The 144,179-nt window shown below is 40.2% G+C and overlaps 1 protein-coding gene across 1 annotated transcript; it reads left to right on the top strand.

Annotated features, from left to right (window-relative positions):
• Positions 1 to 62,476: 62,476 nt before the first annotated feature.
• On the top strand, positions 62,477 to 143,339 carry LOC124619805 (UDP-galactose transporter senju). The gene is made up of 6 exons (XM_047146400.1): positions 62,477 to 63,013; positions 83,940 to 84,057; positions 87,442 to 87,488; positions 108,326 to 108,465; positions 124,551 to 124,736; positions 142,716 to 143,339. The coding sequence occupies exons 1-6, from the start codon at positions 62,923 to 62,925 to the stop codon at positions 143,199 to 143,201; spliced, it is 1,068 nt and encodes a 355-aa protein (XP_047002356.1). The 5' UTR covers positions 62,477 to 62,922; the 3' UTR covers positions 143,202 to 143,339.
• The last annotated feature ends 840 nt before the right edge of the window (positions 143,340 to 144,179 follow it).

The raw sequence follows: 144,179 nt of genomic DNA, 5'->3' as shown, positions 1-144,179 counted from the left end.
AGGAGTGTATATTCCTCTGAAAAAATATTAAGAACAAGTCGTCCACAAGTAGTTCTTATCGTTTTCATAAATGTTACAGAAACCTCCATGTAACGTCGTGTCTCAAAGCAATTTCTACATTCAGATCTCGGTAACATGCCAAGAAGATTATTAACATTAACAAGGTGGAACAGCGGCGAAAAGTTTCTTCTGAACTTGACGAAGTCAGTCAAGTATTTCAATTCGACGTTATCAAGTACGGCATATAATAACAATGAAAAATGTTCATTCTTGAAATGCAACGATAAATCAAAATCAGTCAGTATTGCAGACGATATCCATCGGGATAAATTCGCAGTGTCGTAAGTGATGACCCGTAAAAAATCTAAGTTCGAAACGAACCTGAGCATGTTTAAAAAGAAATAAAAACTGGGATGTAAAAGATGAGTAATAGAGAATTTACAGCTTGAACAGCATTAAAATGCTGTGTTTCTCGAGTCAGTAATGTTCAGTAAAATTGTTTCACGTTTTGATGTATGTACACCACAATCTACGTTTTAATAATTACTAAAGGTATAAGAATATTTAGGATGTTTGATTTATTTAAGAAATGTTAATTCACATTGTGGAGCCAATTTGCACGCAAATTTTAAAACACAGTTACTTCTATACTAGTGGTAACACCGCTTTAACCAAATACACAGGTGTCCAAAATTAAAGCAATAAACGGAAATTTTGCAAGGTTTCGTTTATTTTACCCAAAAACAGTATAAACAGATGATAGCAATGCAGAAGCAACGTAAAGAAAGCAGAATGTAAACAACTGCAATATGCAGAACAGTAGACGAAAATGTTCTTTTTTTTTCAGTTTATCAGATTTGCACACACATTCCGACAACTGGTTAATGTGCTCAGTGTGGGGTACGACCACCTCTGGTAGCAATACGTCCCTGCCAACGTCGGAGCATACTATAAATAACCTCATGAATGTCATGTTGAGGCAATAACGCCCATACATCCTGTGGAGCTACTTGTAACTCTTGGAGAGTGGCTGGTGGATGTTGATGTGATGCAACCCGTCTCCCTAGTGCAGCCCACAAAATCTCTATGGGATTCAAATCGGGAGAGCGAGCAAGCCAGTATATTGCGTTTCCAGGAAGCCATCAAACACTCGTGCTCTGTGAGGTCGAGCGCTATCGTCCATCAGTACAAAGTCCGGGCGCACAGCACCTCGCAGCAACCGTACATGAGGTCCCAAGACCTGGTCACAGTATCCGACAGCAGTTAAACCTTTCCGATTTACCGGTACAGAGGTGTTAGAGTGGTCATCATAATCCCTGCCCACACCATTAGCAAGCATCCTCGATATCGGTCTCTTTCCACAATGTTTGGTACCCGAAAACGTGTTCCTCGTTCCCTCCAGATGCAAATCTGTCAGAATCACTCTCCAGATCAAATCGGGACTCATCTGTGAAAAGAACACTGGCCCGCTCTTTGACTGTTCAGGTGGAATGTTGACGACTCCACTCTAGACGTTCCCTCTACAAAGACGCGTCAGAGGTAAACATACAGCAGGTCTCTGGCAATAAAAGCCACTCGGTCGAAACCTTCTCTACACCGTTTGCCTCGATATAACACCTCCAGTGGCTGCTCCGTGGTAGGATGTCACTTGTTACACAGTACTAAGGCAGCACTGTCTTCCCTTTACAGCCAAATGACGGTGCTCTTTTTCTGATATTACATGTGGTCGCCCCTACCCTAGTCTCCGTAATACAGTTTCGATCTCTATAAACCGTTGCCACATCCGAGAAACAACCGAACGATTCACGTTAAGCCATCAGGACACATGAGTTTTTGACTGCCCTGCTTCCATTCTTCCTATGGCCCTCCACTGCAGAGTCTGGTAGGTGTCTTCTCTGAGCCATGCTGCACTGTCTGTGAGAGTCTTGTGTTTGTTGTTTAATTTTAATGTGCATAAAAGCAGATTTAGTAAATCTGCGAATGGAACAGAATAAAATGAAGCTTCCTCAAAATATTTCCTGGTGTCTGTTATTAATTCTAAACAGTCTGTTAATGGATCGAATTCCTGTTCTCTTTGGAAATATGGATTAATGTAATTATAAATTGTTGCTTCCAGTCTTGTAATCCCAATTTCTTAAGCTAATTTACAGGCAAATGTTTCCTTTAATCTACTGTCTGGACAAATTAAGAAATCTATAATGTGGTTACCAAGCTTTTTAGTAACTCCATGACTTGATAATTGGCCAATAAATTTATTGTAGATTTTTACTCTAGAATTAGAATTTATCCATGTTAAACAGTCTTTTCCAACAGAATTGTTGTTGTTAATTACTACATTACACTCTTCTTTATACTCTCCTTGCATTCAAAAATTAAAATTATTTGTTAAATACTTGCACATTTCTTCTTTATTAAACATTCCTGCAGAATCTTGTGTTATGTCTAAATGCAATTAGTAATTGTGTTCCTTTTTAAGTTCTTCTAAAATTTCTGGTAATTCTCTTAAAAGTGTATCGAGTTTAACATCTGCTAATTCTATTTTGTAAGGAATAACAACAGGTTTTTATATTTTTGTTCTATAATTTTTATATCTTTGCTAATAATTTGTTTAGTGCCTTTAATTGTTTGTGTATTGGAATCTAATAAATATGGAATTTTTGCTTTAACTCCATGTCTTGCCAAATTAAATTTAGAAAATCTAGATCTTAAAATGCTATGAAAACCACAACATGCTTCCTTTTCTACAAGAAATTTTCCATTTTTCATTTCTCCTTCGCAATCTATAAAATCAGTTTTTGAACTTCCATAATATTATCGTAAAATGGTTCTGTAATAGACTTAAATTCTTCTAATTTTTGTTCTCCATTTGTGTATATTGTATCTCCAATATTTGTAACAAAATTACTATTATTCAAGTTTTCAGTTAAGTAACTATAAGCCAAATCTTTCGTTGGTGGGCTTTACTTTATTTCCCAAAAATTCTGTTGTAGAATATTTATTATTTTTTGTAGTAGACATTTCATTTTCAACTCCCATTTATAGAAGAAAAAATTTATTAGGTTTGCGAAAAAGTAGTTAGAATTAAAGATGCAAAAATTATTAATAAAAGAGGTAAAATGTAATTGTTTTCAAAAAGTATTTGAAATTGGGTAGTTGAAAGCATAGAGATGTGATCTTCTTACCTATGTGAGGTAGGAAGTGAGCCAGTGAGCCAGAACCTTCCCAATGAATCTACTTGTTGACATCGTGAGTTAAACACAGGATGGGGAAACAGCGATTTGTTGCTTTAGTTATGGACACCAGTGAACAACTGAAATAAATGAGCTTTTACAGATTAAATATGGAAAGTTATCGTTGTGGTTTTCAACCCCATACTGGTTTCATGCAGCTGTCAATTGTAGGCTATGGTGTGCAAGCCTTTTCATCTATGGATAACCTCTGTAACCTACATCCTTCTGAATCTAATGGTTTCCCTTGACAATTTTTACACCCTAAGGCTTGGTTCCATTATCATAATGACGATTCTCTCATGCTTCAGAATGTGTCCTGTCAACCGAACTGTTCTTTTACTCAATTTACGTCATAAACTACTTTTTTCGACGATTCTGTTCAGTACCTCCTCATTTATCATACGACTTCCCTCTCCAATCTTCAGTATTCTTGTGAAGCACTATATTTTAACAGCTGCTTTTCTCGTCAGAACAATTTATCGTCCGCGTTTCACTTTTTTACAAACCAGCAGTTCAGACAAATCCCTTCGGAAAATGCCTCTTAAACTTATCCCGTCAGTCAAAAATTTTTCGAGATGAATTAATAAAAAGACAGAGTAAAGTTGAAATGGTGGTTTAAATGCTTTGGGTATTCTATATAGTTTGTCCCTCTTGAGTACAACGTACGGGACGTTCGCACAACCATGTGGAACTATCAGAAAAATACTTTTTTGGGAAGTCGTTCAACTCGCGGGAATCACATCGGCTCGAGTATCAGGCATGTCGTCAATAGGTTGAGCCATCAGGTGAATTTCGGCACTTTGTCGTTTTGTGGTAGCCTCGCACTGATAACCTCTAGTATCGTCGACTGTGGTGATTTTTTGCAGAAACGAACTGTCCGCGTTTTGTATTTCAGTCAAGGAGAGGCAGGTGTCCACGTGTCGTTGATTTTGTTCGGGAGTCAATATGTGTGAGGGAAAACTTTTTCACACACTTTTCTGTTCTTCAGAACATTGTAGAGAACGTCCCGCACAGTTGATTTAGGGATGATGTCCCACTGCGATTTGTGACACAACAACGTTCACACACCACGACCGCACGTGCTCTATTCAACGCAGTCTGCTAACAACTGACTGACGGAATGCATATCTATTGTACACAAATTGTTAGATCAAGCTGCCACCGTACTTACTGCACTGATGTCGTTTATACTCCGTGAATAAAATCAGTCTTGTCGGAACATTCTGGACGGACGGTGTAGCTTCATATTCACCGTTAACGAATTTCTGCTGTATAGAAATTATTTTCTTACTGTAGTCAGACTGTATTTTATATCCCGTCTACTTTAACCATCATCAGTTATTTACTGATCAAATGGCAGACCTTATCTATTACTTTTAATGTCTCCTTTCCTAATCCCTTCGCTTCCGGATCACCTGATTTAGTTCGACTACATCTCATTACCCTCGTGTTACGTTTGTTGATGTTCGTCTCAAACCCTCTTTTCCAGACAAAATCCGTACCATTCAACTGATCTTCCATGTTATTTGCCCTCTCTGACAGAATTTCAACGTCATCAGCAACTTGTAAGACATTTTTTATCCAAAATAAAAGTATGCAAAGACAATGGCTTTGTGCGCTAGAACTGGCAGTTTGTGTGTGCAGATAGCAAGAAGAGCAAAAGCAAGCCGGCGAAGGCGCAGAAGCCGAAGCAGTCGGCCCAGCTGCTGGAGGAAGAGGTCCTGGAGCTGGAGGGCGCCTACCAGCCGGTCCCGGAGGGGCAGGAGGATCTGCTCTTCTACACAGTGCCGGATCCGGCGGGCTTCGAACTCAAGCCCGGCGGCAAGGCGAGCTTCAAGGTGAGCACTTCGAGCACGGGGCGTTAGCGACTACGTCAGTGAGGTAGGGGGCACGCCGAGACAGGACAAGGACGCGGCAGGAAGTCTGTTGTGTCCTTTCCAAAGGGACCGTCCAGGAATACGTCTTGATCATCTCAGAAAAGCTATAAATTCCTAGATTACACGACCAGTGTCAATCAAATAAAATCTTTTGAGTATCACTCCCCGTCATTATCAAACACACAAAAAAAAAAATTTCTTAAATGCAGATGTTTCGACCCACTTTCCAGCGGTCTTCTTCAGGGCCATTAATTGCTGGATTCTCCTATATGCTGTCTTATTTTGGTTGTTACATGGCTGGCAATGGACAATTAGACGTAAAGGTTGTTGTACAGGGTGAACGTTAACAACTTCAACAAACTATTCTATGGACATACATCCACATATGCATCGTTGCCACGGTAGATGGCGCTGACGAACGAAAGTTCCTATGACCACCTTGCACTCATTGCAGTTGATTGGGTCAGTAGCAGTTGTCAAGCAGGATACACGTAATCGTACTTTGGCTTACACCATGTTGGCAGACCACTTGCCTGGAGATTTTACTAGGATTTGTCTCATTATACTGTAGAACCGATTCCTCCAAATCTGGTGTACACGCAGTCCGCCGGCTCCCTCCGCGTTAGTCTGCCTGAAAGGACCCATGATCACAAAAACGCCCAAAAAGGGCTTGAAATGGTGTGTGATGTAGTTGGTGTCTCTGGGGGGACTTCTTTTGGTATAACCGTGGTGCCTCTCGACTGTTTTTATCTGCTTTTCCATATACAAACACCATCTCGGCTTGTTCCCGACACGAATACCGGACCATTCTGCTGCTTACAGTACGCTGCGTCAGCCACACAGCCTACAGCACACGAGGAACACATGGCAAGTCGTCAAAGGAATTTTCATTCGTGAGCGCCGTATACCGTGCCAACGACGCATTTCCGGACGCATGTTCATAGGACCTTTTTTCCTCCATTTCTTGTCACGAATCCGTTCCTGGAGTTTGTCCGTTTTATTAATGTTCACCATGTATAGGTGTAGTTCTATGGCAGGCTATTGCCTTTGAGACTGAGCCATGTCACCGGTAGGGAATGAGGAATCAGCAGCTTGTACCCAGGGCTAGTGTTTTCCTGTAGCGAGACCTTGATGCCCCACGGCAGTTCTCTGGTGGCCGCTTGTTTATCCTGTTCAAACCGGATCTTGTGGAGCTTCTGGCTGGCGAACACACATTGCGCTATGTACTGGGATCGCTGGCAGACAGTACACAGGGGGAGACCGTCACGAAAATGCAGCCTGAGGATATGGATACGTAACTGTAATAAAATCCAGTATGTTATGGTGGACGGCGAATGTTGTCGATAGACAAAAGCAGTGTCAGGTTGTAATGGTACTTGAATTACGTAACCATTATGGTACCTCACCTGAACCTCTCGAAACCAGTAATATTCTACTGTATTTCTGTTAACTACTTAACATATTTCTGAGACAACATTCAGATTTGATTTCACTTTTGATACATCGATATGTTTATATTGCAATGATATTATTCTTATGTGTATTCTTTCTTTTGTCACTATGATCTTTCACGTACTGGTAACTGATTTTTTGGCGCGTAAGCGATAGTTAGTTAGTTGTTGAGTTGTTAGAGAGTCGGACCTTGAGACGGTCAAGTGTTGGACGTCATGTTGGAAAGACGCATAACGTAGTCCGCTTATAAAATGTGAACTTTAACAGTGACTGTGAGGAAGATGTTTGCAAGTATGTTTTGTATTGTGAAGTGATGTTTTGTGTTTACGTGATATTGCAATAAAAGCAATTAAAACGAAGTGTAACTTAAATTCGGAGTGCTGATTGCTTTTTTTTACGTCACCATTGTCCTGCAAAAGTGTAATCTTCAAGAATGATTTGTGAAGCGCATCTACAAAACACTCGAATATAGCAGGATAAAACCTAGGCCTCTTTGCATCCGAGCTTGGAATCATAACCACCTAGATTTTCAACGATTGAGCAATGATTTTACGACGAGACCAGCGTGGGAAACACAAAAAGATGAGTGCCTAGATTTTTTCCATTATTACATGAAATGACTATTAACTGTGCTCTAATGACACCTGCCACATAATATGACTGATGTTGCCCGGAAGTGCAGTATTTAGTAGCGTGGGCAACACCACAATCGTTATTAAATTTTGACCTTTGTTGTGGTAGGGTTGTTAGAAGGTGTACCCCAGGAAAATGTGATGGGACAACTTGTACGTGAACGATCTGTTACATGGGTGAGCTGAAATCTGAGATTGGTTGCTGATGACGCTTTTGGATCTTAGAGGGGAATCTTGGGAGGGAAGAAGATAATGTTTTCACGACACGCTGTTTCGGAATTTGAGAGAACTAGCATTTTAGATAGACTACAGAATGAGTCTATTACTTCTAACGTTCACTTCGCGTAAGAATAGAAGGGCAAAATAAAGGAGATGAAGACCCGTGCAGAGCCGCACAGGCAGTCATTTTACCTTCAGTCTACTTGGCGAGTGGAACAGGAAGGGAATAACTAGTAACTACACGAAGTACTCTCTCCCAATGCCCTGTACAGCGGCTTGCGGGGTCGGAATGAAGGTGCGGAGAGTAGCAATTCATACTAGTTACTCACTATAAATGACCCATTGTACAGGACGTCCTTCACTAATCACCTGTTTCCAGACTGGCACAGTTCATCGTTGGCAGTGGTTGGAGGGAGACAGCACATACGTCACTCCCTTCTGGACTGTCCGCCATTTCACTAGCAATGGAACTGTGGACAACAGGGCATCACGCCCTTGCGTGCAACGCTTTTGTCTGAAACGCTGTGTCTGTCGCTGCAACACGGCAGATTTCAATCGCACTGCTCCAAGTCGAAACTAGGTCCTACGACGGATTACAGCTTTTAGAATAACAGTGAACATCCTTAAGAAGATGCCGTCAGGTGTTGATAAAACAGCGAGGACCCCGATAACATCTCCATTATGAGAGAGGCTATCATCAGGAGTCAGAGACCATTCGCACGTCAACATGAGCACTACCTGCAGGTGATATGTGAGTCTGTGAGTGCAGATCTTACTTTTCTATTCAAAATTTCATCCGTATAAAATGCTGGGTGGTTGAGGAGAAAAAGTTAGATAGTCCCAACAGAGACCAGACTTTAGGAAATATGATGGTTCAAACCCGCGTCCGACCAGTTAGATTTAGGTTTCCCGTGGTTTCCCTAAACTGCTTAGCGCAAATGCCGGGACGGTTCCTATGAAACGGAATGGCTGATTTGCTTCCTCATCCTTCCCTATCTCAGCTTGTGCCCCATCTCCAATGACCTTGCTGTTGAAGGGGCATTAAACGTTAATCTTCTTTCACGTTCCAAGAACGAAAAGAGTCGCTATGCATGTGCAGATGATCTTTGAAAACGATACAGGAACAACAGACTTTATGAGACATTATGCATATCTGGACTGAAACGGGTCAGTTAACAAACAGAGCTGCGTTGTATGGATCTATGGAAAGCTTTGCGATATGCATGAAAGACTCTTCATTCTCACAACTGACAGTCTCATGGGCCGCAGCTGCTGTCTGTGTAATCAGACCTTGTTGTCAGGAATAGTGAACTCCAAACGCTACTACACCTGATAAACACGTTCTTCATGCCGTGGGTGCAGAGGTGACAGACCAAGGTCACCAGAGATGTCCGCTTGTGACTTTACCCTGTGGATCTATTTGAGAGAATGTGCCCGTCTTAACAAACCTCATAGTTAATGAATTTTGACTACCATTGCGGAAGAGTTCGGTGTGATTGACAACAACAGCTGTTGCTCCGGGATATGAATGACGTTTGGCAGAGTGTTGTAAACTGCATTCGAGAGAGTGGCCGCCTCCTCGATGACGTAATTTTTCGTAACTGACCATGTAAATCAAATGGAAGATGTTAGCCTTTGATTTCGTATTTAGAGAAGTACTTCAGCAAAAAAATCAACATACTATACTTCATTTTAAAACCGTCCATTTTCCACGGGTGACACTGCACTATATCCACTTCTAATCATAGAATGCCATTGGTTTTTAATCAAGAAAGGAACCACTTAGGTTTGTAAGTGAAAATGTCATTGAGTACTACTCCATTATCATTCAGATGTGCGCCTGGGGCAGCAATATTTCTTCTTCCAATATTTGGGATGTTAACCATACAGTCAAGGCGTGACTAAATTGAAAGCACGGGACACAATGATATGCTGTGGATTAAATGCACGTAAGAACGTCTAAGAATGAAACATAGCAATTATTGAGTCAGCAAATCCAGAGTTCTTAAAAATTTTATGGTTGATTATTAAAATGGCTGTCACGTGTTGGAGTGGCAGGCATCGAAGACACTGTTATGTCCGCACTATAACACAACAAATATTCCGTGATAACCAAATTTATTTGACCTTCTGTCACTCAAAACAAAACTTTGGTTCGACCACACAACACTTCGCTGGCTGTAGCGCCAAGGAGAAATCAGAGTCACTAGTATAGAATACAAGTCCAGACCACTGCCAGCCAGTCGATACCGACGCGTCGCAAATTTCCAGCCAGGGAGGCCACGGTTCGGTCGCCGTGAATCCAGCAGCCGGGTAGTAACACAGTCATCGGCGAAGATTGAACTGGTTAAACGGGCTCAGGGAGCTCGCTTAAATCCGCAGGTCCGGCCAATCAGAGTGTTGGTAGATGGCGCCCTTATACGGTTGCTCACTCTGGTGGCAAGAGCAGCGCCGCCAGGGTAATCCGTATCGATAGTGGTGTGTACGCTGCCGCTAACCCCGCGACGACGCGTTCACTTGCGCCAGTTGTTGACATCGTGTGCGGCGCCAGCGGTACTCGCTGCGTGCCGCGCGTCATGTAGCACGCCGCTCCGAGTTGACGGCTGCTGTGCGCCGGCCGATACGACAGACACAGAGCAATATTTTCTCTGAGAGAGCAGATGTGAAATAATTCGTTTCCACAACTGGTCGAGCTAGAAACCGCATCTCAATTGAGGAGACTGTCTGCCAGTTGTATTTCGTTCGGTTCTTTTACTGCTCACTAAATTCCAAAAGTGTGGGGCTGTGAGTAATACCTTGACTTTCCCGTAATCCGCGGAATGGCCAGCGAAAATTTGATGTTCAGCCACTGTAGATTTCTTCAGCTGTGGAATGTGAGTGTGTCGATGTTGTTCAGAGAGCAGATGGTAACAATAAACGCCTCTTTTGCAGGTACGGTTCACAGCTCCGGAACCCCCGAAGGGACCGGAGACAGAAAGCTCTGTGAAGAAGGACAAGGACACAGGCAAGGAGAAGGGGAAGCAGAAGGGCCAATCCACCGAGAGCACGCTGGCCTCACTGCCCACCCACCCCACCGAAGTAACCGGGCTGGAGACGCTGGAGTCACAGGTCAGTGGGCTTCATCCTCAGCACATGTGGTGTGGAACGTGCCAAATGGTTTCCTGGAGTAACACGTTTTCCGGAGAACGTGCTGCTACAGGATGACCACTTACACGAATTTCCAGTCTTACTTACCTTGCACGCAATCTATGTTTAAAATGTGTAATGATCTCATCAGTCACCCTCCCACCCTAAACGAGAGCACTGGTCGCTTTGAAACACTGTACATTATAAAACAGGTATAGGGCGGTCATGTCGCCTTCCACTGCTGACGTAAGCCATGGCAGTGAACTCGTTTGCATGTGTCAAGTGGTTGTATGGAATGAGGGCAGTAAGATGGGATGACGTGGAAATGTAACATATAACACTATCGTCTGCTACTAATATACCATAACCTCAAAGCTGAAGGCAGTTCGTATAATGAAACTATTCTTATTCAAGTAATTATCGTATGAAGAAGCAGAGCAGTGTTACCCTCTGAGAGGATTTTTGTTGTATTGACCGTGTTGTACCTAACGGAGGTGGCTTATCGGAAGTGAAAGTCAGAATTACGTAAATATTCAGACAGTAACAAATAATATTTTACCTGGCGACACTGTTTAAAGAATAAAGAAAACGGTCGCAAGCCTAATTAGGCAAGAGAATGATTAACATTCTTGTTTAAGAAAACAGGTATGAGTAACTTTAACGGACAAACACAACCTATACCTTGCCACACGCGAGTGCAATGAACTCTGGCACCTGAATACAGTGTGTTCAGGTTAAGGTTGGAGTTAGCAGATCAGAACAAACTACTGCACAAATATAACAGATAACAATACATACTATTACTTTCATGGATTATTCAAATTGAATGGTCTTTATAACATTACTATTAATATTCACTGTAGATTCATAAATTGGACACAGGTTCAATATTATGTTCCAAACATTTTCCTAGCGGACATAAAATTGTAAATGTAGTTCATTGCAAAATTATGAACTGGCCACAGGTTAAGTCTCCCGCAGCTAAATACTTTTCTATTTAGAATGAAAGTTAAATGGAATTCACTAACAGGTTACTTCTCACTGTTTTTTTTAATAAAGAAATTATTGTTTTCGTAAATAGTGGTCTTTCTATTAACCGTTATTTATCATGAGCATAAAGGACAACCTGTGGATCCTATTACACTATCAATACACTTTCAGTACCCAAAAGAAACAAGTGCTTAGCAAGCATGAGTATATAACTTTCCACAACTGCAGTTTTGAGACACAAAATTAACATATTTGTGAGATACTGACTCACCTTCTGCGATTTACAATAGGCATCAATGTAATCATTTACTAAGCAAAACTTTATAAGCCTCAGTCTTAAGAACTTTTGATTTTGAAGTTGGCAACAACATATTAATAAGCAGTTTTAATAGGAAAAACTCACTCTCTTGCCAACTATGTTCAAGAGGCATTAACAAGCAAAACACTGGGCTTTAATGTTCTTTCAGTAAGGACACTAGGTAATCACTTTAGTTCAAACGGAGAGGAACCTCAGAGGTGTTATGATAAGGAAAAGAATCAAGGTAGGTACATAAATTCAGATATAAATTACCTTATATTTGAGCACACTAACACATCCAATAAGATGATCGTTCACTGTACATTATTATAGTGTTCCATTACAGTGATTGCGCAATGTGGTGGTGATTGCATGTTAGTAGGTGTATTTGCAGGTAGAATCGCTGGACTGTCATTTCTTGGTGGCGATGATAGATACCAGTTTCAGAAAAATTCCAGCTCTTCAAAAAAAATGGTTCAAATGGCTCTGAGCACTATGGGACTCAACTGCTGTGGTCATAAGTCCCCTAGAACTTAGAACTACTTAAACCTAGCCGGCCGAAGTGGCCGTGCGGTTAAAGGCGCTGCAGTCTGGAACCGCAAGACCGCGACGGTCGCAGGTTCGAATCCTGCCTCGGGCATGGATGTTTGTGATGTCCTTAGGTTAGTTAGGTTTAACTAGCTCTAAGTTCTAGGGGACTAATGACCTCAGCAGTTGAGTCCCATAGTGCTCAGAGCCATTTTGAATTTAAACCTAACTAACCTAAGGACAGTACACAACACCCAGCCATCACGAGGCAGAGAAAATCCCTGACCTCGCCGGGAATCGAACCCGGGAACCCGGGTGTGGGAAGCGAGAACGCTACCGCACGACCACGAGATGCGGGCTCCAGCTCTTCATCCATCCATTCGAGACACTGTAAAGCGTCAGGAAAAGCCTCTCTCGGAACCAGCACAATATACAACTTTTACATGGGCAGTTCACAGTTTGGTAGCTCGTCCCTGACTGACTCTTGGTTCCACCTTTTCTACCTAGGCCAACCACAATTTGCGCGCGCTACACAGTTCCGTTCCCTAGGGGAACCACAACACCTTTTACATATGACATAACTAAGGACCCTAAGTGAAGGTCAGCAATTTACATAACAGAGAACAAACATTTTAAATAAAACAGAACCTTTGCACATATTAACATTTCTATAAAAATTATTTAAACCAAATTACAATTATATAAAGTAAGTTTTGTCTCCCTCCAAATGAGACAAAGAATTTAAATGATAGAGACACTACATTGCATAGAATCAAACCATGACATCAAAGGTTTTTACGCAGAAAAGAATAAACACTCTCATGATATCGATTCAATCCAATACCATTTACAGATACTCAACGTTATAACATTAAACCAAAACAAAAGCAAAATATATCCGTACAGCATTAGAGCTATGGTGTTACAAACAGAATGGCAGAAAAGCGGCTATCGTGTTCGGACGTAGTCAAGACTGTGAATGAAATTGCTCCGCGGACTATGCAGCACGTCTAGGAGTGGTCTTCCACTCGCAGCCCCGTCACACGGCGTAAGAACAGGGCGCGCAAAACGGTCCTAACTGACCGATGTAAGGACACTGTAGTCGATACTCTTACTAAGTAATTTCGCCAACGGGCGGGGAGTCCCCCAATTAGATCGCGGACGCTTGTAAAGAGGCGGGAGAAGTAGTTCCGTCTGTGACGAGGACTCAGTGCCGGAACGGTTATGCTAATGTGAAGAAACATCCACTTGATTAAGATTTTGAGGAGTTCAGTGAACGGAAGAGATAATTCCGTAATTGTGGAAGAAGTCTTGTCAATATAATCGCAAGAAATCGAATACTACGTGTGTTGGCGTCATTAATGTCACGTGGGTGTTTCCACATTAACGGGATGACTGTTGATACTATCGAATCTTGGAAGAAATTATATTGTGTCAGAAGCCAGTTTAAGCCTTCAGAACGTAATTTGCAAGTTAATTTTTACGTTGCGTCTAGATGGAGTGACTGCTGTGAAGTTGTGTATAGGACACATTAAGGGGCCATTTACTTGTCTCAATAATTATTAAACTGTGTTTCCACGGACTGACTTATTTCATGAATATCGTAAATGTATATCCTGATAATGTTAGGAAGCAATGCGTAGGCTGGTTTCAGACACACAGTAAATTCAGCAACCGCCTCTGCATCTGGATGTAATCGCTAATCCTCTTCTCTCACTTGTCCGATAGCTTAGAGAACTATTAAATTAAAAAGGGGTGATTACACAGGAACCAAAATTAAGTTTCACGCCTTGTGAGTCAGAATCGGTGTCGAACCAGACAGGAATTGCTGATGTCAGGGTATGCACGTCCACTTTAAGCAGTTTCTCAACTAACATTACAAAGGGAACTGGATGCAGCGGGCGTTTGGAGTTTGGTACCTCACAATAGACCGTTGCTCACAGTGGCACATTAAAAGCTGCACGAGTTGCGTGGGCCAGACAACACGAAAACGAAAAATACACTGGTTGACTATAGACGTCAGACTGGTCCAACGAGTTGCAGTGGAGGGTGCAGTTTAGCCCTGAAGCGGTTCTGTTATGCTTTCAGGCTGAACAGAACCAGGACGTTTATTTCCCCATACTCAGTGTCAAAGTGTTGCATTTTTCTAAATTTTTGTGATGAGTATGCTGTGGACACTTCTGGTTTCCAGTACGCTCACACTTGTGTTCACGGGCCTCCACGTATATGTTCCTTATGTGACAAACACGCATGCACGCCGTAGCACCACGTCTAGCCCGATATATTTCCAGCTCTAGTCCCATAGAAATATTCGAGAGTATTTGGAACCGCAAGTAAATCACAACAATCAACATATCCGTAATTTGGTGGCTCTACAGGATCTAATCATCAACGAGTGACTGTGTATCATACAGGCGGAAAAAAAACCTTGTTGACTCTCTTCCTCGCGAAAAAGAGGTCATTACCAGTGCTAGAAGTTGTGTTACGTGGTGCTAGTGTGATTTATCATGGGCGTTACTGTATGCTTTGCAGTGTTCTTAACAACAAATATAGACAGACACATACATACACACTCGAACAAGGACACATCTGTCCCAAAATAAGGTACATAATCTGCCTCAATTTCGATTTCAAAAGACTATCCACGGGACTTGCCATTTTTCAATTCGTGAACCAAGTTATGCAAAATGTAAATGACAAAACGCTGCCAACTGGTATTTTCTGTGACTTGTCAAACGCTTTGGAATGCGCAGTTCATTCTTTCTCCTCGAGAAGCTCAAGTATTGTGTTATCAGACATCTTACCGTAAACTTTCAGCCTAAATAACTAAATGGTGGCAGAGTTTTGCACTAAGAACCCAAGCGGTGCACACAACGAAACAGTATCTTTGCAGAGCGAAATAATCACCACGAGTGCACCACACGGGTTGATATTGAGACTGCCCTTGTTCTTATTTTATATTAATAATCTGCCACCATATATCCAAGATTTAAAAATAATTCTCTTTGCTGACAATAAATTATAAAGTCCCTGTAAATAGAATATCAGTGAACATGGGTAAAATACTGTAGATAGAGTTATGTGATACACAAGGCTTTACGACAATATTAAAAATAATGCATGTGGATAAAACAGTTCATGAAACACGATATTAAAACTTCTAAGGTGTTCGTATTGATAAGTGCCTCAACTGGGTGTCACATATCATAGATATTCTTAAATTTTTAAACTCCGGGAGTTTTGCAACAGATAACAGCAGATTTTGATAATGAAAGTATCAGAAGTTGACTTAGGTTTCTTCTTTATACTCATTAGTGGCTTGTGACACCATACACACGCCTAAGTCTCACTCAGTAAAAAAGAGTTTACTGCACACAAAGGAGTATTAACAATAATGTCTCATGTTCTCTCTAGAACCTCTTGTACATAACTTTTTAAACCGTTGGGTTTAGTGACAATAGCCTCTCATTTTCTTCTTTGTAAAGTTTGTTGTGAGCAATTATTCACATTTCGAAAACAACATAACATTCACAAATACAGTAGTAGAAGGAGAAATAATTTACATAATCCTTCATTATACCTTAGTGCGTCACAGAAAGTAGGGATGGGAAAAATCGACTCCTTAAAACCCTTTACCGGTATTTGAGTTCTGAATAACTGTTTTTTTCCCGTATTTGTTCGACCTCAATTATAAAAGATGTTTTTTTTGTTTTTCGCTAATAATCAAGTGAAAACCCGAAATATAAATTGGCAGCAATGCTGAAATTTTTCCTTTTTAAATAAATCTTTGAAAAAATTAGTTTGCTTTTATTCGCCTATTAAATTTCATATTTTGATTCGATGCATTTTGAAAACTGACAGAACCCAAATTTTTCAATCTTTGATAAATTTCTACGTTTATAACAGGAAATAAGAGGAATAAAAAAATCCAAAATTTCAGAGACTGGTTATTTTGAGCGGTTTTAACAATCAAGTTAAACTGCCGTGGAAAAAAACGGTATAACCGAAAGCCGGTTGTTTAAGCGACAACCGCCATCCTTAACAAAAATGAGTCACGAATTCAGCCGCAAAGAGTTTTGACCACCTACCCAGTGATGTAAAGAATATAACAGACAGTGAAACGTCGAAAACAAACCGAAATCATTTTTGTCTCACAACACATTAGCTATGGATTATAATTGCAATCTCTCGTTATGATGAGCAACAAGTTAGTTTCACAATTATAACACACTTTTTGTTAGTGAAAAATGTGGCAACCTGCTGACTACCTACAAGACTGTTTTAAGCTCTCTCTCTCTCTCTCTCTCTCTCTCTCTCTCTCTCTCTCACACACACACACACACACACACACACACACACACACACACACAGACAGAGAGAGAGATTAACATAATAGAAATGAATAGATATCACTTTTCAGCATATAATTCGTTAGGTTGGCAACATGTACGTAAACAAACCAAACAGGACGAGACTTAAAGTGAACTTCCAGTAGTTAGGACTGCAAATCACAGTTTTCGATCAAATATCTAGAACTAGCGATATAAGACTAGCAGTGCTCTACAGAAATAAAAGCAAGCAATATGAAAATAGAGAAGAAAAAAGTTCGGTACATGAAAACGTGCTTATGTTTCGTAAGTGAACTTATAGTGTGACCTCCGGTATGTGACCAGATGAAAGAAAAACTGATGCCAACCAAAAACGCGAAGAACTGTGAGTAACGACTTATTTACATAAAAAACGAGATGTGAACTGTTTTATAATTTGCAAATATCACATATCAAAACAAAACTGTATCGTTCTAGATCCCACCGAAGATGCTTTAAAGTAAGAGGCGAAACACATCTGGAAGAAATAAAATACATTGCAGCAATAAAACGTGGTTTTTATTTACGAAACGAATATTTCTGTGCTTGCTACGGAAGATTGCCAAGCAAACTTGTTAAAAACTGAACACCCGTCACAACTGGACCGTGGAATGCCTCCAGTCAAAACTGATGACCAAACACATTTAGACATTTACCCCACTGGGAGACGAGACGATCAGTTCCTGTTTTGCAGAACTCCGTCGGCCGCTGACGGATCCACAACTGCACCCGCTCTTGCACATCCTCGACCAGCTGAAGTCGATGTCCTTCTTCAGGTCACCAAAGACGTGAAAATTACACGGTGAAAGATTTGGACTGTAGGGAGGACATTGCAGCATATCGCTCAAGTGTAGCCTTCGTCCCATTTGCACAGTATAGGGGTCGATGGTACTGTGCAAATGGATGGTTTGTCTGACAGCATTCCGACAGGCCGTGGCCCAGTGGCAAAGCCAACAGTGGAAACATCCCACATCACCCAGCCAAGAAAACCCAAAACTTTTGACACAAGTTCCAGTAAGGTAATTACGACCTCCTTCTTCGACTCCAGGGGCCCTCTGCTCGTCGAATTCCTCAAGTGTGGAAACACAATCAATGCGTAGCGCTATGAAGACACTTTGCAGAAAATGCGCCATAAGGTCAAAACACCCAGGAATGCTGTCGGACAGTCATCCCGTTGCACGGTAACGCCTGTCCCCACACTGCAAACCGGACGAAGGGTACACTTCAGTCATTTGGTTGGGAAACACTGCAACATCCTCCGTAAAGGCCGTATCTTTCACCGGGGTGAGTTTCGCATCTTTGACGACCTGAAGAAAGACACTCGTGGACAAAGATTTCAGTCAGACGAGGAAGCGCAAGAGCGGGTGCAGTTGTGGATCCGTTAGCGGCTGACCGTGTTCTACGAAACAGGAACAAATCGTCTCGACTCTCAATGAGATAAACGTCTTAAAGGATGTGGTAATTACTTTTTAATGGCACCATCTAAGGTCCAGATGCTGCTTTTCATTTGGCTGTCCCTTATAAATATCGCGATTTTGACAAATTGTTGCCTAACACATATCAAGTCTGTCGAAACAAAAATTTTGTTCCATACATCTACCTACTGGGGATCTTCCATCAAAGATGCCTTGAGGTGGCAATTTCCACCACAACTTTAACTGGGACAGCGTATCCTTCGTACTGCATGGAAACAAGTGCTACGTGCTGAAAGGCTACAGAGAAATGTGCTGAGTTATCTAATGGACTCAGCATCGCCAGTAACATTCCTCCATCAGAGACATCGACACAGTATCTGGTAGTGTAAGTGATTTCCTGACATGTTAATGACAAAACTCGGGCAGCTATAAGGTTCACTCAAATGAGAAAGAGACAGTTGGAAAAAAAGGAAGTAAATTATTTATTATTTGCGCACTAATTCCCGTAACTGTTAGTATATTTATCCCAGTGAGAGACAAGTCGGTCAATACCTTCATGAGAAAAGCAGTTCCATATGCAGCTGTAGCCAGGATGCACCTCATTGTCAGAAGCAAATCGACAGCCACGAATGTCTTTCTTCGGGGCTCCAGAAATATGGAAATCACATAGAGAGAGAGTAGTGTAAGGGTTTTCTGCAGCGTAATCCAAAAGGCTAGGAATATTGACGGATGGCTTTATTCTGTTGCAGGATATGCCCGCCGACATGGTGATACGGTTGATTCGACTGCAATGCAAAAGTTTCGCTGGAGAGTCTTACATGTCTTCCGTACAGTCGCGATCTCTCCCCGTGCGATTTTCATGTATTTTTAATCCTGAAGAGAGACGTTTGTGGCCGTAAATTTGGTTGAGATGAAGAGGTGCACGGCTGGGTAGAATCATGGTTCCGAAGCTTTTCTAGGAGCCTTTCTAGGAGCTCTTTGCGGTGTGGGGGAGTAGCCATGTATGTGAAAAACGGCATCCCATTTGAGTCAATTGATGTTTCAAAGTACTGCACTGAAAAGGTGTTTGAATGTTGTGCAGGTATGGTTAAATTTAGTGGAGCGAAACTTCTAACTGTTGTTATTTATAGATCCCCATACTCCGATTTCACAACGTTTTTGCTAAAGCTAGAAGAGGTTCTTGGTTCACTTTATAGGAAATACAAAAAGTTAGTTATATGTGGTGACTTCAATATTAATTGTATAAGTGATTGTGCAAGGAAAAGGATGCTGGTAGACCTCCTTAATTCAAATCATCTTATGCAAAACGTATTCTTTCCAACGAGAGTGCAAGGGAACAGTACAACAACCATAGACAACATTTTTGTTCATTCCTCATTACTAGAAGGGCATTCTGCTAGCAAAAAGGTGAATGGCCTGTCAGATCATGATGCACAAATTTTAACTCTAAAAGATTTTTGTGCTGCAACACATGTTAAATATAGTTATCAACTGTTTAGGAAAGCTGATCCAGTTACTGTAGAGACTTTGTAAACCTTATCAAGGAACAAGAGTGGCAAGATGTTTATAGTGCTGATACAGTAGACAATAAATATAATGCTTTCCTCAAGACTTTTCTCGTGCTCTTTGAAAGTTGCTTTCCGTTAGAACGTTCAAAACAGGGTACTAGCACAAACAGGCAGCCTGGGTGGCTGACTAGAGGGATAAGAGTATCTTGTAGAACAAAGTGGCAATTGTATCACAACGTTAGAAACAGTCACAATCTAAATGCAGCAGCCCATTACAAACAGTATTGTAAGGTGCTTAAAAATGTTATTAGGAAGGCAAAAAGTATGTGGTATGCAGATAGAATAGCTAAGTCTCAGGATAAAATTAAAACCATATGGTCAGTCGTAAAGGAAGTGGCTGGTCTGCAGAGACAGGTCGAGGATATAGAATCAGTGCGTAGTGGGAATGTCCGTGTTACTGATAAATCGCATATATGTACAGTATTTAATAATCACTTTCTGAATATAGCAGGTGAACTAAATAGAAACCTAGTTCCAACAGGGAATCATATAGCGCTCTTAGAAAAAAATGTTCCGAGACTGTTACCTGAAATGCTCCTCCGTGATACTGACAAGAGGGAGATTGAGTTAATAATTAAATCACTAAAGACCAAGGAACTCTCATCGATATGACGGGGTATCTAGCAGAATACTGAAGTATTGTTCTATGTATGTTAGCCCAGTACTTAGCCATATCTGTAACTTTTCCTTTAGTAGTGGTCGATTTCCTGACCGATTAAAACACTCGGGTAGTGAAGCCACTTTATAAAAAGGGAGACAGGGATAATGTCGACAATTTCAGACCTATTTCTATGCCATCGGTGTTTGCTGAAGTTATCGAGAAGGTTGTATATACAAGGTTACTGGAGCATTTAAATTCACATAATTTGCTGTCACCGTCAAATGTACAGTTTGGTTTTAGAAATGGTTTAACAACTGAAAATGCTATATTCTCTTTTCTCTGTGAGGTTTTGGACGGATTAAATAAAAGGTTGCGAACGCTAGGTGTTTTCTTTGATTTAACGAAGCCTTTTGACTGTGTTACCACAAAATATTACTGCAGAAGTTGGACCATTATGGAGTGAGGGGAGTAGCTTACAACTGGTTCGCCTCTTACTTTAAGAACAGAAAGCAGAAGGTAATTCTCCGCAATGTTGAGAGTGGTAGTGATATTCAGTCCCAAGGGCCACTGTTAAGTGGGGCGTTACCCAAGGGTCGGTGCTGGGGCCACTACTGTTTCTTATTTATGTAAATGATATGCCTTCTAGTATTACAGGCGATTCAAAAATATTTCTGTTTGCTGATGACACCAGCTTGGTAGTGAAGGCTCTTGTATGTAATATTGAAACAATATCAAATAATGTAGTTCATGAAATAAGTTCGTGGCTCGTGGAAAATAATTTGATGCTAAATCACAGTAAGACTCAGTTTTTACAGTTTCTAACTCACAATTCAAGAGGAACCGATATTTTGATCAGACAGAATGGGCATATTATAAGCGAGGCGGAACAGTTCAAGTTCCTAGGCGTTCGGATAGATAGTAAGCTGTTGTGGAAAGCCCATGTTCAGGATCTTGTTCAGAAACTAAATGCTGCTTTATTAACCATTAGAACAGTATCTGAAATAAGTGACAGTTCAACACGAAAAGTAGTCTACTTCGCATATTTTCATACGCTTATGTCGTATGGTATCATTTTTTGGGGTAATTCTTCTGATTCAAAAAGGGTATTTTTATCTCAAAAACGGGCTGTTCGAGCTATTTGTGGTGTAAGTTAGAGAACCTCTTGTCGACCCTATTCAATAGTCTGGGAATTCTGACATTGCCCACACAGTATATATTTTCTTTAATGTCGTTTGTTGTTAGCAATATTAGCTTATTCCCAAGAGTTAGCAGCTTTCACTCAGTTAATACTATGCAGAAATCAAATCTGCGTGTGGAATGCACTTCCTTGATTCTTGTGCAGAAAGGAGTACAGTATTCTGCTGCATCCATTTTCAATAAGCTACCACAAGAACTCAAAAATCTTAGCAGTAGCCCAAACACTTTTAAGTCTAAACTGAAGAGTTTCCTCATGGCTCACTCCTTCTATTCTGTCGAGTAGCTCCTGGAAGAGCTAAAAAATTAAGCAAATTCCAGTGTTACATTGTTGATTTTCTTTATTTAAACTTACCACTTGTCGCCTGAATATGTTTCTTATATTTCATTTTATCTGTTTCTACTATCGTGCTATAATTTCATGTATTGACTCGTTCCATGACCATGGAGACTTCTCCTTAATTTGGTCCCACGGAACAATAAATAAATAAATAAGCCAACTGCAAACATCATTCAGTGAAGGCGCTGACTGTCTTCTCTCGCAGTGGGATAAATGTTTTAACAGTTATTGCGATTACTGAGCAAATGATAAACAGTTTTCTTCCTTTTTTTCAACTGTCTCCTTTTCATTTGACTGCTCCTTTGTATACAATAGCGCTGCACTGCCTGTTAGTAGTACCCAGCGGATAAAGTAATTCAGAATATCCAGGTTGCCCTCCTCCAGCTGCAACGACTGGGGAAGGAGATGTCTTAATTTTGGGTACCAGGGCACTGCGGGGAACGAAGGGGAGGATCTAGCAGCCAAGGGGAAGTGTCTTCATCCTCAGTTCTTTCAGTGTGGCATCCCCCTGCACGCTATCACCACACTGTTGATGTACAAAGTCTCGCGTCAACGGGAAGACGTGTGGCTGGAAGTGACCGACAATAAGCTCCATGCAATTAAGCCCACAACTCGGCCGTGGCGTACCTCTTTCCAATCACGTCGACGGGACGAACTCCTTCTTATTCTCCTCACGGGCCACAGTCCTATGACGCATGGCTTCTTACTCGGGCGAGAAGACCTTCCAATGTGAGGTGCTTTTGGCGTACAGACAACTGCGCACCACATTTGATTGGACTGTGTTTTATTTTTCGATCCGCGGCCCGGTCCATCCTGACGATGGCAGCAGAGATAGACGTTGAAATCTTGAGTTAAACAAAACTGACAAGAAAACTGGGAAACGTCTAGCCAAGAACAGTACCGCAAAAAGCTACGTCCACTTAGTTCATCTCTAAGAACATTACAGAGCAAGGTAGACCAGCGGTAAGGTGCTAGGCTAGTGTACGGGATGGTACTTGTTCATATCCACCCTCTTGCAATCCAGATTTCGGTTTTCCTTGGCGCGAATTTCGCGTTGATTCCTTTGAAAGGTCACGGCTGATTTCTTTCGCCATCTGACCCTAATCTGAACATGCGCTCCATGTCTGATGACGTCGTCTTAGACGGGACGTTGTAATGTTGTTGCATTATTTTATTCTGCAAGCAGTGCTGCTATTCAAGACCATAAAAGTGGGTTAAAAGCTGTGAGCTATCTGAGGAAGTTAACCTTGCATTACTGAGCAACTGTTTCACCAGGTATCCAGTCTAGCTTACCAAATTCCCAACCAGACTAACATTAATTATAATCTTTTAATAGTCATACGACAATCGGTGATATATATATATATATATATTTCTTTTTATTTAAATTCTCTTATATATATATATATATATATATATATATATATATATATATATATAAGAGAATTTAAATAAAAAGAAATAAATCAGTTTATATGTGGAAACTTATTTTAACATTGATCATTGAAATTTCAGCATATTAAACTTGATTCATAACTAAACTGGTGCCTTATTTAGGATTGTGGAAATGTGAGTTTGTAATCTTATGGAACACATCAAATATGGAGCCAAGATTGCGAGACTGCATACAACACTGCATTCATAAAATAACACACGAAGAACGTTGAAACATATGCAAAAGGAAATTAACCACAACCAGCCAATTCAATTTTCACCCAAAGAAGTTACGTTCGTAGCGCAATCCTGTCCGTCATGTAATTACCACACACTGGTATACTAAATTCATACTAACTCTCTGTGAAATCTTCCCGAAAAGAATAGCTGAGGGCTACTTTGATGATTACACCACATGCTTCACGTGGTCAACTTGGTTTGCACAAAGAGTGTAACTCCACAATAACTTTGATAATTAAAAAAAAATTATATCGAAAAGCAATTTACAAAAGAAAAACCTAGAACTGGTTACTATCGTCTTACTATTAACCTGATGGGTCAAACAATTGTATAAGCACGTGGTACTGGTCTCACAAAGTACACCCCACGTGGGTTGAACATAAAGAAAAGTTGCTATATTGATAAATATTGTCAAGACGAGACATTATAATCTCACGCACATTCGCATTTAAGATTGATGATCTTAGTTAGAGTTACTGATCAACACGTGGTTCCATTTTACTCACAAAGTAGTGATAAAGCAACTACCGGAAGATATTCTGAACTTCACACTCGAATTACACTGCGTTGCAATTTAAGATAACATTTGATATTTTAGAGCTAAACCTGAAATAAAGGTGATTAAATTTTCAGTTAGGCTGAACTTAAGAAATCCATAGTCCTACGGACTTAGCAGAGACGCGCTTAGCCGGAGATCTTACCACTTCAGACGCTCGCCGCGGACAGACTGCTGTGGATCCCTCCTGAGGGGTGCCACACAAATACAAACGGAAGTGGCCAGAGAGGCAGCTTCCTATACCAACATGACAAGGGATGGACAGGACCATACTAAGAATAGAAACCTCTTTGCTTCTAGAAAGCGTAGCTACCTGTTCCGACGTTGGTCCTACTGTTCTCTAGCAGACAGGCCCGTCTGCTACCATCAAGCATGCTACTAGAAATACATTTGCTCATTCATCCTCTCACACAGAAGGGAAGGGGGATGGCAGTATCTTATCATATACAGTACATAGAAGAATGCGGATGTAGGTTCCGTATGGGACTGTGTGACATGAATTACATATAAACTGTGTTTTAAAGTGTAGTAGTGTGACAGATCGTTCTTGTTTATGTGTAAAAGTAACACGTTTCACTGCTCAGTCTCCTCCCAGATAGTCAGAAACACCACAGTAAATTTAGAAGTGCAATGTATGCCGTAAATGACAACAGATTTAAGAAATTAACATGAAAGGAATCCAACAGAGACCTTTCAACGTTAAGACCTAATCCTCTCACTCTCCTTCCTTCTTTCCTTCCAACAGATTTCAGACAAATTTTTGCAAAAATCTCGACGTATCATCGTTCTCCCAGGCTCTTGAAACGACGCTGGCCGCAGAGGAACACATTGACCCGCCAGTTGCAGGTCTTTGCGGCGACTTGTGTGCTGGCCGCCACCCTGCAGCACCCGGCACGCGACATATTTTTCAAGGATGACGGGTGTAGATCGCCGATACGCTGAGTTGCGAATTGCAGAGGCGCCTAACTTCCTCCTCGCGTGTGTTCCGTCAGCATATCTCCAGGAAACTCCAAGTTTCACGGTCAACTGGTCGCACAAACTTGCTAGTCCCATAACAGAGTCTTCACAGTGGCTTGTAACGTGTAAGGTTCCATTCCCGCTCGCTCTATTTCGCTGCTTTTTAGTGGTCGCAAATTTGTTTTTTAGAGGGTGAAGAACTCACACACATGTAAACAAGGGAATGTTAAGACGTGTTTACATGCAGCTCGTACCGATACAAAGCCCCTCTTTCGATTCTAATACAGCTTGATAATGTTGCGGTGTCATAATGGTAGGATGCAAATAGTTTACACTTAAACATTCTGATGAACGACCCTTTTAAGTATAGTCCCTGTTCACTAGACAATAATTTCAAGCAGGCAATACATCAGTCTGCACTCATGCTTGCCATTACCTTTGCAACACTATTTCAGTCAGGTTACTGCAATTCTGGAAATTTCTCTACGCAAACTGCTCAAGTTTAGATGTAATCTCATACAGGATGTTTACTGTTTCTCACCATGCACACGCAACTGTTGTTCTTAAACATTTGACGCACTTAACTCCTTACATTTCTTATTATTTTTCCCACCGAAGGTTTTAATCATTGTTTTTCGTGTTATCGTACTTAAACTTCTTAGGTCCCGTCCACACTTAGCTGTGCTCAGTGTAACTTAGGAGTACTTTATTCTGCCTCTCTCACTTCACAGTGCGATCTATTGCCCCTCTTTGTATCTTACTTTACTCTGACTTGTAAAACGCAAGTGTGCTCAACTCGAAGAGTCGCTTGTCAGCACGACAAATGTGTACCTCCGAAACAAGCTGACCTCTTGTAGATATGGTATGGCTAAAAACCTCATATTATTCGTCCATTACCTACACAATAATTCTTCACAAAGTCTCTCGCACTCTTCAGCACATCCACTCCCGCGCAAGTAAGTCCTTCGTCATCTGTAGTGACTCCTGAAGCAGCTTAAAAGCTCTCGACCAGTGCTTCCCTCGCCATCCTTTGGTAACAAATATCGATGAGTCTCTTTATGCCCTCTGACAACAGTGGATGTTCAGTGTCCTTCATTTGGGCCCCAGGACATGTCGGGATCCCGGGCAGTACTTTGCTGACAGGGTGGCTAAGCGGGCTACGAGCCTAGAGATCGGCACACCGGACACTTATCTCCGATCGATCTTACGCCATAAAGTTTTTGGAATCTGGGATACTAAAAGGCGCACCCTCAGTACACAAAATAAACTACGTGTTATCAAGGAGACGCAGAGACGCCGTTGTCCTTTGCCGGCTCTGCATCGGCTGACTCACGGTCACCTCCTACGTCGCGAGGACCAACGTGGTTCCCACTTGAATCTGGTGCACTTCTTGTTGGACTGTCCAGTTTTAGCCACCCTGAGGTGAACTCCTAATCTTCCCGCCACATTGCCTACGGTGTTGGAGACAAAGCCTCAACGGCTGATCTAGTTTTAGGTTTCTTCGAGGGGGAGGCTTTTATAACTCAATCTGAGGGTGGGCGCTGACCTTCTCTCCCAGGTCTTCACCCTCCCTCTTTTTTAACTCTTCCTCGCTCTTTCTTCGCTGTTTGTTCACCTTGATGTTCGTCTTTTCCCTATTTGTGCTTCTCTAGCCTTGTGTTTTTCGGCCGGATATTTTAGTGTGTTGCAGAGTGGCTGGCTCATCCCTTTTTATTCTTGTGATCAGCCAGCCCAGGTCATCTGCTACATTATTTTAATACTTTCCACCACTCTTTCTCCGTTTAGTGCACGTTTCCCATTTTGGTTTGCTTCTTTCGTTTTCTGTTTCAGTTTTATTCCCGGTTAGTTTTCCGTCTTTTTGCTTTCCTCGACTCCTTTTGGGAATGGTGTTAACCAGTTTGCGTGAAGAAAAAGGGGCTGATGACCCTATAGTTTGGATTCTTTACCCTCCAAACCAGCCAACCAACTATAATACTCGGAACATGGAAAGTACCCGCTGTCGTGTATATACAGTGGCCTGCGTAGGATGGATGTAGTGTAAATTACGAATTCTGATAAAGAATAAAAGCAATGTCCAAAACAAAATCGATCTTTCCCTCTCTCTGTGTGTGGTTTATTTAACAAATTAAAACCTAGAGGTAATTCAAAACACAACTTACTTATGTAAAAGGATCGAAATGTAAATATATGGTACACAAAGATTATCGTCTGTTAACGCAGTTCTGGGTGTTGTAGGTGGAGCAGCAGCGTCTGAAGTATGCTGCCAGGATGGCTGTGATGGTGGGGGGCGTGGTGCGGACCCACCAGCTGTGGTTCCTGTGCACCACCAAGGCAGCCACCGGCAAGGACAAGAAGAAGAAGAAGTAGCACGAGGAACTGGACGACTGACTGCGTATAGCGACTGTTTGTGGTCTACTCCACAACTGATGAATATGTGTGTTTTTATGATTACAATACAGTTTACACATTTCTTCAACGAATTTCTGTTTCATTATTGTAAAGCAAAATTTAATTCTTACGCTGCATTCATCTACAAAGCAGCAATAAATGCGTCTCGTAATACTTACATCGTCTTCTTCTTCTTTAGCCCTGTTTTCCATGGACTGTAGTCAGAAAATATTAGTGGCGGGAACATGTCGCTTGTACAGCATTTACAAGGGGTATGGCTCCATACCTATCAATTACAAATATTTATTTCATTAGTTAATAATGAAAACTTTTCCTTGGTACGGAGGTATGATAAAGAATGTCTTAAGACATATTTGTGTTGCCTAAGAAAGATGGTATTCGTATAAAATTACTACACATAATAACTGTATGATGGTCAGTACTTAAGCACTAGAAGGCGAAACATTTAGAACTGCCCATAGACACACAAAAAAGTATTACACTTTAGACCAGATTTTGGGACTGTTTGGTTCTTTTTAGCTAAGATTAGGTTAGGTAAGGTCACAAACCCCAGAGATGAAGGGGTCCATCTTTTGTGATAAAGCACACACAGAACTGTCAGAATAACGTGCAACGTAATTGTGACTATGGAGCTCGATAGAAGTCGATAAATGAAGAACTTTCGAGACACATTTTTAGATTTTGTCGTTTTTGTAGTATAACATGCGTGTTATGACAGTATGCCGACTGAAGGCAACTACACATCGAAGATTTATCACAAACATGTCACTCCTCGTACAATTTGTTATGAATAAATGTCAGTCAATTACACGTTTTAGTACAAGCCTTCAGGAAATCCCAAAATGAACAACAATGTTGTTGAAAGTTGTGTGTGTTCCTTGTGGAGAATTGGTTAGGGAGGCAGAGAGATGGAGAGGAAAAATGCAGGTTCAGGTCTGGGTATATTCTAATATTTTTTTCATCTCTATGTTTGTAACACATTCCGGGACTTCCTTCTTACTGTAATAGAAGTATGTTCTGCAATATTCAATATTATTTACATACAACAGTACTCTCTCCAGGAGGGAGTTTGCTCCATTTTGTGGCTTTATTTTGATCAAAACACAAAATATTAAACTGCTGTGAGTGAAATGAGCAGCAATGACGCAGTCACAAGTATTTGGTGTTTATTTCCGAATATGCCGCAATTTCAGATGGTGTCGAATCTGAGAGAACAGCTTAAATTCCTTTGAGGAAAACAAATAGCAGTGACATTTATATCCTTCCTTGTCGCAAATGTTTAGCTGTTTTTTCGAATATGTTCCGATTTCCGAGGATCCAGTCACCCATAGCACACTGCGTCGACTGCTGTCAAGTTTCGAGGTCGCACTGAGCGATGCGTCATTTTGACATCACTTAGCAGTAAGCCAGAAACAAAATCAATTTCTTCCACAGGTAGGTTCCTACTGTTACGAGAGAGGATATCACGCTGAATGGCTTAGCAGAAAACCTGGGACTGGTTCCCAAAATAAACCTTCCACTGTGTGACAGATTACGTGCGATTGTGGAAGTCACTCTAGACTACAACTGTTTGTAAGATTAAAACACAGATGACATAAATTTAAATTATTTGCTCAGCAAGTAATAACTAAAAATTGACAAAGCAACTGCGGACAAATAGCAGCATGTTTTGTGGTTCATGGTAGATATTCTGACTCAGGTCTCTCAGCGACATCTTCCTAGTACATCTTTAGAATTGCAGGTATTTAGAGGTTATGCGCAAATTTTGATCTTTGGTTCAAAATACTTCAGGAACGAACAAAATAATTTATAAAAATCCTTGGAAGGGCCAAATGGGAAAATGATAGGTTTCAACAAAAGGTAAATACTATTGAGCAGTCTGTAACTGCTAAAGGTCTCATGTACAAAAACATCTGCTTGTAAATCGTAAGTAGGACTCTTCAGCATTGTCTTACAAGTAACTAATAGACCTGCAATACCTGTCAACAAAGTAAATTAGACGCTCTAAAATTATTCAGTACAAAACTCAAATGATTTCTACTGAAAAAATCAAGAATGTAACTGCAAAATAGAAAAAAAAAACTTTAGAACTGACATATCACCACGTCATAAATAAATAAGTTACACATTTGCCATCGATCAACATGAGAATAAACTGAAATAATTTAGAAAAAGTCAGAAGCAAGGTAAATGTTTTCATAGAATAGAAGTTCATGTGATAGGCACCACACGGCTCTTACTACAAAACATTATAGTTTTCTTACAACCAGGAAGTCATCAACTAATAGCGTAAGTTTCTTGCCACTAATAGATCTACATTTCGTATCAGCTGACTCCAAGATACATGTCATCCATCCTTACACCCCTTTTAGAAACACACATATACAAGAAATTGTGAAATGCATTCTAGTTACACCTCAGACAACCCAAGAGAAGGTTTAAATGTGTAAATCCTCATCATTTACCAAAAATACAGAGACGGCTAAACGTTCACAACGCAAAAAAATAATTAATGTAGAGTAATGACATTTCGGGGATGCATTTGTCTAGGTAACATTAACACTGCAAGATCACAAATTAATGTAAGTGTGAAATCAGCAATTGCAAATGTGAGAAGCTGGAACATTGATAACTGATGTAACTGTCACGCTAACTGCAAGCATGCAAATGTACACTCGAATGCAAAAAAAAGTGGGTCACGCCTGAATTCCAACGTGTAGGCTGCACCTGAATGTATGCAACCAACATAGCATATCTGTGTTGCACATCGTCGCAACCCTCCACAGTATAGTCGTTGTAAGATACACAATGGGTACCGCTAGAGACTACTAGAGAACACCAGTCTTTATGACAGTCCGTCCAGATGTAAAGTAACAACACGATAGTACAGAAGAGATCAGACAGCCCCTAGCGTTTGTAAACTAAACTTAATTACAATAAGTGACATTTCAAACGTTATGGGACAACTAATTTTGTCACATAAATCGTTCAGTAATCCTTAGGCAGAATTTAATATTTGAGACAGTATATGGATTTATAAAGTTGTATGGCAATTGGAAACAAATTCTTTGCTGTCTAAAAGGTTTACCCAACACATGCTGAACGTCGTTCAATGTTCAACGAGGAGTGGTTTCATATCAACTTTATGTAATACTAAGCAGTTAAAAGAAAACGTGATTAATGGCGGCAAGCACTCTACGGAAATCCCAACATTAACAGCGAATCACAAGTAATATCATTGTTCACATTACTCAACAACAGTTACTTGTACACAAAGCTGGACTTTAAATGACATGACCAACGTGTTCGTTCTGGATCCGGATGCAAACCCAGAACGTAAAACCATTGTTAAACAATCAAAGCTTTGTGCCTTATCGAGACTTGATCACTAGGCAGAAAGAGACGTCAAATATTGACGTTTGCACCAGTATCAGTTATCAATTCTCAACTTGAACGTAAATGACGATAATGCTTGTACGAAACCAGGAACCCTAACATGACAATTACCTGCTCGGTAATTAACCTCTAAAGACGTTGTATATTGTTGTATTGTCAAAGAACTAAGGATGCACATGTTTAAAATTGAAATGTCATCATGTGATGCTGGTGACAAGGATGCGAACCCAGCACCTAATCGGATTGTTGAACAAGTACGTAAAATCAGAATGTAGATATCACAGTTTGTCACCAGTAGTGGGGTTGGATCCTTAAATGACGACTGAAGTTGTATTACCTGACCGGGATTCGAACCCGGCGCCTACCGCCGTCGTTGTCCAACCAGGAACAGACGAGAAATGTCCAATGTTGGTCCACCATCAGCGAGATGTGCACACGTTTAACTAGAAATAAGGTGACGAAAACGTCTATGCTGACTGAGAGTCGAATGCCGCACACATGGTTATGAAGACACGTTAATAATCAACTTCATATTCAGTAGTAGCTAGGAGTAGCATGTTTAGTTGCAAACCTTAAGGCCTTTCTCATCCCTAGTTATGTGTTGCCTAATATCTGCGATATCACGGTGTTAATTTTAAAGTGAATTGACTGAGCCGGCCACGGTGGTCTAGCGGTTCTAGACGCGCAGTCCGGAACCGCGTGACTGCTACGGTCGCAGGTTCGAATCCTGCCTCGGGCATGGATGTGTGTGATGTCCTTAGGTTAGTTAGGTTTAAGTAGTTCTAAGTTCTAGGGGACTGATGACCACAGTAGTTAAGTCCCATAGTGCTCAGAGCCATTTGAACCAATTGACTGATGTAAAGAGCAATGTTGTCTAGTAGTCGTGTATCATTGAAATGTAAATGAAGTGCCTCAGCAGAAAGTAGTTTCCGTTGTGCAGCACGAATTGTTTCAGAGACACTGAGTACATGTTATAAGTGCACAAAACGTGTATTATATACTAAGTATATACTATTATTTGGAGAAGCTGCCGCCAAACCTGTTTACTTTTACATTCCGCTTCGTTATCGTGGTTGAATACAGGTGTTCTTAAGGCTACATCTAATGCACAGCGCTTACAAGAAAGTAAAGTTTCCTGCGTCATGTTATTGCCAGCTAGGTGAAATATTTTGTGGTAGCTGTGTTTAAAATGAATGTATTTTTGAAAGAATTGTTCGTCAAATATTTGAATAAATCGTCAACTGTAGGTGTGCCTGCACATGTTATAACATAATAGCTGTAGCTGCGTTAGTTTGTATTACAGACTTGGGTGGGTTAGGTGTAAGTTTTGATCCTTCAAGAGGTGATCGTGGCCATGCGGACCGGGGCTGTACTAGTCGCGGCTCGCGAGCTACGGGCCAGTGGCCGAGGCGAGACGGAAGTGAGCGAGCTGGCGGTGGCGTTGGTGGGCCAACAGCCCGGGACGAGCCAGCACAGCTGCGCCGCATGCCTCTGCCTCTTCCGCTCCGTTTGACGCAAATATTTTTACCTCCTCTCCTGGCATCAATACAAGAGCGGGAAGCAGCAATACACATCAAGCTGTCTGCCGTAATGGCTCACTGGGAGATGTTTATTCGGGATAGAGTCGTCGCTCTCATTGAAGAAGGAGGATGTTCCATCAGAGAAGCTGGCAGACGATATGGCGTACCACATACCACTGCAACGAGATGGTGGAGGATCTGCCTTGAAAGAGGCACCACCAACAGGTCTCCTGGCTCAGGCAGGAAGAGAGTGAGCTCACAGCAGGAAGACAGGGACCTAGTGTCTAGGAGCAGAGAATATCCCTTTCTGAACGCGAAGCAGTTCCGGCGGGACACCAACTTCCCCGGCTCTAGTGACACAATTCGCCGAAGGCTGAGGGACGCTGAACTGCATGCACGACGATCCGCCTTGAAACAAGAGCTCAGCGGAGACAACGTTTTATACCGGCTAGCATTTGCGGAGCTCCATCTGAGGGCGTCGTGGGACAACGTCATTTTCACTGATGAGAAGGTGTTTTCCACCAGTAACGACGTCCACGAATCGTTTACAGGCCGCAAGGGACTCGCCATCGACGCGAATATGTAACCACGACGAGAAGAAGTGGCCGGCTGATAGTTACCTGCTGGGGTTGGATTTCTGCGAGAGGGGCGGGAGTTCTTCACAGGATAGAAGAAACTCTGGACAGCGTGCAGTTTGCCCACATATTGGAAAATGTGATGCTTCCGTCAGTGCGAATGCTGCACGCAGAAGGGGACGTCGCAAGAGGACCATTCTCCCATTCACAAGTCTGCATTTGTTCAGCAGCGGCTCCTCACGATTGTCATCAACGTCATGGACTGGCCGCCACGGGCGGCTGATATGAACCCCATGGAAAACATGTGGGCTGAGGTCGCCAGAACATTAAAAGAGAACTGGCCACGAAACCAACCAACTACTGCGGACGCTCTTTGGGACTGCGTCGTGGAAGCCTGGGAGGAAGTTGCTTCTTCAGGCTGTTACGTCCGACGGCTTATACATTCTATGCCAAAACGCATGATAGGTGTACAAAATAATGAAGGATTCTGGATAAAATATTAGAGTCCTTAAAATTTTTGTTATGTCTTCTTTTTCGTCATTTTTCCTCATTGGGAGCCAGTGGAAGATCGCGTGGCAACAGAAAAGACAAAATGTGGGTTAGTTTTCCTTTGAGTTGCCTTTCCAATTCAAGTGGGTTTCTTTTGAATATCCAGTTTGTTAAATAATCTATTTTGATTTCATTTATACCCTGTCTAGATACTTACAAACTAATCATAGTAGATGGGCTCTGTCACAGTAGCTCTCTCTCTCTCTCTCTCTCTCTCTCTCTCTCTCTCTCTCTCTCTGACACTATCGCTGCAAGTGCCCTTCTATTCCACTCCCCCAAAACTTTATAAACAAATCTAGCGCTTTCCACTGACGCTACATTTTCTCTTTTAATTGCTGCTGTCTTTACTCTCCATCATTCCTCTCAACACCTATGAAACCGTATTCTTTGATCTCCTCTTCCCTATAACCCATTCTTCGTTCTGAAAAATGCCCTTCCTTATCTCTCGGTCATAAGATAAAACGAACTGTGGCACACATCTAAATAAGCAATACTTTGCAAGCATTTCACGCTTATGTTTTGCACTTCTGCATTTATATCCATTCCCAGATCCCGCGCTCCTTCCTGTTACCCGTCCCTTGACATCTGCATCTACATCTAAATGAATACTCTGCAATTCATAATTATGTGCTTGGCAGGGGGTTCTGTGGTCTGGTGGATTAATCTTGTACTGATATGTAAAACGTGTAGGTTCACATCTCACGTCAGGCGTAGATTTTTAACACACACAAGTAACTCGCCTTCACTCCTAGTAACGCCAAGTGCAGAACGCCAGTAAGCTCCGTAGTTCAATATCCGCAGTAAAGATAACATCCCTTCGCTGCCGACTGGGGCAGAGCGGCATTCGTTTGAGCTGTGACAGATGGAGAAACCCCGGAAGGCAGAGACTCTGTCACCAGCAAGCCGTCGTAAACTAGAAAACGTATTTCGTTTAATGAACCAATGGCCATGTAAGTTCACAATGTTCTTACTTCATTTGAAACTGAAACGTTGAAAATTGTGGGGCTGGACTTGGATTCGAATCGGATTTCACTGTGTTCCCCAAGTTTGCAAACTCTTCTAGGCCTCCTCGAAAGGCACCTATCTGGTTTCGTATCCTGATCAGCACAAAATATTCATTATTTCATTTCAAGCCCTAGCATGTGCACTCTGAACTACTAGTAAAGAATAGTTGCATTTTCAACGTCTCTTGGTGCGTTGTCAGCTGTAACATGTTCGTTTTAACTCACAGCCACATGATGAGCTTTTTATCACAACATTACAAAATCAAACGTTTCCTTACATCATTTCAAGTTCAAACGTTCCTCTCCATCCTACTGGTGAAAACGGATTTGGGTTTGACGTTGTGTTCGTTGTGATCACCAACGACGATATGTTGAGGATTCAACTTCTAGCCAGCAGAGTATTTTCCATCACATCATTGAAAGTACAAACATGCCACTCCTAGCTATTATTGGAAAAGAATTTGATAGTTAAAGTGTCTTCATAACCACATGTGCGGGGTCTGAATTCGATTCAGCATAGAACTTTTCGTCGCCCGATATCTAGATAAGCATGCGCACATCTCGCTACTGGTGAACCAACAATAGCTATTTATCGTCTGTTCCTGGCTAGAAAACGACGGCGCTAGATGCTGGGTTCGAATCCCAGTCAGGCAAAAACAATTCTATCGTCATTTAAGGTTCCAACATCTCGCTATTGGTGAAAACATTTGATATTTAACTTCTGATTTTACGTACTTCGTTAACAATCCGATTAGGTGATGGATTCGCATCCCTGACACAAGCTTTACATGATGACATTTCAATTTTAAACATGAGCATACCTTGTTCCTTGTGAATGACACCATATTAAACGTCGCTGGGGGTAGTTCCCAGGAAGGCAACTGTTATGACAGGATTCCCAGTTCAGTAGAAACATTTTCGTCATTTATTTTCAGGATCTGAAATGATAACTGATACTGGTGCAAACGTCTATACTTCACGTCTCTTTATGCCTAGTGATCGGGTCTTAATAAGGCACAAACAAAGCTTAGCTTAGTTAGCAAAGGCTACAGGTGCTGGGTTTGAATCCAAGTCCAGAACGACGACGTTGGTCATATCATTTAAAGTTCAAATTTGTGTACATGTAGCTGTTGATTTGTTACGAGAACAATGATATTACTGGTGATTCGCTGTTAATGTTGAGAATAGCGTTTTTTTACTGGTTCGTACAATATCCTGTTTCCAGAGCTACTCGCCGTTGAGCGACGTTCAGCACGTGGATGGAAAACCTTTTCGAGAGCGAAAAACTTTTTTCCAATATCTGGAAAGCTTTGTAACTCCATATATTGTCTCAAGTATTTAATTTTGACTAAGGATTACAGTATGATATATGTAAAATAATCCGTTTTGTCAGAACTTTTGGAATGTCACTCGTTGTAATTAAGGTTAGTTTATGAGTGTTATGGGGTGTCTCATTGCTAAGAACATGTTTTCTAATATGTTTTGTATGACGATATTCGTTGACGCTTAGACTGCCTGCCAAAAAGAGCTTTGGTCTCTAGTAGTCACTTGCGGTACTCATTGTGTGTAGTCAAACGACTGTACCCCACAGGGTTTTGGTGTTTAGAGGACCTGCAACACAGCTACGTTATGTTGGTTGTATTCGGCAGTGACCCACTTTTTTTATGTCAAGTGTACATACATTGTGTTGTAGATGTGCTGGGTATCAGTTTGTGGGATGGAGTTTCATGCCTGTTGCACTTTGTTGGTCAATTCAGGGGCAGTTGATGCTGTTTGTGGATGATGCTGGAGTTGTCGTCCTATGATGTCCCAGTGTCCTCGATTAGAGACAGATCTGGTGTTCGAATGAGTCAAGGCAACATGTCGACATTCTATAAAGCATATTGGGTTACAACAGTGATATATGGGCGAGCGTTATCCGTTGGAAAGCAACCTCTGCAAGTCTGTTCACGACTGGCAGCATAACAGTTGGAATCACCAGACTGACGTATGAATTTGCAGTCAGGGTGCGAGAGGGCTCCTACTGTCGTATGAAATTGCACACCAGGCGCTAACCCCAGATGTGGGTCCAGTGTGTCCAGCACGCAGACGGGTTGATTGCAGGACCTCAGCTGACCTCCTGCTGAAACACTGTATTCAGTTAGAACTTCTGCAAAAAAATATATGGATGACAAGAGGTATGAGAAACTCTTCTGAATGTCTTATGTATTTGGTATCCATGGAAAATAGAAACAGTGACTTAATTTTTTGCAAAACAAATAAATAAAATAAAATAAAAAATAAAAAAATAAAAAATACAAGAAAATTTACAGAGAGGTACTGTTAGTTGCAAAAAAGCTTTCAAACAACAAGTCCATTTACTCATGTACAAACGAATAAATATTTTATTCAGCCTTCTGTAGACTACGTTTTGTGGAAAAAATCACTCACTCGTTACGCACGATAGTAGAAGAATGCCAACACTCGAGTTGGGTCACATACACAATAATGGCAGTTTAACGTGAATCAATAATACCACCAGTGACTCCGATTAGACTATTCCAAACACAAAGACAATAAAAGAAAATACGTTGCAGCAAAAAGATTCAGAATAGATAAAAGAAAATTCTCTCTGGCCATTTTGAACCATCGTGAGTAATTCCGGCTGTGAATGATCCTAGGGGGAAGCAGAACACGTTTAATTAACACAGACTTTATTACTAAACATGGAAATACAGAGAAATGTGTGTGCACGAGGCAACTGATTACAACAAACTGAGAGAGTCAAAGATGTTCTCCCTGTGGAGGAAAATCTCGCTGCCAAAGAGTGTTTTTTTTAACATTTTATATCATCGATGGTGAGGTCCCCACAGAGCTCTCCCCCCCCCCCCTCGCTCCCCTCCACCCAGAGTGTGGAGGGAGATCGCCGAATATCGCAATTACTGACGCCATCTTCGCGCAGTTGTGTATGACCAGCCAGGTGGCGTAGCTGGCTACAATGCAAAAAAATGGTTCAAATAGCTCTGAGCACTATGGGACTTAACTGCTGAGGTCATCAGTCCCCTAGAATTAGAACTACTTAAACCTAACTTACCGAAGGACATCACACACATCCATGCCCGAAGCAGGATTCGAACCTGCGACTGTAGCGCTTGCGCGGTTCCAGACTGTAGCGCCTAGAACCGCTCGGCCACCCCTGCCGTCGGCTACAATGGAGTCCACGACTGAACAGTCTCATCGAGAAGAAAAAATATATAGTGCCGGTGTCCCTCTCTCCTTCTTAGTAAATGTGTAATGGCTGAGGTATGGATGGGGAGGGAAATGAATGTCGCCGAGGACGACGGTAGTGGGATTCTTGGTCGGCTTTGAGATTATCAAGTTGTGGTGGCGGAGTTTCCGGCTGTGGGAGTGACTGGAGAGGAGGTGCAGTATCGCCTGTCTCTGTCTGTGTGTTCGCTGGAAGCCGTTTTCCTCTAGAAACAGTGATCATTAGGAAACTACTGGCTGATAGCCGTGATGTTATCGCTGCAGGTTGAAGTCCGTTGGATAGTTTATAGCAGTGAGTGAACCTGCTATTTCTCATGCTGTCCTTCATGCTCAATGGAGTTATCTACCAGTTTCAAATCATGTCGCTGGAATTGTTGCACATCAGAACTCACCTTGAACGCATTGTCAGTAGGCTCAGTGTCTGATGTTTTATCGGCAGCAGTTTTAGCTGATTGTAGTCTGTCTGGTGCCAATCTGCCCTGTTTGTGACAGACTGACGAACCTGGTGTATTATTAATTTATGTCTGGGGAATTTGCGGGGGGGGGGGGGGGGGGGGGGATGAAAGGAAATTGTGGGAGATGTATTTGTGATGAGTCATGCACTGCAGTAAGCCCCGAACGTATGTGCGTGTCATCCTCTTTCATCACGGCAAGTGCTGTCTCGTTCACATTGGGGGTTTGAAGACCATGATTCTGTTCCTGTTTTTAGTGGTATCCAGTTCACTTCCTAATGAAATTATTTTTTTTTTTTTTTGCAATTCGACATTTTCTTCAAGTACATTGAAATTCTCATTTTTCACTGCTTTACAAGTCGTTGTCACTTTTTGTAGTTCCTGTTCAATTGCCTGACAATCATCAAGCAGTTGCAAACGTGTGTTGTGTCTAGAGATTGAGAGGGGTGCTCTTGGAATAGTTTTTGCGATCAGCCAGAAACAAATCGAGAACATACTGACTATAGTTTCCAGTCTGCAAGTCCACTTTCTTGTCTTACCCACTGAAAGAAATGTTTCTACTCTCTATTTACTCAGCGGGATCAGGATCTATGATTATAAATAAAAATTTTGAGTCCTAATTGATAAATATATTTGATAACTTTCACACGCACAACATAGTAATATTCCTGATGATAATAAGAGTAATGTTGTCTTTATCATAAACAGCACCATGAACAGTACAGAAGCGACCTCTATGGCAAGTTCCCAACAAATGATTTTTCGCCCTGACTTCTAACAATCTAAGTTAATTGCTCACCACAAAAGTGGAAAGTAATCTCACCACTTGGCACGTAGTTTTGGTATCATTACAGGTGGCACACAAACAGTTACTTCCATGAAATCGAATGATCCAGGACAGTGTCCAGTCCTCTCGAGTTCACTTCCTATTTGTACCGTAAACATGAGTTAAGTTGCAGTCTGGTTGTGACGTCACCCGAGGCAGCATGTAAGCCGGAGAAATCACTGCCTCTCAGGCCGTATTTATATTTGGGCGTAGCGGACGGCCAAGGGAACACCTGCCGTCATCCAGTCTATGCCCCGGTAGTAGCCTCTAAATGGCCGCTTTCTCAGACACACAATATTTTATAACACTGTTGTGTACTGATTTAGAATTTTCGTAATTTCTGTATGAATGTAATTAAGTTGGCTATAATCACAGAAAAATATTTAGCTCGACTGCATTTTAACTTTGCCGTCTACAATTTTTAGAACAGAGCAGACAGTAGAACATGACCTCTGAACCACAACTTTAAGATACCTTGTATTGATTGTTTTAATAACAATCAATACAAGGTTCTTAAAGTTCAGAGGGCATGTTCAAGGTCTTGAAACTTGTTATAGTTCTATTATTTCATGGGTCCTGCTTCTTCCATACCCAAATGAACTGTGCCATGCGCGTCCATAGGCTGCACCATGCTCTTTGCTTCCACAGATGCTACTTCGGCGAACCACAACCTAGCCCTACTTACTATGCCTTTCAGAAGTCTTGTTCACAAAAATCGGACCATAACTGACCAGGAAAGTCTGTAAATCGTCAGGAAGATATTCCAGAGCGACGGCTACAGTGACACACAAAATAAGAAGGCAATGTGAACAACGTGCAGCGCCGAAATAACACAAGAAGAGGGTGGCAAATGGCGTTTCTTCCAAATGTAGGGCCAAAGACAGCCAAGATCGCAAGGATTCTAACGAAATATGACTTAAAAACACTCTTTCGACCACTACAAAAGATTATACATGATATTGGCTCTGCCACAAGCTTGGGGCATAGTACATTAAGCATGAAACACTGCTACTTGGATCACACCAGATACGTTTATCTCAGGCAGCAAGGTAAATCACACAACAACATATGATGACTTTGAAAACTAAAAAAATGTCTACCAACTGAGCTCTACATAGAACCCATTACTGGCCATGATACTCTGGAGCACTCCAAACTGAGAGACATCCATACTACATCTGAGGTGCAACCTACAGGAGGACATTAGTGTTTATTGTCCCATCGATGATGAGGTCATTAGACACAGACCACAAGCTAGGATTGGGGAAAGATGGAGAAGGAAATCGGCTGTGTTCTTTCAAAGAAATCATCCCAGTATTTACCTCAAGCGATTTAGGAAAATCATGGGAAACCTATATCGGGATGGCTCAACGCATGTTTGAACCATCATCCTCCTGAATGTGAGTGCAGTGTGCTAACCACTCCGCCACCTTACTTGGTGGTGGAGACTGACTCAACATGGAAGCACTCGATTTCTTTTCCTATCCCCTACTGTAACTTCTTGCGGCATCGGGAAAAGGTTCAACCCACTATGGCATAGTCTATGTAAAGACAACTCAATGCTGTTTTGATACTTCATCAGAAACAAAGTAAGAGCCTCATGTAGCTGTATATGTGTGGGAACATGCAGCAGTCCTCAGCAGTTCGAGGGCCTAGATCAGTTGTAAAGTCTAACAGAAAGAAGAATGTTCAGCTGCTATGTAGTTTGCACAATAGAGGTGTGGGCCAGAAGTTGCATGAAATGTTGGGGAGTGAGTACCAGGTCACCAGAATTGCGAAGCCTAGTGCAGGGTTGGCTCGGGTGACTGATAGCATAGGGGAGTTATGTAGGAATTTTACGAAGGAGTGTCAGATAGTGATAGTGGGTAGAACGGAGAACACTCTTGATAGGGACAGGGAATAGCATATAGGTGGTGACCTGGTGCATTTCGTGCAACTGTTTCAGCACCATGATCAGCCTCATCTTAATGCAGCTGTTAGGTGCTTTTACAGAGGGCTGGAGAGGGTGCTGATGGCAAAGGGAATGGTCACATTTCAGTGATGCCAGCTGGGTCTATCAGTAGATTGGGTTTCACTAGGCATGGTCTGCACCTCAGAAGGTATGGGAAGGGGAGGCTGTTAAAACTTATAGCTGACAGTGTAGTGGGTGATGGTGGGATCACTCATGGAAAAATTCCTGTAGTAGTCGGTGTTAGAGCTGCACCTTTTTAGACTGAAGTCAGCTGATAGGTATACTTGCATAAAGGAAGTCCCTCTAACTAAGGACTCACCTTCAGAGGACATCATGTTTCCAAGTAGAGAAGAAATTGGCATGTTTCACCAAAATATAAGGAGTGTTAGAGGTAAAGTTAATGAACTTCATAGATTTTGACTCTGAACTTATTGGTATATCAGAGCACCACTTAAATAATTTGACAATTCAGAGACTTCCTTTACCATAATACAGATTAGTTGGCTGTTTTTCAAGGAGTTCCTTGCAGGGTGGGGGAGTTGCTATGTACGTAAAAAGCAGTATACCATTTGAGTCCATAGATGTATCACAGCACTGCTCTGAACAGGTATTTGAATGTTGTGCTGGGGCAGTTGAACTCAGTGAAACTAAACTTCTAATTGTTGTTGTTTATAGGTGCCCTTATTCTGAGTTCAAAGCGTTTCTGCTCAAGCTAGAGGGGGTTCTAGATTCACGTAGTAGGAAATACCAGAAATTAGTTATATGTGGTGACTTCTGTATAAGTGTTGTATATGAAGGTGCAAGAAAAAGGTTGTTGGTAGACCTCCTAAATTCATATGATATGGTGCAAACAGTGTTTTTTCCAACTAGAGTGCAGGGGAACAGTAGCCCAGTCACAGACAATCTTTTTATTCATTCTTCATTACTAGATGGGCATTCAGTTAGTAAAAGGGTGAATGGCCTTTCAGACCATGATGCACAAATTTTAACACTAAAAGGATTTTGTACTCAAACAAATGACACATATAACTACAAACTATGTAGGAAACTTAATCCAACAGCAATAGCGAGTTTTTAAACCTTGTCAAGGAAGAAGAGTGGCAGGATGTTTATAGTGCCGATAACATAGATGATAAATATAATGCTTTCTTTAACACATTTCTCATGCTCTCTGGGAGTGGCTTTCAATTAGAACGTGCTAAACGGGGTACTAGCAGTAATTGGCAGCCCGGGTGGCTGACCAGTGGGATAAGGATATCATGTAGAACAAAGCAAGAATTATATCAAAATGTTAGAAGTAGTCACAATCAATCTACAGTAGCCCATTACAAACAGTATTGCAAGGTGCTTAAAAATGTTATTAGGAAGGCAAAGAGTATGTGGTATGCAAATAGAATATCTAATTCAAAGAATAAAATTAAAACCATCTGGTCAGTTGTGAAGGAAGTGTCTGGTCAGCAGCACAAGGTCATAGTAAAAATATTTCTGTTACTGATAAATCAGATATATGTACAGTATTTATCAATCATTTTCCGAGCATTGCTGGTGAAATACATAAAAATTTAGTTTCTACAGGAAATTATATAACTTTCTTGCCAAATGCCTTTTGTGAGATTGATGTTTGAAATACTCCTCTGTGATACAGACAAGGGGGAGATTGAGTCAATAATTAAATCACTGAAGACTAAGGACTATCATGAATATGATGACATGCCTAGCAGAATATTCAAGTACTGTGCTGCGCATGTTAGCCCTGTATTTAGCCATATTTGTAATTTTTCCTTTAGGAATGGTCAGTTTCCTGAACGATTAAAGTACACAGCAGTGAAGCCACTTTATAAAAAGGAGGAAAAGGATAATGTAGACGATTTTAGTGTTTGCTAAAGTTATTGAAAAGGCTGTGTATGTAAGGATAATCGATCATTTTATATCACATGATTTGCTATCAAATGTACAGTTCGGCTTTAGAAGTCGTTTAATAACTGAAAATGCTGTATTCTCTTTTCTCTGTGAGGTACTGGATGGGTTGAACAAAACGTTTCGAATGCTAGGCATATTTTTTGATTTACCTAAGGCATTTGAGTGTGTTGACCACAAAATATTGCTCCAGAAGTTGGACCATTACGGAATACAGGGAGTAGCTCACAATTGGTTCACCTCTTACTTTAGCAACAGACAGCAAAAGGTCATAATCACAATGTTGAGAATGGCTGCAATGTAGGGTCTGAGTGGGATACAGTCAAAGGGAGGCAGTGCCCCAGGGATTAGTGTTGGGGCCACTCCTGTTCTTAGTAATATAAATGATATGCCCTCAATTATTAAGGGTAACTCTAAAATATATCTGTTTGGTGACGACTTGTGGTAGTAAAGGATGTTGTGTGCGACACTGTCCCAGTTTCAAATAGTGCAGTTCATGACCTAAGCTCATGGCTTGTAGAAAATAAACTAGCTCTAAATCACAGTAAGACTCAGTTTTTACAGTTTCTAACACACAATTCAACAAAACCTGACTTCTTAATTTCACAGAATGGGCATATGATTCAAACTGAACAGTTCAAATTTCTAAGTGTTCAGGTAGATAGTAAACTGTCGTGGGAAGCCCATCTTCAGGATCTTGTTTAAAGACTTAATGCTGCCATTTTTACTATTTGAACGGTACGTGAAGTGAGTGATCGTTTGACGCGAAAATTAGTCTACTTTCCTTATTTCCACTCACTTATGACGTATGGTACAATATTTTGGGTTATCTCTTACCATTCTAAAAGGATATTTTTTGCTCAGAAACGGGAGGGTCGGGCAATAAGTGGTGTAAGTTCACGAACCTCTTGTAGACCCCTCAGCTTATTCCCAAGAATAAGCAGCTTTCACTCAGTTAATGTCGTGTGACGAGGGCCTCCCATCGGGTAGACCGCTCGCCTGGTGCAAGTCTTTCGATATGACGCCACTTCGGCAACTTGCCGAAATGACGATGATTAAGGCAACACAACACCCAGTCCCTGAGCGGAGAAAATCTCTGACCCAGCCGGGAATCGAACCCTGGCCCTTAGGATTGACAGAATGTCGTGCTGACCACTCAGCTAATACTTGGTGGATTTCAAACCTGTGTTTGGATCGGACTTCCTTAGCTCTTGTGCAGAGAGCTGTGCAGTATACTTCTGCATCCTTTTTCAATAAGCTGTCGCTCGAATTCAAAAATCTTAGCTGTAATCCACGCACTTTCAAATCGAAACTGAAGTTTCCTCATGGGTTACTCCTTCTATTCTGTCAAGGAATTCCTTGAAAAATTAAGCTGATTCTTGTTGTATTGTTGATTGCGTTTCCTTAAACTTATGGATTTACTTTTTTTAGGTTCATAAACATTCTATTTTTATCTGTTATTACTTTTATGTTGTAATTTCATGTACTGACATGTTCCATAACCTTGGAGATTTGCTTCTCAATTTGGTCCTACGGAACTTGACGTGTAAATGAAATAAAATAAAAGGGACAGTCACCCAAATGGTGCTCCATTTCAATGACGTAATCCAGCTAACAATATTGTGAAAAGGAAAGTTGTTACCTATCATATAGTAGAGACGGTGAGTCGCAGATAGGAACAACGAAAAACTGTCACAAATATACAAGGGTTGAATGAAAAGTAATGCCTTCACCTTTGTTAACTGGGTTTGTCTGGGAATATTTTAATAAATCAAACGCAGAAATAATCCTTGGAATGTGACCTGTAATTGCCAATATTCACTTTTCCATATAATCACCACCCAGTTGGACACATTTCTGCCAACTATGAACAAGTTTTCTGAAGCCATCAGGAAAAAGTCGACACTCTGTTTCCGTAACCGCAATCTCACAGTTGTCTCAACGTCTTCATCAGAAGCATAACGATGTCCCTGCAGATCGTCTTTCATTGTAAGAAACAGATGGAAGGCAGACGGTGCTAAATATGGACTGTACAGAGATGTCGTATGGTGGTGAGATTCAGCCTCTGAAGTTATGCTGCGGTGTCACGTGAAGTGTGTGGTTTGGCACTGTCATGCTACAGGAAAACATTTCCCTTTTCCTTTCAGGCCCTTGTTAGCCATCGTTTCAGAGTTCGCAGCATTGTGATGTAATGCCCTGAATTTATTGTTGTTCCACGATCAAGGAAATCAACATGGATAACACCTTCTACGTCCCAGAACACTGTGGTCATAATTTTTCCAGCTGAGGGCTGCCTCTTGAATTTCTTTTTCTGGGGCTAGTCTTTGTGTCGATATTCCAGACTGACTTTTCGTCTCCAGGTCATAATGATGCACCCACGATTTGTCTCCTGTCACAATAGAATGGAGAAAGGCGTCACTTTCATTCAAGTAACGCGAAAGGACTTCCTGGCAAATTTCAGGTCTGTGCGCTTTCAATTCAGTAGTCAGTATCCGCGGTACCCATCGTGCACCGATTTCTGATAGCCAAGAAAAGCAATAATGTGGCCCACACGTTCCTGTGAAATGCCAGTTGTGCTTGCAATTTCTGTTTGAGTGATACGACGATCTTCCTGAATCAATCTGTCAACATGTTGCTTGTGAAACTCGGTGGTTGATGTCACAGGACGTCCAACTCTTTATTTGTCACGCAGTTCAGATGTTCCCGCCTCAACATCTTTAAACGTACTCGCCCAACGATGCACAGTACTCAAATCAACATAATCACCATAAACTGCTTTCATTCTCTGATGAATCTCCTTTGAGGTATTACCTTCTGCTGTCAAGAATTCAGTGACTGCACGTTGCTTAAATCATATTGACCGACCGTCTTCTCAGGGTTCTATACTTCGCACTGTAACAACATAACCGTTCAATGCTAAGGCTTCCCGCCAACTGGAGCTGTAGAGAAGAGGCTATGGAACAAGACAGTACCTGCCACATACCAATGCTGCCAACTGTTGAAGAGTTACGAAGGTGGAGGCATTACGCATTACTTTTCAGTCAATCCTCGTAGCTTGCAGCCAGTAAGGCCTTCGTCAAAATTAAATGACACACACGCACACACACACACACACACACACACACACACACACACACACACACACACAAACTCAAACACAGTGTCTGGCAGCTGTAGCCAGATTTCGAGCACAAGTGCGTTATGGGAGAGGCAACTGGGTGATGGGAATGTTCCTCTGTGGCCGGATGGTGGGACTTTGGGCGATGGTGGGAGACTGGAAAGATAATGCACGGGAGATTTGTTTTTATACTAGGTTGGGTAGTTAATCATGATTAGTAAAGGCTACAGTGAGACCCTCAGTATGTTTCGAGAGGGATCGATCGTCACTGCAGGTACTGCAGGTGGCTAGGTTGTGTGGATGGGACTCCCTGGTATAGAACAAGTGGCAGCTGTCAAAGTGGAGGTATTGATGGTGGTTCGTGGTTTTGATATGGATGGAGGTACTGTTGTAGCCATCTTTGTGGTGAAGGTCAACATCTAGGTAGGTGGCTTGTTGGGTTGAGTAGGACCAGGTGAAGCAAATGGGGAAGAAGTTGTTAAGGTTCTGGAGGAATATGGATAGGGTGTCCTCACACTTGATCCAAATTGCAAAGATGTCATCAATGAATCTGGCATTGGGCATCGGGCATTGAGAAAGGTAGTGTTCAGTAGTGGTAAGGCCATGGGCATTAGGGATGTTAGTGTGAAGGGAGGTAGCATCAACAGTGACGATCAGAGCACTGCATGGTAAAGGGACAGGATGAGTGAAGCGTCGGAGGAGGAAATGGTTGGTTTCTTTTATGTAGGTGGGTAGATTTCTGGTAATAGATTGAAGGTGTTGGTCTGCAAGAATAGAGATTCTCCCAGTGTTGGCACAGTAACTGAACGCAATGGGTCGTCTTGGGTGGTTGGGTTTATGGACTTGCATGTAAAAGATAGAAGTGTTGGAAGTGGTAGGGGTGAGCAGAGAGATGGACTCCAGAAAGAGTGTCTGGGATGGGCTAAAGATTTGAGGAGTGACTGGAGATCCTGCTGGAGTTCTGGAATGGGGTCACTACAACAACATTTGTAGGTTGATGCATCTGAGAGCTGGCAGAGCTCTTCTGCGATTCAAAACAACAGAGGTGGAGCTAATCATAGCGTGCAGGCTTTCACGGCCGGCGTCTTCAGTAATTACAACTTCCGGGCTAAGAGGCCGGAGTCCAATAGTAGAAATACTTCTCCCTGACGTTTCGTTGCCAGCTGCGGGCAACATCATTTGAGGTGAGTCTACGACTGGCTGCTAGGCCGTGGAGGTCTTGTTTATATAGAGCGCGTAGAGGGCGCCACCACTCGTCACGTGTTGTCAACAGTAAAACTATCTCTGGCTGGCGTCATTACTCTCGATCGAAGGTAATCGATTGTCACATCTTTGGTACAAAGTCGATCGCCATTTCTTATCTAACTTCAAGCCTTCTTCTTTCCTGTTAAAATTATTGTGGTGATTAAAAATCTCTACAGCCTCTCTATACATACGTGCATAATAATGCGATGTCTTAGCTAGCACGCTCGTCTCACTAAATTTTATTTCATGGTCACCCGTTTCAAAAAAATGTTCCGCTACAGCCGATTTGTCCGTGTGTCCCAGTCGACAGTTCCTTTTTTGTTCAGTTAGGCGAGTATTGATACTTCTTTTTGTGGTTCCAATGTAAACCTTCCCACAACTACACAGAATTTTATACACGCCAGGAGTAGCTAAAGGGTGTCGTGCATCTTTCGACGATCTTAAGCATTCACTAATCTACTTAGTGGGTCTGAAGATTGTTTCAACTCTGAACTTGGCCAGCACTTTCCTGATGCGGTCCGTAATATTGTGGATGAATGGAAGAAAACTTTCCCCACCGATGGTTGTTATTGTTGCACGTTTTCGGACCATTTTCTTCTGGGATCGAGTGCTCGATCTATCTCCTTGCCAGCGTACCCATTTTTCTGGAAAGCAGTTCGCAAGTGGTTTAGTTCCTCTTGCTCAAATGGCTCTGAGCACTATGGGACTTAACATCTATGGTCATCAGTCCCCTTAGTTCCTCTTGCAAATATGCTGCCTCACAGATTTTATTAGCCCTGTGCACCAATGTCTTGATAATACCTTTCTTCTGCCTGGGATGATGGTTCGAATACTTATGAAGATAACGATCAGTATGCGTATCTTTTCTGTAGAATTTGTGACCCAGAGTCCCATCTGCTCGTTTAATTACTGAGACGTCCAAAAAATTAATCTGTCCATTACTCTCTGTCTCCATAGTGAATTGTATTTTTGAATTGATGCTATTCAAATGCTTCAAAAAACGGTTCAGTTCTTCTTCACCGTGATTCCATATGAAAAAATGTCGTCCACTTCAAAGGCCTTTTTCTGACTGACTGCAGTGCTTGCTGTTCAAAAAATTCCATAAAAATATTAGCAATGGCTGGACTTAGAGTGCTACCCATTGCCACTCCATTAATTTGTTCATAGAACTCATTATTGTACTGAAAATAAGTAGTGGAAAGGCAATGTCTAAACAGAGCTACTATATCAGTAGGGAATATGTGAGGTATGCAAGCAAGAGCTTCATTGACAGGAACGATGGTGAACAGAGACACCACATCAAACCTGACAAGAATATTACTGGGGCTGACGGTAATCTCCTTTAATTTTTCGATGAAGTGCATAGAGCTTTTAATATGATGATCTGCTTTTCCAATAACGGTTGTAACAAGGTGGCAATATGTCTAGCCAGCTCTTGAGTAGGGGATCCAATAGCACTTAATATCGGTCTCAGTGAGACATTAGGTTTATGCACCTTAGGTAGCCCATATGATCTAGGAGGATAAGCTTCCATTTTGCAAAGATCTTTTTTATCCTTTGAAGGAATAGAAGACTTTTTTAATAATTGATTGGTAACTGTCAACACTTTCGTTGTAGGATCCTTTTTCAACTTTTTATAAGTGGTAAGATCCAAAAGGTCACTGATCTTCTGGTGGTAGTCTTCACTCTTCATCACCACGGTAGCATTTCCCTTGTCAGCAGAAAATACAATAATACTCTTGTCCGCATTAATCTCCCGTAATGCTTTCTTTTCTCCTTGAGACAGATTACTGCTAGGTGGCTTAGCTTTACGCAGTATCCTGGCTGTTTCCATCCTAACTTCATCAGCAGTGTGTGATGGTAACAGCTGAATCCCCGCCTCTATATTAGCTACAATATCCTCCGTTGGAATCCTTCAGTGGAGTAATTTCAAAATTTCCTCCTTTCGAGAGAACAGAAGTTTCTTCCCTGGATAATTCTTTTCCGGACAAATTTATAACCGTTCGAGAATTGTCTATAACCGGTGTTTCCTGTCTGCTCTTCTGTAGATTATCAAACTTCTTCTTCTGCCTATTAGAAGACTCTTTTGCACTATGTTCCATGGATCTAAATGTTAGCCCATCCACCTTATTCCAATCGCAAACCTCCATTGTATTGCTAATAGATAGATGGAGATTTAATAGTTGACTGCATGTTACCGCCACTCCTCGACGTGTTTGATGGATCCATTCTCGTAGCATTGCCAGTTGCATGCGTGAATAGATACGGCTAGCTTGCGCTGAATGAAACAATCTTCTCACCTTCAAAAACTTCGAAACTGTACCGGTGTCACGACAACGTAGCAGGAAAGTGAGCGAACGAAGCTGCTGGGCCTTCTTCTTGCGTAGGCTCTCCAATCATCGTACCATAACTGACATATCCTCCCCGTAGAGGGGTCTAATCATAGCGTGTAGGCTTCACGGCCGGCATCTTCAGTAATTAAAACTTCCGGGCTAAGAGGCTGTGGTCCAATAGTAGAAATACTTCTCCCTGACGTTTCGTTGCCAGCTGCAGGCAACATCATCTGAGGTGAGTCTACGACTGGCTGCTAAGCCATGGAGGTCCTGTTTATATAGAGCGCGAAAAGGGCGCCACCACTCGTTACGTGTTGTCAACAGTAAAACTATCTCAGGCTGGCGTTATTACTCTGTATCGAAGGTAATCGATTGTCACATCTTTGGAACAAAGTCGATATCCATACCTTATCTAACTTCAAGCCTCCTTCTTTCCTGTTAAAATTATTGTGGTGTTTAAAAATCTCTGCAGCCTCTCTATACATACGTGCATAATAATGCGATGTCTTAGCTAGCACGCTCGTATCACTAAATTTTATTTCATGGTCACCCGTTTCAAAAACATGTTCCGCTACAGCCGATTTGTCCATGTGTCCCAGTCGACAGTTCCTTTTTTGTTCAGTTAGGCGAGTATCGATACTTCTTTTTGTGGTTCCAATGTAAACATTCCCACAACTACACAGAATTTTATACACACCAGGAGTAGCTAAAGGGTGTCGTGCATCTTTCGCCGATCTTAAGCATTCAATAATCTTCTTGGTGGGTCTGAAGATTGTTTCAACTCTGAACTTGGCCAGCACTTTCCTGATGTGGTCCGTAATATTGTGGATGAATGGAAGAAAAACTTTCCCCACAAATGGTTGTTGTTGTTGCACGTTTTCGGACATTTTTCTTCTGGGATGGAGTGCTCGATCTATCTCCTTGCCAGCGTACCCATTTTTCTGGAAATCGGTTCGCAAGTGGTTTGGTTCCTGGCGTTTTTCTTCCATTCATCCACAATATTACGGACCGCATCAGGAAAGTGCTGGCCAAGTTCAGAGTTGAAACAATCTTAAGACCCACCAAGAAGATTAGTGAATGCTTGAGATCGGCGAAAGATGCACGACACCCTTTAGCTACTCCTGGTGCGTATAAAATTCTGTGTAGTTGTGGGAAGGTTTACATTGGAACCACAAAAAGAAGTATCAATACTCGCCTAACTGAACAAAAAGGAACTATCGACTGGGACACATGGACAAATCGGCTGTAGCAGAACATGTTTTTGAAACGGGTGACCATGAAATAAAATTTAGTGAGACGAGCGTGCTAGCTAAGACATTGCAATATTATGCACGTATGTATAGAGAGGCAGCAGAGATTTTTAACAGGAAAGAAGAAAGCTTGAAGTTATATAAGATATGGCGATCGACTATGTACCAAAGATGTGACAATCGATTACCTTCGATCGAGAGTAATGACGCCAGCCAGAGATAGCTTTACTGTTGACAACACGTGACGAGTGGTGGCGCCCTCTACGCGCTCTATATAAACAGGACCTCCACGGCCTAGCAGCCAGTCGTAGACTCACCTCAGATGATGTTGCCTGCAGCTGGCAACGAAACGTCAGGGAGAAGTATTTCTACTATTGGACCACAGCCTCTTAGCCCGAAAGTTTTAATCACTGAAGATGCCGGCCGTGAAAGCCTACACGCTATGATTAGACGCCTCTACCGGGAGGATATGTCGGTTATGGTACGACGATTGGAGAGCCTACGCAAGAAGAAGGCCCAGCAGCTTTGTTTGCTCACTTTCTTGCTACGTTGTCGTGACACTGGTACAGTTTCGAAGTTTTTGAAGGTGAGAAGATTGTTTCATTCAGCGCAAGCTAGCCGTATCTATTCGCGCATGCAACTGGCAATGCTACGAGAATGGATCCATCAAACACGTCGAGGAGTGGCGGTAACATGCAGTCAACTATTAAATCTCCATCTATCTATTAGCAATACAATGGAGGTTTGCGATTGGAATAAGGTGGATGGGCTAACATTTAGATCCATGGAACATAGTGCAAAAGAGTCTTCTAATAGGCAGAAGAAGAAGTTTGATAATCTACAGAAGAGCAGACAGGAAACACCGGTTATAGACAATTCTCGAACGGTTATAAATTTGTCCGGAAAAGAATTATCCAGGGAAGAAACTTCTGTTCTCTCGAAAGGAGGAAATTTTGAAATTACTCCACTGAAGGATTCCAACGGAGGATATTGTAGCTAATATAGAGGCGGGGATTCAGCTGTTACCATCACACACTGCTGATGAAGTTAGGATGGAAACAGCCAGGATACTGCGTAAAGCTAAGCCACCTAGCAGTAATCTGTCTCAAGGAGAAAAGAAAGCATTACGGGAGATTAATGCGGACAAGAGTATTATTGTATTTTCTGCTGACAAGGGAAATGCTACCGTGGTGATGAAGAGTGAAGACTACCACCAGAAGATCAGTGACCTTTTGGATCTTACCACTTATAAAAAGTTGAAAAAGGATCCTACAACGAAAGTGTTGACAGTTACCAATCAATTAATAAAAAAGTCTTCTATTCCTTCAAAGGATAAAAAAGATCTTTGCAAAACGGAAGCTTATCCTCCTAGATCACATGGGCTACCTAAGTTGCATAAACCTAATGTCCCACTGAGACCGATAGTAAGTGCTATTGGATCCCCTACTCAAGAGCTGGCTAGACATATTGCCACCTTGTTACAACCGTTATTGGAAAAACAAATCATCATATTAAAAGCTCTATGCACTTCATCGAAAAATTGAAGGAGATTACCGTCAGCCCCAGTAATATTCTTGTCAGGTTTGATGTGGTGTCTCTGTTCACCATCGTTCCTGTCAACGAAGCTCTTGCTTGCATACCTCACATATTTCCTACTGATATAGTAGCTCTGTTTAGACATTGCCTTTCCACTACTTATTTTCAGTACAATAATGAGTTCTATGAACAAATTAATGGAGTGGCAATGGGTAGCCCTCTAAGTCCAGCCGTTGCTAATATTTTTATGGAATTTTTTGAACAGCAAGCACTGCAGTCAGCCAGAAAAAGGCCTTTGAAGTGGTATCGGTATGTGGACGACACTTTTTCATATGGAATCACGGTGGAGAATAACTAAACCGTTTTTTGAAGCATTTGAATAGCATCAATTCAAAAATACAATTCACTATGGAGACAGAGAGTAATGGACAGATTAAGTTTTTGGACGTCACAGTAATTAAACGAGTAGATGGGACTCTGGGTCACAAATTCTACAGAAAAGATACGCATACTGATCGTTATCTTCATAAGGATTCGAACCATCATCCCAGGCAGAAGAAAGGTATTATCAAGACATTGGTGGACAGGGCTAATAAAATCTGTGAGCCAGCATATTTGCATGAGGAACTAAACCACTTGCAAACCGCTTTCCAGAAAAATGGGTACGCTGGGAAGGAGACAGATCGAGCACTCCATCCCTGAAGAAAAATGTCCGAAAACGTGCAACAACAACAACCATCGGTGGGGAAAGTTTTTCTTCCACTCATCCACAATATTACGGACCGCATCAGCAAAGTGCTGGCCAAGTTCAGAGTTGAAACAATCTTAAGACCCACCAAGAAGATTAGTGAATGCTTGAGATCGGCGAAAGATGCACGACACCCTTTAGCTACTCCTGGTGTGTATAAAATTCTGTGTAGTTGTGGGAAGGTTTACATTGGAACCACAAAAAGAAGTATCAATACTCACCTAACTGAACACAAAAGGAACTGTCGACTGGGACACACGGACAAATCGGCTGTAGCGGAACATGTTTTTGAAACGGGTGATCATGAAATAAAATTTAGTGAGACGAGCATGCTAGCTAGGATATCGCATTATTATGCATGTATGTATAGAAAGGCTGCAGAGATTTTTAAACACCACAGTAATTTTAACAGGAAAGAAGAAGGCTTGAAGTTAGATAAGATATAGCGATCGACTTTGTACCAAAGATGTGACAATCGATTACTTTCGATCGAGAGTAATGACGCCAGCCAGAGATAGTTTTACTGTTGACAACTCGTGACGAGTGGTGGTGCCCTCTACGCGCTCTATATAAACAGGACCTCCACGGCCTAGCAGCCAGTTGTAGACTCACCTCAGATGATGTTGCCTGCAGCTGGCAACGAAACGTCAGGGAGAAGTATTTCTACTATTGGACCCCAGCCTCTTAGCCCGGATGTTTTAATTACTGGAGTGGTGGAGCTGGTATCCGCAGGTAGAGTTATAAGATTGGGAACAGTTCTTATAGCTTGGACTGCGGATCATTCTGTGGATGTAAGTTTAGTTTGGATCTTGAGGGATTTGGGAATGATGGTGATTCAAGATTCAAGGTTAAGAAATTCTGGAAAGTTAACATGGGGTGATTTGGGGGCAATGAGGATGGATCACAGTTGGATGGGGGAGTGAACTGAGTTAGGTAGGGTTGAATATTGCTCTTTGGTAGAGTCTGATTGGTAGGGTTGGTGGCGAAAAAGTGTCTCCACTGTAGTGACTGGGAGAAGGAGAGAAGGTCTTTAACAAGTCCTGTGTGATTGAATTTGCGAGTGGGGCAAGTAATCCAGCTGGAACCTTGAGAACTTTATATTAGTAAAGGTTAACTTTGCAGTTTCTATAGAAGACAATTTGCAATTTATCTGGATCTTTCCAATGCATCTGACTGCATACCACTTCCAGATACTCATAAATTAAGTAACTACAACATAAGTAGTAAATAGCTGGTGTTCTAAAATCGTACATAGAAAACAAAAAGCTTAATAGGTAGATGAAGCATAATACCAGCAATACAGACACAAATGGGTACAGTAATATTATGCTAGCAAAATACAGTGCTCCACTGGGATCAGTTCTGAGGATATTCCTATTCCTACCAAATGTAAATGCTTATATTTCACCAGTTAGCGTCACTGTAATTAGGGTATTGTGGTGAAAGAGGTTCCTTTTGAATGTAAAACTTTGTAGTTGTACACCTACATACATATTCTGCAAGGCACCTCATGGTGTATGGTGGAGGGTACCTTGTACCACTACCATGCATATCGTTTTCTCCTCCACTCACAGACAGAACAAGGGAGAAACGACTGTTTATATGCATCTGTACAAGCCCTAATTTCTTATCTCATCTTCTTAGTCCTTATACAAAACGTACATTCTCAGCAGGAGAATCGTTCTGCAGTCAGCTATAAATGCTGGTTCTCTAAATTTTCATAATAGAGTTTCACAAACACAACATTGTCTTTCCTCCAAGGATTCCCATTTGAGTTCACAAAGAATCTCCATAATACCTGTGTCCTGATAGAACCTACTGGTAACAAAGTTAGCGGATCACCTCTGAATTGTGTCAATGTGTTCCTTTGACCTGAGTTGGTAGAGATCCTAAATGCTTGGGAACTATGCAAGAATGAGTTGCACTAGTGCTCTATACTCAGTCTTCTTTATAGATGAGTTACATTTTCCTAAAATTCTCCCAATAAACAGAAGTTTATCATTCACCTTGTCTGTTACCACCTATATACGCTGTTTTGATTTTGTATCGGTTTTCAACATTGCACCTAGATATATGTGACTGTGTCAAGCAGCATACCATCAATGCTGTATTCGAAAATAATATTTTTTCTAGTCTTAATTAACTTATATTTTTCTGCTTTTAAAGGAAGATGCCATTCATCACACTAACTACAAATTTTGTCTAATATAATATGGTGTTTTCACTTTGTGTTGTCCCAGCACCACCACATATTCATCTGATATCTGATACAATCTGACTGTATGACCATAATTTCGTGAATATTTCTAGGTTCATCTCATTTAAAGATGATTATGGTAAACAAATTAAACTCCTTTTCTATGATCAGTTTCATAAATTGTAAAATTCAGTTATTGAGTTTCTCCATTGTCCAGAGACCAGCAATGCTGTTTAAACATGTACTCAAACAAATCAGTGAATTGTTCATTTCTCTAATGTACACTTGAACATAATTATTTTCAGTCTTAATCCTCATGCCTGTGTACCTGAGTATGAAGTGCGCCAATCACAAATAACTTCGTCTTGTGCCTTTCCATTGTCGTTTTACTATTGTGATCACATACCTTTTCCTTCATTATTGCCTCAGTTAGCACAATAATATGCTGTGTCATCACATGTGCAAATGAGTAACAGTAATATAAAATAAACAGCAAGCTAGGTGAGAAAAAATTTGTTATCTGTGCAAGAAAATGATTCATATTTCGAACTTGCAGCACAATCCCACTATGAGGCAATGATAAGCAGTTGGCAGGGTTCTGATACAACTGTGCTGCTTAATGCTTCTAGTGGGATATTATTGTGGGGTAACACTTGTATGCAGCAATAGAGTGATATAATGAAAGGCTTATTTTATTATTGTTTTATTAAACAATGATTTATAATGTAAGTTTATTTTACCATTGTTTGATTAAATTAAAAGTAAACTGTGATTTTGCTCATACATGTTTTCCTTGGTAACATAAAGACAGCTATTCTTTACATGTGTACAAAGTGCGCCATGTGGCTGCATGTGTTATGAAAAATGGCGTCTACTCGAGTGTTAATATAGTGGAGGATTATTTCCCATGTAATTGGATTGTGTACTTTTCATCAACATACAGTTTGTAGCTTTTTCCTGTCCTTGAAACATCAAAATATTGTTTTGTAAATTTATGATGTCAGAGTATTATAAAATCAGAGCTGTACTTCTAACTCTTAGTGCTTCCCGAAATCAAATAACATTTTCAACTGTGCATAACCAGTTAATTAAAATTTCATGACAGTCACTACTGAAATATTATTCTTTGATTATGAGGTAGTCGGTATCATTCAGTGAACATTATCTATTTTTCATCAAACATTTTCAGATGATTTATTTCCACCAATGATATACAAGGGTAGGCCATGTAATAAAATGTCTTCACTTGTTCCATAAAATGACCTCGATTCAACAGTGGCCAAGACGAGACTGAATGCAATGTAAAAGGAGATAAAACAGACTTCAGGTTTCCTCTTGAGGCAGACAGACATCAAACACTTGTGTGCTGTACCCAGTGATGTGAGAAAGTATAGCCATGATTGCTTGCTATATCACTGTGATGTGTACATGCAACAAGTAAAAACAAACCAACGAGTAAACATAGGCAAAACATTTTGTAGTTTAAATTAAACAAAACTATTATTATTACAAATTTATTAGGTTAAATGTAATCAGTACCAACCATTATGTAGTTGTCAAATTTCACTGTGACACTGTACAGCTTCTGTATCACTACAGTATGCAAATGACAGTTGTCTCATATAAAATACTGATTCAAGCAAAGAACTGCAAGAGAGAGTTTTTCAAAATATAAGCCACACAAAACATTTTTTCAGTCAAAATAATCCATTTACAAATGATATGAAAACTACACAAATGCAGTGCATTTTGAGTCATTACATACAGATGTGGCTAGGCATTGAGGCATTACAGGCAGGCAATGCTAGATGCATATAATCCGTTTTGGCAGGTAATAGGGCACAACATGCATATGTTCTGACACAAATGAGTGTCACTCAGAGGAGGAAGGGACCAGAGACATCTGCTTCACATAATGGACAACACTTTCTCTCTCTACAATTGGTGTAAATGAGAGACCACAAAGTAAGTTGGCTGAGAGAAGGACAGCAAGTAGCCTGTAGCATTACTAACAGAGGGGAAAACCCATGTGGTTGACAGTTGCAGAATCTCAATGTGATGAAGAGCCGACATTGTGTGGATTCAGAGCCCGAAATCCCATTTCACAGCTACAAAATACACAAAATCCCATGTATTATAATTACAGGAATTATTAGCACATTATGGCAAACTATCTCACTAATTAAAATGAAAATAACAAGAAAAAATTAAGGACCACAGCTAAAATCTAAGGACAGCACAGAAATGCTAGTGAGATTCTGATTGTGACCAATATGTAATATGCACAGTAAGAATAATTTGAATGTAAATCTGGGGAATTCTCAACAGATCTCGTTTGTATAAAGTTGGTGACAGTTCAATTTGAGAGTTGATCAAGGTCAGATATATGAATGAATGTGAGGCATGTCAGTTGTAGTTTTAAGTGACGAAACTTTCGTGAAATTGTAAAATTTTATGTAGGTGTTGTGAAAACTTAGAGAAGTTCTGATAGTTGGTTGTAGCTGTAAGTGTGAATACTTATGACTTGGCCTTGCAAATACTTTGGTTGCTAATCTTATGAATTTTAATTTTTATACAGAATAACATTGGCACCTTTAATGTTTTAGATGTTAGTGTCTTGGACTGCAGCTGTGAGATGAATCATTTGGATTTCTAAAATGTTTATATCAGGTAGTTGATGAATTTGTAAAATATTTTGAAGTTAGTTTCCAGAACATTAACACTGAACAGTAACTAGGCATGCCGACTTCAGTATTTTTGTAATTATGAGGGACTCCATCTCTCATTGTGTTAATTATACAATCTTCAATGATTAACAAACATATTTTATTTCTAATCATGAGCCATTTGGTTTTTGGAATATTACTATTTTTCACCACTGACCACATCTTGCCTGTAGTTATTAATTATAAAGAAGTTCACATAACTCTTTATTGGGCACTGTGATAGGTGTGCGACCAATCTCCTAGTCATTACAGTATCCAACAAACATTAAGTAGAAGGGAACATCTTTATCAAAGGGAGGTGTGTTCACATTAGTTGTTTCATTAACCGAACATAACTGCAGTTAATCTGGTACTGAATGGCGATAATGAGTTCATGAGATGCTAGTTCAAGATAAAAAAATCTGAGTATTGCATCAGAATTAAGGCTGATAGACACTACATATGAATGAAATGGAACAGAATGTCAGGTGATGTCAGCATCCAGTGGTGGATTGTTCACACTAGACAGAATGTCAACATGCCAGTTTTCTTAGCCTAATTTCAAAAGGCGAAAGTAAGGTTGTGTGATATCATCCACGATACAAAAAGTCAGAGAACACTGTCAGAATCAATGAAAACGTTTGTTAATGGTCCAATCAACTTCATAACACATGTGATTGACCAATTTTGTGTAGTACCTGTAAACTGCTGAGAAATGAAACAACATTTCAAAACATCAACAGTTGTTTGCTAACGAAAATATATATTACAGCAGGGTGGGTTACAAAAATCGCTTGGCGTACTGTTCAAAATAAACGTCCACCTACCTCAGTATGGCTTCTGCTCGATGTCCCTTCACTCTGCAAGCATAGATACTTACTAGATGGCGAAAAAGCAGCATTGAAGAAAACGCCGTCTAATATCTGTCCTGCAAAGTTCGCGTAAACTCTAGTAGTATTTCAGTCCCTGCAATCCCACATATATCAAGATTTCTGGTAGTGATATGATGCATTTTTTCTCACTGTAAATGTTCAAAAAATTTGTAGATAAGCCTTTTTATTGCTTCTAGCACACAAGAAAATGGACTATCAAGTCTGCTTGTACCTAAATAACGTATCTATTGTTCTCTGTTCACAGTTCATACAACCAATTTCACACTCAAAGCAGCCAGAAATTTATACAAGTGTGACCCAACTGATGACGCGATCTCACAGTCACAGATCTGCTATTATAAATGAGTTTCACATTTGGTCCTTCTCAGTGGGTTTCTTTAAAAGAAACTGCTCGCCAAATACTCCATACCTGAATACAGAATACGCCACACGGAATTTTCATAAAGGCCGAAAGTTCACACGTGACTAACTTTCCAACACACACTCCCGAAACTCCAAGCTTTCATCAAACTGTTCGTAACTACATCAGCGTTAGTCACAACACGTATTAAACGTGAGGAACTCAATATTCCTTCGTTTTACACATAATGAGAATCATCACATTTAACATGTTCTTTTGCGTCCGAAGCTGCTGAGTGACTCTCTCGAAGCTGCCTCACTCACAGCATATCTAACTAGCTGTGAGCGGGAATTACGTAATTCTGATTGGCTGATCAGTCTGATGGACCAATCAGAATGATTCTTTGAGATCATTCTCATGGAAAAACTCGCCTAAGTCAATCACTGTTCAGAAAGTAATTTATGTTATCCCAAAATGCAAATACTAACACAATGTTGAATAAAACAAAACGAAATAAAATTAATCTTGACAATAATATAGAAAACGATTGCACTTTAAACTGATATTCTGGCTGCCATCTTACAAAAGTAATCACCCCTAGACATACATCATCATCAATGTGGGTAAATTACATCTTTACCACATTCCAATAATGTAATGTTGTACATAATATAATATTGATTTTTTTCGTTTGAGCCACATACACCATCTCACTCATTCTCATTTATTCACACAACAACACATTAAACAGATACTATTTTTTCTGAATTTTTATACTACAAGATGAAGAATAATTAAAGTTTTGGAAATAAAAATCCAAACTAATTGATTTGGTATATTGAGAACTGTGATTTCAAATGGTAACAAAAGACAAACTGTAATCGTTCCTAACTGAATTTTTCACCCTGAGTGATGGTTTGGTGGATTTTAGGTAATTTTCTGAACCTCCAAAACTATTATATGTACAGCTTTGAAATTTGGAGATCTTCTGAATAAAAAAATTAGTATACCATGTTTGAAAATGTTTCATTTAGATCCGTAGGGGGTATGAATATATGGTCATTCTAAGTGTCACAGAAGCCCGTTCTCATACTGGCTAGTAGCGACATATGTGCTATGAGTCATGGCTAAGACACAAGTTTTCAGCCTCCTGTACGTTCGCCGGGCTCCACGTCTACGTATCTTATTGCAATAAATGTTGTCCTATAATAACTTGCGACGTCACAACATCAAGCACAATTTGTGAGGGAATATGTAGAGCCTATTTACATTATGTTTTATTTTTCATATATAGCAAATAACGTCATAAACAACTGTATTTTGTCCTTCAATAAACTGACTTTTTCACTCAATTAAAGTTTATTTAATGAAAACTGCTTCATCAATTTATGTTGTCATATATACACAATGTAGGCATCAGCTCTGTTCAGATATTGCAAAACGTAAATAATTTTTTGCTTTCATTATCTAGTCTCTATTATGGAAAAACATTCAACGGAGAAAAAGTTCATGTAGTCATGAAACATTGACAATTGGTCACCAAAACAAAGCAAATTAATAAAGCAAAGGCTAAGAAGAAAAAAAGCGCGATATCTACTATTATAATATTAGTGTGCATGGCGAAAATAAATTAAATTCAGATGTCAGCAAACGACGACACAGTCCCCACACAAATATCAGTGTCTGACCTTTCTTTCCCAGATATCTTGACCTTGGTGTTCCATTGAATCCCTTCCCTTTCTGTTCTGTTAACGGCTTGTGTGAGTACCTCACTGTGGAATATTGAGATGTTCCATTCCATCCTGTTCCATTCTTTCAAAGGGGAATTGACCTTTAAGGAACTAGCAATAGTAGTAGCCTTTATTAACGGAAAAGTCAAAATTTATAAACGAAGTTCTTGACAAAGGTGGTATAGTGAACTTTCCACACTACTGAGAATCAAAAAATTACGAAAGTATCGTCCAATCATTAAAAAACGTCAAATTTATTTTTTTCGAAAAAATACACGTCATACATGTCAATACATCGAACAATATTTATATGTTGGTTTGTTTTCGTGAGAAATTGCAAGTGTTCCATGATGACTTGAATATTTTACCATTGAGTGCTCTTCTGTAAGAGAGGCCTCATACTGACAGTGAAATATGATTTAGATTTTACAATACCTGTGCAGAACTGATGCCTACACTTCGTATAAATGGGAATATAAGTTGATGAAACGGTTTTCATTAAATAGCCCTTTATTAAGTGAAAAAAATCAGCTCTGTTGAAGGAGAAAAATACTGTTGGTTATGACGCTGTTTGCTTCGTATGGAAAATCAAACATAATTATAAGGTAAAAGGTTCTACGTATTCCCCTACAAAATTTTGTTATGTGTGTTTATGTATGCAGTATATAGTTTCGCTAACGAATAAATGTCGATGTTTTGAAATGTTGTTTCACTTCTATGCAATTCACAGGTGCCATACAAAATTGAGCAGCCACATCAGTTATGAAGTTTTATTTGATCATCAACAAATTTTATCGTTTTGTATCACAGATGGTATCTTATAATTTCAATTTCGCCTTTCGGTACTGGGGCTAAGCAAATTGACATCGTGTACACGTTCCATCTAGTGTGAACCAACGTCTTACAGTTGAGCCGGCAAAGTTGATCTCTGGCAGCCAGCTTTCAAAGACCAAGTGCAAATGGTAAAGAGTGAAGACAGTGGCCGTCTGTAGAGCCCCGGCAACACTGAGGCGTGATCATAGAGACATTAACAAAACTGTGTAACATGATTGGTTGCAGTAGGTACGCGGAGCTGCTGCGCCCAGACCACTGCAACTTTTTACTGCAACCAACACACACACACGTATATATATATATATATATATATATATATATATATATATATATATATATATATATGCATTCCTTTTTGGTCTGAACCGTCCATCATTTCACAGACGGTAAAGTCTGTTGATAACGAGTGTTGAATCGTCCTTTATGCACAGTGTATGATTTTTTGTTGCTTGGCTGTTATAAAAAGTAAATAATTTTTCGATCTAGACGTTTGACCTCTTTATGGAATAACACTCGTAGGGAAAAAAATGAAAGTCCTCCTACAGCCTTGGCAATGTGTCCCGAGCGCAATTACCTTTGGCACACTGTGCGTGCGTTATCTTTGCAACACTTGACCTAGTAACTTTGATGAGACCTTATCAAGATTAAGCCAAAGATATAGTTGTACCATGTAAATATGTCATATGCCTAAACGTGTAATAAACATTAAAGTATTTGCCGATATGAGTGATGGCGTTCATCAAATAAGAAAAGCCTTTTTTGCCCCCTAACCTGCCTGTATATTATTCTCCACTTTCTGCGCCTAATTACGTGTACCAAGCAAATAAAGTACACTTAACGTTGCCCAACATGACAGCGTATTGTTTAAAGGTTTCGGCGGTTACCAGGAAACGTTATAATGCTAGCGAAGCAAGTAGTCAGTTGCAGATTGATGACGTACGTACAGGAAGTCAGAAACACTCTGGCTTTACGACTCTGTGGTAACAATGCCTATACGGGTCTTTCCGTAGTTAAACGCCGTAGCACCGAACTTGTGAAACACGTCAGGGCTCACGAAATGCTCTTACCGGTGCCTACCGTTACCTATAGATTGACGTTTGTGTAAAGGTGATGAACTAGTAAAAATGTCGTTGCGAATTAGTTGGAATGAACTGTTCCCCACGAAATGGAGCGTAGTGATATTCATCGCGTACATGGTGTTGTTTATAAATCAAGGTTGGTGGTAAAATCAATATGAAATATGCTTTACCTGCAGATAAATCATTCTGGAATAAGCTGGCAGTCATTTATGCGTGAGGTGTGCGTGCTTGTGTGAATGAAGGCTGTTTGTTTCTCTTGTTCTAACGAAGGCTGTGGCCGAAAGCTTATGTGTAAATGTCTTTTAATTGTGCCTGTCTGCAACTTAACGTGTCATCTTTTGTTAAAATCCATCTTATTACTACTTTTTCAAGACTGTATACATTCTATTGAACTGCTCCTTTTAATTTCTTTGTTGTCTCTGGCAGATTTACAATGTCACAAGCAAACCGTAAGCTTTTTATTTCTTATCCGTAAACTTTTAATTCCTGCTCCAAATTTTTCTTTAGTTTGCTACTTTGCTTGCTCAATGTCCAGATTGATTAACGTTGCGTCACTCCCATCTCAACCACTGTTTCCCTTTCATGTCCATCCACTCTTGAACTGCAGTCTGGTTCCTGCACAAGTTATAAATAACAATTTGCTCCCTGTGTTTTATTCATCCTGTTTGTTGTTGTGGTCTTCAGTCCAGATACTGGTTTGATGCAGCTCTCCATGCTACTCTATCCTGTGCAAGCCTCTTCATCTCGCAGTACCTACTGCAACCTACATCCTTCTGAAACTGTTTAGTGTATTCATCTCTTGGTCTCCTCTACGATTTTTACCCTCCATGCTGCCTTCCAATACTAAATTGGTCATCCCTTGATACGTCAGAATGTGTCCTACCAACCGATCCCTTCTTCTTCTCGTTTTGCTTTTGTTGATGTTCATCTTATATCCTCCATTTAAGACATTGTCCATTCCGTTCAACTGCTCATCCAAGCCCTTTGCTGTCTTTGACAGAATTACAATGTCATCAGCGAACCTCAAAGTTTTTGTTTCTTCTCCATGGATTTTAATTCTTACTCCTAATTTTTCTTTTGTTTCCTTTACTGCTTGCTCAGTATACAGATTGAATAACATCGGGGAGAGGCTACAACCCTGTCTCACTCCCTTCCCAACCAATGCTTACCTTTTATGTACTCGACTCTAATAACTGCCATCTGGTTTCTGTACGAATTGTAAATAGCCGTTTGCTCCCTGCATTTTACCACTGCCACCTTTAGAATTTGAAAGAGAGTCTTTCAGTCAACATTGTCAAAAGCTTTCTCTATGTCTACAAATGCTAGAAACGTAGGTTTGCCTTTCCTTAATGTTTCTTCTAAGATAAGTCATAAGGTTAGTATTGCCTCACGTGTTTCAACATTTCTACGGAATCCAAACTGATCTTCTCCGAGGTCAGCCTCTACTAGTTTTTCCATTTGTCTGTAAAGATTTCGTGTTAGTATTTTGCAGCCGTGCCTTATTAAACTGATAGATTGGTAATTTTCGCATCTGTGAACCCCTGCTTTCTTTGGGATTAGAATTATTATATTCTTCTTGAAGTCTGAGGGCATTTCACCTGTCTCATACCTCTTGCTCACCAGATGGTAGAGTTGTGTCAGGGCTGGCTCTCCCAAGGCTATCAGTAGTTCTAATAGAATGCTGTCTACTCCCGGGGCCTTGTTTCGACTTAGGTCTTTCAGTGCTCTGTCAAACTCTTCACGCAGTATCATATCTCGCATTTCATCTTCATCTACATCCTCTTCCATTTCCATAATATTGTCCTCAAGAACATCGCCCTTGTATAGACCCTCTATATACTCCTTCCACTTTCCTGCTTTCCCTTCTTTGCTTAGAACTATGTTTCCATCTGAGCTCTTGATATTCATGCAAGTGGTTCTATTTTCTCCAAACGTCTCTTTAATTTTCCTGTAGGCGGTATCTATCTTACCACCTAGTGATATAAGCCTCTAGATCCTTACATTTGTCCTCTAGCCATCCCTGCTTAGCCATTTTGGGACTAGTGTAGCAGGGGATACAACCCGTCGGCTTTGGACAATGACGTCACAAGTCGCCAATCGAGAAGCGATTCTTCTTAGTGTTGTAGCTCCCTTCAGTGGCTGATAAGTGTTTTTTGACTTTTTTTAAAAAAAATCTCACGAGATAGAATAAACAGATCCACTTTATTAAGCAATCAGTAAAAAAACGTAACTGAAACATAACAGCAAAAGCGAAAATGGTAAACTGCTCTCTGGCGACTTGTGACGTCATTGTCCAAAGCCGACGGGTTGTATCCCCTGCTGCACTAGACCCGCCATTTTGCACTTCCTGTCTATCTCATTTTTGAGACATTTGTATTCATTTACTGCATTTTTGTATTTTCTCCTTTCATCTGTTAAATTCAGTATCTCTTCTGTTACACAAGGAATTCTGTTAGCCCTCGTCTTTTTCCCTACTTGATCCTCTGCTGCCTCCACTATTTCATCTCTCAAAGCTACCCATTTTTCTTCTACTGTATTTCTTTCACCCATTCTTGTCAATCGTTCTCTAATGCTCTCCCTGAAACTCTCTACAACCTCTAGTTCTGTCAGTTTATCCAGGTCCCATCTCCTTACATTCCCAATTTTTTGCAGTTTCTCTAGTTTTAATCTACAGTTCATAACCAATAGATTGTGGTCAGAGTCCACATCTGCCCCTGGAAATGTCTTACAATTTAAAACCTGGTTCCTGAATCTCTGCCAGACCATTATATAATCTATCTGAAACCTGTCAGTATCTCCGGGCTTCTTCCATGTATACAACCTTCTTTTATGATTCTTGAGCCAAGTGTTAGCTATGATTGAGTTATGCTCTGTGCAAAATTCTACCAGGCGACTTCCTCTCCTCACCCCCATTCCATATTCACCTACTATGTTTCCTTATCTTCCTTTTCCTACTATCGAATTCCAGTCACCCATGACTATTAAATTTTTGACTCCCTTCACTATCTGAGTAATTTCTTTTATCTCATCATACATTTCATCAATCTCTTCATCATCTGTGGAGCTAGTCAGCTTATATAGACTTGTACTATTGTGGTAGGCATGTGTTTCGTATCTGTCTTGCTACCTTCAGAATTTCAGTGATTGTATTCCAATCAATGCCGTGAAAATATTCTGTTTCGTCTGTGGCGTACATCTTACAAGGATATCGACAGTTTTGAGGGTCGTTGTCTTCTTCAGGTGCGTTGTGTCAACTTGGGTATTTCAATGCTGTATCAGATTCCTCACACAGTATTCTATCTCCCATATCGTCATCTACTTCCTCGTCCCTTTCTGTAACATTTGTCTTCAAGTTATAGTTTCCTTTGTATATGCCTACTTTCTTTTCCGTCCTCCTTTCAGCCATCCCTTCTTTGTGTACTACATGCTTGCTATCTGAGCTCTTGACGTATATATAGCTGGTTCTCTTTCTTCCAAATGCCTTTTGTTTTCCCATAGATAGCCCCTTTTTTCCTGTAGTCATGCATGCTTCTATAGTCTTGCATTTGTCCTCTGCCCATACTGTTTAGCAATTTTGCTCTTTCTGCCAATAAAATTTTTAAGCTTCTGTACCCTATTTCCGTTAGCGTGCTGCATTTTTGTATTTTCTCCTTTTGTCTGTTAAATTTGGTTTCTTGTGTGTTACCCAAAGATTTCTCCTGGGCCTTGTCTTTTGGCCTATTTCATCTTCTGACTTCAGCATTTCTCCAGTTTCAATCAGATGTTGTCTATGCTCCTTTCGAAACTCTCACAATCAATGACTCTTCCAGTTTGTCCAGGTCCTATCTGCTTACTTCTAGGTATTTGTGATTGTTACCATTTCTGGCGACTTTAATACCTATAATGTATTTGAACACATAGGTATCTCTATCTAATTTACATACAATAATGTTCCATTTATTTACATTCAGTGCCAGTCTCTACATTGATCATGTGCAGGTCATCCTCCATTTTGATATAGTGTTTTGCCATTGCAACTTCCCTGTTGACAACAGCATTATCTGCATGCAGCCTCACAGAGCTTCTGACATTATTCAGTAGATCATTTAAGCAGATTCTAAACATCAATGGTTGGGGGGGTTTCTGTCTGTTGATTTTGTCCTGTTAAGAATGCTATGTTGTGTTTAATATTCTGTGAAATCCTGAATCCAATCACAAATTATGACCAATACTTGGTAAGGTCATACTCTGTCCATTAAACAACAGTGCAGACCTGTATGGAGTGGCTACCAAAGTCAAAGTGCATGGCTTCAACTTGGGCAAGAGCATTTATGGTTCTTTGAATTCCTCTGGCCAACAAATGATCTTAATGATTTTTCTTTTACAATTCTGTGGTAACACCCCACAACTGCACAGGCCTGCATTAGCAACCTCGGCTATGGAGATGGGTGAAGCATCAAGTGATGGTTCGTCTTACAGGGAACCCTACCTTTGATCGAGTCCTACCAGTGATGATTCCTGACTAGTTAGTGGTTGGAAAGGTGCATTCGTAAGAGTGGTATGAACCACTTGGCAGGGAAAGTGACCTGGACAATAGTGCAGGGACTGTTAATTAAAGATACTGTAGCAGCTGTGCTGGTATCGAAGAAGTTCTTATGGTTGTCTGAGGAGATGTGCTAGTTGGATGCCTCTAATTTCATAGACTAGATTTAGGCAATTGTAGCATTACAGGCCAGAACAGCTCTTTAACGTTATGACACATAGTATAAAAAAACACACGTTACTAGTATTAAAAGTATGCAGCCAACTAACGGAAAATGGTTTCAGTTTCATATAGTAACGAGAAAAACTGTTATGAAGACTATCTAAAGTTCGCTGGAACTTGTTCTTTATAGATTTTCTGTTAGATTTTACTGACTCAAGAATCTAGGATTTTGTTGGTGTCTAGCACTGGATACATTCTACAGCTAAATTGAGGGGCATATGTTGAGCGCTTATTAGACCCCATTATCTTCACTGATTTTTTTTTTTTTTAAAGAAAGTTATACTTTATTTGATCATAGTAGTTACCTAGGCCTACTTCAGATTGCAACATTCCGACTCTTAATGATATTACTTGGAAAACACTTGATTCTGCATTAAACTGGCTTTTAACCAATATACATGTTTGTAATTCAGACAAAAGAGCCCAAAAACTTTTTCTAAGCACACAAAATACATGATTTACAAGTAAAGATAACAACTCACCAAACAGTGTGCGGTAGTGTCCCCCCACCCCCCATAAAACATGCAAGTTGAGAAATGTGTTTTGTAGTAATTATCTTCATTTGCATGAATCTGGATGCTTTCTAAACACTGTGAAGTTCATGGTGGAGGGTACAGGGTACATCCCACTGTACCAGTTATTAGGTCTTTCCCCTGTTCCATTCACATATTCAGTGCATAGAAAAATGATTATTCAAATGCCTCTTGTAAGTAGTCTAATCATATGCTTACAATTACTGTGGCAGCTTTATGTAGACGGTTGCAGTGTATTCCTAGAGTCATCATTTAAAGCGAGTTCTCAAAACTTTGTCTGTAGACTTTCTTGGGATATTTTCAATCTATCTTCAGGAGCCTGTAGTTCCATTCTTTCAACATCTCAGTACACTCTCCTGTGGGTCAAACAAACATGTAACCATTCATGCTACCCTTCTCTGTGGAAGTTCAATATCCTCCTGCTAGTCCTATTTGGTACGTATCACACACTCTTGAGCAATACTCTAGGATAGGTTGCACAAGTGATTTACGAGGGTTGGAACTTAAATAGAGGCAACTATTTATTCACAAAAAATGGTTCAAATGGCTCGGAGCACTATGGGACTTAACATCTGCAGTCATCAGTCCCCTAGAACTTAGAACTACTTAAACCTAACTAGCCTAAGGACATCACACACATCCATGCCCGAGGCAGGATTCGAACCTGCGACCGTAGCGGTCACGCGGTTCCAGACTGAAGCGCCTAGAACCGCACGGCCACACCGGCCAGCATTTATTCACAACCGATACAAAAGAGTTACATGTTTGCACCTGTTACTGTCCTTCAAAGTATCACCAGCGTTGTGTAGAACTCATTGCCAGCAGTGTTGAAGGCGTAGTATACTGTTACCAGAGCCTGTTCTGTTGATCGTGCGAATGGAGTGGTCTACTGCCTGTCAGATCTCTGGAACAGTTCTGAAGTGAATGCCACAAAGTGGTTCCTTCACCTTCAGAATCAAATCAAAGTCGCAAGGACTTAAGTCCGGGGTGGATGGTGGATGGTACAGTACTTCCCAGTCCCATCGACTGAACAGAGCAGCCACAGCTTGCGCTGTATGTGCCCACTCATTGTTGTGCAAAATGATGGGTGGGTTGCGCAGAAAGTGTCGCCGCTTCTTCTGCAAACCTGGTCACAGGTGATTCTCCAAAAATGAACAGTAATACTGTGCACTGACAGTCTGCCGTGGAGGAACATAAAGCGTTAGGATAACACCATCACAATCGTACACAAGAACCACCATAACTTTAGACCACTCCATTCGCACCATCAACAGAACAGGCTCTGCTAACGGTATTCTATGCTTTGCACATTGCTGGCAATGGGTTCTACACAACACTGGTGACTACTTTGAAGGACAGAACAGGTGCAAACGTGTAACTCTTTCGTATCGGTTGTGAATAAATAGTAGCCACTATTTAAGTTCCAACCCTTGTATAAGCAAACTACTTCGTAAAATGATTGTGTTTCTGTAGTTTCTTCCAATAAACTAAAGTCTGATACTTGCTTTACCCATGACTGAGCCTCTGTGATCATTCCACTTCATGTCCCTACTAAGTGTTACACCCAAGTATTTCTATGAGTTTACAGATTCCAGTTGTGACTCACTAATATTGTATTCATAGTATACTATGTTTTTTTGTTTTGTGAAGTGCACAATTTTACGTTTTTGAACATTTAAAGCAAGCTGCCAATCATAGCACCACTTTGAAATCTTATCGAGGTCAGAGTGGATATTTGTACTGTTTCATTTAGATTGTGCTTCATTGTAGGTAACTGAATCATCTGAGTAAAGTCTTAAGTCACTATTAATATTGTCTGCGAGGTCATTAATGTACAACTAGAATATCAAGGGAAGCAACACACTTCCCTGGGGTACAGCCGAAGTTACTTCTGCATCTGTCAAAGACTCTTCATTCGAGACAACATGCTGCATCCTCCCTACCAAGAAATCCTCAGTTGTGGCACATATTTCTTCTGATACCCCATATGATGATAATTTTAATAATAAGTGTAGGGGTAGTACTGAATCAAATACTTTCCAGAACTCCAAAAATATTGCGTCTACCTGACTGCCTTGATCCGTAGCTTTCAGGAAGTCCCATAAGAAAAGTCCAAGTTGGGTATCACAGGATCTATGTTTTTGAAATCCATGCTGGTTGGCATGGAGGGGGTCATTATGTTCAAGACACCCCATTGTATTTGAGCTCAGAATATGTTCTAGGTCTCTACAACAAATGAATGTTGAGGCTTTGTTCAATTTTAATGGTTTCAGCTGTTCCTCAATGACACTGGCACTAACATTTATTTCACTCATCTTTTCAGTGGTATGAGAATTAAATTGCGGTAATACACCTGGGTTTTCCTTTGAAAAGGAACATTTGGAAACAGATAAGCATTTCTGCCTTTGCTTTGCTACTCTCCGTTTTAGTTCCTGTCTCATCTATGAGTGCCTGTTTGGTGTCATTAACAGCCTGTACATATGACCAAAATTTCTTTGGCTCTTGTAAGAAGAGAACACCACTTGATAACTGACACAAAAAGTTTTATTAAGTCTTAAAAATAAAGAACAGTTTATTATAATGGGTATGCTAGCCACAAAGTGGCTCACAATAACAATCTGATTACACATATGGGTAGAGGTAAACATGTAACTGAGTTAGAGCTGGCTGGGCCCGTCTATAAAAGGCATAGTCCATATCAATTCAGGCAGAGACTGCCACGCATTGATTTACAAGCAGCCTCTCCTCTGTGCACTCTACTGTACGGCTGACAGTTTTAGGCATAATCCATATCACATCAGTCAGGGGAGTTACCTTCATAGTCTCAGATGTTATTGAATTTAGCCTATGTTAAAATGAAGGTCTAAGTAAGGAACACGTATATTTTTGTTTTCTCCAAAACAATTTCTGCTCCGAGCTAAAGCCTGCCAAAGATGACACTGTGCATACCATTTCGAAGATGCGAATTTTGGAAAAAATTTTAAAATCCTGTATCTCTGGAATAGTGGCTCTTCTTTCTTTTTTTAAGATAATTGCTTTGTGATCACAAACAAATCCTCCACGTGGACTTATCTGTCAAAGTTCTTTTGCTATAGTGTTCTGAACTTTTTTTACAATTTATGGAAAAATTTTTTTTCAAAAATGCCAATCCTTAAAATTTTGATTTTTTATTAGCGTCATATAGTTTTACATTTCCTGAAAAGGAGAGCTTCCACCATTAGGTTGAACAGGTTTTATAAACAATTGAAATTTTTACCATTCATAGAACCTGTTTTATTACCACATTATCACATAACAGGCTCATAAAAATCAATACCTAGCCTTATTTAACATAATTTTAGTTTTGAAAGATGAGGAAGGGACTCATTTTTCAAGCATTTTAAATGGTTCCAAAATGTAAGTGAAAGACCCAAATACTGAAATGTTTCAATTTATACAACTTCCATGCACTCCGCTTTGTACTGAAATTAGCCAGTAAACTAACTAAAAATGTGTTCTACTGCTTCAGTATCTTCCTTTGATATAGGATGATACCTTCCTGTTGAACCAATAGGAACTGGAGCACTTACAATCTTCAAAACATTGTGAACAGGAAGTGAGCACTGATGGTGTTGCTGTCCTTCAGCTGGAAACCTATATCCAGCAGCTGGTCCATGTGGTAGCATAAAGTTCACTACAATTTTGTTTAACTCATAACTGGTGTCTATAATTTCTGCAATTCAGCAGTCACAGTCATACACACACGCCATAAACATCCTCCTTCTCAGGTTGTGAATCTGAATATTATCCTGCTGTTTCTGAGGTGTTGGCTGAAAGAACGAAATTTCTTCTTTCTTGCTCTTTGAAGTGCGTGCAATATGAGTAAGCCCATCACTTTGAGTCCAAAAATGTGTCTTCTGAATTCCTTTCACAGGAATAGTTTGTTTGGACCATTCTTCTTTTTTCTGCTCGTAGAATTCTTCAATTTCCTCTTTGGACAAAAGAATGAGTGCTGTGGATGTGTAGGACTTCACGACTCTAGTAAAATCCTCAGCATTTCGAATCACAGCTGCATTTGGTCTGAAAAGATGTAGCATGGGGCTTCAGCAGGCCTCCTACACCATCACAAGGCCCCTTCCCATGACCAGTAGCATTGTATACCCAGTCATTTGACACAAGTGACTTACTCAATTCAAACAGCTGGTAATGATTTTTAAAATGACTAGGAGCACTATCAGAAATAATGATCATCTTCTTTGCCCCTGTTTGCAGTTGAAGAAGTTTGTGCATTGCTAGTGAAGCATTTGCTAAGTCATGTCCTGCGCCATCACTTATAACTGCAACACTTGTGGTCTTGTTTTGAAAATGTGTTACTCCTGTAAAAACTGAAATTACAGACCATTTGTCAGCAAAATCCCAGTGAAGCACTAAACATAGTTCTTCAGCCTGTACACACACTTTCACTTCTGCAATGTGTTGTTGTTACAATTTCTTCAGATGCTGGTGTGTTACAGCTTTCACTGACCATTTACCAAGTTCATCAATGAAACTGTCAAAGGCAACAGTTTTCTTGATTAGTTTATTTTCCACTCACGTCACGTATGTAATTTCTGCAGAGTTATCTGCTACGTCTTCCAGGCCAAGTGTCTGCAAAGACAGTCCTCCCTTTCCAGGGCAGTCACCACATTCTTGAAACAAATACATCTCTCGCTTTACACCACAGACTACTAATGACTTCACATGCCCAACCATGGTGTCATATGTCACATGCTCCAATAAATTCTCAAAGTTACCACACAAAGTTCAAAATTCGTGCAGTACACGCATAAATAGATATCTCTAGGTGGGTGTAGAACTACCCACTTAGGTCATAGTGCATAAAATTTTGATCTTCCAATATGTGAAGTTGCTCTCATAAATTGCAAAAGTTTCTTTAATTCTGCAAGACATGCACCTCTTCACTTTCACAACTTTTTGACCTTCATCTGTTACAGTTATAGTGTCTTTATTGCTGGCATTGTGGTGAGAACAGTCCCATTTATCTTCCAGATAAAATGACTGCACTGTTTGAACTTGAGCTGCTTCTACAGGATGATCATAATAGGGATCTGGTCATCCAAAGACTCCTTTTACAGACCTCACACTTCTTGATTTGTCTATCCTGTGCTTTGATACTGATGGAACGTGGTTCAAAATTGTTTTCTTTGAAAATGTCTTTGGAATAATAGTTGAAACTTGTACCTTTTCACTATAGGGTGCACAATATTCAAAGGCTGATTGATATTTGTGAAAAATTCCTGACAAGAGGTGCAAGACTGCATTGGTTCATTTTCTTCTGAAGGTGGAATTTCTACTTTGAAGAGTGTGGTCAGTTTTGCGGTTGTGTATTCATCCATAGCTTTAGTAATTTATCTGCGCTTTCTTGATCCTAGAGTGTATGTCTTGACTTCACTGACCACTGTTTCTTAATAGGACTAACACCTACCTCTGTAGTTGACTGATTCAGGGTATTTAATTCTTCCTCTATTGATGCAAATGGGAGGCTTCACCTTGTTCATATACTTTCATTATTGTTATTCTGTCAAAACATTTAGAACACAAAAAGTCGTCAGTGGAAACATCTTCAGTTTGAAACAGTCTTCAAATGAGAACACTTGTCCCCAACCTGAACAAAGTCTGTTTTTTTGTTTGTCTTACGTATCTCTCTTTTATGGATATGCAAGTAGTCAGTTCACCTCACTCTCCTGTGGCCCCAGTCAGAAGACATTTCAAAGAGTCCTTTTCATGAAACACAATGCAACTATGTCAACTTGCAAATGCCTCATGAAAACACAGAGCTCACTGGATGGTCTCAGATTTCCTAGAAGCCTCTTCAGTAGACAAATTAGCACTGAACAACTACAATACAGAAACCTGAAATAAACAACCACAACATAGAAATGACAAGAAACTACAACAAAGTGTAAGAAATAACTGCAACAAAGAAAGTGATAAGAAATAACTGCAACAAAGACAATAGAAATAAACATTGTAACAAAGAAATTAGTTAGAAACAACTCCAGTGAAGAGACACATTACCCTTGAAAATTAAATTAAAATTAAACCTGTCCAACTTAAAAGTGGAAGCTCTCCTTTACAGAGACTATAGTACTACATGGTTCTAATCAACAGAAAAAAATCTAACTTTTCCGGATTGGCATTTTTGAAAAAAAATTTTTGTTTAAATTATTAAAAAAATTCAAAAGGCGTCAGTAAAAGAACTTTGACAGGTGTGTGCAAACAGATACCAATGCTATCATAAAACAATTATCTTTCAATTATAAACAAACTCAAACAAAATACCTAAAACAGTTACATAGATACAGCACGTAAAATTTTTTTCCGAAATTCGCCTCTTCAAAGTGGTGTTCACAGTGTCATCTTTGGAGGCCTGTATCTCGGAGCAGGAAAGTTTTTGGAGAAAACAAAAAAATATATTTCTTACTTACTCCTGAATTTCAACATATGCTAAATTCAATAACATCAGAGACTATGAAGGTAACCCCCCTGCCTGAAGTGATACGGATTATGCCAAAAGCTGTCAGCCGGCCAGTAGAGTGCACAGAGGAGAGGCTGCTTGTAAATCCATGAGTGGTGGCCTGTGATGATTGTCGAACTTCTAGCTGCGTCTACCAACTTCTGTGGCACACCTTTCAACTGCGTGGCACAATTTCGGGTGCGAATCTGTGTGATTCGACTATATAAACCCTACAAAGAGTCACAATCAAAATGCTCAGATATGATTAAAGAGATTACAAGAACCATATGGATGCTAAAAAATGATAATTCTTCAGACTATTTCTTGACAGATTGAAATATTCAGTACTGATATCTGTAAAAAGTTGATAATTGAGTTATTTATAACCATCAAATATGTGTGAAAAAATTGATGGTGTCAGCCATAACCATCATATCAGATAACAGTAGTCTTTGAAGCCTTTCTCTTTCTTTAGCAGTTATGCTGTTAGTTACTCTTATGCACTATAGATCATTTGCATGATAAATCATAATGATATATGGAACAAGTTATTTTACATTCAAATAACAAAAAATAACAAATTAATTTTTTAGATATCACTCCTTGCTGACCATTGTCTCTAAATATACAGATGTAACTTAGTAATTTCTACCCACCATCATCTACATGTTACAGTAATAGAAATTCTTCTAAGGAATAGAAGGAGCTGTCAAGGAAAACACTCTCTTTGTTTGTTTTCAAAGTCTACATTGCTATCTGTCAAGACACCTTACATGAGTAGAGTGCAAAAATTTTGGTTGCAGCATTGTGCACTCCTTTTCATGCTAAGATCAACCTTAATGTGGAGTAATGAGTGTCTTTTTTCTTCTGGTATCGTAACTATGTGCATTATTATTCTTTTGAACTGCAGTGGATTACTTATAGTAAACTTCATGATGGAATGCATATGCTGTGAAGCAGTGGTCAAAATGCCTGTCTCCTTAAACAGATGTCCACAAGCTGATTGTGGGTGAGCACCACATATTATATTCCTATTTAGCAATGACCAGCTCAAGTGACCAAGTCTTCACTCAACAGCAGATACTACTTCTTGTTGAGCCTTTGCATTCTCTGTATGTGATAGTTGAGATATGAGCACTTGAAGCTAGTTCTTGATTCCCCTTAACGGGTGTTTTCTGGTCCTTAGCAAATATTTTTTTCATTGTCCACACATATTAATGTTTATTTGAACCTCACCTCTTATTTATGCAATTGACATGATTTATGCCAGTCAATAAATATAAAAAGCTTAGTGGTCATTTGAATGATTTGATAGCGTTTTACTAATTCTGGAGTAGTAGTAAAGAATTTGCTTTGGTATAACCAAACCATTAAGGAAGATCCCAAATGGTGCAATATATCTAATGAAACAATATAAGAATATGTAGCAAAAATTGAAACTTGTCAAAAATTTTGGGAAATGTTATTTCTTGAAAGGTTTTGAAAAAATAAAAGCATATGATGTAAACTTTTCTCAGAATCACTGGTGATAACACACACACACACACACACACACACACACACACACACACACACACACGTGTGCAGGAAAGAAAGGGGTGGGGGGGGAGGGAGGGAGAGAGAGAGAGAGAGAGAGAGAGAGAGAGAGAGAGAGAGAGAGAGAGAGAGACAGACACTATGCAGATGCTAATATGTGTCCACAGCACATGATCCCATTCATAATACCTCCCCTCCCCTGTATGGTGGCCTAATGTGTCTCTGTACATTAATTGCATATTTATAATTTACCTCTACCTGTGACTGTAAAAGTGGCTCAATAGTTAAGACACTTTACTCGTACACACAAATAGTGCGGTGTAATTCCTTCTCAGGCCATATCAATTTAGGTGTTTTGTGGTTTCCTGAAGCAAGGCTGTTGCTGATTTATTTCCCCACCCTTGTCTAGTTTGAGCTTGGGCCTTGTCTCTGATGCTTGTAATATTAACTGTAATTGTCTCTACTTCCTTACTTCTTTATCTTGTACTCTTTTCTTATAATAACCAATGTATGACTTTTGCTTCTAATACTTAAGATATAATTTTATATATTTATTGTTTACATTGGATTCCATTATACTTTTCAACTGTTGGTGAAGACATGTGGTTAAGTATTTAACCCACTGGCAATTTTAACTTACATAAAAATTTGTTTTTTGTGTCAGTGATAAATTTGTAAGCAGTTCTTTTTATTCTGCATAAAACTTGAAACATCATGTGTCTGTCTCACATAATTATAAAATATGATCCAACAGTATTATGAAAAGGGTAGTTGTCGCTCACCTTCTAGCAGAGATGGTGAATTACAGATTGGCACAACGGAAATACTCTCAGAAAATGAGCTTTCGGCCATAAAGCGTGTGCATGTGCCCTCCCCCCCCCCCCCCCCTCCCAAACAAACACACACACACACACACACACACACACACACACATATATATATATATATATATATATATATATATATATACACACACATCTAAAAACAGAGATGATGTGACTTACCAAATGAAAGTGCTGGCAGGTCGACAGACACACAAACATACACACAAAATTCAAGCTTTCGCAACAAACTGTTGCCTCATCAGGAAAGAGAGAAGGAGAGGGAAAGACGAAAGGATGTGGGTTTTAAGGGAGAGGGTAAGGAGTCATTCCAATCCCGGGAGCGGAAAGACTTACCTTAGGGGGAAAAAAGGACGGGTATACACTCGCGCACACACACACATATCCATCCACACATATACAGACACAAGCAGACATATTTAAAGACAAAGAGTTTGCCCAAACTCTTTGTCTTTAAATATGTCTGCTTGTGTCTGTATATGTGTGGATGGATATGTGTGTGTGTGCGCGAGTGTATACCCGTCCTTTTTTCCCCCTAAGGTAAGTCTTTCCGCTCCCGGGATTGGAATGACTCCTTACCCTCTCCCTTAAAACCCACATCCTTTCGTCTTTCCCTCTCCTTCTCTCTTTCCTGATGAGGCAACAGTTTGTTGCGAAAGCTTGAATTTTGTGTGTATGTTTGTGTTTGTTTGTGTGTCTGTCGACCTGCCAGCACTTTCATTTGGTAAGTCACATCATCTTTGTTTTTAGATATATTTTTCCTACGTGGAATGTTTCCCTCTATTATAACTATATATATACACACACGTGCACAAAAAACAGCTCACGTGCATGACCGTACTCTCTGGCTGCTGAGGCCACACTTGAGGCAGCAGCCCATAATGGGGATGCAGCCGGGTGGTGGGGGTAGGGAGGTGGCTGGAGAGGGAGGGAGGAAGAATAGAGGGACAAGGGTGGGGGATGGTTAAGTGCTGCTGTGGGAGCATACAGGGATGACGTGAACAGAGGGTAGTGCAGCTAGGGACAGTCAGGGAGTTAGACAGAGGGCAGGGGAGGCTTAGTGCAAAAGGAGAGAGGTGGAAAGACTATGGGTGCATATGTGGAATTGATGATTGCGTAGTGCTCGAATGGGAACAGGGATGGTGCTAGAGGGTAAGGATAAAGACTAACAAAGGTTGAGACCAGGAGGGTTAGGGGAACAGAGATTATATTCCAGGGAGCAATTCTGAAAAGCTGCTGTTGGTGGGAAGGATCTGGCGCAGGGTGTGAAGCAGTCATTGAAATGAAGAACATTGTGTTGGCCGGTGTGCTCAGCAATGGGGTGGTCCAGCTGCTTCTTGGCCACAGTTTGTTGGTGGCCATTCATGAGGGCATAGAGCTTATTGGTTGTCATGCCAACATAAAATGCGGCACAGTGGTTGCAGCTGAGCTTATAGATCACATGACTGGTTTCACCGGTAGCCCTTCTTTTGATAGGATAGGTGACACTTGTGACTGTACTGGAGTAGGTGGTGGTGCAAAGATATATGTGAGAGGTCTTGCATCTAGTTCTGTTACAGGGATATGGACCATAAGGCAGGAGGTTGGGAGCAGGAGCAGTGTAGGGATGGACGAGGATATTTTGTAGGTTTGGTGGGCAGCAGAATACCACTGTGGGAGAGGTGAGAAGCATAGTGAGTAGGACATTCCTCATTTTAGGGCACAAGGAGAGGTAGTCGAAACCCTAACAGAGAATGTGATTCAGTTGCTCCAGTCCTGGATGGCACTGAGTCGTGAGAGGAATGCTCTTCCACGGCCGGACAGTGGGACTTTGGGGAGGTGGTGGGTGACTAGAGAGATATGGCACGGAAGATTTGTTTTTGTTCAAGGTTGGGAGGGTAATTATGGTGAGTGAAGGCCTCAGTGAGATCCTTGGTGTATTTGGAGAGGGACCGCTTGTCACTACTGATGTGACAGTCACGGGTTGCTAGGCTGTATGGAAGGCACTTCTTGGTATGGAATGGGTAGCTGTTGTCGAAGTTGAGCTATTGCTGGTGGTTGGTAGGTTTGATGTGGACAGAGGTACTGATGTAGCCACCTTTTAGGTGGTGGGTAACATTTAGGAAGGTGAATTTTTGGGTTGAATGGGACCAGGTGAGGCGAATGGGAGAGAAGGTGTTGAGGTTGTGGAGGAATGTGGTTAGGGTGTCTTCACCTCTGATCCAGATAGCAGAGATGTCATCACTGAATCTGAACCAGGTGAGGGGTTTGAGATTTTGGGTGTTTAGGAAGGATTCCTCCAGAGGGCCCATGAATAAGTTCACATAGGACGGTGCAGCGCGAATTCCCACAGCTGTACTCAAGATTTGTTTGTAGGTAATGCCTTCAAAGGAGAAGTAATTGTGGGTGAGGATATAGTTGGTCATGGCTCTTAGGAATGAGGTTTTAGGTTCAGTATTCGTCGGTTGTTGGGAAAGGTAGCGTTAAATAGTGATACAGCCATGAGCATTAGGGATCGTAGTGCAAAGGGAGGTGGCATCAATAGTGATGAGCAGGGTACTGTGTTGTAAAGATACAAAAACTGTCGAGAGTCAGTGAAGGATATGTTTGATGTCTTTTACATAGGATGGTAGGTTGTGGGTAATCAGCTGAAGGTGTTGGTCTATGAGAGCAGAGATTCTCTCTGTGTGGGCACAGTAACCAGCCACAATGGTGTGTCCTGGGTGGTTCGGTTTATGGATTTCAGGAAGCATGTAGAGGGTAGGAGTGCGGGAAGTGGGGGTGAGCAGAGAGATGGACTCTGGGGAGAAGTTCTGGGATGGGACTAAGGATTTGAGGAGAGATTGATCCTGCTGGATTTCTGGAATGGCATCACTGTGACAGAGTTTGTAGGTGTATGAAGCCGACAGTTTTCAGAGTCCTTCCACCGGGTAATTCTTGCGGTTCAAAACAAAAGTGGTGGAGCCTTTGTCAGCAGGCAGTGTTTTAATGTTTGAATCAGTTTTAGTTGGTGGATTGGGTTCTTTCTGTGATTGTAAGGTTAGTTTGCATATTGAGGGATTTGGGGAATGATGGTGAGGCAAGGTTTGAGGTTAAGAGGATTCTGAAACTGTTAGTGGAGGTGAGGGGGGGGTGTATTTTGGCGCAGTGGGAGTGGATTAGGGTGGATAGAGGAGTGAACTGAGTCATGCTGGGTCCAACATTGGTCTTTGGTTGAATCTGAGTGACAGGGCTGGTGGCGAAAAAGTGTTTCCACTGTAGGGACTGGAAGGAGGAGAGAAGGTCTTTACCAAATTCTGCATGATTTAATTTGGGAGTGGGCCAAAAGGTGAGGAATTTGGAAAGGACGGAGACTTTTGCAAGGCTAAGGCTTTTGGAGGAAACCTCTCCCTGTCCCTACAGTGGAAACACTTTATCAACACCAACCCTTCCAATCAGATTCAACCAAAGATAAATGTTGAACCCTGCCTGACTCAGTTCACTCCTCTGTTCACCCTGATCCACCCCCACTTCCCCCAAATCACGTTCCCCCCCCCCCCCCCCCCCCCCTCCTCACTAACAGTTTCAGAATCTTCTTAACCTCAAACCGTGCCCTGCCATCATTTCACAAACCCCTCAACATGCGAACTAACCTTACATCCACGGAAAGAACTGCAATCCACCACCTAAAAGCTGATCCACTCTTTTAATCCTACCTGCTGACAAAGCACCACCACTGTGGTCTTGAACCACAAGGTTTACCTGGCAGAAGGGCCCTGCCCACTGTAAGATTCATACAGCTACAAGCCCTGCCAAAGCTACCCCATTCCAGAAACCCAACAGGATCTCCAGTCTCTCTGCAAATCCTTAGGCCCATTCCGAAACCTCTCCCTGGATTGTCTCTCTCTCCTCACCCCAAACACTTCTTGCACTCCTGCTTTCTGCTTGCTTCCTAAAGTCCATAAACCTAACCACCCAGGATACCGCATCATGGCTGGTTACTGTGCACCCACTGAGAGAATCTCTGCTGTCATAGACCAACACCCTGAGCCTATTACCTGCTACCTATCCTCCCATGTAAAAGATACCAATGATTTCCTCCATCGACTCTCCGCAGTTCTTGTTACTTCACCATGTGGTGCCCTGCTCGTCACTATTGATGCCACCTCTCTTCACACTAACGTTCCTAATGCCCATGGCTGTATTGCTATTTACCACTACCTTTCCCAATGCCCGACGTATACTGAACCTACAACCTCATTTCTAATCACCAAGACCAACTATATCCTCACCCACAATTACTTCTCCTTTGAAGGCATTACCTACAAACAAATCTGGGGTACGGCTGTGGGCTCTCTTGAAGGAATCATTCACAAACACCCAAAATCTGAAACAACTTACCTGGTTCAGATTCATTGGCGACATCTTCACGATCTGGATTGAGGGTGAGGACACCTTCTCTTTATTCCTGCAGGACCTCAACACCTTCTCTCCCATTCGCCTCACCTGGTCCTATTCAACTAAAAAAGCCACCTTCCTCAATGGTGCCCTCCACCTTTAGATGGCTATATCAGTACCTCTGTCCATATCAAATCTATTAGCCATCAGCAATAGCTCCACCTCGACAACAGCCACCCATTCCGTACCAAGAAGTACCTTCCATACAACCTAGCAAACCATGGCCATCACATTTGTAGTGATGAGCGGTCTCTCTACAAATACACTCATGATCTCATTGAGGCCCTCACAGACCATAATGGAGCATTCCCTTCGTGACTCAGTACCAGCCACATTGGGATCAACTGGACCACATTCTGCCCAAGGGTTTCAACTACCTGTCGTTGTGCCATGAAGTGAGGAATGTTGTAGCCACTATCCTTCCCACCCCTCCCACTGTTGTATTCCACCACTCACCGATCCTACAAAATATCCTCATCCATCCCTACACAGCTCCTGCTCCCAACCTCCTGCCTTATGGTTCATATCCCTGTAACCTACCTCCAGTACAGTCACAAGTGTCACCTATACCTTCAAAAGAAGGGCTGCCTGTGAAACCAGTCATGTGATCTACAAACTCAGCTGGATTCACTGTGCTGCATTCTATGTTGGCATGACAACCAATAAGCTGTCTGTTCACATGAATGACTTTGACAATCTGTGGCCAAGAAACAAGTGGACCACCCCATTGCGGAGCACGCTGCCCAACACAGTGTTCTTCATTTCAATGACTGCTTCACACGCTGTGCCAGATTCTTCCCACCAACAGCAGCTTTTCTGAATTGTTCCCTGCAATATATCCTGTGTTCTCGTAACCTTCCTGGCCTCAACTTTTGTCAATTTTTGTCTTTACACTCTAGCCCTTTCCCTGTTCCCATTTGAGCACTACACAGTCCTCTGTTCCACCAATGCAACAACAGTCTTTTTATCCCTCTCCTTTTGTGCTAAGCCTTCCCCACACTCTGTCTAACCTTCCGACTGCCCCTTGCTGCCCTACCCTCTGTCCACCTTGTCTTTGTGTGCTACAATGGCAGCACTTTACTGTCCCCCACCCCTACCCCATTATCCCTCCCCTCCCCTCCCCAGCCTCCCCTCCACCCAGTTGTGCCTCCCATTATGTAGTGCTGCTTGCAATGTGGCATCAGCAGCAGAGACTGCGGCCATGTTTGTGTGAGTCGCATTTGCGTGTGTGGTTTTTTAAATCTCTGAAGAAGGCCTTGTTTGCTGAAAGCTCATTTTCTGACAGTCTTTTTGTTGTGCCTATCTAAAACTCAGCATCTCCGCTATATAGTGAGTAGCAATCATCCCTTTCATTATATTGTTGTGTTCCATCTGGGATTTTCTATTATAAAATATGATCTATGGACAAAAATACAGTAAATAAAATTAATGCTCTACTAGAATGCTCAACAACTGATAACAGTCTGATGTTCCTGGCATGGAATTATTCTACTTCTTCCCAGTGCTTACACACCGTAGGTGGTGTGCTATCTATCGCTGTAGCTACGACAGTGTAGTTGTCCCCGTATCTCCCAGATTTAGACTCACATTCTGGAGGCTTGTGGTCAAACCCTCCTCCAGCCATCTAATGTTGGATTTTCAGTGGCTTTTCTAATGCATGTAAGGGAAATGCTGGGATCATTCCTCTGAAAAATGACAATGCTAATTTCCTTCCCCATCCTTTTGTAGTCTGAAGCTAAGCCTGTCTATATTATGACCTTGTCAGTGATCGGGTGTAAAGCCCTTACCTTCCCTTCTCCTGAAAAAATGCATTAAATTTCGTGTCCCAACCTTACTCAGTTTTAGCTTGGCTTCATGTGTAATTTTTTCTTATTTACAGTATCCTGTTTCTCTTGTTCCTGATGAATAAATCACTGAATCGCCTCAAAAGTCTTTCCTTTGTTATTTGTCTGTTGTCAAACCTGTTTCATTTTTGTTTCCCTTTCACTGTATGTTAAGTAGATACTTGTCTCCTATCTCAAATTGTAGTATTTTCCATATAAACAACATCTGCTGTCCTGTAGTCCAGAATAGTTTCCTGTTCTGCAATAAGATTTTCAGAACACTGATAGTCAACATAAGGCAGTAAAGTGGCAGCTCACATATCTCCAATAATCTGTCAAATATTGATCACAATATACTTTTTCATAAATTGTTGATTTCATATCATCTGTAAATAAAAGAAAAAAAAAAACATTTATGCACATTGGTAGGGTAACAGCTAAAATATAAATTTAATCACATAAAATTTATATTTTTTTTCAACGAACTTGTCCTTGTGCAGAAGTCTGTGCCAATCCATTATGGCTGTCCAATGGTCTTTGTAATACTATATTGTATATATGAAAATTGTCCTTTAGTTGTCAGATGACTTTAACATTTGGCTTCTCTTGATATATTGTTCTTTTTACCTTAATATGCAACTGTTCCTGATAGCAACTTTATCTTTGTTGTAGGGATACTTGTCACAGCATCACAAAGTTCAACTAGTACATACAGCTATAACACAGTGACTGTTGTGCTGCTCACAGAGGTGGTAAAGTTGGTGGTCTCTGTCTCCATTTACTGCAAAGAGTAAGTTATACATGTATTGGGCTGCTTAACTTCCATTGGTACTTCTGTGCTCTGATGAAATAATTTTAAGAGCGTAATGGGCATGACACGCATGTTCATGACCTCTCTCCTTAACCGATTGTTTCTAACCCTAACATAGTGTAGATTTCCTGTTGCAGTGGCATGTCAAAATATGAAAACTTAAGTGCAATGCAGCATAAAGTAGTTACCCCTTGCCAAATAAATCTTCTCCAACTATAGACTTTTAAAGAAAATGACAGTCCTGTATTTAGTTGCTCTGATACTTGTATCAAATATTTGATTGTGAATGACTAAAAGATGTTAAATGATATGATACTAGTCACTGGCTGGACCTTCTCGTGACTAATTTATCAAATAATTGGAAAATCTGATATATTGCATATGGGCCTAATTGAAGACTGTAGTGCACAGAGAAATATGGAATGGGTCTTCATGCAGTAGTCTCAGCTCTGTGATGCCTGCTGAGGAGCTACTTGAGTGCAAAGTAGCGGCTACAAGGTCTAGAAAGCTGACAGTGACGAGGAGTGCAGTGTGCTGACCCCACACCTCTCTGTACCGCTTCAGTGACGTCATTGGCAGAGGATGAACTGCAATCAGTCAGTTCTGCATGGCCCACATGGACTAGAATGTGGAGCTTTGCTTCTATGAAGCAGTGACAGTCAAATGGCTAATGTTGAGGCTATGTAGATTTACTGAACATTCCAGCAGGCCACTGTCCACAGTGACAAAAAATACAAGGTAAACATTCATTGTTGGAATCTTTGAACAGGAAGCAGATGATGGTTGGAGCCACCCATACTATCACAAAAGTCTTTGCTTCTGTCAAAAATTGATAAGGCTAAATAAGAAAGAATACATGATAAAGTAGGAATACTAACTTCAGTTTTTCATTCAGGACAAAAGACAAGAAAATAATTCTTGATAGTACTGATTACATTCATGTGCTTCATCTTCATACGAAATCGCAGAAGCATGGTTCTAGACCCACTTTTGTCTTATTTTTGTTAGGAACAAACATGCTATGAACACCTAACTCATAAATCCACCATTTTTACAGATACTACTATTGGTGTGATTGAGTAATGAATGATGCAATGAGAATTTTGAAGAGAATGTAAGCAGTGTTCTTACTGAGGTGGTAAAATTATTTACTTTCAGCTAATTTTCACTAAACTTCTGTAAAACATTGTGCTCATTTTCATACAAATGTCTAAAATGAGAAACTGATAAATAGGGACTGTAAAATGTTGAATTGCTAAAAAAAATTCTGTGTACAATTCTACACATCTCTACAAGTGATCTGCTTGCAGACATCGAGGATGATGCTACTATGAGGGCAAATCAAATGAAAACTCAAAGTGTTTGATAATAATAATAATAAAAAAAAATGGTGCTAGATGCCTTTAAGTCAGTATGCGTGTTCGTAATTGTGTGCCGTATGTTTACTAAGTGTCAGCATCATACAAATGCACAAACACCATCACAGGAGCAGTGTGTAGATGGCTTGCCCACTGGTACTAGAGAGGAAGTGTGTGCTGTCTAGGTGCTTCCAACTGCACCTAGCTGCTGTACCCTCTCCCCAGCTCATTCCTGTATGCTCGCACAAGCAGCAGTTTACCATCCTCCATCCTCACCCTGCTATCCCTCCCCCTCCCTGCCCCAATCCCCTCCATACCACCACCACCTCGTTTGCTTCTACTGCTACTTGCAGTCTGGTTTTGGGAGCCAGAGACTGTTTTGTGTGTGTGTGTGTGTGTGTGTGTGTGTGTTTTGTCCATTCAGATGAACACCTATTTGGCTGAAAGCTTCATTTGACAGTCTTTATGTTGCACCTGTCTGCGACTCGGCATCTCCGCTATATGGTGAGTAGCGTCTATCCTTTTCACAATGTTGTCATTAATGTAAATAAATGTGTGGATGATGCCTTTCGAATCAACATGCCTGAATTCCTCTCCTACCCCACCTAATTTGAGCTCGTGATCCCTCTCTAATGATCATGTCTCCTTCCTTCCAAATTCTTTGGCAGAGCTCTTTTTCCAGTACTGTTGATGTGTTCTTAAATTAGTCAGTAAAATCCTTGTTGTAACTGTACTGAAGATGTATAATATCACAATTTTAAACCAAGCTGCTGACAATTTTATCTGTATATTCCTTGCCCAAGTTCTGTTTAAATATTTGATGTTACTAATGTTATACTTCTATTTTATTTTAAATATGTGTTTATCTTTGTGCAGTGCATGGATTGAACAAGATGATATAAACACCCACCTAATAGGACACAGGACCAGTGTTAGTAACCAAAATAGCACAATCTCTCATAACGTTCAAAGCATTTAAATTTTTAAGCCATTGGATTGGTGGGATATGAAACGCTCATTTATTAATAAACTGTTCAAATTCATTGAGAGATGCTAAAAGGGGCAAGGAAGGAGGGGGCCAAGGATCCTTAATTGTTGTTCCATTATCTCCACTGGTTGACAATCCAGGATTTATGGACTTGACACCATCTCCCTCTCTGTAATAACTCTGTAATAATACAAAGATTTGTCCAAAAGCTGGTGAGGTTCTGTCTTCTTTATGTGCATTTTGAGAAGTTCTGTTCTGTGAGCTGTTACCCAAAATTAAATATGAAATATAGGTTGAGAATGAATGTAAAAATATGTAACAGGAACATAGACTTATGTTATGCATTTTCTGTTGGATCTCATAATACATAAATAATGCAGGTTTGCAAGTTAAAATAACCCAAAAATCTGAAGGAAAATTAAAAGGCTATTCATTAATATTACTTCAACAATAGGTAGTAATGTGAACAATTTCTGGCATTAATATTTAGGAATAACGACAGTATTAGGAAAAGGATAGATTTATACTAGTGTAACAATTGATGACAATTCCAGGTTGAAATATCAACATTAGGAAAGGAATAGATTACTACTCACTGTAAAGATGGGATGTTGAGTTGCAGTCAGCCACAATGAAAAGGCCGTTACACATTCCGGTCTGTGTTGCCAGTGATTTTTTTTTTTTTTTTTTTTTTTTTTTTTTTTTTTTTTTTTTTTTTTTTTTTTTTTTTTTTTTTTTGTGTGTGTGTGTGTGTGTGTGTGTGTGTGTGTGTGTGTGTGTGTGTGTGTGTGTGTGTGTGTGTGTGTGTGTGTGTTTTCTGAAGGAGGCTTTGGCTGAAATAACAGTCTTTTCGTTGTGCTTGTCGGCAACTCAACTAGTCATCTTTATGGTGAGTAGCAAGTATTCCTTTCCTAATATTATTGATATTCCAACATGGAGTTTCCATAGTTTGACATTTAAGAATAATCTTCACATATTCTTGATCTTTTTAATAGTGGATTATGTTTTGTTTTCTAGCAATGCAGTGTCTTCCCTGCTTCATGAGACAAAGTTACACATTAGAGGTAAGTGAAATCACCTAATCAGGATGAAAAAGCAATAGTTGTTGTGAAAAGTCAGAAAAGGACGGTCAAAACTGATAGTTCATACCATAAGCATCCGCAGATGGTAAACACATTGCATATAGAGGGTGTTTGTTTTAACTTGGAAAAACTAAATATTTCAACAAAAAAAATAAATAAATAAATAAATAAATAAAAAATTGTATGATATATTTTCAAGGGGGAGTTCTATATTTGCTAAAACTGTTCCACCCCACACTGTTCATGGGTAATCAGCTTTTTATTTTTGGCTGGGAATCCCCAAGTTTGGTCGCAAATTCAGATTATATGCCAAAAATACCTTTAGTTTACCATAAGCATTTTTTTTCGTTAGTGGTAGATGATGCCGTAACTGACAAAGTTCAATTTTTTGCGGTTTTTGCAGTTAAGAACTGAGTCATTTGATATGACATTACATTTTCAGTAAAAATGTAAACTTTTTTGTACTAAATAGTTGATATTATCATTAAAATTTTAATTTAGTTCTAAAAATTTGATTGCAAGAAAACTTCTATGTTTAGGCATTTAAAAGTCTGGCAAATAAGCTTCTTTTAAACATACTTTACAGTTCCCTTTGGGGCTGATTTGGGTGAGTCTATACACCACCAGGTTGCTTGATTTCAGTGAGTTCCCTTAAATCTAACCATAAGGGCGACTGATTTTGGTGTGTTCTTCCGTTCAACTGCCATAACTCTCACGCTGATTGCAGTGCAATCTGCCACAAATGGAAAAAAAAAATTGTTTCAGATAAACTGTAGATATTTTTTGGTGTATAATTCGAATCTGCAATAAAAAGAAGGAAAGTTGCCATGTGAAAATAAGAAGTTGACCCTCCCTTGGGGTGGATTAGGGAGAGGCCAGTTTCAGCATAGTCAGAAGTCTCCTATGAAAATATTAAATCTTTGTCTGGAACATTATTTTTTGTGCAATGCATATTTTTTGAGATGTTTAATTGTTCCAATTTAAAACAAACACCTTGTACCTACAAAACGTGATGAAATCACAAGCTTTCACAATCAGAGCCTCTTTTTCATTTAGTTATAGAAAGGAACTGTTGACTGTGGTGGAGGACTTGAAATGTTCCTTCGGTCTCTCACTTGAAGCTTCAGTGCTTGTGTGACACAGTGTGAAGTCCCCTGTTGTCAGAGTCTGCACACTCTTAATAATGTGTGGGACAGTAGATAGATTACCTGATGCTTTGTTTTGCAGATTTATTCAAAAACATTTATTGATGGACCCAGATTAATCATCTCCATTACTAAATAAGTGTAGATAAGGGTCACCACCTGTGTTTTGACTTGGGAGGAGACAGGACTGAAATTGTCACTACTTCCAAACCAGTGATAGAAGACCTTGTAGCAATCTACCTACTTTCAGAAAGATTCTGAGAGCTGATCACTAAACTAGAAAATGTACACTGCTGACAATTTATACACTGTTTCCAGATGGTTTCCAGCAACTGGTAGTGATAATTGCCTTCAAAAGCAACACAGCATAATAGTTCAACACCAAAATGGGAAAAGACAGGCAAAATCATTACATTTCAAGTTGCCACCAGAATAAAAGGACTGGATTGGCTTTAACTGTGCCTCACTAAGCCCTCCTTGTTCACTGAACACTGTCATGCTGGCAGCTGGTGACTCCACCCATTGCTGTGAAGCCTCTTCGTACCAAGTTGAACACTGTCACCAAACCGCAGCACTTACCAAACCGGAATATAGGGCAGAATTCTATGTTGCACATGGGAATGCACTTGTGAACTCTTACTGGCAGAACAACTTTATTGCTCACTAACGGTCATTCATTTCTGATTTCATACATGCAATAGAGGTCTGCAAATAGGGCATTTTACTCACTCCAGCCAATTGTATGTGACTTCCCAAAGTACATATGGTTGAAGCAGATGGGCTGTGATTGAAGCAGATGGGCTGTGGAAAGGGTAGAGGTTGCCTGGTCCAGTGCATTCTCTATGCTGCTGTTGTGAGTGTTTTAGTCATAACTCTGTGTGTCTGTAGGCTGGTGCTGACATACTCCCACCAGCTGATGGAACTACTGTCAGATCAGTTTGGTTATGCTGCTGATGTAAATTCATAGATGGTAGTGCCTAATCGTGACATCAATGTGATCCACAAGAGAAAATAGCCTGATTTATCAAATAACAAAAATTTGGAAACGGTTTGAATTTCAGAGAAAAACTATGTAACTACCAACTTTTGTAATGATGGTCACTCTTGCAATGAAAAAATCACATTGGTGTTTTAAAATACACCATCTGCATTATTGATTCAAGTGTACATACCTGATCTTGACAGTCTAAGAAATTAGAAATCTAACAGGAACAAAATTGTCTCAAAATTATTCCCTGTTGGTGTAATTACACTGAATTGGATTGTCTGGATCAAGTTTGCTTCATACATCCAATATAAGGTTCCCTGCTGTACTGAAATTTCTTTTACTGGAAATCAAAACATTCCTTTTTCCAAATTTGATAGCTTGGGGAAGAGACTATGGTTGTGCTTTCACCTCTCAAGCAGATCAGCAGTATCCATTCAGGTTAAATACAAGTCAACATCATTGATAGATTGAGTATGACATAGGCCACAGTCTAGTTATTCTGAAAAAGAGACTTCATCTTTTTGGATGCTGAGTGCAGCTGGCATTCTCTCAATGACTCTAAATAAATGTTTACATTATCACATAAACAAAGTTAGATGCTGCGGGCATGTTATAATTTTGTTCTATTTCATCACATATTTAATGACTGTATTTAATGTATAATCTCTATTAGAACCAGACATCAGTTCCAATAATTGGAAGGGCAACCACAGAAGAGCAACATCCGAATTTTAACTTTCTCACCTGTGAGACACAGACAGCAATTTTTTCGTTATTGGATGATAATATGACAGTTGTACTGTACTGCCAAAATAACAGTCCCACTGAATCTGATATTTTGCAGTTGAGTGCAGTCTTCGTCGCTGGTCACACAGCATGTATTAAACCAGAAATCTTGATCTACATTAAATTAAACATACCCCTGTGTCTTCAATCCCTGTGCCCTGTATTACAATGACTTTTTAGTTTGTGCACATATAATAATAATAATAATAATAATAATAATAATAAACACTACATGGCAAGCACCTGTATCATCTAACAGCCACACATCGATCAAGACACATCCAACACATGGCTAAGAAGAGGCAATACATACAGTGAGATGGAAGGATTCATGATTGCAATACAGGATCAAACAATAAATACCAGATATTACAGCAAGCATATTATTAAAGATCCCAATACCACAACAGATAAATGCAGACTTTGCAAACAACAAATAGAAACAGTAGATCACATCACAAGCGGATGTACAATACTAGCAAATACAGAATACCCCAGAAGACATGACAATGTAGCAAAAATAATACATCAACAGCTTGCCTTACAACTAAACTTATAAACCAACACGTTCCCACATACAAGTATGCACCACAAAATGTACTGGAGAATGATGAATACAAATTATACTGGAACAGAACCATTATAACAGATAAAACAACACCACATAACAAACCTGACATCATACTCACCAATAAAAAGAAGAAATTAACACAACTAATCGAAATATCCATACCAAATACAACAAATATACAGAAGAAAACAGGAGAAAAAATTGAAAAATACATCCAGCTGGCTGAGGAAGCCAAGGAAGGACATGTGGCATCAGGATAAAGTTGACATTATACCAATTATACTATCAACCACAGGAGTCATACCACACAATATCCACCAGTACAACACAATATAGCTATATCCAAACGTATATATACAACTACAGAAATCTGTAATTATTGATACATTTTCAGTTACCTCAAAGTTCCTAAATGCAATGTAACATTTACGGTACAGTTAAAAGGAAGTCATGCTTGATCAAAGTCCACGTCACTTTCCATTTTTAACCAGACATAACGTCTGAGAAAGGAAAGAAATAATAATAATGAACTGTTGGGAACTTCTCGCCTTCCAGCACTCCTCATTCTTACTTTCAGTGGCTCTAAAAATGCCATGAGTTATTTTGCAGTGTATTTATCAAATAATCATTATTAAACATGCATTTCAGGACTGTGTTCAAAATGTGTGTAATGCATGTATAATGCTGAAAGGATTGCAATGCCTTGCATATATTAGCATCTTGGTCAGTGACAATGAAACCTCACAGAAGTGCTGGTGATTTATTCCTAGCACTGTGAATAATGTTTCCCCAATGTAGATCAAAATAGATTCTCCAGATTTTTCTTTTCTCATAAAAGTGAATTGTCACCAGTACAGTATTTCACAGTGCCTAATTTTGAAAAATGAAATTCCCAGTAATAGATAAATAACACATTTTCCAATACGTATCAGTCCGTATATCTGCTATACATCCACATGCATTCACACCCATGACCTGGATAAAGCTGTGTATCATACTTGCCTGTATTTCATCAGCTTGTCTTTCAGTGTTTCTTGCTACTGTTGTAGCATGAGGACAAGTGTTAGAGATGTCGGTATGTCCCAATTCTGGACTGATGCTTACAAGCTTCTGAAATAAAGCACAAAATCCTACACCTAATATTACTGTAAATGGACATTTCTGCACACCTTTTTAGTTACTTCAGCTTTCACTCAAACTAGTAATGCTTCAGAACTTACACTTTGTCGTGTTCTGCACACATGTGCCTTCAGGTGTGCGGTGGAAGATCTGTGAGGCAAGAGAGCAGAGTACCGGGTGATCAAAAAGTCAGTATAAATTTGAAAACTTAATAAACCACAGAATAATGTAGATAAAGAGGTAAAAATTGACACACATGCTTGGAATGACATGGGATTCTATCAGAAAAAAAAAACCGTTATTGGGCCTTTTTTCTTTGCGGAAATGCGTGATTCTGGTTTTGTAACTGCTACCATGACGGGTGAGAGGTACACTGATATGTTAAGAATCGCACATCCCCAGCCTGGCTGATAAACACCTGCTGGAACATACAATGTTTATGTAGGATGGAGCTCCATCCCATATTGCTAGACGTGTGAAAGATCTCTTGGGCACTTCGTTTGGTGATGATCGTGTGCTCAGCTGCCACTTTTGTCATGTTAGGCCTCCCAGGTCCCCAGACCTCAGTCTGTGCAATTATTGGCTTTGGGGTTACCTAAGGTCGCAAGTGTATCGTGATCGACCGACATCTCAAGGGATGCTGAAAGACAACATCTGACGCCAATGCCTCACCATAACTCCGGACATGCTTTACAGTGCTGTTCACAACATTATTCCTCGACTACAGCTATTGTTGAGGAATGATGGTGACATCTTGAGCATTTCCTGTAAAGAACATCATCTTTGCTTTGTGTTACTTTCTTATGCTAATTATTGCTATTCTGATCAGATGAAGCACCATTCGTTAGACATTTTTTGAACTTTTGTATTTTTTTGGTTCTAATAAAACCCCATGTCATTCCAAGCATGTGAGTCAATTTGTACCTCTCTATCTACATTATTCCATGATTTATTCAGTTTTCAAATTTATACTGACTTTTTGATCACCTGGTATTTGCCATAGTGCATGTAGCCAACATCCTTATCGGTAACTAATAAAAAGCTCTCCCAACCATTGTTACAATCATTGTCTTTTGCACTGAAGTGTTGCTTTCACAATCTGCTTCATCTCATGTTCATGCGCCATGATCCTACAGCGGGTAGCCTGCAGCGCTTGGGTAACTGTAGCAGATGTCTGGACAATTCGAGCATGAAATGAAGTCACAGCCAATGGCCAAAGTGGCTATATTGACATCTGCCAGACTTAAGCAGAGCTACAGGCACAGGGCAATTCGAGCAAGCATAAATTTCAGATGCAGGCCTCTAATGAAGAACTCTCTTAAAACATAACCTCCACCCATAAGGCCCATGAATTGCCTCCTACACCAGCATGGGCTGCTGGCCGGCCCCAGGTTTTGTGAGCTCCAGACTGACATATCAACATCAGTCAGCTTTAGAAAGCAACACTACCATGAAACTCAGCTTGCCCTTTTGTCACATGATATACTGCAAAGCATGGATGAAGGGCAACAGACAGTTCCGTATTTCTACATTTCTGAAAATCATTTGACATGATGCCCAACTGCAGACTGGTAACAGAGGTATGAGGATACGGAATAGGGTCCCAGATATGTGAGTGGCTTGAAGACTTCTTAAGAAATAGAACCCAGTATGTTGTCTTCAATGGTGAGTGTTAATGAGAGGCAAGAATATCATCAGGAGTTCCCCAGGGAAATATGATAGGACTGATGTTATTGTCTAAATACACTCACGTTCAGAAAAAAACCGAACACCTTGAGTGACTATAAATGGGACTTTCATATTTACAAGACATGGACATTAGTATGTTCTGTGGAAATGATTAGCATTTGAACCAAGTGAGCCCATGAGTTCAAGGTCAACATAGATATCGTGGTGCAGCACCAGCTACTGGTAAAATGTGCATGCAGCTCTCTTTGTCACTGCAAACCAAAGGTAATCAATTAGTGTGACTTGAGCAGACGCGCAGGATGCCTCGTAGATGTATGTGCGAACTTTACTGGCAAATCAGTGAGTTTGAGGGAGGGCACATTATTGGCACGAGAGAATGTGATGCATCCATCTGGGAAATTGCCGCTCATGTGGGATGAAGTGATCGGGCAGTGCAGTGGATGTGTGCAGAATGCTTCGCGGTAGGCCATAGTACATGATGAGATGGGTCAGGTTGCACCATCCAGACCACCACCCGAGAAGATTGACACCTCATCTGAAGGACACTGCAGGACAGATCTGCATCCTCCTTGACTGTGGTGTAATAATGGAACAATGTAACACATCATACACTATCATGGGTGACAGTCCGTCGCCATTTATTTTGGCATGGGTTGTGTGTGCATCATCCACTTCTCTGCCTATGTTTGACAAATGTGAGAAATATGCCAGGCGGCAATGGTGTATGGAACGACATCACTGGGGTCAGGAATGGGATCAAATAGTGTTTTTGGATGAATGCAGGTTCTGTTTCTTTGAAAATGGTGCCTGCCTTTTGGATTGTTGCAGGCAGAAGGAACAGCATCACAGTGACTGCATTCACACAAGACATACAGCACCAGCTCAACGCCTTAGGTGTGGGGTGCTATTGGGTACAGCCATAAATCACAGCTGGTGTTTGTTCAGGACAGTGTGACCAGTCTGACCTATGTGAATGATGTTCTGCGACCTGTAGCCATATCCTTTCTGCACAACACTCCAGACACCAATTTTCAGCAAGACAATGCACAACTACAAGTTGCTGCATGGACATGTTCCTCTTGGTATCACAGGATGTCAGCCTTTTGCCCTAGCCTGCCAGAACACCAGACTTGTTGCCTATTGAGAATATGTGGGATATGGTGAAATGACAGGTGCAGCACAGTGACCCAGTGCCAACAATCACAGATGAACTTTGAACCAGGTGAATGCAGTTGGTAGCTATAACACAGGACACCATTCAGGCCTTATATGCTTTGATGCCAACATGTATGGACCAAGTTATCAGAGCCCATGGCAGACCCTGTGCCTACTAGGCAACAGGACACATTCTGAACCAAGGTGACTGAAATGCTAATCATTTGTGCAGAACATGCTAGTATAAATGTCCTGTGAATATTGTACATATCCTGCAAATATGAACATCCTATCTCTAATCATTCAAGGTGTTCTGTTTTATTCTGAACATGAATGTACATCAGTGATTTGGTAGATAGAATGGGCTGTAATCTGCAGTTGTTTGCTGATGATGCTGCGGTGAATGGGAAGATGTAGAACTTGAGTGACTGTAGGTGGATACAGGATGGTGAAGGCAAATTTTGTAGTTGGTGTGATGAATGGCAGCTAGCTCTGAATACAGAAAATAATAAGTTAATGAAGATGAGAGGAAAAACTAATCTGCAATGTTTGGATACAGTGTCCTGTGTGACACAGTCACGTTGTGACGATGTTCTATGCTTTATTTCTTTGTTTGTAGTCCTCACTGTTGGTGTACTGGCTGAAAAAATAGGGGGTGGGAGTGCAGTAATGTCTACTGTAAATGATGTAGCTGACAGGTACACATTTGCATTTCACAGTTGTTTACTTTCACTTTTTTCAACCCCCCCTCCCCCAAATACACATTTAATATGGCCAGTGCACTATTGTTTAACTTTCTATAAGCCTCATTAACAGGTTGCAGGCAAACATCCACATACTGCTACAATAGTTTACTGTTGAACATCTATGTGCAGTAAAAACATAACCACAAAGTTCACAGTTATTGAAGAATAGAAAGGTACGTATAGAGCAGACACTGTCATTGTTTAAACAAATGGCGTAACTGAGTAACACTTATTTCACAGTTAAGTTGAAGCATTGTTGTTGTTCTAACCAACACAGGTTTCTCATCTGAAGCTTGGCCGTGGACTGACTGTCTCGGGACTAAAATTGGGCCCTTGTATATCCTCACAATAATAGGTGCTGAAAGTTCACATTGTTCGAAGTTTAATTTACAGAAATTACAATTAAAACTTAACTCATTAAATAAACTGAATGCATTGAAAGATTGGTTCTTTTTAACAGTTTCTTCCATTACAAGAGTTAGGCCAGATTATTTGCTTGAATCATGAAATTAACAAATATCGTTACACAAACAATACTTTTGACAAAACTGTTAATTACTTTGGAATTAATTAAGGGCCGGCTTTGCTAACATGTTTTCGAATAGATCCAAATAAATCCTGTAGAAATACTATTAGTTGTTCCTCCAAATGTGTTAATTTGTTTATATGTCAACAATAGAATTTAAGTTATGAAGCAATTACTGATTTCACACCAAAACAAAAGATACTAACTAGGAATAGTTGAAATGAAGTAGAAAATCAGTTACATACATAAAACTAAGCACAAAATTAGATCTTCTGTTATATTCTTTAAAACTGAAGGCCAACCTTTCTCTTTCATGAAAATTCAGATTACACTCACATATGTTAATGGTAATTAGTTAAAAGTGAAAAAAAAAAATGAATTGAAGGAGGCAGATGGTAAATCAAGAGGGGAAGTAAAAATATCCTTGCTTGCTTCGGCACAAAGTCATTTAAATGTCTGGACGTAATGTTTCAAAGAGATATGAAATGGAATGTGAGGATTGTGGGGGGAAAGCAAATGGTCAACTTCGATATATTGGGAGCATGTAGGAAAGTGTGGTTGATCTGTAAAGGAGACAGCATATAGGATGCTAGTGTGACCTGTTCTTGAGTACTGCTCAAGTGTTTGGTATTTGGTATCCACACCAGATTGGGTTAAGGGAAGACATCAAAGCAATTCAGAGGTGTAGTGCTAGATTTGTTACCGTAGGTTTGAACAGCATGTAAGTATTACGGGGATGCTTCGGAAACTGAAATGGAAATCCATGGAGGGAAGGCAATGTTCTTTTCAAGGAGCACTATTGAAAAAATTGTATAAGCAGCATTTGAAACTGACTGCAGAATGATGCTACTGCCAACACACATTTTGTGTGAGGATGACAAAGATAAGATACTAAAAATTAGGGCTCATAAAGAGGCATATAGGCAGTCGTTTTTCCCATGCTGTATTTGAGATTGGAGCAGGAAAGGAAATGACTAGTAGTGGTGTGGGGTACCATCTGGCATGCACTATATGATGGCTTGAGGAGTATAGATGTAGATGTAAATGTAGATTTAACATTTAGCTCTTTTCACCAATTAATCTCAGGAACAAAATGCAGGCATTTTCATTGGCAATTTCCTGTTTCTGTCAGTAGTGTTCCTCAACAGAATGTGGCTTCCTGCCCAGACTTTTCAAAAGAAAAATGCCTTCCATCAAGGAAAGCCCGTAGCCCTTGAGCTAGGATAGTAGGTCCTAATGACAACCCATTTAAAAGTGCTACACAGGAATCAGGCTATCCTTTCAAGAGTGAACAAAGCCCCCTTCTTCCAGATATCAGAAGCTGGATCTGGCATCCACAACAGCCAGAGGACAAGGCCATGAACACAGCCAGGAATGATATATTACAGACTGATGTACCCTGATTCCTGTTGAATTTTTGTACTCATATGCCACCTGCCAGATGCATCCATATGAAGCTGAAATTTTTATTACTCTGTCAACTGCATGATTCACTTAAACTATATACAGTGTGGAAAATTAAACTTTATTTAAAATAATAATGGGAGCATTGATGGTGAAGCTCTATTTCAGAAATATTTTGTGCAAGTAACATTAAATAAATATATGTCATTAGCAGCTTACCGCTGTATATTTATGTGAAAAAAACAGGTGAGGTCAAAACATCTGCTCTGAGAGCTCAAAATTTTACCATATTTGTTATGTCATTTCTACAAACACACTGAGCATGTTCTGAACATCAGTTGTTCATGTGTCATATTTAATATACAAATTATATTCTATAGAATTGTCCTCAAAGCCAAGTGGTCACCTTTGCTGCCTTTGGTGCAGAAGGATCAGTTTGATTCCCTGTTGCTCCTCAGATTTTTTTCTGAGCTAGGGAGGTCTTGAATGGGATCCACTCAGCCTTGAGAGACCAAATGAGGAGCTGCTTGAATAAAGAAACAATTCCATTGGAATTGGTGACATACGGATCGTGTGTCCGTAATCTTAGATCGTAGACCATTCCTTGTACTGCCTTGTAGGGAGCAGTTGGACAATCGGAACCGACGTAAGGCATAATCTGTAAGGGGTGTGTATGTTTACTTTAGAACTATCTCTTTTCTGATTATCTTGATTACATTGGGCAGACTCCTGTTGTAGTAAGTAATTGACCACTTGGTAATGGCCTTGGGGCCTAGATTGGTCATGAGACTGAATATATTTTTATGCAACTGTGGCTACTATCAAATAAAATTGATAATGACAGTTTCAGATGCCCAGGGTTGGAGGTGAAGAACATGTTGGGCAAAATAATAAAATAATTCAGCTGAGTATAAATTCATGCTCCAGGTAGTTGATCTTTTTCTCAGATTTTAATTTATGAAATATTAGAAAATATGTTCTTGCTGATTGGCAGCAAATAAATAAAAAAGCAACATTTTAGTAGAGCTATTTACATAACCTTTTGCAACTAGAAGCTCCTCCACCTGGCAAAATGGATGAAAGGCTCTGTAAAAATGAGACCAAATAGGGATTAAATAGAAAACAAATACACTTTTTTATGCATATGTCTGTTGTGCATGTTGCTGTTGCTGCCATTGGCAGATAGAAATTTTCTCCTTTTATGTGGTTCAAGTTTCATATGGGAGGTAATTTTCTGTACAGTGATTTTCATTTATGCATAGGATATTCAAAAGTAGCAAGATCCGTTCCACTAAATGGTTGTCCCACATAATTTTGTGTTTATCCATTAACAAAAAAATAGTGTGTTTTATCTTATCACAATTTACTACAAGGCATGTCTGGCATCCAAAAAGTTTCCATATTTCTTTTCTTTACTATAACTGTCAAACAATGGAAAATTCAGGATGGAATGTAATAATATTATGAAAAGGAAAGTTGCTTCTCACCATATAGCGGAGATGCCGAGCCACAGATAGGCACAACAAAAAGACTGTTACAAATCAGCTTTGAGCCAACAGGGCCTTTGTAAAAAATAGACAACACACACACACACAAAATGACAAGTGTGTGTGTGTGTGTGTGTGTGTGTGTGTGTGTGTGTGTGTGTGTGTGTGTGTATGTGTTTTGTCTATTTTTGACAAAGGCCCTGTTGGCTGAAAGCTTATTTGTGACAATCTTCTTGTTGTGCCTATCTGTGACTCATCAGCTAATATGGTGAGTAGGAACTTACTTTTTCATAACATTGTTACAAAATATAAATTGTGGTGTTCTGTATCAGATCAACATTTTTTACTGGAAGCAAGAGGACTTCACTGAAAAGCATTGGGACAAAAAATGCTAATTATTCATGTTGTATGGTAATGATTTTCAAAATTTCAACAGATAATGCCAAGGAAAGGATGCACCAATAACTCATTTGTTAATTTCATTTTTTTTAATGGGCTCATTGTCCTCCCAAAAATTTTAGCATGGAACTGGAATCTGCCATTTACTTCTCCTACAGTCAGATGTATGTGCTCATTTAGCTCATGTACCCTCAACAATAAACCCTAGACATTTCATTTATGTGACTGAATCTTTGACATCTGATTGAATTCATATGTTAGGTAATCTCCTTGGTGCAGTGTTATAATGTTCAACTAATGCTTTCACCATTCAGTGCCAACCACAGTGATCCAGTGTTCTGTTTCTGATGTCTCGGTTGTTTACAGAATACTAACCCCAAACAACAGCATGTTTGCAATCTGCTATAGTGCTGACATGGTTTCCACATGCTTTTCTTTTGTGTACACTGTCTCTATTGTGGTCTAATGTCTGACAGACAAATCAGTTGCTTCAGATAACTAAACATCAATTGTATACTCTAAAGTAAGTCTACAAATTCACTTGAAAAAATTCATTATTGTTAAGCATGTGATGGGATACTCACCAGAGTTATCGAACCTGTTTCTAAAATAATAACAGAACTCTTGTTGACAATTATAAGAATATTGTGTTAAGTTAATAGCTGAACATCTTGCAGAAGCTTCTTCAGGAACCTAAAGATTCTTACACCTATATGCAAATATGCCAATAAATGTGCTCCGTAATAGTATTTGTGGTTAATAACAAGAGTGAATTCAGTTAGTTACATGTTACATAGATAATTCGAACAATTCTTTTATCAAGATGATGACTTCAGCAGTTGACAACAACAGTACTAGAAGTGGAAATAAATATGTAAAGAAAGTCCTGGCAGAATGCAAATATTTTCTCACCAATTGGGAGAAGTGTTGAGTCCTCAACAGGAGGGAGAAGCATTGAGCCATTGACAGGTACACACAAAAGAAAGTGAAAACTTTGCTAGTTATTGGACTGCTTGGGGCATGCATTGGGTGGGAGAGAGGCAGGAAGCAGGAGGAAAGGTTGGGGACAAATAACTAATGGCTGAGACTGAGACAACAGGTTGCTGGATAGGGATAAGTGGGAGTGGGGTGGCAGGTGCACGGGCTTGGCATGTGACATACCAGTACTGGAGCCAGTGAGCAGTGAAGCCTGATGAAGATGACGGGGAGGTGTGGACAGAGATGGGGTCACAGGACAGAAAAAGGGGAAACTGTACAGTAGCTCTCTAGAAGAGCATAGCGTTCCAAAGGACTGGAAAAGGTCACAGGTCATCCCCGTTTTCAAGAAGGGGCTTCGAACAGATGTGCAGAACTATAGACCTATATCTCTAACATCAATCAGTTGTAGAATTTAGGAACACGTATTATGTTAGAGTATAATGACTTTTCTGGAAACTAGAAATCTACTCTGTAGGAATCAGCATGGGTTTCGAAAAAGACAATCGTGTGAAACCCAGCTCGCGATATTCGTCCACGAGACTCAGAGGGCCATAGACACGGGTTTCCAGGTAGATGCCGTGTTTCTTGACTTCTGCAAGGCGTTTGATACAGTTCCCTAACAGTCGTTCAATGAACAAAATAAGAGCATGTGGGCTATGAGACCAATTGTGTGGTTGGATTGAAGAGTTCCTAGACAACAGAGAGAAGTCTTCCGAAGTAAGAGTGATTTCAGGCGTGCCGCAGGGGAGTGTCATAGCACCGTTGCTATTCACAATATACATAAATGACCTTGTGGATAACATCGGAAGTTCACTGAGGCTTTTTGCGGATGATGCTGTAGTATATCGAGAGGTTGTAACAATGAAAAATTGTACTGAAATGCAGGAGGATCTGCAACGAATTGGTGCATGGTGCAGGGAATGGCAATTGAATCTCAATGTAGACAAGTGTAATGTGCTGCAAATACATAGAAAGAAAGATCCTTTATCATTTAGCTACAATATAGCAGGTCAGCAACTGGAAGCAGTTAATTCCATAAATTATCTGGGAGTAGGCATTAGGAGTTATTTAAAATGGAATGACCATATAAAATTAATCGTCGGTAAAGCAGATGCCAGACTGAGATTCATTGGGAGAATCCTAAGGAAATGCAATCCAAAAACAAAGGAAGTATGTTACAGTACACTTGTGCGCCCACTGCTTGAATACTGCTCACCGGTGTGGGATCTGTACCAGATAGGGTTGATAGAAGAGATAGAGAAGATCCAATGAAGAGCAGCACACTTCTTTACAGGATCATTTAGTAATCGTGAAAGCGTTACGGAGATGATAGATAAACTGCAGTGGAAGACTCTGCAAGAGAGATGCTTAGTAGCTCGGTGCGGGCTTTTGTTGAAGTTTCGAGAACATACCTTCAGCGAGGAGTCAAGCAGTATATTGCTCCCTCCTACGTATATCTTGCAAAGAGACCATGAGGATAAAATCAGAGAGATTAGAGCCTACACAGAGGCATACCAACAATCTTTCTTTCCACGAACAATACGAGACTGGGATAGAAGGGAGAACCGATAGAGGTATTCAAAGTACCCTCCGCCACACACCGTCAGGTGGCTTGCGGAGCATGTATGTAGTTGTAGATGTAGATGAGGGTGTGGGTTAGTAGAGAATGAGTGATCTGGATTATGGGAGCAAATGATGTGTCAGGGATAACGCCTATCTGCAGGGTGTTACAAAAAGGTACAGCCAAACTTTCAGGAAACATTCCTCACATACAAAGAAAGAAAATATGTTATGTGGACATGTGTCCGGAAACGCTTACTTTCCATGTTATAGCTCATTTTATTACTTCTCTTCAAATCACATTAATCATGGAATGGAAACACACAGCAACAGAACGTACCAGCGTGACTTCAAACACTTTGTTACAGGAAATGTTCAAAATGTCCTCCATTAGCGAGGATACATGCATCCACCCTCCGTCAGATGGAATCCCTGATGCCCTGATGCAGTCCTGGAGAATGGCGTATTGTGTCACAGCCGTCCCCAATACGAGCACGAAGAGTCTCTACATTTGGTACCGGGGTTGTGTAGACAAGAGCTTTCAAATGCCCCCATAAATGAAAGTCAAGAGGGTTGAGGTCAGGAGAGCGTGGAGGCCATGGAATTGGTCCGCCTCTACCAATCCATCGGTCACCGAATCTGTTGTTGAGAAGCGTACGAACACTTCGACTGAAATGTGCAGGAGCTCCATCGTGCATGAACCACATGCTGTGTTGTACTTGTAAAGGCACATGTTCTAGCAGCACAGGTAGAGTATCCCGTATGAAATCATGGCGGTGAATCGAGGAAGTACAGTACATACTGACGAAACTAAAATGAGCTCTAACATGGAAATTAAGCGTTTCCGGACACATGTCCACATAACATCTTTTCTTTATTTGTGTGTGAGGAATGTTCCCTGAAAGTTTGACCGTATCTTTTTGTAACATCCTGTATGTACACTGAGGTGACAAAAGTCTTGTGATAACAATATTCACTTATACAGGTGGTAGTAGTATTGCTTAGACATGGTGTAAAAGGGAAGCGTATTGGTGGAGCTATCATTTGTACTCAGGTAATTCATGTGAAAAGATTTTTGACATGATTACAGCTGACGATGGGAATTAACTGACTTTGAATGCGGAATGGTAGTTGGAGCTAGATACATGGGACATACCATTTCAGAAATCTTTAGGGAATCCAGTATTCTATGATACACAGTGTCAAGAGCATGCCAAGAATACCAGACTTCAGACATTATCCCTCACCATGGACAATGCAGTGGCCGACGGCCTTCACTTGGCTGAGAGTTGTCAGTGCTAACAGACAAGCAACACTGTATGAAATAATGACAGAAGTCGATGTTGACGTATGCAATGATATCCATTACGACAGTGGGTTGAAATGTGACATTAGTGGACTGTGGCAGCAGATGAACAACACAAGTGCCTTCGCTAACAGCACATCATCACCTGCAGTGCCCCTCCTGGGCTTGGGACCATATTGGCTGGACTCTAAATGACTGGAAAACTGTGACGTGATGAGTACTGATTTCAGTTGTTCAGATCTGATGGTAGGGTTCAGGTGTGGTGCAGACCCCATGAAGCTGTGAACCTAAGTTGACAACAAGGCACTGTGGAAGCCGATTGCACCTCAAAATAGTCTGGGCTGTGTTTACATAGAATGGACTGAGTCCTCTGGGTCAACTGAACTGATCATGATTGGCAGTGGTTATGTTTGGCTGCATAGAGACCATTTGCAGACATTCATGGACTTCGTATTCCCGGGGAATTTTTATGGATGGCAATGTGCCTTGTCACCAGGCCACAGTATGTCGTGATTTGTTTGAAGAACATATTAGGCGATTTGAGTGAATGATTTGGCCACCACATTGCCTAGACACAGTCTCATTATGTACTTTAGATCAGCGCAGGATTTCTTCCAAAAGCTAGTGAAGTTTTCATTCTCTCTTGTGTCTGGCTGTTGATGAATCAAGTGCTATCAGTGAGTGGTGGTCTTCTCCACCCCTACATTATTTAGAAGTTGAAATAATTTCCTCATAGATTATGCATGCCTCTCTAGGTTTCAGAATGATGTTTCATATTCTGGTGCAAAAGTCTATAAACAGTTGCCAGTAGACATCTGGCAGGAAATTGAAAATCCCCAAAAATTTAAACATAGTGGGAAAGAATATTTCATTTGTCACTCCTACAATTTATCTGAAGACTCAGACTCAAGAATGTAAATAGTGCCCAACTCTAATACTTACTTACTTACTCACTGGTCATACTGGACTCGAGAGTCCATTACCGCAGCAACGTATTTTCGCCAACTGTCCCTGTCTTGAGCTATTTCCTCCCATTCACCTTCAATACCTATGCTCCTCAAATCAGCCTTCACATTGTCCTCCCATCTATGCCTCGGTCTCCCCACAGGACGTTTTCCCTCTAGGTGCCCTACCAGTACTCTGCGCGCTGCCCTGCCCTCATCCATTCGAGCTACGTGACCCGCCCATCACAGCCTACGTGATTTAATAATAATGATTATGTCAGGACTTGAATAGAGTTCTTGAACCTCTTTGTTATGTAGTTTTCGCCACTCTCTGCTAATGTCATCCCTTTTTTCTCCGAAAATTTTCCTCAAAATTTTGTTTTCAAATACTCGAAACAGCTTTTCATTTTGCACAGTGAGAGACCAAGTCTCACACCCATACAGCATAACTGGTAGAATAATAGTTTTGTATATTCTAATCTTTAAATTCCTAGACAATATCTGTCATGAAAGTAATCTATTCAGTGAGAAGTAGCACGCATTTCCCGCCCGTAATCTCTTCTTCAGTTCGGATTCAATCTCATTTCTCGAAGTGATGTCCACGCCTAGATACTTAGATGTGTTCACTTTTTCAAACTGCATGTCTCCAACTCTTAACATTTCCTGATCTACTGCTGTTGGCATTCTAGTAGTAACCAGGTATTTAGTTTTGTCTTCACTTATCCTTATACCTACATCTTCACTAGCCTTGATTAATGCATTCACATTTGCTGTTACAGATTCTTTCCTATCGCTAATGATGTTTAGATCATCTGCATACCCTAAAAATCTTAATATTTCCATTTAACTCCACACCCTCTGAATTATCTGCTGCCATTCGTACAATATATTCTAGGACTAAATTAAAAAGTAGCGGAGACAGGGCATCTCCCTCCTTAAGTCCTTTCTTTATTACAAATTCTTCTGACTCCAATTTCCCCATGCGTAATCTACCTTTTGTGTTTTTCAAACTCGCTTCTATAAGTCTAACATACTTCTTTGGTATTACAAGTTCCAAAAGAATTCTGTACAATTTTGATTGCAATACTGAATCATATACTTTTGTAAAATCTATGAAAAGATTATGAACTGGTTTATTGTATTCCCATTTCTTTTCCAAAATTTGACGTAGGGTGAATATTTGGTCTACAGTTGATCTGTTCCTCCAAAAGCTGGCTTGGTAATCCCCCACAATTTCATCTGCATATGGTGTAAGCCTGCTTAGCAGAATATTCGAGAAAATTTTGGAACATACTGGTAATAACGATATCCCTCTATAATTACTACAATCCATTTTGTTGCCTTTCTTAAAAACTGGGATCAGAATAATCGACTCCTGCCACTCTTCAGGTATCATCTCTGAGTTCCATGCTTTAGTTATCACTTTGTGAACTACTTCCACCAATTTCTGTCCCCCATTTTAAACTAATTCTGCAGTTATGCAATTTGATCCTGGTGCTTTATGGTTTTTAAGTTTGTTGATTGCTTCTCTTACTTCCTTTAACGTTGGCTCAGGTATCTGGGGTTCTGCTGTATGTATTTCGTACGCCTGCTCATTTCCTCCTTCCTGGTGTACATTTAATAGATTCTCAAAATACACCCTCCATTTACTTAATATAGCACTGGGGTCTGTCAGTATTCCCCCAGCATCCCCTCGAAGTGCGTTTGTCCTAGCCTTGAAGCCCTTCCTATACCCATTTATGTCTAGGTAAAGTTCCCTAATGTTTTTTGTTTTACTGTTTGTTTCCTAACTCTAATATTTGTATAAAATGTATTCTGATTTTGGTGTTATATAGACAGCTAATAATGGTCCATGTGAAGTTGAAATACTTTGTTTGAAGTATTAGAGAGTAACAGCAGCCGAGTAGTGAAGGGTTAGCGTAAATGAGTCATAAGGTTCCAAAGCACTTTTTATTGGCAAATGTGTGATGTACATGGAGAGTTGATGCATGAAAAGATTGATTCGCCAAATTTAAAAAGCCCGCCTTGTGGCGTGACTCACGTGCACGCTATCTAACAGGCCTGTGAAGGCACTCTGAGACGGCAGCAATGCAGGAGAAAAGTTTCTGTGTGTTACAATATGGGAAATGTTAGTCCATTATGGGCATACGTGTGCATTTGTATGCAAATACAGATAATCTGCACCTGGCTGCTAGAGCGTTTTGTGTTGGTTTCGCCAGTTTAGTGGTACTGTTTGTCTGTGTAAAAAGAAAATCATGGGGTGACCACATGTCTCAGAGGAAAACTTGGAGCATGTGAGACAGAGCTATGTGCGTAGGCCACAAAATTCAGCCATTTGTGCTAACTGTGGACTGGACATTCTGTATAAAACGACATGTAATGTTTTGCAGTGGCATTTGCATTTTAAATCCTACAATTTGTAACTGTTAAAACACCTGACTCCAGATGATTACACCCACTGGTTGGAGGTTTGTACCAAAATGCAGCAGGTTGTGGACGTGATTATGATTTTGTGAGAACATTGATATTCAGCGATGAAGTGGTTTTTGATCTATCGGGAAATATGAATCATTACTGTGAGAGAGTGTGGGGTATGTCCGTATGGAAAGTGGTTCACAAAAAGTGAATGTCTTCTGCGTCACATCCAAGACAAAGATGTATGGCTCCTCTTTCATCATCAGGCAGATGGTGATATGTTCCATGTACATAGATATGTTGCAGTTGTGAGTCTTGCTGACTCCTTGACTTTCATCTTTCAATAGGATGGTGCTCCACCTCACTGTAGTACAATTGTCTACACCTTTCTCAACATGTGATGAAGAAGCCTGGGATATTTTTACTTCCCCTCTTGTTTTGCCATCTGCCTCCTTAAAATTCATTTTTTCAGTTTTAACTAATTACCATTAACATATGTGAATATAATCTGCATTTTCATAAGAGAGATAGGTTGGCCCTTAGTTTTAAAGACTTTAACACCAGATCTAATTTTGTGCTTAGTTTTATGTATGTAATTGATTTTCTAATTTATTTTGGCTATTCCTATCGATAGATACGTTGCACAGCTCTGGGTGATGTTCCTCTGTTGCCATAGTCTATCAGGTCACTAGACCTAATGCCATGCGGTTTCTTCCTGTGAAAATATGTTAAAGACTATGTGTATGTGCCCCCAAAGCCAACAACACTGCAAAAACTGTAGGAATGCAATAGAGGTGCTGTTATGGATTTTGGTGGAAATGTGCTAGTGAAATGAACTGGATTACTGTTTGGATGTGTGCCAGGCGACCAATGGCGCACACATTGAGTATTTGTAGAATGTACCAGAAACTTGGTGGGTGCATCTATCTTTTCATGTATCAGCTGTCCTCGTGCGTCATGTACTTGTAAGTAAACAATGGTTTGAAACCTGATAAATCATTTAGGCTAACCCTGTAGGAGCAGCAACTACTTTTAAATGTAATTGTTTTTCTTGTAACATGTATAAAGTAATGCAGAATTTAGCCACAGGAGTTCCATTTCCGACCCTGTTAAAAACCAATGTAATACCTACTTTAAAATCATTTTCTTGGAAGGAAACACCTAACTACACTATATATTTTTTCCTTTCTCTGAGAGCTGGGAGGTGGGGCTCTCTGTCATGGTGGGATTGACAGAGCACTCAATGTGGGACTGAATGTAAGAGAGAGAGAGAGAGAGAGAGAGAGAGAGAGAGAGAGAGAGAGACAGGTGTGTGTGTGTGTGTGTGTGTGTGTGTGTGTCAGTGACTAGTTTCACAATCTCTTACCTGTTCATATGCAGGTCACCACTTTATTATATCCTTAAAGAAAGAAAATAAACAATTCAAGTTTGAAGCACACTTTTACAAGGGGTTGAAGAGAGGACAGGCAACAAAACTAGTTACCAGATTTCTCTGCTATTTATGCAGTGCCATGATTTTTTGGAAGAACTCTTGTCTTCTCTTTAACAACTGCAGTCAAATATGTTTTAAGAATTAACATTTGTTTCTTTTATTTTTACAGTAATGCTGTTATATTTTGTACCGGCCTTTTTATACTGCTTGTATAACAATTTGGCCTTCATAAACCTGTCAGCCTTTGACCCTACAACATATTACCTCCTGCTACAGTTCAGAGTTGTAGTGACAGGTATTGCGTTTCAGGTTAGTATATTTTAATTTATCTTTTCTGATTACTAGTTGAGAAGAATGTTTATTCCATACATGTTGTAGAAGACAGGATATGAAGTTGCTGACAAGTGAAACTGGAAGCAACCCAACTACTAAATGAACAAAAAAGACCAATATTAAGTAGGCTCAATTTAGGAAGAAATTAGTACTTGAATCCTTTTAATGAAATTTAGTGTATGTTGATAAATTATGACATTATTAAAAAAAGTGCATCTTCAGTTGTTGCTATTATCATATGAAACATTTATATATTGTTACTAATTGGATCCTGAGACTTTGAGGATAAAGAGTAAATCACTATTTAGAATAGTGCATCACATCAGTGATTTTATTTAGCTCATATTTGGAATAAAATTCATCAGATTAGCTCATACAGAACTGTATTGAGTTGATAAAATTCTCTGTGTTGCTACATGTTAATTTTTGGCGCACAGTGAAAAGACTAATTTTCTGAATTATGAAATTTGCTTACTTTGTTCAGAAGTTCATGTTTCTGTCATTTATATCCCTCAAACCTTTATGTGAGACAAAGTAAAATCCAAATCTAAAGATATTATATGAATAAGTGTTTATTTGGAAATGCCTAGCCTATCATAAAAAGCATCACATATTGGTATATGACCCTATCCATTAAAGCTATAATGATTTTAGAGATATGTTCACTAATTTAAGATAGTAAATGTAAATGTTTTTATCTTGAAAGTATAATTGTGAACTAGATAAAAGTGTCAAGTTCATGATGTACATACAATCTGTGCCATCTGAAATGATTAATGAGGAATATGTGCCATAATTTATTACATGCTCTCACTCTTAGAGTGACATATTATGTCCACAAACTCATGATGGTTAAATATTACTTTCTACATCAAAAAGGAGTTGCTGTCAGTGAAGGAAACACTGTGCATATACCTTATTATACCATCAAAATGTATTTTAGAAGTGGTAAGTATGACCTGCACTTTGAAAAAAGGAAGGAAGGAAGACTGAGTTAATTATTATCCCATCGACATCATTAGAGACAGAGCACAAGCTTGGATTATGTTGAAGATTGGAAGGAAATCATCTGTACCCTTTCAGAGCAACTATGCCTTGGCAATTGCCTGGAGTGATGAAGGAAAATAATGGAAAACGTAAATCTGGATGACCAGACATGGGTTTTGAACCATCATCCTGCCAAATGCGAGTCCAGTGTGCTAAACACTGCACACCGCCTCACTCAGTCTGCATTGAAACTTGTTTATTGTGACTGACTCCTCATTCAGTACCAATTATTGTGGTACACATTATGATTAACAGAACAGTAATCAGTGGTGTTTGGTTTGTAAGGCCTGGTTAAGAAGTCTTGCATTGGTGATTGAATTGATGGTAACTTTTCAGTTTGTAAGAGATGTGAGTGTGAACACACAGTGAACAAATGAAAACTGAATAGACTAGACACATCAGAAAGGAGAATTGTTTGAAACAAAATCACTTGGTTACAGACAACATGTGGGTGGGCAATGAGAACTAATGACTTGCAGGAAATCTTGCAGATAAAGATAAAGAACAAGATGATAATCTTTTGAATATCTTTTTACTGTAGCATCCTCTCCCTCAAATGTGCTAACAAGGGCTACAATGTAGTCAACGTACATGCCCCAACCAACCAGGACAACAGACACGATCCATACAGAACTGACAAATTCTGGGAAGACTTAGAAGATGTTCTCTCTAAAGTTCCAGAGACACACACTGTCAAACTGCTTTGTGACTTCAGTGCCCAACTGGGAAGAAAGAAAAAGAGCAGAACCATCATGGGCAGCTATCCAGCATATATGAGAACCAGTCGCAATGGGGAACGATTGGTGGATCTGTGTAGGACTTATGGGTTGGTCATGAAGTCTTCAGCCTTCGAACACCTGCCAAGGAAGCAGACAGGGTGTATATGCCCCAGGACAACCGGGATAAACCTGGGAATTTTTTCATCTGGGAGAAAACTGGGAAAAACCTGGGAACAATTTACAATTCCAGGAATTTTTCATGGTCTTAGTTTTCAGTTAAATTTTTGTAATTTTGACTGGTAAGAACAGATATTCTAATAAAGAATTCTACTGTATCCCATTACTGCAGAATAATACTGCAGCAATAAAACATGAATGTGAGAGAGAAAACAAAATAAAATGTAAGTTGCAAAGGAAAAGTGCCATTTACAACAACAAAAAACAGTGCATACACAAGCATCTGTGAACAACAGAATGTGTCAAAGTCTTCAGTATGAAGACTATGCAATACTTCATAACAACAAACTGCTTCCAATGAGTGTGACATCACAACTATTTACATTAGGTTCTTTTGAGTGGTTGCCAGTATGCTCATGCACTTGAGCAGTTGAGTTGCGTATGAGCAGTTCCTTTTCCTGCTTGTTGCTGCTTGAAGTGGGGCTGTTCGCTGTATCTGCAGTAGCAACAAGCTGCCAGATGCTGCCCGGAAAATTTTTTCTTGTCCACCCGATCTTCCCCACATGACCCATGTTTATGTTTCATCTTCTGACACACAAATGCCATTACGCCAAACATGAGATAATACAGTACTGGTACACCAATAAAATTTGCAGCCTGAAAGCCGCACTGAAAAGCTTAGTATCAGGTTGGGATTTTCATTTGGCTGAAACAACCAACACACTCGCTCATGTACTTAATAGCGGCCCAAATAAATGGAGCGCTTCTGGTAATTCAGAAGTTAGCCTCTGCGTAGTGCCATGCACATAGGGTCAGAGGAGCCCAAAACAAATGGATGTTGAGTGGTGGGCAATGTGAGGGTTCTTTTGCACTTTATTGAAATCCTATTAATGAAAAATATTTAGTTAAATGTGAATAATTTTATTTTGCTGTTTTATTTACCTCAGATCTTCAAACTTGATTTTTTCTGAAAAAGGAAATGTAAGAAAATGAACAAACTCATTTTTCTCTTAATTTTCTATGTATTTTGTATTAAAATTTTAGATAAATGTGAATTATTGTAACTGCGCAAATTTACTGTAATGATTTACCTCCATGTACCTTTTTCATTTTCTCTTAATTTTATACAACTGTTATAATAAAATTTGTTTTTTATAATTTTTATATGAGGAAGTGTGAACTAGAAATTAAAATTTGGGCTAGTAGAAGGAAATTTTAGGTACATGCTGATTTTCTTAAAAGTAAGCTCTATGAATCAGGACATACAAATTTGCATTTTAAGCCAAATTAGGCATTTTAGTATAGTTTGCGAAATTTTGATGCTCTTGGAGTATCTTTTGGTGTCCTGTTTCTTTTGTGACATAATGTAAGATCTCTTAATGCTATATATGTACAAACATATGGGCTTCCTGCATTATCGTAGCTGCACACATGCAATATCTGGCACTCTCTGGCAACTGCTGAAATGAACCTATTTCTAACAGGTTGCTGGAAAATATTGTTAATGGTGGTTTGAAAAGCATTACTTTCAAAGTGATTTTCCTTTTACGTAAGATGAATTGTATTACGTGTATGAATGTGCAATCAATTTCTTGAATCACAGAGAGTTTGACTGTCACTTAAAACTTAACACTTCAAGGATCAGCTACTTACAGGAACTTTGTGCCCAGAAGACCAAACATTTCTGTCGTTATTTAAAATTTTACTGGAACATTTGTGTGATGTGTCTTAAAGTGTAACACACACAAGAAAAGAAAAAAAAAATTATATGTGAAAGCTTAGCCTTTCGTGTAGCTACACTGTCTGTATTAATCTGAACCATTAACTTTTCCTCTTTGTGTGTTCGTGCTACTTAACAGTGGTGTTGCTATTGGCTGACTACATCATGTGTGCTATGCTCTGAATATCTGCTGTCATTGGCTGTCGAGATCATATGACATGAGCTGCGATTGACATGCAAAACGCATCGCAATCTCAACTTCAGTGCTTTGGAAACTAACGCGCTGAGTGTGGTGGGATTTGACTGTGTACTTTCATAATACAAAGATATGCAGTGTACATGTTGCTGCACATCAAAGATCTTTCCAAAATGCTTTTTTTTGGGCAGGGTGGGGGGGGGGGGGGAGGGGGGGGGGGCCTTGTTAATTTTCTAAAGTGCCGGGAAGCTCTACGCCGGTATATAAAACCTGAACCATTGAAATGATTGATAAGTTTTGCAGTTTCAAGGGAAGGTACACTGTCACTTAACATGGAAAATGTGTGTGTTAACCCAGGAAAAGTGTTTTTAACCGGGAAATTTAGGAATTTTTTTTCCTTGTATACATGCTGAGCAGAAGACTTGGATTTCACCTAACACCAACTTGGGTGAATTCCAGATGGATCATGTGGCCATTTCAAGAAAATCTCAAAAGGAAATACAAAACATGAAGGTATTAAGAAGTGCCAATCTGGCCTCAGACCACTACCTCTCGAAGGTCAGATTGAGACTCCAGCCTAGAAACACTAGTGTACACAGAACCTCCAGATGGTAAGATTTGATGTAGAGCAGCTTAAGAACAGACAAGAAGTAAGCCAGAGACTGAACAGTACAGATTTCAATAGCTGGGACCAACTGAAGGAGACTCCTGTGGAGACGGCCAATGACCTCGCCCCCCTCATGAGAAGAAGGAAGTGTCTGTGGTGGAATGAAGACTGTGACAATGCAGTAGCCCAAAGACAGACACTCTGGGGGAAGTGGAATTGTAAGAAAAACCAAGAAAAATTGGGAGAACTTTTTTGGAACAAAGAAGGCTTACAGCTAAGATAATAAGGACAACTGCCACCTATTAGCTCAGTACTTTAAAAACCTACTCAATTGTGATCAATTTAGTGAAGGTTTCAACTACAAACAAACCATGGGCTCACTACCTCCTTCATTGGAAGAAGTCAGACAAAGCATTCAACTTCTAAAGAATAATAAGGCACCTGGAGAGGACTCTATCGTTGCTGAAATCTGGAAATGTGCTGGAAGCAATGCTGTGGGCAAGCTCACTTAGATGATCCAGGACATCTGGGAAACAGAGAAATTATCACCTAATTGGAACATGGGTCTGATCCATCCACTTCCCAAAAAGGGAGATTTAACTTATCGGAACAACTGCCATGGAATTTCTCTCATCCTAATAACATATAAGATTCTCTCCAAGGCATTAGTAACAAGGGCAGAAGATAAACTGGATAGTCAACTGGGAGAATATCAGGGAGGCTTCAGGAAGACCTGATCCTGTGCTGAACAGATCCTCGACCTGAAAACTGTACTGGCATACTCCAAGATGAGAAACCACAAGGTGGTTGTCACCTTTGTTGATTTCAGGAAGGCCTACAACTCTGTTGATTTAGAAATGCTTAACAAAATACTCCAGGAACTAGGACTAGACAACAAAACCTGCAGACTCATTCTAGAAACCTTTACCAACACCCATTCGAAGGTCAAATTTAGAGGTGAGACCTCAGAAAGCTTAGATATAAAAACTGGAGTGAGAAAAGGGAATGGACTGTCTCCAATTCTCTTCAATTGTGTCCTTGAAAAGGTTGAGAGAGAATGGTGCAAGGAACTGGCCAGTGTGGTTGTTCAGAGTGTTGTCTACCTGGGCCGTAAGAACAAACAACTGATTGTAGATTGTCTGGCTTTTGCAGGTGTCATGGCACTGATTGCTGATTGTCTTGAAATGGCAACAATGAAAGTAAACTGCCTCAGGAAACAGCCAAAGTGGGCCTCAAAGTGTCACTGGAGAAAACACAGTTCTTCCCCGACATCAAAGAAGCTAACAGAGAGATGTTACTAGACCAGGGTAACATCAGAAGGACTGAAAAGTTTGAGTATCTTGGTGAATGGATTTGAACTCATCAGGTAAAACATCATTATCCATGAGAGTCAACAATTTAGAACTAGCCTATCGACTGACTATGAAGACCTACAACAAAAAATGCCTGTCATGCAATCTGAAACTTAAGACTACACATCAGTCATACGACCAAAACCCTTTCATGCCGAATGTCTTTCCATGAACCGGAGAGGTCTGATGGAGAACTTGGAAGTCAGAGAGAAGAGAAGCCTTAGGAAGATCCTAGGCCTGGTAGAAGAAGATGGGAAATTCAGAAGGTGATATAACTCGGAGCTCCCTGACTGGACAAGAAAAAGAAGGGTAGCTTTCTACAGCCATGTTGCAAGATTGCCTCCGAACAGATAGACCAACTGTCTGTTCACCTTCTGGCAAAACAAGAAGGTTCACACCACTTGGCTGACAGAAACTGAAAAAGACGTTAAAGAACTGGGAATAATTGATATCCAGAACAGTCAGTCTGTGATGCATACCCTGAAGGAAGTCTGAGGATTTCAGGAAAAGCCCTGAAGGAAAGGTACCCGCTGGACAGAAGAAAGGAAGGAGTTGCATCGGCGGTAGATGCGACAGTACTGGGCAATGATCAAAGCCCATCTGTTGAACAAACATGGTCCAAAGTAGGCCCATTCAAAACAAGAAGAAGAAGAAGAAGAATGGGGATGGTTTTCAGGAAAATAAACTCCAGCTTGAATCACAGTCTCTGCTACAAAAACCCACTGAACTCTATCACTATCTGGGCCACTTGTGAAATAACGAAGTCTGCTGAAAAAGTTTATTGTTCCACTTGCTGTAATTCAAATGCCTACTCTGTTCGTAGCACTTCAGCTATGAAGGGGTCTGGCTGACTTAAAGCTTGTGTGCAGTCCTCCTTATCCATGGCTAAGTGAATTACTACATCATGAATTAAAATTTCAGCATATTATTTACCGCATTCACACTTGAATTTACATTTTCCACCCAACCCCTGGCATTCTGTAATCCACGCTGCATAGCTTACAGTGTGTTACTTGCGGTGTTGTAAGAATTATACCCTTACTCCTACCATGTGTATCTTGTTTGAAAAGTGGTTGGACAATAAAAGAAATTTGTCAGGCAGTAGTAACATCTATGGACTGGACAATGGGGCTAACTTTTGAACTGAGGAATATAAATGAGGAACCGTAGAAACCAAAAAAGGCTTGTTGGCAATCTTGACATTTAACCTCACTTGCCTGAAAATGCAGCATGAGGCATTTTTTATATACTTTCCAGTCTTCTTCAGTTTCATTCAATGGCTGAATGCTGGCATGGGTTGCTGGTGCTGATGCTCCTGTTGTAGTTTTAGATGCTGTTGCTATTGTTGTTGTGTGTTTTCAAGTCCTGATGCTATTGCTGTTGCTGCCAGAGATCGAGAAATTGACATCTATGGTAGCACATGGTAAAGCAAATTTGCAGCCTTCTCATTAGTAATGTTATAACACACTCTTCAGGTCACAATCTTTATTAACATAAACAACTTTGTTAAAATCAAATAATGAATTAGTCCTTGACTCAAACAGAAAGAGTTCTTGAAGGAACTCATCTGAGTCCCAATAGAAACTATTCAGAGATTGCTACAGAATAGACAGATTAGGTTCATTGTTAGTAGCCAGTATTTCTGCAGATTGGAGGACCAAATGTAAATTTGTATCAGGGCTGGCATTCGAACCCAGGTGCCCTGCTCACTAGACAGATGCACTAACCACTGCGCCATCCTGCCACAGTGGCTTTGCACTGCTGCACGGAGTACCCTAGCCCACCACACTCCTCAATTCCCATGCCTCAGCCCACTTGGTATTCTCCCTAAACTCAAACAGTACTGCAGATGCCATCCAGCTGTATTGGTGGGGGGAATATCAAGTAGGCTGAGGAGTGAATGGGAATTTGGATTGAAGAGGGAGGCGTGCTAGGGTAGTGTGTGCAGTTGCGCAAAATCACTGTGCCAGGATAGCATAGTGGTTAGTGCATCTGCCTAGTGAGCAGGAGATCCAGGTTAGAATCATAGCCTTGGTACAAATTTTGATTCTTCACTTCAATCTGCGTGTATACATCAAAGATGTTTGAGACTTTCTCTATGCAGTTTCATTTGAGCCAGTATTTCGTAAGTTAAGTTCCATCTGGAAACCACAATTTCAGAGTGTTGTGCACTGAACATGTAATCTGTTGGTGGTTCAGAGTGCACTGTAGTGGCAGTCGTCAGCGGCTCTTACTCTTGTGGTTAGCATTGATGACACTCAATTATAGGGCCCTGGTTCAAATCATGGTCGAGTCACTTCCCTTGAGGCTGTGTGTGTGTGTGTGTATGTGTGTGTGTGTGTGTGTGTGTGAGAGAGAGAGAGAGAGAGAGAGAGAGAGAGAGAGAGAGAGAGAGAGAGAAATCATCATTGATGCACAAGGCACAAGTTGCTGAACTGTGGTCAAATAAAAGTCATGCACCACGTGGCGGAACCTCCAGAAGGGAATACCTAGCCAAAGCTGCAGTATAGTGGCAGTTGAATAACAGCAAAATGAGGCAGAACCAGTGAGCACCTTGCCTTTTGTTTGGTCCTCTATGGATGCTGGTGTGAGTGGCCTATCATAATGGCTGCATTCCCACTCTAGGGAGCCTTGCTGAACACAAGTGACATTACACCTGTTGATTGTTTATTTATACATTTGGTGGAGTTGATAAAGAATTGATCTGTTGTATGGCCAGAGGACCTTTTGAGAAACAGCCAATGAAGTGAAAGTATTTCTCACCACCTTTTGACAGTTTACATGTTGTGTCCAACCACATATCAGATGCACTGAGAAACTCTGATAGTCATTTAAAATCAGATATGGATCCGGGAGTAGACAACATTCCATTAGAACTAATGATTGCCTTGGGAGAGCCAGCTATGACAAAACTCTACCATCTGGTGAGCAAGATGTATGAGACAGGCAAAATACCCTCAGACTGGCAGAAGAATATAGTAATTCCAATCCCAAAGATAGCAGGTATTGACAGGTGTGAAAATTACCAAAATATCAGTTTAATAAGTCACAGCTGCAAAATACTAACACAAATTCTTTTCAGACAAATGGAAAAACTGGTAGAAACTGACCTCAGGGAAGATCAGTTCGGATTCCGTAGAAATGTTGGAACACACGAGACAACACTGACCCTACGACTTATCTTAGAAGATAGATTAAGGAAAGGCAAACTTATGTCTATGGCATTTGTTGACTAGGAGAAAGCCTTTGACAATGTTAATTGGAATACTCTCTTTCAAATTCCAAAGGTGGCAGGGGTAAAATACAGGGAGCAAAAGCTATGTACAATTTGTACAGAAACCAAGTGGCAGTTATAAGAGTCGAGGGGCATGAAAGGGAAGCAGTGGTTGAGAAAGGAGTGAGACAGGCCTGTAGCCTATCCCCGATGTTATTCAATCTGTATATTGAGCAAGCTGTAAATGAAACAAAAGAAAAATTTGGAGTAGGAATTAAAATCTGTGGAGAAGAAATAAAAACTTCTGAGGTTTGCCTGTGACATTGTAATTCTGTCAGAGAGAGCAAAGGACCTGGAAGAGCAGCTGAATGGAATGGACAGTGTCTTGAAAGGAGGATATAAGATGAACATCCACAAAAGCAAAATGAGGATAATGGAATGTAGTCGAATTAAATCAGGTGATGCTGAGCGAATTAGATTAGGAAATGATACACTTAAAGTAGTAGATGAGTTTTGCTGTTTGGGGAGCAGAATAACTGATGATGGTCGAAGTAGAGAGCACATAAAATGTAGACTGGCTATGGCAAGGAAAACGTTTCTGAAGAAGAGAAATTTGTAACATCGAGTATACATTTACGGGTCAGGAAATATTTTCTGAAAGTATTTGTATGGAATGTAGCCATATATGGAAGTGAAATGTGGACAAAAAATAGTTTAGACAAGAAGAGAATAGAAGCTTTCAAAACGTGCTGCTACAGAAGAATGCTGAAGATTAGATGAGTAGATCATGTAACCAATGAGGAGGTACCGAATAGAGTCTGGGAGAAGAGGAATTTGTGGCGCAAATAGACTAGAAGCAGGTATTGGTTGGTGGTACACATTCTGAGGCATCAAGGGATCACCAATTTAGTATTGGAGGAAAGCTTGGAGACTAAAAATCATAGAGGGAGACCAATAGATGGATACACTTAACAGATCCAGAAGGATGTAGGTTGCAGTAAGTACTGGGAGATGAAGAAGCTTGCATAGGATAGAGTAGCATGGAGAGCTGCATCAAACCAGTCTCTGTACTGAAGACAACAACAACAACAACAATAACAACAACAACATGGATCTAAATTTGTCATGACCTTTCCTTCAGGAAACTTCATGTTTCCAACTGAAACCAACAATTAACAGTGTGTGGGAGTTGCTATCTCATTCCTCTGTTGTTTTAAAGATGATCCTAGAGTTAATTTGCGCAGACAGTGAGAACTTATCACCATGATCCACACAGCAAGTAACAATTTATGGCATGGAGACATGTGTCATTTCCACTTAACAAGATTGAGTATTCCACCATTAAAATTTTGCTACCATTGTTTTGAGACATGAAAGGACTAATTATTTTACATCGACGGTAAACCTTGTAAGTTGCTGTGCAGTGTTATGGAAAATCTTAAGCCCTTAATCCACAAAACTGAAGTGGAATGCTGTTTAAAATAATATTGATGTATTGTGATGACAACACACAGCAGCTACAATGTTGGAATCAATCCGGTGACTTGGTAGTAGAAATTACTGCACATATTTGTCCCGGCTCAGATTTAATGTCAAGTGACTGTTTCAGTTTTGTTCAACTAGAAGGGCTGCACAGAAGCAGATTCTTCAGAGATAGGGAAGTTCCGGTTGTGGCACAGACATTGCTTGAGAGTCAGCTGCAAATGTTCTCTCCTATTATACACAGTAGCTCATTGTCATTGCTTGTTTTGCTAATAGATTACACAAAAAGTTGACATATTGTACAGTATTGACATATTGTTTGCTCGAGTATCATGTCGTTTTTGGAAACCCGGAATCTACTATGTAGGAATCAACATGGATTCCGGAACCAGCGATCGTGTGAGACCCAACTCGCTTTATTTGTTCATGAGACCCAGAAAATATTAGATACAGGCTCCCAGGTAGATGCTATTTTTATTGACTTCCGGAAGGCGTTCGATACAGTTCCGCACTGTCGCCTGATAAACAAAGTAAGAGCCTACGGAATATCAGACCAGCTGTGTGGCTGGATTGAAGAGTTTTTAGCAAACAGAACACAGCATGTTGTTATCAATGGAGAGACGTCTACAGACGTTAAAGTAACCTCTGGCATGCCACAGGGGAGTGTTATGGGATCATTGCTTTTCACAATATATATAAATGACCTAGTAGATAGTGTCGGAAGTTCCATGCGGCTTTTCGCAGATGATGCTGTAGTATACAGAGAAGCTGCAGCATTAGAAAATTGTAGCAAAATGCACGAAGATCTGCAGCGGATAGGCACTTGGTGCAGGGAGTGGCAACTGACCCTTAACATAGACAAGTGTAATGTATTGCGAATACATAGAAAGAAGGATCCTTTATTGTATGATTATATGATAGCGGAACAAACACTGGTAGCAGTTACTTCTGTAAAATATCTGGGAGTATGCGTGCGGAATGATTTGAAGTGGAATGATCATATAAAATTAATTGTTGGTAAGGCGGGTACCAGGTTGAGATTCATTGGGAGAGTCCTTAGAAAATGTAGTCCATCAACGAAGGAGGTGGCTTACAAAACACTCGTTCAACCTATACTTGAGTATTGCTCATCAGTGTGGGATCCGTACCAGATCGGGTTGACGGATGGAGGAGATAGAGAAGATCCAAAGAAGAGTGGCGCGTTTCGTCACAGGGTTATTTGGTAACCGTGATGGCGTTACGGAGATGTTTAACAAACTCAAGTGGCAGACTCTGCAAGAGAGGCGCTCTGCATCGCGGTATAGCTTGCTGTCCAGGTTTCGAGAGGGTGCGTTTCTGGATGAGGTATCGAATATATTGCTTCCCCCTACTTATACCTCCCGAGGAGATCACGAATGTAAAATTAGAGAGATTAGAGTGCGCACAGAGGCTTTCGGACAGTCGTTCTTCCCGCGAACCATACGCGACTAGAACAGGAAATGGAGGTAATGACAGTGGCACGTAAAGTGCCCTCCGCCACACACTGTTGGGTGGCTTGCGGAGTATAAATGTAGATTGTACATTATTGACATATTGTACATAATTAACACTTACTGTTATTGTTTGAAGTGTTACGACAAAATTTTCATTGCTGTTTTGTTTGCCATTTCAGTTGGAATGCCTTCTAGTGCATTCATGTTTGTTTTTCTGAATTGGTGGTTGATATCTGCCAATCTTAATGTAATAACTTAGAACAGTGCAGAAAATTTAGTTGATGTGAGTACAATTACCTCACATTATTTCTGACCCTGGCAGCCTGCTGGTTGAAATTCAGTACCCAAGGACAGTTCTCCAGCAGAACACCAATACAGGGAAACAAATTAAGTAGGTAAAGTAAGTCCAACTCATTGCACTAAATGAATAAACAGAAGCATCCAATACCGCTCCCTTCTTGTCATTCTTCAGCACAAGTAGTCAAGAATTGAAACAATTCTTGTGTGTGTCTTTTGCTCACCTGTGAAACTGAGAAAGAAATGATTTCAGCCTTAGGAAAGAAGACCCAGTAGTGAACCTTGCGAGACTTCCCATGTTGTGTACCCCCATTCTATGTTTAATGTTGTTACTACGATACAATCAGTAAATGTGGCTGTGTGCTTTTTGTCCATGTAAGAGGGATGTCATTGATGCCATAACATTTCAGTGAGCACAGGAGTATTTTGGGGTCCACACAGTCGAAAGCTTTGAGAAGACCCTAAAGTATGCAAACAAAATCTTTTTCTTGTTTATCTCTGCCCTGACATCAGTTTTTAGGTCTTGCATGGTATTGTCTGTGGAGTATCTGTAATGAAAGCCAAACTGAGTAGTAGTTAACATGTTCTGCTCAGAAAAATGAGCCAATATTTTATCTTAGGCCACCACTCAGACACCTTTGAGAAGACTGGAAGTAATAAAATGTGTCTCAAATAAGAACTCGGTGGTTTATATCTAATTTTATAAATGAGTCACTAGACCATATCTAAGTCTCTCAAGAAGTATGTCCTGAATGATTAACTGCTTACAGATAAATTTGTTTTTGAATGGAATCTGCCTCCAGCAAAACACAATTGTTCTTCCTTGATCGAGATATGTTTCAATGAAGTTAAAGCATTGTCAGTGGATTTTTATTTTCTTTCTATTAAACACAAGGAAAAATTTTCTTTACTAACTGTGTGTATACAAATTTGAGCTTTTAAGGAATTATTCTCAAATTTGAAAACAGACATGATTTTTTTGTGTATACCTTGTTACTAAATACTATGGTTTTTGTGGTCTTTTATGTTTTGCATTACAGTTGTTTATCTTCCACAGTTTGTCATCTGCAACCACATAGAGCTGAAAATAAAAAAAAACATCATTAACATCATTTATGACTGGTAATGTTATGGTTAGGCTTAATATTCATTAATTTTATGTGGAAGTGTATGTGCATGCATGCATTTGTGTTTCACTTTTTTTGTTTTGTTTTCCCCATTATCTTCACTGTGAGAAAGTGCACTTCTTAAACTTTCAGTGTCACTGTTTACAGAAGTGCAAAAACAAAATGATGGGCAGCTGAACAGTTGAATTTGTTCGAGATGGGAATTTTAAATCTTTGTAAGGTTTATCTATCACTGTACAAAAAATGATGTCTGTTTTCCAATTTGTGAATACTTTCATAAAAACTTGAATTAATATATGTATAATGGACTCGCATTCGGGAGGACGACGGTTCAATCCCGCGTCCGGCCATCCTGATTTAGGTTTTCCGTGATTTCCCTAAATCGCTCCAGGCAAATGCCGGGATGGTTCCTTTCAAAGGGCACGGCCGACTTCCTTCCCCGTCCTTCCCTAATCCGATGAGACCGATGACCTCGCTGTCTGGTCCCCTTCCCCAAAACCAACCAACCAACTAATATATGTATAGGTAGTAAAGTACATTTTTCTTGTTGTTTAATAGAAAGAAAATAACTGTAACTTCAGCTAAACATGTCTGAGTAAAAGAGGAAAAAGTGTGTTTTACTCGAGCCACATCCAACCCAAAAACAAATTTATTTGTGAGCAAGTTTGGACACAAGAGCTTCAACATCAAGAGGAACTGCTTACAATGATAGATCATGGCTAGCCCTGTAATCTGTGCATACAATTTCAATGTTTTTCTAGAAAAATCATTATGGTGACCTAATTAATTTTGTAATCTTCGTAGAGTTTGTATGTTTGAAACTAGTGTCTTGGAAGCATTGATTCGGAGACAGGCACAATGAAAATACTGCTAAACATTTACATTTTCCACCAAAAGGCCTTTTTTTTTGGAAATAGAAAACACGCACACACACACACACACACACACACACACACACACACACACACACACGCCACACTCTATCAACAGTCTTGTATGTGCACAACACATGACTACATATCACACATACACAGCAGTCCACAGTTGCGCGCGCGCGCACCATCTCTGGCAACTGTGGACTGCTGTGTGTGTGTGATATGTAGACATGTGTTGTGCACATACAAGACTGTTGATAGAGTGTGGCGTGTGTGTGTGTGTGTGTGTGTGTGTGTGTGTGTGTGTGTGTGTGTGTGTTTTCTATTTCCAAAAAAAACTGGCAACTGTGGACTGCTGTGTATGTGTGATATGTAGTCATGTGTTGTGCACATACAAGACTGTTGATAGAGTGTGGCTTGGAAGTCTGAGCATATGAGGTTTGGAAGTCAACAGTAAAACACAAGAAAGACGAGAATGAAAAGGATGGACACTGAATAAAGCATGAGTTAGATGCTAGTAACAAAGAAAAACAGCATTAGGATGTGGGATGGAAGAAAAACCATTAGGCAAAATCAACTGTGGAAAGTCGAGGATAATATTCTTTTTATTCCATCTTCCACTACGCATTTTTTGAAACTAATGTCTTTCAGTGTGCATGCTTTGTCTGCCAAAGTAAATCTAATAATCTTTATTTGGTTGTTAATAGTAGGTGCAGTGTTCACTGCCACTGCAACAAGTAATCAATGAATTTAGTGGTGATCAGATTTTTGTGCCTCATCATTACTGCCACAGCTCTTTCTGGGTAGTCAGTTTCATTCACATCAGTATTTTTGTTATTGCCTGTTTACTAAATGTTCCAGACTGTTTATGCTGTATTCTTCGAATGTTTTAATGTTTGTGAATAGTGGATGTGTTTTTCTTCTTTGATAATAGACTGAAGAATTTTACAGTACTGGTGGTAACAGGGTTCCAAATCTTGGCTGCAGCTTGTCCTCTGAGTAAGATAGTACAAGGTACTTTAATCCAGAAGTTATGAATGTCCCATATCTGATTTTATTTAAATTTTGCCATGTTTCTTTTAATGGTAAATAAGACTCAAAGTGCTGTAGGAATATGTTTTTCACAATGTTAATTTCTTTTATGTTCACATTGGTGTGTACCTGCAGTTGCTCCCTCCTTGAAGCGGTGTCTGTGTCAACAGAGACCAACACACTTACTTGTTGGTGGTAGACACTTATGAGATAAGTTATAATAGGCTATTTTCTTTGTCAAAAAGTTATTTCTATAACCATGGAATTTTCTTGGTTTCAGTTATGGCCTACAGTTTCCTTGAATTCTTGCTACCAATACCGTCACCATCTTTCTGTTTGGCTGTCCAGTTTCTTTCATCCTCTCAACCATTTTCCTCTCAACCATCTTCCTCTAAAAATTCTACTAGAGTTCATTCATCCATTCATTCATTCTCCTTTTTCTTCTTCTTATTCTTCTCTTTTTTTCTTTTGTTAAAAGAAAAAATTCTTAAGAGTATCTCTAGTCAGATATACATAAGGTTCTAAATTGGTGGTAAACAACTGCACAGTAGTTAGCATTTTTGCTGGAAGGCACACATTTGTCAGTTGTGTAATTTGCTGTAACTTTTTTTTCCCAGTCCAAATGCTGTACCATATCAGAGTTTATTAAGATTTCTTTTGCATGTATAGTCCATATGTTGTGGTTCTCTATGAACTAAAAATGACACAATTGTTAATGGAACTGGTTATTTCTGATTTTTTCAGGTGCTATTTAAGAAGAAGTTAAGTGGTAAACAGTGGTTGTCACTGGTTCTGCTTACAGTTGGTTGTATGATGAAAGAGACTGATATGAGCAGTGATAAGAAAAATTCATTTACTTCTACCAGTACACCAACTGCCTCCCAGGCTGGCTTCCATTTCAGTTTCAACGCTTTGCTTATTGTAATTCAGGTAGGTTATGTTTCTCACAAAAAATTGTGATGTCAAAACAAAGCAGTAAGTATTTTTACATTATATTTGTCTCCCCTCTGCATTAATGAATGTCATGGCACAGGTCAAGAGCATTATTCTGAAAATTTTTGAATGAGTGACTACAATCCATTGTTATACTCCCAAGAAATGAATGAATTTGTCACATTCACTCTACGAAAAACAGTGTGTCTCTTAATTGCTTTTAGATGTTTCTAAAAGTTGTAGAAGAGAGACGGTAGAAGTAGTATTGCATATACACCCATATGTTCAAATCACAGTGAAGTGTGTGGCAGAGAGTAATTCCCATTGTACTATGTATTAGGGTTTCTTCCTGTTCCATTTGCCTATGGAGTAGGGGAAGAACATTTGTGTGTGCACACTGTAATTAGTAAAATATTGCCTTTATAATTTCTACAAAAGTGATACATACTGGTTCTCGAAAACCTATGAGTCTTTACAGTGTAGTAGACATCTGTCTCCAAGAGTCTGCCAGTCCAGGTTTTTCACTTATCCATGATGCTTTCTCATGAGTCAAATAAACATACTACCATTCATTATGTCCTTATTAGTATACTTTCAATAACCCCAGTGGTGTAGATCCCACACAGTAAGCAATATACTTTATAGACTGCATTTTCATGTTACAGATATAAACACAATCAACTTTCTTCTTTATTCTCACTCTAAATATTGATTCTCTAAGTGTAGCTAAGTACAGAAACTGCTTGACATCATGACCACTGTATTCAAATCCAAGTGTTATCTTCAAGAGTAAAGTGTGATACGCTTAGTCAGGAATATGTATTGTACAATGAATTACTTGTGCATTGTCCCTAACCCATGTAGTGTGATTCATCTGTTATTGTACAGGGATGATGAAACCACGACTCCTTGTGTAGACAAGAAAAAGTCCAAACCAAGGGCCTCATTGGCTGAGAATGAGGACTATCTCGTCATACCCACTTTTATCTGAATGTTACAATGAACTGATCTGGGTGGGAACTAGAATGTAACATACTGATATGCCATTCTGTTGAAAATATGATTTCAGTCATATTTTTTCATGATTGTTTACTGCTGGCATGTCTTCAAACAACTTTATGAACACTTGTTACACGGAAAATCTGCCATGTTATATGGGGAGAACTGAATGAAGTCACAATCATTAATACCTGTCTCTCTGGTAATCATATTTTGTATGCACTCACTGTGGGTAGCCAGTTACACAGGAATATTATATGAGGAACTTCAGTAGAAGAATGAGAGTTAAAAACCTGAGACAATGTTTCTTTCATTGCAAGACAAAATTTGACCCTTGCAGGATATGCCTCTGTGTACAATTAATTCATTAAGTCCCTAGGAGAATGTAAAGCATAGTTTATGATGGGATGAATACAAGCAAAGGCGCATAAGTGAGCAAAGCATACTCTGGGGTGAGAAACAGCATTTGGTGGCATTCAGTTTGTAATTGCAAATGCTCGCTTGTGTTCTGCTGGTTGTCAGTCTTTCAGAGAAAGGTCAAAGGAATTTCACCTGCTTTCTGCTTTGAGACTGTGCTTAATGTGATCATCACTGAGATGATTTGCTTTCACAATCCATTATTTCTCACATGTGAACTGTTGTAATTATGTCACATTATTGCTATTATTTTAGGATCAGGTTATTTGTATATTTTTACATTACAATAATAGTACTCTTGGACATTATCTTCCTTACCCTTACCTTGGTAGAATGCTTGAGGGCTTTGTGTTTGGCACTGCAGATATTGGAAACTATCTATAGTATAGCAGTTGTTGAAACGCAAAACAAGTTCATAAGACAAGCATAACTGTATCCAGTTACTAAGAGATGTATATAAGTTCTAACCTTTATTCATCTAAGAGCATTCGTTGCTATTTAGTATCCTGCTTTGCAGCTTTCTGCTCAATTGTAGTGAGCAGCCACTAGAACTCATGTATCAATGTACTTACAAAGTTTTGTAACTAGGCTAAGGAAGGCTAGAGCTGGAGATCAGTGGTAAGAGAACTACCACCACATATTTAACCCTTGTGTAAAAATTCAGACAGCCATATGTATTGTTTCCTATGATGATTTGCTGACTTAATTGTCAATTCATTCCCGTACAAAATAATCCTGTCTGGAGATCACAGTTTTGTCTCGTAACAATAAACAGCATTCTGACAAATGAAACCTGGGCACTTGTCAGCATTCACTTGGTTCAAAGCTCATTCTCTTGTTTTTTCATTCTATCCTTTGTAAATGCTTGTTTGCAGATTAAAGTGATTAGTAATGAGCACTAGTGAATTGTTCTGTCCAGGCTAGGCTCACTTCTGTTCACTTCATTGTAAATTAGATGTAACAGTAATTTATACAACATAGGCAATGATAAAAAGTAGCAAAAGAGTGTCTTTCGTAATATTCTCCTCATGATGTACAATTGTCGTCAACAACAGTGGCATTTCATTCCATGATTTTGTGCAGTTTTATATTGCTTTGAATTACTTCTTGGTACAAAGTTATAGTGGATACCAAAGACAATAAAGACCCTTGTGGTCTGAGAACGAGTGAAGGTGATGCCCACTGCACATGCTCACACATTCAGTGGCTCTATCTGGCTGATACCGTGATGCCTGAAAAGAATGTATTCATGTGTTGATGATTTGCATGTTGTGGATACCATACATGCTGAATGAGAGACATAATGTTCAACATCTGGTGTTTTCTGTCAGCTGCTTTTGGTAACTTGTAGAATTCTTGGGTGTCCTCCCAGGCCACATCATAATTTCTGCAAGGTGTTTCGGCAAACAGACTTTTTGCCATCTTCAGATGGTTCCTGATGACTGTCACTCTGCTCTTGTCAGTGTCCTATATATTTTGCCAGTAACCTCTCCATCACTCCACTCCTGTCACTGCCCATGCAGCCACCATGGTCGTGGCAGGAGTGTTGCCCAGTTCTGAACTCTGACCTCAAGTGTCTGCATTATTGCTGTTGGGTACAGACCTCACTGTATGGGAATGCTTCTCTTTTTCTAAGCTCAGTGCAGACTTCTGTGCCTGACTCAGTTGTAGACTACAATCTTTGTTAATTAGACCATCCTGGCCCCTAATTTCAATGCACTCTTTTAATCACCCAGTCCTAGAAGTAGGATGATTGCCAAAGTATTTTGGTGTTGTTATAGTCTGTAGTATGGCCATATTTTATACCATGGTCAGCCATGGCTGTTTTGGTGGTCTGGCATTATTCATTGTGGCATCAGAGTTCAAGGCACCTCTCTTCTACCAAGCATATAGTTTCCTCACTGTTGGCTTTGCCACATTGGCAGGGGATTTCAAGGACCTCTGATTTGCAAAGGCCTGGGTCATCCTTTACAGAACCTAGTAGTGTCAGGGTTTTTGGGGGCAGACGAAAGTAGGATTTAACAATGGTGTTGCTCCAAGATTATGTTGACTTTTCTGGACAAGCAGGATACACACTATTGATTTGTTCTCTTCATATTCCTCCTGATGTTTTCTAGATATAGTCTATCTAAATGAACTCCTTATCTGCTTGCTGCTGTACCCATTTCTTTGGAATGTCATCTCCGGGTGATTCAGCTCAGTTGGTTGCAGGCGGATTGTACCCTGTGAACAAGCATGTGTAAAATGTCTTCACACTGTGTGTTGGGGTGACTACTGCAGACATGTAGATACAAATCAGTGTTTGTAGGTTTTCTTTACACACTGTGGCCCAGCTTGCCATCTGGTTTTCATTTCACCAGGACATCAAGGAATGGAAGATGGCATCCTGTTTACTTCTGTGATAAACGAGGTGTGTTGGAGTGAAGCAAGTTATGATGGAGACATTCACCTAAATTATCCCTGCCCATGTGGCAAAATAATGATTGTGTTATCCACGTACCTGTAGAAAGAAACTAGTTATAGCTTTGCTTGCTCCAGGACTTTCTCTTTGAAATTTTCCTCGAACAAATTCACTGCAACCAGTGATACAGCATACTATGTGGCAATGCCACCCATCTGTTGCTAATAGTTTCCATTGAACAGAAAGTATGTTGAAGTGAGCACAAACTTGAAGAGTCTCATCAGGATGATGTTGAATTTGTTGTTTGACAATTCTATGGAGTCCTTCAGTGGTACCCTGGTGAAGAGACACATTACATCGAAACTCACCAAAAGGTCACTATTATTGAGGCGAAGTTCTTGTAGATGGTGTATAAAGTGAATGGAATTGCCGATGCGATGTACGCATTTCCATACAATCAGGAGAGTAGTCAGGTGTATGGCCACGTGATATATTGCTGCTCCAGTAATGCTATTTATAGGGTGAGTTGGAATGCCCTCTTTGTGGACCTATGGCAGCCCCTACAGTCATGGTGGTGGAGCTGCTTGTAAATGAAGTTTCTTAACAATTTTCACATCAAAACTACCATAACGAAGTACAGTGGTTTTTCTCTGGAGGCAACTTGTCAAATCTCCTTCTTTCTTCCTGTATGCTGCATCATCAAGATCGTCATTTTCTGTTTATATTTTGTGTGCAGGAACAACACAGTAGCACTCCGTTTGCCAGTGGGCAGGATGACCAGCTCTGGATCATAATGTAACTCATGGGTAGCCAATCTTTCTACCTAAAATGTTGCTCTTCAGTGATGTGGCCCTGGTGAACATGTTACATGTTTCATGGTGTATTTCTCCAGCCTTGTTGACACTGGAAGCCAGAGATCAGAGGAAGGTGCTGCCCCCACCACCACCACAATCATCCACTGTGGCAGCCACTTGGACAGCAATAGCAGCAGAGTGGTGAAGGGGATAATGGCCAACACATATAGGATGCTGACAAGAGTGAAGCAGCAGTCATCAGGAATCACTGGAAGATGGAAGCTAGTCTGTTTCTGTTTGCCAAAACATCATGGAGAAATTGTGATGTGACTCGGTCTGATACCTGAGCTTTCTAGAAATTAATAATACACTGGTAAAACATCAGGTCACCTAGCTTTTCAATAAGATTTCTTTTGGCAATTAAAATTTATATTCAGCATTGTAACTGTTGAAAAGGGGTGGCTTTATTGTAACTTCCTTAAAGTTAAATTTTTATGAATGACTGGGACATAAATTCACTTCCCCCTAAGCTCAGAAAATAAAATCTGCATGTTTCTTGCACTATGTAAGTGCTGTAGTGCGAGCAAACATGATTTGTGGTCATAGTACTTTATAGAGCAACACGTAAGTACAGGTTGTGTGTGAACACATGGCTGGACAACAGTAATTCAGGTTACAGAATAGGACAAGCACTCGTTTGTGATTACTTAAATACTACTGTTTCTTTGGTGGCTCAACAGAGCACATCAGGGGGCTGATCCAGATCGCCTCTATAAACACGTCTGTGAACTGTATAGATGCACAATCTTGGAAAATTGCGTGCATCATGAGTGAGGGTATATCAGTGTTTCTCTGCTTTCTTGCTAGAAATCTATCCCACCATTTAAGAGGTAATTGACAATAGGAACTGGAAGACAAATTATCTGCAATTCTCCTATCACAATGAAACCTCAGCTAATTATTGAAAATCAGTGGACCTATTCTGTACCAAAAAATGAGAGCCCACACATATAAAGAATCATCATCAGCACACAAAATACCTATTGGCCACATGGTTGCAGCTTACTCACTGGGCGTGTACTACATTAACGATAAATCAGAAATTCCAAAATGTTTGCACAAACAGTCATTACATGCACAGAATACACACCAATAAGAAGAGTTTGAATCATTTGGGAACAAAAAGAATGCCTATCACCTGTGCTGTAAAGTCATACTTGGTCTCTCTAGCCAGTAGCAGATAAAGTGGAGATGAGCAGTATTTTTGTATGAGATTTTTTATGAAGCTCACAGTCTGCAGTGTTGATCATAAAACAAACTAAAAATTTCTGACTTTTAGCTGTGTGTGAAGTCTGAGCTAAAGACTTCAATGATTTTGCGACATCCCAAGTTGTATTTTGTCAGTAACTTGGGTGCGTGAGCTTGGGACGTCACAGACCTTTAATTTGTAGTCTCTTCTTCATTGACAACTCCTGATATCCTCTACGCTGAAAGTTCACATTGGCGCAGAATGATGTTTGTTCAATAGTGTATATGACACTAACATTCTAGCTGAAATTAAAATGCATTTTATTCATTCCAGCTATTGATTAATAATAATGGTGACCAGTACATTTATTATGAATGATAATTAGTGTGAGGTTACATGTCAGCACTTACAATTTCACAATTTTGATGGTGAATTTGATGCTTCAATTGTGGCACAAAATAATCTGTTCACTTTCGCATAAAATCACAGTTCACAAATTGTTAAAACTCTTTTATAGTAGTTTGTTAAATAAGAAGATCACACCATAGTAGTTCAGTGAAGTCCATCCTTTATCAAATTCATCATGTTCAACAATTAGTAATTTCAGTGAGAATAACCTAATACACTTTTCATAATCGCAACACTGGTTACACAGAATACTCATTAGTTTTACATACTGAATTCACCCAAAGGTTTACTTGTTTGCAGAATATACATACTTATATTGTGAGTCAAACAACAGGAGCAGACTGATCACAGATGTTACTCATTGTATTTCAGACTGTAAGAATAAACAGCTTTTTTGAAAACTGCATTAGTCTTTAAAATTCAGCTAGGTTGAAATTTACTGTTTTTTATTGCAAGAACCAATAGAATTTTTGAGCATGGAAAAGTTACTGTTTACAAAATTAAAAAAAAAGAATGAACACTGTTTTTCTTCTGCAGTTTGGATCCCCTCGTTTACATGAATGTACCTTATATTGACTGGAATACTCTCTTTCAAATTGTGAAGGCGGCAGGGGTAAAATACAGGGAGTGAAAGGCTATTTACAATTTGTACACAAACCAAATGGCAGTTATAAGAGTCAAGGGGCACGGAAGGGAAGCAGTTATTGAAAAAGGAGTGAGACAGGGCTGTAGCTTATCTCCGATGTTATTCAATCTGTATATTGAGCAAGCAGTAAATGAAACAAAAGGAAAATTTGGAGTAGGAAAAAAAAATCCATGGAGAAGAAATAAAAATTTTGAGGTTTGCCAATGACATTGTCATTCCTCAGAGACAGCAAAGGCTTGGAAGAGCAGCTGAATGGAATGGTCAGTGTCTTGAAAGGAGGTTATAAGATGAACATCAACAAAAGCAAAACGAGAATAATGGAATGTGGTCTAATTAAATCAGGTGATGCTGAGAAGGAATTATATTAAGAAATGATGCATTTAAAGTAGTAAATGAGTTTTGCTATTTGGGGAGCAAAATAACTGATGATGGTCGAAGTAGAGAGGATATAAAATGTAGACTGGAATGGCAAGGAAAGTGTTTCCGAAGAAGAGAAATTTATCAACATCGAGTACAGATTTAAGTGTCAGGAAGTCGTTTCTGAAAGTATTTGTATGGAGTGTAGCCATGTATGGAAGTGAAACTTGGGCGATAAATAGTTTAGGCAAGAAGAGAATAGAAGCTTTCAAAATGTGGTGCTACAGAGGAATGTTGAAGATTAGATAGGTAGATCACATAACTAATGAGGAGGTACTGATTAGAATTGGGGAGAAGAGGAATCTGCAGTACAACTTGACTAGAAGAAGGGATCAGGTGGTAGGCCACGTTCTGAGGCCTCAAGGGGTGACCAATTTAATGTTGGAGGGGAGTGTGGAGGGTAAAAATTGTAGGAGGAGACCAAGAGGTGAATACACTAAGCAGGTTCAGAAGGGTGTAGGTTGCAGTAGTTATTTGAAGATGAAGAGGCTTGCACAGGATAGAGTAGCACGGAGAGCTGCATTAAACCATTCTCTGGACTCAAGACAACAACAACAACAACAACATCATCAATCGCATATTGCAAATAATACTTAATTACATGAAATTATTATGTAGTACATTAATTAATGAGTGTTGTACAGCAAGCGGTACAGAAAAAAATAAGATAACAAATGTTGTAGTTGAGTTCAGAATCTAATAGTGATTGTTACAAAATCTATTGTGGAAAATGCTAATGGTTGAGAACTTCGAGTTAAATTATTGCAGAAGATAATTAGTTTTAGATAATTTAAAATTCTTCCCTGTAAAGTTGGAATGCTTAACTTTCACTTGGTGTAGGTCACTTCATGGAATTTTACTGATTAGGTTATAGGTTTTTGCAGGTAGCAAACTGTAATACAAACTTTAGCTAATTACAACATTTAATTAACAGTGCCCTAACATAAAGTTATTATCAAATTGAATCAGAACACTTGAAACAGTAATTTGAACAATAAATTTCAGAGAAATCCAGTTGAAATAAGTTGTTATATAAGGGCTAATGTCTCGAGGTAAATGTATTGAAAGTAAGACCAAAATTAGTTGAAACTTCTTGTTATTGATGGGAAGAGGAAAAAATAACTGATGGAAAGACTTCAGCTGCTTTGTCACAACCTGTTCAGCTGATTGTGTAAAAGTTCTCAATTTTATGTACCTCTGATATATTTGAGAGTGGGCAGATGATATTCTTCTGCCTTATGGTTTGTCTACATAGACATCTACAATCTATAAACCACTGTGAAGTGCTTGGCAAAATCCACTTCTTGTTGTACCATGTATAAAGGTTTCTTCCCATTCCATAGTGTGTGGGAAGAATGAGTGTTTAATGCCTCAGTGTGCATTGTTATGAGTCTAATCCTCTCTCTCTCTCTCTCTCTCTCTCTCTCTCTCTCTCTCTCTCTCTCTCTCTGTGTGTCCATCTCCTACGTTTATATCTACATCTACATAGATACTCCGCAAGCTGCCGTACTGTGTGTGACAGATGATACCCTGTACCAATACTAGTCATTTCCTTTCTTGTTCCACTAGCAAATTGATTGTGGAAAAAATGACTGTCTAAATACCTCTGTATGAGCCCTAATTTCTGGTGTCTTACCTTCATAGTCCTTATGTGCAGTGTCTGTTGTCAGCAATAGAATTGTTCAGCAGTCAGCTTCAAATGCTAGTTCTCTAAATTTTCTCAATAGTGTTCCTGGAAAAGCACGTCGCATTCCCTCCAGGCATTCCCATTTGAATTCCTGAAGCATCTTTGCTCAAACTTACTGGTAACAAATCTAGCAGCCTGTCTGTGAAATGCTTTGATGTCCTCTTTCAATCCAACCCATAGATTGCACCTATATGCAGTCTCCTTTGCTGATGAACCACACTGTCCCAACAGTCACCAATAAACTGAGTTCAACTGTTTGCTTTCCCTACCACAGTCCTCACGTGCTTGTTTCAATTCATTTTGCTTTGCAACATCATGCCCAGATACTTAAACAACATGACTGTGTGAGGCAGTACATTACTAATGCTGTATCCAACCATTACAGGCTTGTTTTTCTTGCTTACCTGCATTAACTTACATTTTTCCACACTTAGAGATAGCTCTCATTCATTACACCAACTAGAAATTTTGTCTTAAGTCATCGTATACCCTTCTACAATCACTCAAATTCAATATCTTACCATATACCATGACATCATCAGCAAATAACTGCAGATTACTGCCCACTCCGTCTGCCAAACCACTCATGTATATAGAGAACAACAGCCAGTGGTCCTGTCACACATCCCTGGGGCGTTCCTGACAATACCCTTGTCTCTGAACACTCGCCGTCAAGGACAACATACTGGGTTCTATTACTTAAGAAATCTTCGAGCCACTCACATATCTGTGATCTTATATGCTCATACTTTCATTAACAGCCTGCAGTGGGGCACCATGTCAAATGCTTTCCTGAAATCTAGAAATATCGAATCTACCTGTTGCCCTTCATCCATAGTTTGCAGTATATCACGTGAGAAAAGGGCAAGCTGAGTTCCACAGAAACAATGCTTTCTGAATCCATGCTGATTCATGGACATAAGCTTTTCAGTCTCAAGAAAATTTGTTATATTTGAAATGAGAGTATGTTCGAAGATTTTGCAGCAAACTGATGTTAGGGGTATTGATATGTAATTTTTCAGGTTTGTTCTTTTGCCCTTCTTGTATAATAGTCACCTGCACTTTTTTCCAGTTGCTTGGGGCTGTGTGCTGGCTGGTATTGATATGTAATTTTTCAGGTTTGTTCTTTTGCCCTTCTTGTATAATAGAGTCACCTGCACTTTTTTCCAGTTGCTTGGGGCTGTGTGCTGGCTGAGATTTTGTGATAAATGCAAGCTAGGTAAGGGGCCAGTGCCGTAGTGTACTCTTTGTAAAACCAAATTTGGAGTTCATCTGAACCTGGTGAATTATTTATTTTCAAGTCCTTCAGTTGTTTCTCTACACCAGGGATGCTTATTACTATGTTGTCTATGCAGGAGTTTGTCCAATTGTCAAATGATGGTGTGTTTGTACAATTCTCCTGTTTGAACAGTTTATTGAACACAAAATTTAAAACTTCAGCTTTCATTTTGCTATCTTCAAAAGTCACAACAGAATGGTCAGCAGGGGACTGAATGGAAGCCTGAGAGCCACTTAGCAATTTTCCATAGGATCAGAATTTTCTTGGATTCTGTGCCGGATTTTTGGCTAAGGTATGACAGTGGTAGTTTTTGTATGCCTTGTGCGCAGATCTTTTCACAGACGCACAAATCTCTACTAAACTTTGCTTTTCGTCATTTGTGCATTCCTCTTTGAACCGATACTGCAACAGCCTCTGCTTTCTCAGCTTCCTCTGAATCTCTTTATTAAACCATAGTGGGTCTTTTCCATCCTTTGTCAACTTACTAGGCTCATAACTCTCCAGACCACGATTTACAATCTGCCTGAAATTTGCTCATAATCCTTCTATGTCCATCTTACTGGAACTAAGTGACATCAGTTCACTCTCTAACAACTGCTTGTTTGCTCTTTCTAGCAGGAACACCTCCTAGCCTTCTTGACTGATTAACTAACTTTCATAACCATTGTTGCTATAATGACATCATGCTCACTAATCCCCATTTCTATACTGACATTGTCAAGAAGATTAAAAAGGATTACAATTCAAATATTTGTATCCACATTTAGGTTTTCCATGGTTTCCCTAAATTGTCAAAGCAAATGTTGGCATGATCCCTTTGAAAGGACATAGTCAATGTCCTTCCCCATCCTTCTTTAATCTGAGCTTGTTCTTCATCTCTCAGCCCCCATTGTCAGCAAGATGTTAAATATTAATCTTCTGTTTTTAATATTTGAAGTAAGTTGCCAATCTTCACACTTCTCTCGTAGCTTGCCAAAATCTGGCAGAATATTTGTGCAACTTTTTTCAGACAGTACTTCATTGTATATAACTGCATCATTATCTGTGGAGTAATGGAGGTTACTCCTAACTGTCTGCAAGGTCATTAATATACAACAGAAACAGCAAGAGTCCTAGTGCTCTTTCTGGAGCATGTGTGAAGTAACTCCCACTACACCTGAAAATGGTAGTAAAGTCCTGAAATGTATTATGCTATGTGGAAAAAAAACTGTAACTGGTGCGGTACCTTATTATTTAGATCATTGTGTTGTTGTCTGTGTAACAAAACAGGATATTACTGTCAGTAATTAATTATAAATTATAAGAGACAACTGTACTGATCCCCAGAACATCTGCCATATACTACTGACATCTCTATGTTGCAGAATCTGAGAACATATTCTATGTGACAAATTATGACTTGCTTTGAAGCAAATAGGGATCTGAACACCATTGATTTGAAATCCAGCTTGTTGTGTTATTTTCAAATCTTGGAGTTGAGGTAACTACATAGGAAAGATTTTGATCTTTTGTGGTCTTAACACCTAATGAAGTCTATACATACATATTGGATACATTGCCAGGTTCATGTCTGAAATGAAAATTTCCTTAGTCCTAAATGGCAAGTTATTTTAGACACAGTAAAAATGACAGGGATCCCCAGTCAAGTGGAATAGGAGCAAAACTACTCATATTACTACAGACTGGAAAAAAGTGAAATGAAATGATTATATGACATTGATGACTTGGCCAAGGGAAGTTTGGGTGCCATGTTGCAAGTCTTTCCAGTTGATGCCATACTGAGTGACTGCGTGTCGATGGTGATGAAATGGTGGTGAAGACAACACAACTCCCAGTCCCATAGTGAGGACAACACAGCTCCCAGTCACCAATCAGAGAAAATCTCCAACCTGAACAGGAATTGAATCCAGGCCAGCTGCACGGCAGTCAGACTTGCTGATCATTCAACTAAGGGGGGCAAACCATAAATTGAAAATTAATAGTCAAAGCCAAAGAATTTGATACATTTACAAGAAAAGAAAAAGAAAATTTGTAATTCCCAATTTTTGAGTTTTGCAACGTAGTTAATGTTATCAGCAATGGAAAATCCAGGATGGAATGTAACAATATTAGAGAAGGAAAGTTCTACTCACCATATAGTGGAGATGCTGAGTCGCGATAGGCACAACAAAAAGATTCACACAATTATAGCTTTCTGCCATTAAGGCTTTTGTCAGCAATAGACACACACACACACACACACACACACACACACACACACACACACACACCCCTCTGCAGTCTCAGATAATTGAAACCACACTGCGAGCAGCAGCATCAGTGCATGATGAGAGTGGCGACTGGGTGGGGGTAAGGAGGAGGCTGGGGCAGGGAGGGGGAGGAATAGTATGGTGGGGGTGGTGGAGAGTGAAGTGCTGCAGTTTAGACTGAGGGCAGGAGAGGACCTGGGGGGGGGGGGGGGGGTTGGGGGGGGAGGGGGGAGGAAGTAGCAGTAAGGAGAGAAATAAAAATAAATTAAAATTAAAAACGGAGTGTGGCGGTAAAATGACGGCTGTGTAGTGCTGGAATGGGAACAGGGAGGGGCTGTATGGGTGAGGACAGTGACTAACGAATGTTGAGACCAGGAGGGTTACAGGAACGTAGGATGTATTGCAGGGAAAGTTCACACCTGCGCAATTCAGAAAAGCTAGTGTTGGTGGGAAGGATCCATGTGGCACAGGCTGTGAAGCAGTCATTGAGATGAGGGATATCGTGTTTGGCAGTGTGTTCAGCAACAGGGTGGTCTACTTGTTTTTTGGCCACAGTTTGTCAGTGGCCATTCATGCGGACAAACAGCTTGTTTGTTGCCATGTCTACATAGAATGCAGCACAATGGTTGCAGCTTAGCTTGTAAATCACATGACTGGTTTCACAGGTAGCCCAGCCTTTGATGGGATAGGTGATGTTAGCGACCGGATTGGAGTAGGTGGTGGTAGGAGGATGTATGGGACAGGTCTTGCATCTAGGTCTTTTACAGGGGTATGAGCCATGAGGTAAGGGATTGGGAGCAGGGGTTGTGTAAGGATAGACGAGTATATTGTGAAGATTTGGTGGACGGCAGAATACCACTGTAGGAGGGGTGGGAAGGTTAGTGGGCAGGACATTTTTCATTTCAGGGCATGACGAGAGGTAATCGAAACCCTGGTGGAGAATGTAATTCAGTTGCTCCAGTCCCGGATGTTGCTGAGTTACGAGGGGAATGCTCCTATGTGGCCGGACTGTGGGACTTTGTGAGGTAGTGGGAGACTGGAAAGAAAAGGCACAGGAGACTAGTTTTTGTACAAGGTTGGAAGGATAATTACAGTCAGTGAATGCTTCATTGAGACCCACAGTATATTTTGAGAGGGACTGCTCATCACCACAGATGCGACGACCATGGGTGGCTAGGCTGTACGGAAGGGACTTCTTGGTATGGAATGAGTGGCAGCTGTCAAAATGGAGGTATTGCTGGTTGTTAGTAGTTTTGATATGGATGGAGGTTCTGATGTAGCCATCTCTGAGGTTGAGGTCAACATCTAGGAAGATGGCTTGTTGTGTTGAGTAGGACCAGATAAAGCAAATGGGAGAGAAGTTGTTGAAGTTCTGGAGGAATGTGGATAGGTTGTCCTCACCTTCAACCCAGATAGCAAAGATGTCATCAACGAATCTGAACCAAGTGAGGGGTTTAGGATTCTGGGTTTTAATTAAGGATTCCTCTAGATGGCCCATGACTAGGTTGGCATAGGACAGTGCCATGCAGGTGCCCATAGCCGTTCCCTGGATTTGTTTGTAGGTATACCTTCAAGAGAGAAGTAATTGTAGCTGAGTATATAGTTGGTCTTTGCGACTATGAAGGAAGTTGTTGGTTTGGAATCCATAAGGCATCTGGAAATGTAGTGTTCAATTGCAGTAAGACCAGGGGCATTAGGAATGTTTGTGTACAGGGAGGTGGTATCAACAGTGACGAGCAGGACACCGTGTGGTAAAGGGATAGGAACTGTGGAGAGTCGGTGGAGGAAATGGTTGGTATCTTTTATATAGGAGGATAGGTTCCAGGCTCAAAGTGGCAAGGTTTGTAGGTGGAAGTATCTGACAGCTGATGGAGTCCTCCCGCCAGGTAATTCTTGTGGTTCAAAACAACGGTGGTGGAGCCTTTGTCTGCAGGTAGGATTATAAGGTTGAGATCAGTTTTTAGATGGTGGGCTGCGGCTCTTTCTGTGGATGTAAGGTTAGTTTGCATGTTGAAGGATTTGGAGAATGATGGTGAGGCAAGGTTCGAGGTTAAGAAAGTTAACAGGGGATGGTTTGGAGGCAGTGGGGGTGAATCACAGTTGGATAGAGGAGTGAACTGAGTTAGGCAAGGTTCAATACTGGTCTTTGATTGAGTCTGGCTAGTCGGGTTGGTGGCAAAAAGTGTTTCCACTGTAGGGACCGGGGGAAGGAGAGAAGGTCTTTAACAAGTCCTGCATGATTGAATTTGGAAGTGGGGCAAAATGTGAGGCCTTTGGAAAGGACTGATACTTCTCTGGGAGTTTCTTAACCTCAAACCTTGCCTCACCATCATTCCCCAAATCCCTCAACATGCAAACTAACCTTACATCTGCAGAAAGAACCGCAGTCTACCATCTAAAAACTGATCCCGACCTTATAATCCTACCTGCAGACAAAGGCTCCACCACAGTTGTTTTGAACCGCAAGGATTACCTGGCAGAAGGACTCTATCAGCTGTCAGATGCTTCCACCTACAAACCTTGTCACAGTGACCCCAATCCAGTAATCCAGCAGGATCTACAGTCACTGCTCAAATCCTTCGGTCCTGGGTCAGTTACTGTGCCCCAACTGAGAGAATCTCTGCTCTCGTAGACCAACACCTTCAACCTATTACCCGGAACCAATCCTCCTATATAAAAGATACCAGTATTTCCTCTACTGACTCTCCACAGTTCCTGTCCCTTTACCACACGGTGCCCTGCTCGTCACTGTTGATACCACCTCCCTGTACACTAACATTCCTAACGCACATGGCCGTACTGCTATTGACCACTACCTTTCCAGATGCCCTATGGATTCCAAACCAACAACCTCCTTCCTAGTCGCAGTGACCAACTATATCCTCACCCACAATTACTTCTCCCTAGAAGGCATTATCTACAAACAAATCCAAGGTACGGCTATGGGCACCTGCATGGCACCATCCTATGCCATCCTATTCATGGGCCATCTAGAGGAATCCTTCCTAAAAACACAGAATCCTAAATGACTTCTTTGCTATCTGGGTTGAAGGTGACGACACCCTATCCACATTCCTCCAGAACTTCAACAACTTCTCCCCCATTTGCTTCAACTGGTTCTACTCAACCCAACAAGCCACCTTCCTAGATGTTGATCTCAACCTCAGAGATGGCTACATCAGTAACTCCATCCATATCAAACCTACTAGTCACCAGCAATATCTCCATTTCGACAGCTGCCACCCATTCCATACCGAGAAGTCCCTTCTGTATAGCCTAGCCACCCATGGTTGTCTCTTCTGCAGTGATGAGCAGTCCTTCTCAAAATATACTGAGGGTCTCACTGAAGCCTTCACTGACCGTAATTATCCTCCCAACCTTGTACTAAAACAAGTGTCCTGTGCCTTTTCTTTCCAGTCTCCCACCACCTCCCAAAGTCCCAGAGTCCGGCCACAGAGGAGCATTCCCCTTCTAACTCAGTACCATCCGAGACTGGAGCAACTGAATTACATTCTCCACCAGGGTTTCGATTACCTCTCGTTGTGCCCTGAAATGAGAAATTTCCTGCCCACTATCCTTCCCACCCCTCCTACAGTGGTATTCCGCTGTCCACCGAACCTTGACAATATACTCATCCATCCTTACACAACCCCTGCTCCCAATCCCTTACCTCATGGCTCATATCCCTGTAAAAGACCTAGATGCAAGACCTGTCCCACACATCCTCCTACCACCACCTACTCCAGTCCGCTCGCTAACATCACCTATCCCATCAAAGGCAGGGCTACCTGTGAAACCAGTCATGTGATTTGCAAGCTAAGCTGCAACCACTGTGCTGCATTCTATGCAGGCATGACAACCAACAAGCTGTCTGTCTGCATGAATGACACCGACAAACTGTGGCCAAAAAACAAGTAGATCACCCTGTTGCTGAACACGCTGCCAAAAATGATGTCCTTCATCTCAGTGACTGCTTCACAGCCTGTGCAATGTGGATCCTTCCCACCAACACTAGCTTTTCTGAACTGCACGTGTGGGAATTTTCCCTGCAATACATCCTACATTCCCATAATCCTCCTGGTCTCAACCTTCGTTAGTCACTGTCCTCACCCATCCAGCCCCTCCCTGTTCCCATTCCAGCACTACACAGCCGTCATTTCATCACACACCCAGTCTTTTAATTTCTTTTTATTTCTCTCCTTACCGCTACTTCCTCCCCCCCCCCCCCCCCCTTCTCTCGTGCCCTCCATCTAAACAGCAGCAAAAAAATGGTTCAAATGGCTCTGAGCACTATGGGACTTAACTTCTGAGGTCATCAGTCCCCCTAGAACTTAGAACTACTTAAACCTAACTAACGTAAGGACATCACACACATCCATGCCCGAGGCAGGATTCGAACCTGCGACCGTAGCAATCGCGTGGTTCCGGACTAAACAGCAGCACTTCACTCTCCGCCACCCCCACCATACTATCCCTTCCCCTCCCCGCCCCAGCCTCCTTCTTACCCCCACCCAGTCGCCACTACTGTCATGCACTGGTGCTGCTGCTCGCAGTGTGGTTTCAGTTATCTGAGACTGCAGAGGTGTGTGTGTGTGTGTGTGTGTGTGTGTGTGTGTGTGTGTGTGTGTGTGTGTGTGTGTGCGAAAGCTATAATTGTGTGAATCTTTTCCTTGTGCCTATCGCGACTCAGCATCTCTGCTGTATGGTGAGTAGCAACTTCCCTTCTCTAGTTTACTTAATGTTATTTTATACAATGTTTTGACAGCTTTTCTTGATATCTGCTTTAGGTGTGTTAAGGACAAGCTGTGCACAAATTTTTATACGTGTGTTTGTTTCCCAATGCAAACTTGCTGGTCTGGTTGAATGAATTATTTGCTTAAACATGTCCTGTCTGTAGTTCGGTTGGTAACACATTGCTAAGGTTGGACACACATTAAGGAGACAACTAAGGAAATATGTTTAAACTTTGAGTAAAATTACAGTATTAACTTGTTTAAAAACTTGAAAATATGGAAATTACCGTAGAAATGCTGAAAAATATGAACTACCATGCTCAAAGGAAGAGCCATCTTAACTAATAAAAAAAAACTACTTTAAAAATTTAATGATCTTGTTTCTAGAAGAAATGCAAGAGCAATAAATAACCGCAACAACAGTGCTCTTGCAGTTGATCAGAGAATTGACTAATGGCAGTTCACATGAACAAACATAAGCAGTCTTCTCAGGCTTCAGCCGTGAATGGAGCGATAAGTAATCTTGATATATTGTGCAATTAAAGCTTTCTCCACCACATACCTCTGTGATTTATGGAACACAGGTGAAGGTGTTCTTACAACATTAACAATGAGATGTCTTCTTTTTATTTAGGAACTCAGTAATGATAATGGCTTTGTAATTTTTTGTGCTCATTATTATTATTTTTTGTTTCAGACCGTGTGTTCCTCATTTGCTGGCGTTTACAATGAATACCTTCTGAAGGCAGATGGTGCAGATGTCAATGTGTTTGTACAGAATGTGTTCATGTATGTGGATTCAATTATATGCAACGGAGGTATACTTCTGGTGCAGGGACAACTTTATAGTGCTTTCACATGGGAAGCACTTTCATCGGTGTTTACATTTAAAGTAATGATTATAATGTTCAACAATGCAGCTATTGGTATTATTACTAGCTTCTTTTTGAAGAACTTAAATTCTATTCTGAAAACATTTGCAAGTGCGCTTGAATTAATGTTTACAGCAGTACTCTGTTGGTTAATATTTGGAATACCAATATATGTGAACACTGTTATTGCCATCTCCATTGTGTCGTATGCTGTTATACTCTATTCTCAAAATCCAGTTGTAAATCAGTCACAGAAAGAAGACAAGCAAACAGAGGAAGAGGAAGATCTGTTAGATGTTTCTTCTGCCTAACTTATTAATATTTGCAGAAATGGTCCAAATGAATTTAAAAGGCTGCACCTTTGTACTTGCAGAATGTACCAAGGAGTTCTGTTGGTTAACTTGCGTTGGCAACTGGCTTTTTATTTCTGAATTGAAGTCATAATTATAGCCTGTGATATTTACATAGATTTAACTTTCGTTATTTATTGATATTATAAGAAATTGTCCACATAAATTTAGAAGCCTGTGTCTTTATACTCATGAATTTTATAAAGGATTGCTGTAAGTTAACTTGTGACCATAATCAATGGCACATAATATACAGTTGTTATGGTGAACATAAATGTGGAACATTTTATATGCTGCAACAATACAAGTGCAAGGAACAATGAGAGCAGAAGAATTTCCGTACTTTTCATATTTTCCAACCATTTCTTGTGGTCTACTCTATTCTGTTAAACAAAAACATTAAAACATTACCTTTCAAATTGGTCAATGTTAGCAACTAATGTCAAGATTTGTATAGTCATCATTTCACCAGAATATTTACTGGTTTATATGCTACCAAGCAGACAAATATAAGCTTTTAAATACGTTAGGACGTGAAATAATGGGACATTTCCATGAACTTGCCCAAAGATTGATAAGCATTTAGCTTCTGTTATACTTGATCTTTTTATTTATGGTGGTTATAATGTGTTTAAAGATTATCATTTCAAGATAATTTTGCATTGATATAAGGCTCAGTGTGTTCATTTGCTGTGTACTGAATAGTTACATAACTTACACTGATGCATTTTTTAATTCATTAATTTTCTTGAGCTATATTCCAAAAACTTCAAATAACTTGAAATAGTAATTATAATAGTAACAATATCAGAGAACTAATGAATATTTGTGGCCTTGGTGAAGTGAAGTTATGAAAGGTGCTGGATACTGTCTCAGCATATACTTGTTTCTCGAGCAGAAATGTCAGTGGACTAACTAATAGAAGAGCTATGTTTTTTC

Source organism: Schistocerca americana, chromosome 6 (genome assembly GCF_021461395.2).
Source record: "Schistocerca americana isolate TAMUIC-IGC-003095 chromosome 6, iqSchAmer2.1, whole genome shotgun sequence".
In the NCBI taxonomy this organism is placed as follows: domain Eukaryota; kingdom Metazoa; phylum Arthropoda; class Insecta; order Orthoptera; family Acrididae; genus Schistocerca; species Schistocerca americana.
Note: the sequence above shows the minus strand (reverse complement) of the source record. Positions and strands in the feature narration are given on the sequence as shown.

Coding starts and splice junctions, on each gene's coding strand:
- LOC124619805 (XM_047146400.1), top strand. CDS start 62,923: ATGTCGTTGCGAATTAGTTGGAATGAACTGTTCCCCACGAAATGGAGC. Junction 63,014..83,939: donor GGTGTTGTTTATAAATCAAG/GTTGGTGGTAAA, acceptor TCTTTGTTGTAG/GGATACTTGTCACAGCATCA. Junction 84,058..87,441: donor GTCTCCATTTACTGCAAAGA/GTAAGTTATACA, acceptor TTTGTTTTCTAG/CAATGCAGTGTCTTCCCTGC.